Source organism: Quercus robur, chromosome 2 (genome assembly GCF_932294415.1).
Source record: "Quercus robur chromosome 2, dhQueRobu3.1, whole genome shotgun sequence".
In the NCBI taxonomy this organism is placed as follows: domain Eukaryota; kingdom Viridiplantae; phylum Streptophyta; class Magnoliopsida; order Fagales; family Fagaceae; genus Quercus; species Quercus robur.
In genome coordinates, this window is record NC_065535.1 from 97,576,634 (window position 1) to 97,720,812 (window position 144,179).

Genomic DNA, 144,179 nt, shown 5'->3' on the forward strand with positions numbered 1-144,179 from the left:
TTTAGAAGTTTTTTTTGGAGAATAGCATGCGCGTCAAACTAATTAGTTAGTTGGACTGTTTTTGGAGCTCGAGTTTGCCAAACTCGATTTTGGGCTAGAGAGCAAACCCTATAGTGGCGTTTTTTTAGTTCCTATAGCAGCGTTTGACAAACGCCACTATAGTTTGAATTTTGGGCTGGAACTCGAGTTTGCCAAACTCGAGTTCCAAAATCAGTCCAACTAACTAAATGGTTTGACGCGCATGCTGATCACAAATTTTTTTTTTTCTGAAGACCGTCTAAATACCAAATTTTGCCCAATTACTCAAATTAAAATGAAAAAAAGAAAAAGAAAAGAAAAAAAGAAAAGGAAATGACAATATATTATGATAAACAAAGGCATGAATCTTGAAACGGTCTAAGAGAGATATCTGATCAACTGGATATTGAAAGATTCACGCTTATCAACCATTTATTAGCTAGCAAGCTGCTCTGAGACTGAGAATGGCAAAGGAAGCAGTGTGCGTGACTGGAGCCAACGGGTTCATAGGCTCATGGCTGGTGCGGACCCTCTTGGAATATGGCTACACCTCCATCCACGCCTCCATTTTCCCTGGATCCGACCCCACCCATTTATTACAACTCGACAATTCCAACTCCAACTCCAACTCCATCCACATCCACGTCTTCGAGGCCGATGTCATGGATTTTGACGCCGTGTGCAAGGCCGTGGAGGGCTGCTCCGGTGTTTTCCACGTGGCATCCCCCTGCTCTCTTGAGGACCCCAAGGACCCTGAAAACGACTTGCTTCGACCCGCCGTGCAAGGCACGCTCAACGTTCTCCAAGCGGCCAAGAGGTTCAACGTCAGGCGCGTGGTCCTCACGTCTTCTATCTCCGCGCTGGTCCCCAATCCCACGTGGCCTCCCAACAAGGTATTGGACGAGTCCTCCTGGACCCACCTCGATTACTGCAAGGCTCGACACAAATGGTACCCTGTGTCCAAGACATTGGCTGAGAAAGCAGCGTGGGAGTTCGCCCAGAAACATGGGAATGGGAGTGGGATAGATGTCGTGGCTATACACCCTGCCACGTGTCTGGGCCCACTGCTGCAACCTGGGTTGAATGCGAGCTGTGCTGTGTTGTTGAACTTGCTTCAGGGGTCCAAGGACAGTCAGGAGTACCATTGGCTGGGTGCTGTGCATGTCAAAGACGTGGCCAAGGCACAGCTTTTGTTGTTCGAGACTCCTTCTGCTTCTGGTAGATATCTCTGCACCAATGGCATCTATCAGTTTTCTGATTTTGCTCACAAAGTCTCCAACCTCTTCCCTCACTATCCTGTTCATAGGTTGGTTTGTGTCTTTCTTTCTTTCTTTCTTTAACTTTAAACCCCGCCCACCTCAATTCCAGTTTAATTTTGATTCTCTAATCTCTCTTACACAAACAAACACACACAGGATAGGAAGCGCACCAAATTTATTAAACAAAAAGGATAGGAGCTTTAATGAATATGAGTATGCCTAATTTGGGAACCCCCCAATCCATGCCTTCTTCATATAAACTAAACTTAAATACTCAATTATTTGGTTTAAGAGGGAAACAAAACAATTTTTAATCTTAATTTGTTGTTGCAATGCTGGTTGGTTTATGTCATATACTGTTGTTAATCATTGATGTTGACATTCAATAAAATCTTGCGTCAAAAAAGACTTGCTCCATTCAGGTCTAGAATTAGCATTGGAATTCTATGTTTGTGGACTACATAACTAGGAAACTATTGTTTTGCACTTCTGAATCTGCTTATCTTAGAGATTGCCAAGAAGAACATCCCATCTGGCACTGGCAGCAAGGGGAATACAAGTGTATTAATCATATATCAATGTATTTCGATGGAATCAACGGGAGGAAAACAATGCACCTATTTATAGAAGCATTCCTTGGGAATTATATTGCAAGCACTAGGAATCCTCACCGTTATATGATTACCATACATCAGTCTATTAATCATACTCCATGTGGTATGCATGTTACACGAGGTGACTTTATCTTTTTAATGCTGGGAACCAACCTTTCTTTATTCTCTTGTCCTTTTGTCTCTATTACTTTATCTAGTTATGGTGGCTTCCCTGCTGAACAAAATGGGAGCTTTTCTTATAGTGGCCTGGATTTTTTTTGTTTGTTCTGGAATAATAATAGATATCTCTGTTGATTTTTTCTGGTTGGATGTATTTACTTTGTGCAAGAGAGTTCACTCTAGCATAGGAAGATACTCCTTTTATAGCTCAAAGCTCCATCTTCTATACTATCGCTACTTTATTTTTATGCCTGTATCTTCGGGTGCTGGCCTTACAAGGTCCACAAGATTAGTTCTCAATGGTTACTATCTCCATAAGGCATAAGTGTACCTTTCATGTTCTGACATCTGCAGTATGCCCTGTCGAAACTTTAAATCATATGCTTACTGTCATTCCACTAAAGCTTTTTCTCTATCATGGAGATATTTCGATATATACTAGAGATAAAAAGGCAACGCATGTTTTTAGTGATTTAGAAAGAAAAGAAAATGGGTTATGCTTCTATTAGTCAATGTGCTAAAGCTGTTATAGCAGAGAGATATATACAGCAAAGTAATGTCTTTCTTATGAAATGGTTGAGTTGGTGACCCAAAACCATGGAAAATGAGCATCTGTTCAAGCTGATGTTGTCTGTCTTCTCTTTTAACATAATTGAAAATGTGGATCTATAATCAGTCGTGCTAAATCTTGAGCAACCTGTGATTATGAATAGCTGTGTAGGTTTCTAGCGGTAGTAGATAGTCAAAATTTTATGATCTTTGAAGATGATATTTAAACCTACATTACGTGATTATTTTGATTGTCATTGTTTCTCCACATTTTCTCAATGAAAGACCTTGATTACTCTCAAAGAAAAAGGCTTTTATGACCAGCTTTGTTATAATTTGTTCTTGAGAACAACCAAGGTCCTTTCTATCGCTCAGTAAGTGGGAGCAGGGATAGTTGGCAATGTATGTCACAAGGAAACGGGACAATCTGGTGTTCTGGTTTTATGTACTTTGTGATCAAATAAAATAAAATGGAAGTTATCCTTGGTATTGCCAGCCTTTTGTACCTTTTGATCTTTCTCAGATCTATAAAAACATCATTTTTTTCTAATTAAAATTTTTTTTTATCTGATTCTAGAGGACGGAAGTTTATAGCTTGAATTTCATACAGGTTTAATGGGGAAACTCAGCCAGGATTGAAAGCATGCCAAGATGCAGCAAAGAGATTAATCGATCTGGGTCTGGTCTTCACTCCGGTTGAAGATGCTATCCGGGACACAGTGGAGAGCCTCAAAGCTAAAGGCTTCCTCAGCTAGAAAATGCCACAATCTTAGGTTGTTCTTTCTATTCTTCTTTTTTATTTTTTCTATTTTTGAATACTGTATTTAAATTTTTCATCGTTTCATTGCCTTATTAAGTTGGCAGTAATAATGAATGCAATTAAGTATCTGTTTGGCATGATTAATTTTGCCAACTTATTTTACTATTCAACTTATTTTTTCTACTATTCATGACCCCGCTGCATTTTTTGGTATTATTCATGGGTCTTACTGTACTATTTCAGGTAACTTTTACCTTTATTTATAGTACTTTCAGCAAAAAGTTTTATGTTTCACTAAAATAAGCGAATCTCAAACAAATTAAGTGTTGTTTATATTAGCGATCCCATCACATCCTTTCATCATCCTTTTTCTCATTCGTTTCTAAAAGTAACTATGATTGATCAAAAGATCATCTTCTTACAGTAATGCATTACTATTTAATCATTTAACTTTATAGCAACTTCAACATTCTAAATGTAAAATGAGAGTCAAAGGGGGCTCTATCTTGGAAGGTATACTCCACTAGAATCAAGGGTCCCACTACTTTTAGGATAGTGGGAACTCCCTTTACTTATCTCCTCATAACTTGCAGAAGTGGATGTGGAATTAGTATTGAGATTTAAACCAGCAAGCTCCATAATGTTTTCAATCTCTTTAACCACCTCAGCCATCATAGGCCTGTTGGATCCTGCTTCTTCCACACACCTCATTGCCAGATCCACAAACTTTTCAAAACCGTTTAGGGTTGTCCCCAAACCAATGGCTGGGTCAAGAAATTCATGAAGGTTGTATAAATCTTTTGTCTTATCCATTTTCTCCTGCACCTCTCTCACAATATATTTTCCATGCTCTATTGGCTTTCTTGCAGTTATCAGCTCCAACATTAGCACTCCAAAGCTATATACATCACTTTTCTCAGTCAATCGATGGGTCATGTAATATTCTGGATCCATGTAGCCCTGCAGTTGATAAAATCCATTCTTAGTGCTAGATTTTGATGTATTTTTGTGAAATTTAGATAATAATAAGACAAAAAGTTTGAAACATAAGCTTTTCTTCTTCAAGTAATTGGAAATCAAGAATGCCTAAACTACCACAAACTCATACTAGCACTCTTATGGTCCAACAGAAACCACCCCTACTCTGCAATGGGAGATTGTGGGATCATTAAATGAAAATCTCTTCCCCTCCAAATATATGGTGGTTCTGGCAGTAATAGTAGGCAGCGAAAAATGCTTGCCCAGCCTATAACATTTCCTTAAGTTTTTGTGTAGGATATAGTTGGTGTGGTGAACAGCTCCTATTGGTTGCTTTGTTTTCCTAATCATTTTTGAGGCCTCCTGGTACTCATAGAAGCATGTATGTGTGTGTTAGCTAGAAAAAAAAAAGCCCTTGCCTACAGCTGGGCCAAGAACTTCAGTAAAAGACGGGGAAAAATAGGCAGCAATCTTCACATTTATCTACTTTATCCCTCAGAACATTTCCAGAAGCTCCACCTGGAATTTCAAAAAACTGAATTTGATTATTCCTGAAAATTCTTAAAAAATGTTCCTTTAACCATGTTTATCTTGCTACTACCCGAAAATTCTACAAAATGTTCCATTAACCAATTTTATCTTGCTACTCCCTCCGTATTTGGCATGTTAAGAAAATCCAACTTTTTAAAGAACATTATTTAATTCATTTTCTTTTACATAAAATGTATAAGTTTCCAAAACTATCATCTTCAATTTAAATTTTAGTGAGAGAGGGATATTGGCTTTTCAAATAAAGTGGAGGTATGTTAGGAAATTTATTGATTGACTTTTCAAAGAAGACTTCATTTTGGGACATCCCAAAATGGAATATATGCCAAACAAATTGGGACAAAGAGAGTACTACTTTAGAGCAAATATCTGACTATAGTAGATTATCATTTACATTTTTGGGATCTCCTTTCTTTGTTATTGGGTTTGCAAAATTTAGAACTTTTAAGTCCAGCCCATGAAAGAATAAGTTTGGAGGTTTTTAAGTTGGTTTTGGAATTCTATATTAGCTAGAAGAATAATGAGGAGCATTAGGCCTTATAAATAGAGTTGTGGTGTAGCCTGTTGTTGTGTGCATAAGAGTTACTTAGAAGACAAAGTTTTGTCTAGCAAGAGAGTTCGAGAATAAGCTTTGTCTAGTATGTTAGTATGAAAGCACCTTTAGGTGTATTGGGGATTTGGGTTAGTTTATATTTGTGAGGTTTATGATTGGTTGTAATTTTCATTGATAGTGGATATTTTTGTTTGGTATTGCTGGATGTAGACATAGAGTTTGCCAAATCATGTCAGAATATATGTCTTGTTTTGCTTTCCTTTTATTATTTTACATGTTTTTCACAAGGAAAATCCATTGAAAGTGAGCTATTTTCTTTAGAGCAGATGCCTAGCTAAAGAATGAGTCATTTCTAAATTTGGTACAATCCAGTAATACTTTTATACAAGGACCAAAGAGCATTAGGATGATTCTGTCTAGATCCTGACCCAGTTATTTCATTATCAAATGCTTCTGGATTGACCAGATTCTGATGCTTATATTATCAATTAAATAATATAGAAATATGCAACATTTTTTCTGAAGTAAAGGTTAAAAGATTTTGAACTAACCATTGTCCCTTTAACTTGAGTGATTACATGACTGCTTTCACTGTTAGCCATTGGCTTGGAGATTCCAAAATCAGAAACTTTAGCATTTAATGACTCATCGAGTAGAATGTTGTTTGATTTTATGTCCCTATGTATAATGGGTGGATTGGCAAATTCATGAAGATAGGTCAGGCCTCTAGCTGCACCAAGGGCCACATTAAGTCTCCTCATCCAATCCAACCTGATTCCTGACTTCCCTGCATAGACAATATGGAAGTTGTAAATTAGGAAGAAAGAAGGATTAGGAATCTGTATCTTTTGACTTCAAAATCTTTGTTTGAGTTTCTAGGGCGGTTCATCATGTACTAATACAGGAACAAGAATCTGACAACTACTTCATTGGTGCATGTCAAGCTAGATGTATGCATCTCAATTTTGCAACTGGAAAATGAGTTACACTTAACAGTTAAACCGTAATATTGGATGGGAAGTACAATTCTGATGCCCAGATTGTTACAAAGTATGGGCTTGGGTCCCCTAGCATAAAGTTAGCAAATTCTTTGGCAGAATTCTAATTAGGGATTGTCTACCGGAACTCATTCTATTTTCTTGGGGAGGAGTGATCAGAGTTAGGCTAGACAAATCATAGTATTTGCCAAGTTATTTAATTCCTCTCATGTCATCTTTGGATGAGGACATACTGGAAAACAACAGAAGTCTTCTTATGGTTGTGCTACTATTTGATTTTTCTATTAATTTTTGTAGGTAGATGAAAGGTATATGGCCCAACAATTATTGGCTTAATGGTAAATACAAATGCCTGTGAATTGAAGAATTTATTATATATAGATTAAGTGTGCAATTGAAGTCTCAATAAATACTAGAATTCTTATTGAGTGGAGGAGTAAAATGGATGGAAAGTACCTGAGAGACTATCCTTTAGACTACCATTTAGAACATACTCATACACTAGAATTTGTTCACCTTTCTTGAAACAGAACCCCATAAGGCTGACAAGATTCTTATGATGGACCCTCGATAAAAGTTCAATCTCAGTTTTGAACTCAAGTTTTCCCTGTTTAGATTCTTTTTTTGCCTGTTTAATGGCAATCAATTGCCCAGTAGGAAGAGACCCTCGATAAACCTGTAAAAATGAAGACAAACAAGAGATTTAGTGACCACTCAATGACAGCAATAGTTTGCGTAATTAGGAGGAGGTTTAGAAGCTATCCTTAATTAGAAAACAAAGAAAAATAAAATGAAAGAAGAATTGAAGTGGCAAAAAGCAATGCAAATTGAAAGATAAGAACAATTTTCATTTTTTTACTAGACATACATTTATAAGATACACTACTGAGGGACAACCAAAACTGACCTTCCCGTAACCGCCAGATCCAATCTCATTTGCTACTAAAAAATGTTTGGTGTATTTCTCAAGCTCTTTAAGGGAAAACCATCTCACACCTTTTACCTCAAGAAAACTACCACCCCTCCTCCTACTTAGGTCCAATTGTTCTGCTTTATATGACATGAATTAGATAAATAACCCTACAAATCCCATATGATTAGCTAAAAAGTGCTAAATCTACTCAAAAACTCATCTTACCATATGGGTTGGTATGTTCAATTACTTTTTTTGCTCTTTTCTTTGTGTGGAGAGCATAAACCCCTGCAAGGAGTATTACCAGCAGCACGATGGAACCAACTACAGCTCCAATTATAATATAAATGCTTGATGACTTTGTTGATTCTGTTGGCATGAAGGTAGATGTGTCAAAATAGATATAGAAAACACAGCAATTTTTATTATGTAATCACAAAATTACCTGTGTATTTCTCGTACTTATCACCAATAAAATAGAAAGGTCCAAAAATTATTGGTGCCTTGAAAGTCTGGTTGCTAAGCATGAACCCAATACTTGAAATTCCTGTTCGATTGAAACTAACTAGACCATAAGGAAAGAGTTTTAGCTTCACTTCAAGGTACTCAAATGAAGCCTTAATGGGATTACTTAGAGTTAGAGAGACTGAATCCACAGGAAGTTGATGGGAGTGAAAAAAATGCATGAGTGATTCCTCAAGTATGATGTAGTAAGTATTGTTCCCCAAGTTTGAAAAGGACAGAGCTCCAAAGAAGAGGGTTCCCGTGTATGGATATGCACACCTACAGTTGGGGCTTAAAATCTGATCTGAAATGCAGGTAGCAGGCCCGCAATTTTGTTGTGTTGAATATGAGAAACTGGAGTGGGAAACTGTGCAGTAATTGTTTAGTGCTCCTGTCTCTTCACAGATTGGGTTGTCCTCCAGTCTATAGAAGATAATACAGTGTTAGCACAATAATGAGAATAAGTACATTTTCTTGGAAATTTATCTTCCAAAAAAAAATCTAGTCCTTTAACACTACAAATTAGAATAGGCCGAAGTTATTAGAAAATTCATCTTACATCAATATAGCATTGTATGCTTCCTTTTCTTCTAAGCGAGAAATCAAATTGGACTGCAAATCAATGAGTTTGAGCCGGTTGCTATGGGTGGTGCCAATATCCAGGGGGCCATTGAGCTGGTTTTTCTTTAGTACCCTGTTATTACATGTCAGAACAATTGCCTTATAATCATAATTTTCATGATATCAAGATATGTAACTACTCTCCTTAGTGTTCATTCAAAGGAATTACTAATTTATTCGATTTGGATTTCTCAACATCCATTGTAACGAGTGTAATGATACTTTAGACAAGTTGATACTCACACTGTCTGTAGATGGGGTAAGCTGAATAGGGCAACAGGAATTTGTCCTTGAAGTTGTGTGTTTTCCATTATTCTGCCATGCAAGGTGGACATGTATTAAATCAGTATTGAATACCTTAAACCTGAGGCCAAAAATGAAAAGTAAAAGAAAAGCACATTTCTCTTTCATATCCTGGAAAAATAATCACCTTTGTTTCACACACTTGCATGTTTGAGTAGACACACACACATTGAGAGAGAGAGAGAAAGAGAGAGAGAGAGAGAGAGAGAGAGAGAGAGTACAGTGTTGTCAAAGACTGTAGGGTTGGGAACCATGGAGGAGCATTTGATCTATAAAAGGTATTATTACTGATATCCCTGCAAAACTCATTTTAGTCAACAAATGAAATTCAAAAGCAAGAGAATATTGTTAGGCGAATGACCATCTTCTTTGGAGGAGTGTAAAGGCTTAAATGATCATTTTTGTGAAAGTCTTAATAAATGATTTACTTAAGCCCACACTAACATTGAAGATCAAGACTTTGATACAATACTTAGGTGTTGTTCCTTAGGTTCCCTTTTTAAGATTTTGCTACTTGAATTTTTTTTCATAAGATAAAAGTGTATTTTTTAGTTAAGTAACCACATAGTTGAATCTTAAGATGAGAATCTAAGGAATAGTATATAAGATATTGTACCTAAGTTTTGTCCAATATTGAAATTCATATGTTAGTAATGTCATTATTACTTACACGTAGCTGAGGAAGTTCATGCCAGTAAGGTTAGGCATAGGTCCAGTCAATTTATTGTTTGACAAGAACCTGAAAAAAAATATAATATATCATCAAAAGCATGCGTCATAAAGTTTCCACACTAGGTCATAATAACTCTTTTCAAGCAAATATAAAGCTTCATTTGCATGTCTCATATTAATTCTTACATCTGGCTAAGATTAGTAAGATTGTTGAAGTTTGAAGGCACAGGCCCACTTAATGCATTCCCATCAACGCGCCTATAGCCAAAACAAATATTCAAAAACAATAACTTATTAGAAATCCATAGCCAATATAAATCTCTAGTGAATTTTTTGGAGTGTGTGACGGATACTCACAACACCTCCAAGGCTTGCACAAGTCCAAGGGTGGAAGGAATGCTGCCGGTTAGTTGGTTGCCATCCAAAAGCCTACCATAAGAATCAATGCGTCAATAGAGAGTAATGTATAACTTAGAACTATTTCCTATTACAACCAGGATACCCACATGGAACAAATTCCAAGTTTGTTGGGGGAGATAGCACACCACTTAACCCAAAAGTTAAAGCTGATAAGTTTGGGCCTAACTATACTATATTAACTATTCTTGCTTTTTAGCAACCAAAAAAAAAAAAAAAAAAATTTGTCATTATTATTCAATGTGAGATTTCACACATGTATACCCAACAAAGTTAGTTTTTTTTTTTTTTTTTTAAATGCAAAAGATGTTGCAAAACATCTACTCTTCGAGAGTGTATGCATATCAGCGTATGCGTATTCTCGTCATTCAAGAGACACTACTGCAAATTAAAAAAATATTATGCTTAACATAACTACAATATATCAAGATGAAATTTTAAGAGTCAATACCTATTCCCTAAAATATAAAATATAAAAAATAAAATAAAAGGGTGTTACATGCAAAAGAACCTATTAATGATTGAACATGAAACAGAAAAAGAATTTAACTTAGGAGGGGCTATTAGATATATATTTCCTATATTCATATGCATTTTAACGTTGTTAACACTTTCTATGTATTTTTTGCACCAGTCTCATTATTGGGGTAACCAAATAATGCATAATCTTCTCATGTAACTCGAATTATACCTAGAGATTCAAGATATTAGAGGTATAACTAGTCTTACACATGTATTAGAACCATTTTTGAGCTGAAAATTTGAGGTGGGATCCTTCCTGAAAGTTTATTCTGTCCAAGATGACTGTAGATAAGAGACAGAATATAAAATGGTTGTTATAGTTGGAGAAAATAAATTCAAAGGATGAGAATAACAAATTTGTTTTGATAAAATTACTAATTGTCCCAAAAGTTTAATACATGCGGTATTTTAAACTTTTTAAATGGGAGGTAGAGCGAAGACAAGTTCAAACTCAAGACAACCTACTCTAATACCATGATATATTACCAATTCTTTCAAAAGTGAATTTAATAATTTAACCATTATTCTAACAAGATCAAATCACAAAGAGAGTTGACATACAAGTGTCTGGCATTAACTAGCATATCAAGACCAGGTGTGCTCCCATTAGAGACAGGGACGGGTCCATCAAGCCGGTTGTCAGTTAGATCGAGCCAAAGAAGATTGGATAGATTACCAATGGAAGGCGGAATCTGTCCACTGAATTGATTAGAATTCAGCGATCTGCAGTTGAAAGCAATGAAGTGTTTCAGAATTCACTGTATGTTAGCCATGTCATTTCACTGCACTAAAAATAGAATCTCATTGTGAATTATATGTGTAAACATATACAAACATAAATTAGAGACAGAGATTGTAGATTTTCAGGACTTACTAGTAGATCCTTCACCTAAAGTAGTGTCCTTTATAATATGGAAGATAGCATCTCTAAGGAATTTAATTCATATTGGCTTTTGCCGTAAAACATACCCTTTTTCTTATGGTTAGTCTACGGGATGGGGATCCTATTTTGAAAATATGCTACCAATTAATCCATTCAGTTACTGAAAAACTTATAAAATCAGGATCCTTACAGGTAAAGTAGCTGCTGTAGAGATCCTATTGTGTCAGGAATAGGACCTGAGAAGCTGCAACCAACTAGGATTCTGATATGCAAATAAGAAAGAAACATTGTAAATCAGGAAGATCTTTACCACCCAACTTGAGTTCCAGCACAGACTGTTAACAAAAATCAATATTTTCTTACAAGTTCAATAGTTTCTTCAAACTCCCAATTGATCGTGGGAGTGTTCCTGTCAGGCCCTTGTTGTAAGATAGATCCCTATAAGAAAGAAGCTAATCAGGAATGCATTACTAAACTTACTGATCAAGTTACTACCAAATAAGCATCATGAATGGAGATTTTCATTTGATTTAATTAGGAAATTTTAATTAGGAGATTTTCATTGTTTTGTGATATAGTCGCCTAAATTGGCTATTGTGAGGTCCACATCTCCATGACCATGAGCCAGAGAAATCATCCACAAACATTTAGCAGTGAATTTTTATAATTTTGAGCTCTTCAGTTTCTATTAGCGGAATGATGGTTCAGAGATATCTGTTGGAAATTGAATCTGAAGACTAAATAACAAAGGCAATGAGAACATAGAAAACGTACAGGGTCTTTAGTTCAGATAACAGTTCGAAATCTCCAGACAGGAAGCCTGTCAAACCAATGCTTGATAGCGTTCTGAAATGATGCAAAAGTCAGTTTTATACCAAAATTTGGAATTGTCATGAACAAGCAAACGTGCCAACAAAAACTAGAAAGTGAAAACCATGCAGAAAGCTTACATGGAGGTCACACGTGAATTTTTGCACCCAATTCCTTCCCATCCCTTGCCACAAGGATCCGAACCCACCCAATTGGGTGGAGTATTCTGCCATATATCCTTGAGAGAAAGTAGAGCAACATCTGCATATGGATTTTAAAAACTTCATAACTGAATCTCCAAAAATTATCAAACAGTACTATCTAATGGTAAAAAACCTCTTTATTGGTGATAGTCTTCTCGGTGTTCACTAAGTATTTCCTAGTGTCAAGTGCTGCCAAATAACCAACCATATGATTTGTAGTTTGTACTGTTCAGACTATCAGAACTGAGAAGAGTATTGAGCAAACCAAATAGTTGTGCAAACTACAAAAGCGTTGTCTCTCATATTGCACCAAAAAAAATAATGTAACAGTCGTTCATAGTCCAACCAAACTAATAATTTAATAGTTACACAAACTAACAGGAAGACACTGAAATGGACTGAACTTACAGTCCTGATTTTCTGTCTGAGCTGCTATAGCTGAAAGTATGATGAAAACGAGCAGCAGAAACAGCTGACTCCTTTGTACCATTACTAAACAAACAATAGGCATCAATATCTCTTAACTCTGAGGACCTTGTCTTGTTGGATAATAAATCTTTCAGAAACCAACTAATATATTGAGTAAAGCCATAATTCGACAAAACTCAATAGCTAGTGTGTGTTAGCGTAGCTGATTTTCTGCGCGCGTTTGTGTTTGTGTTTCACTTGGCTGGTCCCATGGCACTGTTCATAGACCAGCCAAGTGATGGAAAACGCGTGGCATTGTTCCGCAATAAACTAAAATGTTTTCAGTAATAAATTTTCATTTTCTAGCAAATAAGTGGTATCCAAACACACCTCTAGTAAACTTTGTTTAAATTTGTAACCAACTGTTTCTTACATTTTAACCAGTGTTACTATATGAGTATAAAAACTTGGAAGGAACTTCTCTGCTCACATAAATTGCAATGCAGGTACAATTCACCAGTCATGATCACATATTGCTTGATTTTAATTGGTTGGGATATATATATTATCAAAGTAATATCTGTCGCATAAATGATTAATGAGGTCAAAAAATTATCTTTAAACCCATGATACAGTGTCGTTGAAAGTTACTAAACTACTTTTTTCTCCAGAAATAATTGAAAAAGCTAAATTAATTGGTTGGGTTCTTGCAATTTTGTCGGAAGCCATCATTGTTACTTGAACAAAAGGACATTTACTGACAGATGACCCATGTCAAGACCTCTTGTGGAATTCTTAGCTTTTGAAAGCTCAACAGAGCTCGGCCTAACTGAACTTGAAAATGGTATCAATACATTTTGTTGAAGTTATTATGGCCCAAAGAACCCAAGGTCATTATAGACAGTGAACTTGTAATGCAAGCAAACTTATAGAGAGAAAAAATAATCTTATGCTGCAACTAGAAGTATAGACTAGAATTAGCTGAACACAATTCATATGAATAGCAAAAAAATAACTTCTGTTATTTTTTATTGTGGACATAGATTATTAGCTGAACCATGTTAATTCTCGTGTACTTTCTTTTCACTTGGTTCTGCTTTCATGTCTCTCTACACCCTCTATTTTATTCTTTTTATTTCAACACATGCTAAGCGAATAAAAATAAAATAAAAATCTAGTTCATGTGTGTTAATATAATTAGGTTAACCTACTAAAATTAGTCATTTTGCACAGAAACTTATTATAGACAGTAGGATAGAGACTTGTAATAGACTAGAGATGAAGAGAGTCATAGACTCATTCATGGTCCATATCTCATTTTACGAATTCTGAGTCTTTGAATGTTTCAGCGGTACGGTGCGTGGTTTGTTATTTTGTCTGTTTTATAGTATTAATATTCAGATGATGGTGTCAACTTTGTCATCTAATATAACTATAATCCAAGGTTTAATGAAACCTCATCTACATTTGTCAAGGAAAGTTTTGAATCAATCCAATATAACTATAATCCAAAATTGGATGAGATGAGGATCTGAAAATGATTCCAGCTGTTCATGAAGAGAGATTGAGTCCTACCCCTTACGGCAAGAGTCTTCTCTAACTCTAACTAAGGACTTGGAAAAGTATGCTTCAGAGTAGTGGGAAAATTCAAACATATAATTCCTTCTCTCTACCTTGGTGTTAGTCACTGCAAAAACACGAGGTACTGAAAATACTTCTGAGAGTGACACTGAAGTGAAGCTCATCACAAGAGACAAGCTCCCAGTAAAGAACAGCAGAATTCAACACGTCCTGACCACCCTTTCACAATATGAAAAATTCTTATCCTCTATTCGGAAAGGAATTTGCCCACCACAAGTGGCATGAATTCGTGAGGATATTAATTTGAGAATCAATTTAACTGGCTTCAATTTTTTTTTTTTTTTTAATGAGTTAAAACTTATATAGTATCCGGAGGTGTAGTACATTAGGTGTCCTAATTAAATTCAAAAACTTTGCTGGAATAACTAATAAGATATGAATATTTTTTCTTTTCCAAGAATAATTAAATTCAAAACTCCAATTAAAGAAAGAAAATAAAAGAAATTTAAATTCAAAACAACTTTTTTTGAATTTTCATGTTAGAACAATTGCCTTAGGTGATATGTAACTACTCTCCTTAGTCTTTTTATTTATTTATAGAGTTTTAAACTATGCCATTCGCTTCTAATGATTACGTTCTTTATTATCAAATCAAGACACCAATCAGTTTTTGATGTAAGCAAGAATTGAATTCCAAATCTCTTATTCAACTATAAAAAACTTTACCAATTGAGTTAATTGGAACCCACTACTCTCCTTAGTCTTTCATACAAAGAAATTACTAATTTATTCAATTTGTATTTGGTCAACTTTTAGTTCTCTCACTACAAAAACGTTTTTTTTTTTTTTTTTTTTTCCTTTGTAGTTCAAGTTGAATAATAATAATGGGTTGATAGCAAATTTGAACTGATTCGGCCCACACACATCCATGTGAAGCAGACTTTGTCAAAACTTAAAAGTAAAAAAAAATTTAAAACCTCCAACACGGGCTAAGAGACTTGCCATCAAGGTTATCAAAATCGGAATTCTAAGTAGGATCATGGGAGGTAGGTAGAATCGTGAATTATAAGATTTTATATTATTTGAAAAAAAAAAAAAAACAAAAAATACATATTGGTATGTTAAATAATCACATAAATTATACATTGGTATAGTTACCATACATCACTACATCCATTTGTAAGTATCATTTAAAGAGGCCAAAAATCTTAAAACATGACACTCTATTGGGATATTTTTTATTTGGGTCTAATTGACACACTCTCTACATTGGAGTGGAAAAACTTGGTCTATTGAGATTTTATTTTTCATTTGGGTTCAACTAAGCCTTCTGTCAAGTTAAAGAAGATTACAAGAAACCAAGGTCGTTTGGGAACATCAAAATCGTACGATCCTACCGATTCTGAATGATCGCAAAGATTCTTGAAAGATTCGGGTCGTTTTGGCAGATGGGATTGTAAAATTGTAGGATCGTAGGATCTAGATCTGGATTTTGACAACCATGCTTCCCATGGTTATAAAAATTAAATGGAAAACCAAAATATGATTGATGATTGAACCAAAACATCATAATTACTATAACGAAAATATTTAAAAATCACTATGCAACCTTGGTACAATGGTTACTCCACAAGCAAGGTTCTTAGACCCAAATCGGATCGGCCGGTCAGATCAGGTTAACTGTGAACGGTTCACAAATTGAGAGCTGTGGAGTGTAGAACCTGAGACCTATGCCTCATGTAAGAACCAAGTCCAACATCATAACCAATGCACCACTTAGGTTGCTTGTGAACAACTATGAAATGTGCGTTTGAGATTGTCTAAAAAGCCAGCTTTTTTTATTATTCAGTTGATTTTTGTTATTATTCATAAGTTCCATTATACTTTTTGGTATTATTCATGAGCCACACTATACTATTTTAGATACCTTTTAGCTTTATTTATAGTACTTTCAGCAAAAAAGTTTTCAATTTCATTTAAATAAGTTGTTCCCAAACAGACACGAAATATTCTTATTTATTATAGATTGATTTATAAATTTTCAACTTATTCTATCACATCTCTCTCAATTTATTAAACATTACTAAATTTATTTTCTTTGATGAATTTACTTTTGATTAAAGAATAATGGCTTTGCATGGGAATTTACTAAAATAATCAAAAGTAATTTTTTATTTAATTAAAATGATTTTGACTTGTAGGATTATTGTAAAATATTTTTTAATGCTTAATTATGTTGTACTATTTTATATTAACCTTATAATATCAAGAAATTTTATTATAAATTCTGTTTCAATTATTTTTAGATATTTTTAGTCAATTTTGCTACTATTTATGTATATATTTAAAATACCTTTATTTGTATTTTTAGTCAATTTTGAACCTCTCCCTTTTTCGATTCTTTGAACGGTCAAAGTCTGAAAACCCTGTCCACAAGTATAATTGTTTATAGGTGTGGGTGGTAAGGGTCAGGGTTTAAGTCTCGAGGAGGGAGTTTTACATACATATACACTTAAATTATACTAGAGTAGAATTTTTATCTTGTAAAGAATTTCTATCTTGTATAAAATAGTTTTTATGTGAATCTTAAAAAAATTTAAAATAATTACTATATTTAAAATAGTTAAGAATGAGAAAATAGAAATTTGGGTTGAGTGTACTATCAATTATTTGAGTAATATTAATTGTAATTATATGATAAGTTTTGTTATCATAATAATCTCATTAAGAGAATGAGAATTTGAATAATAACTTTGAAACTTAGAAATTTTAATTGTACCAAAAGAAACTAGGAAAATATAATGCATAATAACAATAGTTAGAAAAATATGGACCTTTTAAGAAAAGAATAATATCAATTAAAAATATAAAAAATGATAAAATTATATATTTGTAAAAATAGAGTAGTGATGAAAATTACTTTTTGAAATTGTTTAATTTTTAAGAAGAACAAATCAATATAAATTTGTTATGAGGTTTGATTATAATAATGTCTCTTTTAAAAGAATGAAGAATTTTGAATAATTTATTTAAATAAACATTATATATATATTTTGCTTGAATGTATAATCAATTTTATGTAATTCATTTAAAAATAATGACTTTAAAAAAAATAAGTAACTATCCTAAAGATTAGATTTGTACATTCATAGCTTTCATGTTTAGAGAGACTTTCACTTAAATTTAGTTGGACCGAAATAGTCTGAAATGCTACATTAATGTGGCTCAACAATAGTGTAACAACATTAAATACTATGCTTAAGAATTTAGATATTATGAGTTTGGGGGATATATATATATATATATGTGTGTGTGTGTGTGTGTGTGTGTGTATTGTGGGGTCAGAGAATTTATGACCCCAGCCCATTTCATGTTAAGGTCCAAGGCCTGTGCTTAGGAGAGACAAGGCCGAGGACGCACCATGGGAGTCAAGGACGGCCTAAGGAAATGGTCGAGGACGAACTTGTGTTCGACATTTCATAAATGCCCCTAAAAGGAAGAGTGAGCATAGTGCGGAAACAGCCCAAGTAAAAGGCTGCCAGTACTACAATAAAGCATTCTGCACTTGACAGGACCATACTCTTCAGCTTTTGCAACTACCCCCCAACCACTCTAGGTATGGGTTGATCATTTCTTGAGCATTTCTTCACACTCTCTCACACACTATCCTTACATGATTCCCATCTAAATACAGGGTTTTTAAGTGCTGAATTACAAGTAAATTGGCACGGAATAAAGCCAACAAAATGGTTGATTAAATTCAACCTTATAGACCAAATTTTGATGCTTATATTATCAATTAAATAACATAGAAAAATGCAACATTTTTTCTGAAGTAAAGGTTAAAAGATTCTGAACTAACCATTGTCCCCTTAACTTAAGTGATTACATGATTGCTTTCACTGTCAGCCATTGGCTTGGAGATTCCAAAATTAGAAACTTTAGCATTTAATGACTCATCCAGTAGGATCTTGTTTGATTTTATGTCCCTATGTATAATGGGTGGATTGGCAAATTCATGAAGATAGGCCAGGCCTCTGGCTGCACCAAGGGCCACATTAAGTCTCCTCATCCAATCCAACCTGATTCCTGACTTCCCTGCATAGACAATATGGAAGTTGTCAATTAGGAAGAAAGAAGGATTAGGAATCTGTATCTTTTGACTTCAAAATCTTTGTTTGAGTTTCTAGGGTGGTTCATCATGTACTAATACAGGAACAAGAATCTGACAACTACTTCATTGGTGCATGTCAAGCTAGATGTTTGCATCTCAATTTTGCAATTGGAAAATGAGTTACACTTGAATAGTTAAACCCTAATATTGGATGGGAAGTACAATTTTGATGCCCGAATTGTTACAAAGTATGGGTTTAGGCCCCCCAGCATAGTCGTCAAATTCTTTGGCAGAATTCTAATCAGGGATTGTCTATCGGAACTCATTCTATTTTCTTGGGAAGAAGTGATCAGAGTTAGACTAGACAAATCATAGTATTTGCCAAGTTATTTAATTCCTCTCATTCATCTTTGGATGAGGGCATACTGGAAAATAACGGAAGTCTTCTTATGGTCGTGCTACTATCTGATTTTTCTATTAATTTTTGTAGGTAGATGAAAGGTATATGGCCCAACAATTATTGGCTTAATGGTAAATACAAATGCTTGTGAATTGAAGAATTCATTATATATAGATTAAATGCGCAATTGAAGTCTCAATAAATACTAGAATTCTTATTGAATGGAGGAGTAAAATGGATGGAAAGTACTTGAGAGACTATCCTTTAGACTACCATTTAGAACATACTCATACACCAGAATTTGTTCACCTTTCTTGAAACAGAACCCCAGAAGGCTGACAAGATTCTTATGATGGACCCTCGATAAATGTTCAATCTCAGTTTTGAACACAAGCTTTCCCTGTTTAGATTCTTTTTTGCCTGTTTAATGGCAATCAATTGCCCAGTAGGAAGAGACCCTTGATAAACCTATAAAAATGAAGACAAACAAGAGATTTAGTGACCACTCAGTGACAACAATACAAATTGGAAAGATAAGAATAGTTTTCATTTTTTTACCAGACATACATTTATAAGATACACTATTGAGGGACAATCAAAACTGACCTTCCCGTAACCGCCAGATCCAATCTCATTTGCTACTGAAAAATGTTTGGTGTATTTCTCAAGCTCTTTAAGGGAAAACCATCTCACACCTTTTACCTCAAGAAAACTACCACCCCTCCTCCTACTCAGGTCCAATTGTTTTGCTTTATATGACACGAATTAGATAAATAACCCTACAAATCTCATATGATTAGCTAAAAAGTGCTAAATATAACACCCCATTATTTTGATACTAATTTAATTCTTATACGTAAATTAAAAAGGAGACCCACAATTAAATGGATTTAATTTATTTGGGCCTAAGATATTAAAAATAAGATAAATACTATGGAATATGAAGCCCAAGTGAGGTGGCATAAGTAAATATATGGGCCTTGATAAGCTTTAAAAAAAAAAACCCTAGTCTTTTACTTCTTCAGCTACATGTGTATTTGCTGATGGGATTCCTTTTGCTTCAGCCGACTATTGAACGTTGATTTTCTTCATTGTGGCTGTGAGTGGAGACTACAGGTACGGTTCTCTTCTACTCTAAACTTAGGAAGTTGAAATACTCAATGGCTAGCTTTTGTTCCCACTCTTATAGCATCTGTTATTGGCGTACCTGGTAGAAAAAAAAAACATAGGGGCCGCTGTTGTACTATTACCACTATTATAGCTCCTTTTATAGCTCAAAGCTCCATCTTCTATACTATCACTACTTTATTTTTTATGCCTCAATCTTCTGGTGCTGGCCTTACAAGGTCCACAATATTAGTTCTCAATGGTTACTATCTCCATAAGGCATAAGTGTACCTTTCATGTTCTGACATCTGCAGTATGCCTTGTTGAAACTTTGAATCATATGCATACTGTCATGCCACTAAAGATTTTTCTCTATCATGGATATATTTCGATATATACTAGAGATAAAAAGGTAACGCACGCTTTTAGTGATTTAGAAAGAAAAGAAAATGGGTTTTACATCTATTAGTCAATGTACTAAAGCTGTTATAGTAGAGAGATATATACAGCAAAGTAATGTCTTTCTTATGAAATGGTTGAGTTGGTGACCGAAAACCATGAAAAATGAGCATCTCTTCAAGCTGATGTTGTCTGTCTTCTCTTTTAACATAATTGAAAATTTGGATCTATAATCAGTTGTGCCAAATCTTGTGCAACCTGTGATTATGAATAGCTGTGTAGGTTTCTAGTGGTAGCAGATAATCAAAATTTTATGATTTTTGAAGATGATATTTACACCTACATTACATGATTATTTTGATTGTCATTGTATCTCCACATTTTCTCAATGAAAGACCTTGATTACTCTCAAAGAAAAAGGCTTTTATGACCAGCTTTGTTGTAATTTGTTCTTGAGAACAACCAAGGTCGTTTCTATCGCTTAGTAAGTGGGAGCAAGGATAGTTGGCAATGTATGTCACAAGGAAACGGGACAATAATCTGGTGTTCTGGTTTTATGTACTTTGTGATAAAATAAAAAGTACATAAAATAAAATAAAATGGAAGTTATCCTTGGTATTGCCAGCCTTTGGTACTTTTTTGATCTTTCTCAGATCTAGAAAAACATCATTTTTGTCTAATTATTATTATTTTTTATCTGATTCTAAAGGACGGAAGTTTATGACTTGAATTACATACAGGTTTAATGGGGAAACTCAGCCAGGATTGACAGCATGCCAAGATGCAGCAAAGAGATTAATCGATCTGGGCCTGGTCTTCACTCCGGTTGAAGATGCTGTCCGGGACACAGTGGAGAGCCTCAAAGCTAAAGGCTTCCTGAGCTAGAAAATGCCACAATCTTAGGTTGTTCTTTCTATTCTTCTTTTTTATTTTTTCTATTTTTGAATACTGTATTTAAATTTTTCATTGTTTCATTGCCTTATTAAGTTGGCAGTAATAATGAATGCAATTAAGTGTCCGTTTGACATGATTCATTTTGCCAACTTATTTTACTATTCAGTTTATTTTTGTTACTATTCATGGGTCACACTTTACTATTTCAGTTAACTTTTACCTTTATCTATAGTACTTTTAGCAAAAAGTTTTCAGTTTCAGTAAAATAAGCGAATCTCAAACAAACTAAGTGTTGTTTATATTAGCGATCCCATCACATCCTTTCATCATCCTTTTATTAGATGATCAAAAGATCATCTTCTTACAATAATGCATTACTATTTAATCATTTAACTTTATAACAACTTCAACATTCTAAATGTAAAATGAGAGTCAATGGGGGCTCTATCTTGGAAGGTATACTCCACTAGAATCAAGGGTCCCACTACTGTTAGGATAGTGGGAACTCCTGTTACTTATCTCCTCATAACTTGCAAAAGTGGATGTGGAATTAGTATTGAGATTTAAACCAGCAAGCTCCATAATGTTTTCAATCTCTTTAACCACCTCAGCCATCATAGGCCTGTCGGATCCTGCTTCTTCCACACACCTCATTGCCAGATCCACAAACTTTTCTAAACCTTTCAGGGTTGTTCCCAAACCAATGGCTGGGTCAAGAAATTCATGAAGGTTGTATAAATCTTTTATCTTATCCATTTTCTCCTGCACCTCTCTCACAATATATTTTCCATGCTCTATTGGCTTTCTTGCAGTTATCAGCTCCAACATTAGCATTCCAAAGCTATATACATCACTTTTCTCAGTCAACCGATGGGTCATGTAATATTCTGGATCCATGTAGCCCTGCAATTGATAAAATCCATTCTTAGTGCTAGATTTTGATGTATTTTTGTAAAATTTAGATAATAATAAGACAAAAAGTTTGAAACATAAGCTTTTCTTCTTCAAGTAATTGGAAATCAAGAATGCCTAAACTACCACAAACTCATACTAGTACTCTCGTGGTCCAATAGAAACCACCCCTATTCTGCAATGGGAGATTATGGGATCATTAAATGAAAATCTCTTCCCCTCCAAATATATGGTGGTTCTGGCAGTAATAGTAGGCAGCAAAAAATCCTTGCCCTGCCCGAAACATTTCCTTAAGTTTTTGTGTAGGATATAGTTGGTGTGGTGAACAGCTCCTACTGGCTGCTTTGTTTTCCTAATCAGTTTTAAGGCCTCCTGGTACTAGTAGAAGCATGTATGCGTGTGTTAGCTAGAAAAAAAAAGCCCTTGCCTATGGCTAGGTCAAGAACTTTAGTAAAAGAGGGGGAAAATAGGCAACAATCTTCACATTTATCTACTTTATCCCTCAAAACATTTCCAGAAGCTCCACTTGGAATTTGAAAAAACTGAACTTGATTATTCCTGAAAATTCTTAAAAAATGTTCCTTTAACCATGTTTATCTTGCTACTACCTGAAAATTCTACAGAATGTTCGATTAACCATATTTATCTTGCTACTCCCTCTGTATTTGGCATGTTAAGAAAATCCAACTTTTTAAAGAACATTCTTTAATGCATTTTCTTTTACATAAAATGTACAAGTTTCCAAAACTACCATCTTTAATTTAAATTTTAGTGAGAGATTGATATTTGCTTTTCAAATAAAGTGGAGGTATTTTAGGAAATTTATTGATTGACTTTTCAAAGAAGACTTCATTTTGGGACATCCCAAAATGGAATATACGCCAAACAAATTGGGACAAAGAGAGTATTACTTTAGAGCAAATATTTGAATATAGTCGATTATCATTTACATTTTTGGGATCTCCTTTCTTTGTTATTGGGTTTGCAAAATTTGGAACTTTTATGTCCAGCCCATGAAAGAATAAGTTTGGAGGTTTTTAAGTTGGTTTTGGAATTCTATATTAGCTAGAAGAATAATGAGGAGCATTAGGCCTCATAAGTTGTGGTTTAGCTTCTTGTTGTGCACGTAAGAGTTAATTAGAAGACAAAGTTTTGTCTAGCAAGAGAGTTAGAGAATAAGCTTTGTCTAGTATGTTAGTATGAAAGCACCTTTAGGTGTATTGGAGATTTGGGTTAGTTTATATTTGTGAGGTTTATGACTGGTTGTAATTTTCATTGATAGTGGATATTTTTGTTTGGTGTTGCTGGATGTAGACATAGAGTTTGCCAAATCATGTCAAAATTTATGTATTGTTTTGCTTTCCTTTTATTATTTTACACGTTTTTCACAAGGAAAATCCATTGAAAGTGAGCTATTTTCTTTTAGAGCAGATGCCTAGCTAAAGAATGAGTCATTTCTAAATTTGGTACAATCCAGTAATACTTTTATACAACGACCAGAGAGCATTAGGAGGATTTTCTGTCTAGATCCTAACCCAGTTATTTCATTATCAAATGCTTCTGGATTGACTAGATTCTGATGCTTATATTATCAATTAAATAACATAGAAAAATGCAACATTTTTTCTAAAGTAAAGGATAAAAGATTCTGAACTAACCATTGTCCCCTTAACTTGAGTGATTACATGACTGCTTTCATTGTCAGCCATTGGCTTGGAGATTCCAAAATCAGAAACTTTAGCATTTAATGACTCATCTAGTAGGATGTTGTTTGATTTTATGTCCCTATGTATAATGGGTGGATTGGCAAATTCATGAAGATAGGTCAGGCCTCTGGTTGCACCAAGGGCCACATTAAGTCTCCTCATCCAATCCAACCTGATTCCTGACTTCCCTGCATAGACAATATGGAAGTTGTCAATTAGGAAGAAAGAAGGATTAGGAATCTGTATCTTTTGACTTCAAAATCTTTGTTTGAGTTTCTAGGGTGGTTCATCATGTACTAATACAGGAACAAGAATCTGACAACTACTTCATTGGTGCATGTCAAGCTAGATGTCTGCATCTCAATTTTGCAACTGGAAAATGAGTTACACTTGAACAGTTAAACCCTAATATTGGATGGGAAGTACAATTCTGATGCTCGGATTGTTACAAAGTATGGGCTTGGGTCCCCCAACATAGAGTCATCAAATTCTTTGGCAGAATTCTAATCAGGGATTGTCTATCGGAACTCATTCTATTTTCTTGGGGAGAAGTGATCAGAGTTAGGCTAGACAAATCATAGTATTTGCCAAGTTATTTAATTCCTCTCATGTCATCTTTGGATGAGGGCATTCTGGAAAACAACAAAAGTCTTCTTATGGTCATGCTACTATTTGATTTTTCTATTAATTTTTGTAGGTAGATGAAAGGTAAATGGCCCAACAATTATTGGCTTAATGGTAAATACAAATGCCTGTGAATTGAAGAATTCATTATATATAGATTAAGTGTGCAATTGAAGTCTCAATAAATACTAGAATTCTTATTGAGTGGAGGAGTAAAATGGATGGAAAGTACCTGAGAGACTATCCTTTAGACTACCATTTAGAACATACTCATACACCAGAATTTGTTCACCTTTCTTGAAACAGAACCCCAGAAGGCTGACAAGATTCTTATGATGGACCCTCGATAAAAGTTCAATCTCAGTTTTGAACTCAAGTTTTCCCTATTTAGATTCTTTTTTTGCCTGTTTAATGGCAATCAATTGCCCAGTAGGAAGAGACCCTCGATAAACCTGTAAAAATGAAGACAAACAAGAGATTTAGTGACCATTCAATGACATCAATAGTTTGCGTAATTAGGAAGAAGGTTAAGAAGCTATCCTTAATTAGAAAACAAAGAAAAATAAAATAAAAGAAGAATTGAAGTGGCAAAAAGCAATACAAATTGGAAAGATAAGAACAGTTTTCAGTTTTTTACCAGACATACATTTATAAGATACACTACTGAGGTACAATCATAACTGACCTTCCCGTAACCGCTAGATCCAATCTCATTTGCTACTGAAAAATGTTTGGTGTATTTCTCAAGCTCTTTAAGGGAAAACCATCTTACACCTTTTACCTCAAGAAAACTACCACCCCTCCTCCTACTCAGGTCCAATTGTTCTGCTTTATATGACATGAATTAGATAAATAACCCTACAAATCCCATATGATTAGCTAAAAATTGCTAAATCTACTCAAAAACTCATCTTACGATATGGGTTGATATGTTCAATTACTTTTTCTGCTCTTTTCTTTGCGTGGAGAGCATAAACCCCTGCAAGGAGTATTACCAGCAGAATGATGGAACCAACTACAACTCCAATTATAATATAAATGCTTGATGACTTTGTTGATTCTGTTGGCATGAAGGTAGATGCGTCAAAATAGATACAGAAAACACAGCAATTTTTATTATGTAATCACAAAATTACCTGTATATTTCTCGTACTTATCACCAATAAAATAAAAAGGTCCAAAAATTATTGGTGCCTTGAAAGTCTGGTTGCTAAGCATGAACCCAATACTTGAAATTCCTGTTCGATTGAAACTAACTAGACCATAAGGAAAGACTTTTAGCTTCACGTCAAGGTACTCAGATGAAGCCTTAATGGGATTACTTAGAGTTAGAGAGGCTGAATCCACAGGAAGTTGATGGGAGTGAAAAAAATGCATGAGTGATTCCTCAAGTATGATGTAGTAAGTATAGTTCCCCAAGTCTGAAAAGGACAGAGCTCCGAAGAAGAGGGTTCCCGTGTATGGATATGCACACCTATAGTTGGGGCTTAAAATCTGATCTGAAATGCAAGTAGCAGGCCCGCAATTTTGTTGTGTTGAATATGAGAAATTGGAGTGGGAAACTGTGAAGTAACTGTTTAGTGCTCCTGTCTCTTCATAGATTGGGTTGTCCTCCAATCTGTAGAAGATAATACAGTGTTAACACAATAATGAGAATGAGTACATTTTCTTGGAAATTGATTTTTGATGTAAGCAAGAATTGAACTCTAAATCCCCTATTCAACTATAAAAAACTTTACCAATTGAGTTGATTGAAACCCACTACTCTCCTTAGTCTTTCATACAAAGAAATTACTAATTTATTCAATTTGTATTTGGTCAACTTTTAGTTCTCTCACTACAAAAACGTTTTTGTTTTGTTTTGTTTTTTTGTTTTTTTTGTTTTGTTTTGTTTTGTTTTGTTTTGTTTTTTTTTTTTTGTTTTTTTTTCCCTTTGTAGTTCAAGTTGAATAATAATGGGTTGATAGCAAATCTGAACCGATTCGGCCCACACACATCCATGTGAAGCATACTTTGTCAAAACTTAAAAGTAAAAAAAAAATTTAAAACCTCCGACACGGGCTAAGAGACTTCCCATCAAGGTTATCAAAATCAGAATTCTACGTAGGATCATAGGAGGTAGGTAGAATCGTGAATCATAAGATTTTATATTATTTGAAAAAAAAAACAAAAAATACACATTGGTATGTTAAATAATCACATAAATTATACATTGATATAGTTACCATACATCACTACATCCATTTGTAAGCATCATTTAAAGAGGCCAAAAATCTCAAAATATGACACTTTATTGGGATATTTTTTATTTGGGTCTAATTGACACACTCTCTACATTAGAGTGGAAAAATTTGGTCTATTGGGATTTTATTTTTCATTTGGGTTCAACTAAGCCTTTTGTCAAGTTAAAGAAGATTACAAGAAATCAAGACCGTTTGGGATCGTCAAAATCGTACGATCCTACCGATTTTGAACGATTGCAAAGATTCTTGTAAGATTCGAGTCATTTTGGCAGATGGGATCGTAAAATTGTAGGATCGTAGGATCCAGATCGGGATTTTGACAACCATGCTTCCCATGGTTATAAAAATTGAATGGAAAACCAAAATATGACTGATGATTGAATCAATAACATCATAATTACTATAATGAAAATATTTAAAAATCACTGTGCAACCTTGGTACAATGGTTACTCCACAAGCAAGGTTCTTAGACCCAAATCGGATCGGTTGGTCAGATCAGGTTAATTGTGAATGGGTCACAAATTGAGAGCTGTGGAGTGTAGAACCTGAGACCTATGCCTCATGTAAGAACCAAGTCCAGCATCATAACCAATGCCCCACTTAGGTTGCTTGTGAACAACTATGAAATGTGCGTTTAAGATTGTTTAAAAAGTCAGCTTTTTTTACTATTCAGTTTATTTTTGTTATTATTCATGAGTTCCATTACACTTTTTGGTACTATTCATAAGCCACACTATACTATTTTAGCTACCTTTTAGCTTTATTTACAGTACTTTCATCAAAAAAGTTTTCAGTTTTAGCTAAATAAGCTGTTCCCAAACAGACATGAAATATTTATATTTATTATAGATTTATATGATTTATAATTTTTCAACTTATTCTATCACATCTCTCTCAATTTATTAAATATTACTAAATTTATTTTCTTTGATGAATTTACTTTTGATTAAAGAATAATGCCTTTGCATGGGAATTTACTAAAATAATCAAAAGTAATTTTTATTTAATCAAAATGATTTAGACTTGTAGGATTATTGTAAAATATTTTTTAATGCTTATTTATGTTGTACTATTTTATATTAACCTTATAATATCAAGAAATTTTATTATAAATTCTATTTCAATTATTTTTAGATATTTTTAGTCAATTTTGCTACTATTTATATATTTAAAATACATTTATTTGTATTTTTAGTCAATTTTGAAACTCTTCCTTTTTCGGTTTTTTGAACGGTCCAGGTCTGAAAACCATGTCCACAAGTATAAGTGTTTATAGGGTGTGGGTGGCAAGGGTCAGGGTTTAAGTCTCCAAGAGGGAGTTTCACATACATATACACTTAGATTATATTAGAGTAGAATTTTTATCTGGTAAAGAATTTCTATCTTGTATAAAATAGTTTTTACGTGAATCTTAAAAAAATTTAAAATAATTACTATATTTAAAATAGTTAAGAATGAGAAAATAGAAATTTGGCTTGAGTGTACTATCACATATTTGAGTAATATTAATTGTAATTATGTGATAAGTTTTGTTATCATAATAATCTCATTAAGAGAATGAGAATTTGAATAATAACTTTGAAACTTAGAAATTTTAATTGTACCAAAAGAAACTAGGAAAATATAATGCATAATAACAATAGTTAGAAGAATATGGACCTTTTAAGAAAAGAATAATATCAATTAAAAATATCAAAAATGATAAAATTATATATTTGTAAAAATAGAGTAGTGATGAAAATTACTTTTTGAAATTGTTTAATTTTTAAGAAGAACAAATCAATATAAATTTGTTATGAGATTTGATTATCATAATAGTCTCTTTTAAAAGAATGAAGAATTTTGAATAATTTATTTAAATAAGCATTATATATATTTTGCTTGAATGTATAATCAATTTTATGTAATTCATTTAAAAGTAATGACTTTTAAAAAAATAAGTAACTATCCTAAAGATTAGATTTGTACATTCATAGCTTTCATGTTTAGAGAGACTTTTACTTAAATTTAGTTGGACTGAAATAGTCTGAAATGCTACATTAATGTGGCTCAACAAAAGTGTAGCAATATTAAATACTATGCTTAATAATTTAGATATTATGAGTTTGGGGGATATATATATTAATAAATTTAGATTTAGAATAGGTGCTCTCAACCCAAACATGTGTTTTCCCTTTATGTAAGTGCACAAAAATGGACCGAAGTGGATATAAATGGACTGAATTGGACCAAATGGACAGAATAGAACTGAATGGAACAAGGTAGACCAAATTGGACGGAATAGAACTGAGTGGACCAATATAGACCAAAGTGGACTGAATAAGAACGAGCAGACAAATTAGGAGCAAAGTGGACGTAATGGACCGAATAGGAACAAATAAGACCAATTGAGACTAAATAGGACCAATGTTGACCGAATAGAACAAAAGTTGACAGAATACCAAATAGGACCAAATGACCTGAATAGGACTAAAGTGGACAGAATGGAATTGACGACCAGTGTAGACCGAATAGGATTGAAGTGGATAGAATTGGACCAAGGTGGACCGAATAGAACAAAAGTGGATCAAATAGAACCAAAGTGGACTGAATAGGACATTTGAATATTTATCATTTTTATAGCATTTTTAGAGTCCATATTTCTAATTTCAAATGTCTATTTTTTTGTTATATTTTTTTAACTCAAAACTAAAGAGTTTATACCAAATATAGTAAATTTTCATATTTTTCAACCCAAAAATTAAGGGAAAAAAATAAATTTTGAGCTAAACTTGAAAAGACAACCTATAAAAAGAATCAATTTAAAACCTAATTAGTGTTTAATTTTTAGAAAGAACAAATTATCTTTAACAAATTTTTAAAAAATAAATTATATATTATATTACTGTTACAAAATAACTATTTATTCTCAGGCGTGGTTGGTGTGCGACAAATCTATATATTACTAAAAGCTGAAGCGTAGCATTTAATGTTGCTATGCTCACGTTGAGCCACATCAACAGCCATGTCATTTCCATCATTTTTTCTAAATTTTTCCTACAATTTTAAAATAGTTTTTATCAATTTTAAAATACTGATAAATATAAAATATTTTCCAGCCCTATCTCCACCATAAAGCCCACTTTTTATACATTTAATTCCACCATAAAGCCCAAACCCAAAGCCTTTTCAACTGAAACCTTTTAAAACCCTCTGTTTTCCCGGTTTCAACTTTTTGTTTTCCTACACGGTTTCAATTTCCTCTCCCCACGTTTTAGTTCTTTCCCCTTCCCCACTTTGTTCTACAGTTTCACATTTAATTCACGCTAGCCTCTCTCCCTTCTAACGGTGGCCTCTCTGTCTTCCTTCCTTCCTATCTTCCTCTCCTCACACTACTATATAAATACTAACAGAGGTTGGATGGTTCGGTTAACGTATCTCTAAATCCCAGTTTCTTTTGTGGTCCATTCTTTTGCTTGATGTTTTTTCCCCCCCTCTTTTTACTGCCTTTTTCATGTTGTGGTGTGGATGATTGTTTACTGCCTCTTTCATAGGATGTTGAATTTTTGATTTCTGGGTTTTTTTAATTGGAGTTTTATCTCTTTGGGTTTGTTCATTTTGAGTTTTTTATTGCTGGGTTTTTTTAATTCTATGTGATTCCAATGACTTAGTATGACTCTGATTTCTTAGCATAGTGCTGTGGTGTTTGCTTTCACTGTTTTCCAACAATTGGTATCATAGCCTACTTCAATATCATGATTGTATAATATGTTGATTGGGTTTTAGAATCAAAGCAAATTGTTTTCCTGGTGTTTCAATTTTTTGCAGTAATTTTTCTGCATAATTGTGTTTTCATGGTCTTTGGTTTAGACATGGTTTGATATTCATGGTTTTGAATTTAAGTCATTTTGCAAGCATTTTTATTTTGTGCTAAGATTGTTTTTTTTAATCGAGATTTATAAGGCTGCTATGGTGTGGTTGATTGTTTACCGCCTCTTTGTTAGGGTGTTGAATTTTTTATTGCTGGGTTTTTTAATTGGAGCTCTAACTCTTTTGGGTCTGTCCATTTTAAGTTTTATGAAAATTGCTGGGTTTTTAATTCTATGTGATTCCAACGACTTAGTGTGACTTTGATTTCTTAGTATAGTGTTGTGCTGTTTGCTTCCACTCTTTTCCAACAATTGGTATCATAACCTACTTCAATATCATGATTGTATAACGTGTTGATTGGGTTTTAGAATCAAAGCAAATTGTTTTCCTGGTGTTTCAATTTTTTGCAGTAATTTTTCTGCATAATTGTGTTTATCATGGTCTTTGGTTTAGATATGATTTGATATTCATGGTTTTGAATTTAAGTCATTTTGCAAGCGTTTTTATTTTGTGCTAAGATTGTTTTTTTTAATCGAGATTTATAAGGTTGCTATGGTGTGGCTGATTGTTTACCGCCTCTTTGTTAGGGTGTTGAATTTTTTATTGCTGGGTTTTTTAATTGGAGCTCTAACTCTTTTGGGTCTGTCCATTTTGACTTTTTTTGAAAATTGCTGGGTTTTTAATTCTATGTGATTCCAACGACTTAGTGTGACTTTGATTTCTTAGTATAGTGTTGTGGTGTTTGCTTTCACTCTTTTCCAACAATTGGTATCATAGTCTACTTCAATATCATGATTGTATAACGTGTTGATTGGGTTTTAGAATCAAAGCAAATTGTTTTCCTGGTGTTTCAATTTTCTGCAATAATTTTTCTGCATAATTGTGTTTATCATGGTCTTTGGTTTAAACATGGTTTGATATTCATGGTTTTGATTTTAAGTCATTGTGCAAGCGTTTTTATTTTGTGCTAAGATTAAGTTTTTTAATCGAGATTTATAAGGCTTAAATCTCTCTCCCCACCTAAGATGTATCAAGATGGGATTATAACGACATGCCATCTTTTATTCATCCTAGAAATATGGGTAGGTCTGATTTACTAACCGTTATTATAGTAAAAAATCTGGGTGGGTCTATAAAATATGTCGTTGCAAGTTTCAACTTCCCATTAAATATGTAATTAACTTAAAATATGTCTGGGAAGTTGATGCATTCTATTAAAATACGTCTTTCAAGAAGAGCAAAACATTATAGTAAACATTTTATGCATCCTATTAATCTAGGTGGTTCTTACTTGCAAGTTTCAACTTCCCATTAAATATTTAATTAACTTGAAAGATGTATTGTAAAATGTTTTACTCCTTTAGTTAATTAGTTAATTACATCCTTCAGAAAATTAGTTCTTTAGTTCAAATTAGTTATAAAAAAAAAAAGAAAAAAAAAGGAGCAAATTAGTTCTTTAGTTCAAAGATTTTATAAATTACGTCTTTAGTTCTTTTTTGAGCAATACATCTTTCACATATTTTCAATACGTCTTTCCCATTTAATATTTGAAGTTGAAAGTATGTAATTAACTAATGAAAAAATATTTTTAATTAATTTTATAGATCTTTTTCATGTGAGAATGATATATTTTTAATGGCAATTTTTTAATGAAATTGGAGGGAAGACCTAAATTGCAGGCAATTTTTTATTGGCAGTATCTCAATAGCGAATATGTAAATTTTGATTTTGACAGTTTTTAGAGTACTATTGCATGCTGTTCAATCAGAGGCATTTGTAAAAATGTACATGCCCAAGCCAGTGATAATTGAATGATTACACTTTATGTACTCATATCATAAAGGCATCTATGCAAAACTCTGATCAGATAAGCTGCATTTACTCAAGAACTTCTCCACTATTAGATTTGGTCACATGTATTTGGAAGTACACTAAAAATATGTTAAATGATTTAAATTCTTATATCATTTTTATTCATTCTTGCGTTACATTTTTTTTTCTTATTTATTTATTGGTGATTCACAAGTGTCATAGATAGATTCAAATATATTACCACTATGGAGGCAGAAGTAGCAGTATTTTTGGATAAAAAAACATATGTATGAGTGATCAGGGCTTGATACAATTGCACATACTCAAAACATATTACTTCTCCTTTTCTGCAGTGTATTGTTTAATGAGTTGCTTTGCTAGGAAATTCCATTGTCAACCAAACAGTTTATGTAACCAAAGGAATTATCCAAAAGAAATAGGACATTGTTGAATGAGTTGCTTTGCTGGGAAATTTCATTGTAAATAAAGTTGGAGTTGTTTCTTCAAGTATGTCCAACTCTCAATTATAAATAAAATGAAAAGGTTATGCTAACATATTTTTATATTATCTTTCGGTATGCTAAAATAATTTTTATGTTATCTTTGGGTTGTGTAGGATGTTCAGTTTTTCTACCAATTTATTACGGATTATCTATTAAATTGCAAGTTCAAAAGCTGGAATATTTCTTCAGGTATCACTAAATGTCGGTTGTAAATAAAATGAAATGTTTTACTAAAATAGTCCTCATATTATTTTTGGTGGTGTAAGCTGTTCATATTATCCACCACTTATTTGAAATGATTTTTAGGTGGGTGTAATCAAATGGCTTTCTATAATTAAGACAAAACATTTAATGAAGAGATACTGCTACTTCTAGAATTGTTTCAAAGACACAAATCAGAGCTTAAATCTCTATGAGATTGAATATATGTCATTGATCAGTGAAATGGGTAGCTTAGGAGAGTATAAAAGTTAAGGGGGGATAAAATAGTGCAAAAGATAGGGATCCTCAAGTTGTCTTTCTTGGGTTCATAAATTTTGAACTGTAGAGGGGAAAAAAAAAAAAAAAAAAAACAAAAGAAAAATAAAAAAAAGGATGGCATATAGAGCATGTAGGTGAGAATTCAGGGCTGTGCTAAAATAGGCAGTGGAAGCTTTTAACACAAAGTGAAAGAGTAAAAACAAAGGGAGATTAAAACCAAAAACAGAGAGAGATTAAAAAAAAAAAATGATGTTGGTCTAAAAAATGAGGTTGGTTTCAGTATTTGGGTTGGGTCTTATCTTGTGATGGTTTCATTTATAATGGAACTGCATATGGCAGGAATCTTCAAATAGTCTTGGAAAAATGCTCTTCATGTTTCTTGTATGAACTTACTTAACAACCAAGAAGACACTATATATAGATGACAGCAAAATCAATGCACCCCAAAACATAAAATATTAGATCTTTTTGATTGTGTGTATTTGCATGCGAGTGTTTGTGTTCATTCATTAAAAAAAAAAAAGAAAAGGTCTTGGTGTTCAATGATGTGGACACCTATCACTGTTTTAATTACTATTTTACCCACCCATTGCTTACAGGTTACTTGTTAATTTGCATGTTTTTAAGTTGGATTGCTTATTCAAGAATGTCTAACTCTCAATTATAAATAAAATGAAAAGGCTATGCTAAAATATATTTTATATTATCTTTTGGTTGTGTAGGTTGTTCATATTTTCTACCGGTTGATTATGAATTATCTATTAAATTGCAAGTTCAAAAGTTGGATTGTTTCTTCAAGTATGTCCAACAAATAAAATTTCCACATTCTATTCCAAATACTAATCTCTAATAATACACAATTAATTCCATCACCAAAACCTCCAATCACCATGAATCCTACAATATATTGATCATACATATATAATGTAGCTTGAGTAGTAATGCATAGAAAAATATTAATAATTAATAATATATAATAATAACACTATTATAAACAAATTTATTACACGCAACGCATGGGTCTGTGACTAGTACAGGTAACACCAAAAGCTTCACAATTTATTTTATTTTATACATAAATAATGGTTTAAACTACTTATAACTAATATTAGCATTGTCTGTCTCCTCAATTCTCATCTGTCATCACCATTTACCACTACCGCTTTTACTTTGTGTCACAAATATTGGTATTGCTAACTGCTAAGCCATGAGTGAGTTAGGAAGTGTTTGAGTAGGACTAGGAGTTGATAACCCACAGTGCCACTGCCAATTTCGTCTCCAAACTGAAACTCTTTAGTCTTTACTACTCTATTTCTACTTTTTATTGGTTTTCGAACTAGAGAGAGAAAGAGAGAGAGAGAGAGAGAGAGAGAGAGAGAGAGAGAGTACTGCCGTTTTCTTCTCTTTCAAACTAAAAAATAAATATGTGTTTGTTGTTTATTATTCAGGTAGTGGGGTGGGGGGCACAAACTCAAAGATCGTTTGCCATTGTTATTCATGCCTTTTGTGTCTTTAAGAAAGGTACTAGTGTTTGTTTATTTCCTATGGTTCCTTTTACGGAGGCTTTGTTAACGAGTTATTAATTATGTTCCAGTTGAATATGGAGGATGGTCTTCTAATCTTGACCCATCCATAATAATGCAAGGCTGCCCAAGATGAGGGAAAGCTAAACACGATCTTTCTTTGTATTGCAAACTAACATCAATGCCAATGCCAATGAGGTTGCTTCCTTTCTTTTGTTTATGGTTATGGCTCTTTTAATCTCTTATTTATAGCTTCACTATCTATCCTATTAATTCCTTATTATATCAACATGGGGGTGACAAGATGCGGTGTTTTGTTTACTTTATCCTTGAAGCATATATTTATAGCTTTATGGTTGAGAATCAATTTTACTTCTTTTGGTGTTTTGTTCTAAATACAAGTATTTTTTGTTTGTTCTCATTCCTCTGCCTTAATTTATTCTCTTTGTTTTATCAATTTTCTAAGCCCCCCTCCCCTTAAAAAAGAAAGCCCTTTTAACACATTTTCCTTATTGTTTCAGAAAATTACTTTGATAAAACTGTTATGTTGTTTCTTGGATTTGAGCAATAATGAAATTGAATCCTGTATTCTTTCCTTTAAATATTATTCACAAAGAATGCTTTTCTGCTTCTGTTGTTTTTGTTCATGTTTAGCTTGATAGTTGTTGTCTTTTGACTGTAATTTAGGTTTGATGTCAGGATAGCTGTGGCAGTAGCCGAGGAAACAAACTTAGCTTTTGTTACTGCAGAAAACAAGTTTGAAGCTTTGGTCAGCTTCTAATCCTTTAACTCTGCTTTTGCTTGTTCATTTCTCATTCTGTTTGTTTTGTAAGAATGGATGTTTCATTATACGAGCAATTGGTGCTTTTCATCTTGTCCTGCTTAAGACAGAATAGTGCTTTATGCTCATATATTTCATTTTTGGCAGGCTGCACATGATGCTATTGTTGAAACCAGTGGGGCCCTTAACACTATTTTGCTGCTTCTCTGAAGATCGGAAATGACATTCATTTATTAGGAAGGTTTGTATTCCTGGTATGATTTGCATTTTTCTTTTATATATAATATATATATATATATATATATATTTTTTTTTTTTCCTCTTTAAGGTTTTCACTGTGTTTCTCTTGTACAGTGGTCCACGTTGTGGCATTGGTGAACTCCGGAAAATGTGCCAGGCAGCAGTATTATGCCTGTAAAGCCCCCATCATTTTACACAATTTTTTTATTTTTTATTTTATACTAAAAACCTAAATCCTGATCACTTGACTGAGTCTATTGTGTTACAGGGAAAGTTCAATCCTACTCAGTGTGAAGCTCTCACTATGGTCTGTGCTCAGGTAAGTTTAGTATCTTCAAATTTGGTTAATTAAGATTAAATAACCAGCTGGGGACTTATTAGTAAGTAGTAAGATGCATAGAAATTAGTCTTTCTTAGTCCTCGTAGATAATTCAGTCTTGCAGTGCACTTCTTTGGTGATTGGTTTTGAATTGATTTTAAGTATCATAGTAGAACCTCTCTTGATATTTATTCATTTTTAAAGTCTTTCAGGTTATGGGAAACCATGTGGCCATTACAGTGGGTGGATCGAATGGTCACTTTGAACTTAATGCGTTCAAACCAATGATTGCTAATAATCTTCTACGTGTATGTTCTATTGTTGCATAATTGTAATTATACTTATTTGAGGTGAAAAGTGCATCCATTATTCAACATCAACTAGCCATGATTGGCTAGGAAATATCTTATTCTATCTGACAGTGATTTGGGCTAGAAGTTAGTAATCCTGGCTGTTATGCTTTTGGAGTTTTCAAAATATAGGTTCAAAAGAGCTATTTTTGAATTTGGTTAGTTCTATAATAATAAAGTATAATGTGATGGACCTGTCTAGAATAGTTTTATCAGGATGCCATTTGAAATTTCTTGATATCTTCATGGAAAATTTCGTGCCCTGTTATATTAGCAATAGATTCACACTTTAAGATCTTACTTCACTACTGTTTAAGTCTTCGTATTCAACTAGTGTTTTTGGTTCCTGACAGTCACTGAGATTGCTTGGATATGCATTTGCCTCCTTTAAAAAGAATTGCATGACAGGAATTCAAGCTAATAGGGAAAGAATTTCAAAATTGCTGCATGAGGTGAGTTGATACTGGGGACAGAATATAAATCTTTATATTATTCTATGTTTTAGATTTCAGTGCTAATCTATTGTTTGTTGCTATGTGGCATTTTGCATGGTGTTGCAGTCACTGATGCTTGTCACATCTTTGAAACCTGTAAGTTTCTACTGTGTTCCACCTGTTTTCATGTGTATGCTTTCCTTATAGTTTCCTGTGCTTTGTGTATAACTTTTGTTGCTGATTTTATTCCAGAAAATTGGTTATGACAATGCTTCAGCAGTGGCCAAAAAAGCTCGCAAGGAGGGAAGTGCTCTGAGTGTGACAATGGTCTATTGTGAGTTGTGACACTCAATTAAACTTTTGTAATGACTTATCATTAGTTCTTAAGTAGATGGCCAGGTATGCTAAAAGCAACTGCATATATATATATATATATTTTATAAGTAAGAAAAAATTCATTAAGGGAAAAAAAAAGACTACCTCATGCAAATAGACACAAGGTAGCCAGCAAAGTACAAAGAAGCTCAAAGACTATTTTTTGATAAACAAGAAGCTCAAAAACTATGTACAAAAAAAAAGTGAATCTATAAACATAGGGAGAGAATGACTAGAAGTGAGTCCCCAAACCCGAGACCAATCAAATAAAGTTCCTACAAACAATGCAAGGAGCTGATTACCCAAGCTCTCCACATCCTCGAATGTGTAATTGTTGCACTCTCTCCAAATGCACCGCGTTAGACACAATGGAATCAAGTTCCAAATGTCAAACGAATGTTTCCTCAATCAATTCCTCTACTAAATCAACAGATCTAGCAATCTCTTTGGTAAAATCCAGTTAACACCAAAAGATCTGAAAACAATGCTCCATAGTTGGTAAGCCCCATCACAAATCAATCAATAAATGATCCATTGTTTCCCCCTTACATTTTACAATATATTAATAACATCTCCTCCTCAAACTATCCCCAGTGAGTATCTTCCCCCACGCCGCTGTCCAAATAAAAAAGGAAACCCACTGAGGGGCCTTAACACCCCAAATAGCTTTCCAAGGGAAGATGCCAGAAGATGACCCCCTCAACATCTTATAAAAAGACTGAACATCAACTCTCCATTCTTCTTCAACTTCCACCACACACGGTCCCCACCCTCAACAATAGGAGTACGAGAGACCAGCAAATGTAGAAAACCCGCCACCAATTCCATCTCCCAATCATTAAAATCACAATGGAATCTTACATCCAAACTCCTCCTCTCCCCACCCTACTGCCTCACCAATAATGACTCCACTAAAGACTCCTGGTCAGTAGCATTCTCACACAAAGAAGGCAAAGCCTCCACTGCTGTAATAATATTCTCTTGTTAGATATATGCATCTTTCAGCCTGTGTTGTTTGGTTGGAATGTTGCAAGTAACATCATGTTTGGCTTTAGGAAGACAATAATGTTTACAGTGGAGTGTTTAATGCTCTTTTCAGTAATGGTGTTTGTTGCAACTTTGGATTGCTGAAATACCTAATGTAATCAATATTTAACTTTGCAGGAAGCTGCATTGAAACTGGGAATGCTAACCAGTGAAGAATTTGATACTGTTGTGGTGCCCAAGAAAATGATTGGTCCATCTGATTGATGAGATTATCAAGATATTGAAGCTCCTGAGAATTAATTTCAGCATTAATTGCGTGAGGTTTCATTTTTGCATTATTTCTGTCAATTGGTTGGATTAGGAAGTAGAAATATGATCTTCAGCCAACCCCCACGCGCCCCCCACCACCCCCCCCGCGGGCGGCAGTACCCACCCCCAAAAAAAAGAATTAAAAAGGTGACAGATATAATTTTCCATAGTTACAAAAACAATATTCTTAAGGTTTTCTCCCTGGGTCTTTGCCATGGTGACAACAGTTGATTGGGAAAATAAGTGGAGAGCCTCACCCATTTTCTAATGATTGTATCAAAGACATTTACTCACCATAAATAAAAGAGATGTCGATTGTGTAAGACATAAGTTGGGATTATTTTGTGTGCTCTGAATTATCTTAAAGTGCCGTTTTTTGTTTTGCTGAGTACCATCTTAAAGTGTTAGACAAACTCAATGGATAATTCAAGATGAAGTAAAGATAGCCTTCATCCATGTTGATGGTCCGTTGGCCAAGTGATAGTGGTCCTGTTAATGGAACAGGTCCGCTTTTATTTATACCATAATCTGTAAATCTGAGTCAATGCAATTCCAGGCAGTTAATTGGGTGGAGATGAGAAAAAAGAGTAATTTGGTGTAAGTTCTTTTGTTCAATGTTTAGTTTGTTATAGCTAACAAAAATGTACTGTAGCAATCAATTGTTCCCACACATGATGTGGCATTACTTTATTATTGTCTTCTTTGAAGTCATATTGCACTTAAAATTAATTTATAGGATAAATATTTAGACATGCACACATTGCCACAACTTGATATTGTTAACCCATCAGAAAACTGAAAAATAAAGTTAAATATCCACTTTTGTCTATCACGACCTGCTCTTAGCAATTCCTTCGAATGTAAAAATTAACTCATGCCCCCAATGGATGACCTTGCACTTTGAGCTTGTCAGCTCCCGTATCGCTGGAAGGAGGAATTTCCTTCCATTAGTGCCATAAGCATTATAACTTGCCTTGCTGATTTTATCCACCATCAAATTTCCAGGATACCCTGGATAAGCTCCCTCACCAAATATTCCCGGACAAGCCATGACAGCCTTTAGTGGAGCCAAGTGGTCACCTTGAAAATACCCATTCTTGAAAGGGTGAGTAGCAGCTCCTGCAAGAATTGTTGCAATGTTCATAATCATGCCATCAGCTCCAACACCATTAGGTGCAACAAGGGCTTAGCCTGGTGGACCAAAAGCTGGAAGTGAATAAGGCCAATGCACAAAATCCCGGGCACTGCACCAAAGGGTCTCATTTAGGAGAAGAGCCGCAGCTCCTCCATTAACAATATTAACAATCTCGATTCTTTGCCCGGTTTATGCATAGATGATGGCAGAGAAAGCACAAACTCAATGGAAATACGTATGGCATTTGGATAGCATGAATCAAACTCATGGTCATGAAATTGTGGATTGTATAAAAGTTTGAATTTTTTTTGCTGTTTAAATTCTAATCCTATCATGTTTATCAAAGAAATTCTAATCCCATCATATATTGTATTACATGATTTTGTAAATTGTTAAACATTGGAATTTTTTTTTAAGTATATGCAAAAATCTTGGTATTTAGTATCGGTGTCTTTGTTTGCAATACTTATATAGTACTAGTAGTTATTTTATCTGATCTGATCACTTTTAAAGAATGGCAGAGCAGCAGGCAAAGAAGAGGAAGACGAAGAAGAAGAAGAAGGAAGCAGTGTGCATGACTGACAGGAGCCCAACGACTTCAAATGAGCCGCTCATGCCTCATGTGAATTCCATCCATGTCTCCATCTTCCCAGTATCTGACTCACTTATTTGAACTGGGCTGATGTCTTGGATTTTGACGCCATGTGCAAGGTTCACTGTTGCAACCAGCTGGGTTGAATGCAAGCTGTGCTGTGTCGTTGAATTTGCTTGCTGAAGGGATCAAAGGACAGTCAGGAGTATCATTGGCTAGGTCCTGTCATTGTGCATGTCAAAGACGTTGCAAAAGCACAGGTTTTGTTGTTTGAGACTCCTGCTCTTGGTACGTATCTTTGCACCAATGGGATCTATCAGTTTGCTGATTTTGCTCATCAAGTCTCCCACCTCTTTCCTCAGTATCCAGTTCATAGGTTTTGTCTTGAAGACTTTAAGTTTAACCTTACACCCCAAACGCCATGCCACCCACCCACCCCCCCCCCCCCCCCAAAACGTGAATTCTAGTACTATATCTATTGATTCTTTTTTACACAAATACATAGGAAGAACAAAATCAATAATTAAACATACCGATAGGAGCTGAAATGGAATAGGACTCTGTCAATCTGAAGGCTCATTTGGGAACCCATGTGATGTCTCCATGTAAACTGAAAGTAAAACCCCTTAAAGTAAACTGAACACTCTTCTTAGTTTTAGGGGCATATGTTCCATAATATCATGCATGCATCAAGATTGGTACATGAGGAATAATTTTAAGGGCTAAACAAAACAATTTTTTAATTCTGATAATTCATGAACTGACAAAGAGCCCGCTAAGAATCCATAGCCGTCCCCAAAATTTTAGGACTTAGGCTTGCTTGTTGTTGTTGTTGTTCCTTTTGTTTCTCATTTTATCTATTTTATGTTATATCTGGTTAATTATTGTTGTTGGGGGTCCTGTTGGAAGAGTCTGTACACTTTGCTTGCTAGTCAATAAAATCTTTAGTCAATAAAATCTTGTGCTAAATTCTTAAAGGCTACTCCATTCAGGTCTACATTAAACATTTGGTTTGTTGACTACATAGTAGGAAACTAGTGTTTTGCACTTCTATCTGCTTGTCTATGCCCTTTCTTAGAGCCTGCCAAGAAGAAAATCCCATATGGGCCTATGGCAGTACGGGGAATAGAAGTTGTAGATGTTGTCACTTGTCCAATCTATTTATTTATTTGGGTTGGGAGGGTGTGGGGGCTTAAATTGAATGAAATGCAGAAGGATAACAATGCACTTATTGATAAAAGCATTCCATGGGAATTATATTGAAAGCACTGGATAACCCTCACTCTTATATGATTACCATACATCAGTGTACTAATCATGCTCCATGTAGTATATGCATGTTACATGAGGTAACTTTATCTTTTTAATGCTTGGAACCTATCTTTATTCTCTTGTCATGTTGCCCCAATTGCTTTCTCTACTTATGGTGGCTTTCCCCCATAAAAGTGGGAGGGTTTCTTATGGTGGCTTCTCTCTCTTCTTTTTTTTTTCTTCGATTAGTAATAAGAAGACTTAAATTTCAAAAGAAAAGTGCCTATCTATACACAAGCTGTGCACAGCAGGACACAATCAAACTACATCCAGAATAATAATAGAAATCTCTGGTGATTTTCTTTTGGGGGGATGTATTTATTTTCTTTTTGTCAGATAGTTTGTCTCTAGCATTGGAAGATACTCCTTTTCTTGCTCAAAGCTCCATCTTCTACACTTTTATATTTTATTTTTATACCTCAATTTTTCTAATGCTGGTCGTATGAGGTCCACTAACAATAGTTGTTAGTGGTCAGCATCTCAGTAAGGCATAAGTGTACCTTGTATAAGATGCTTCATATATTGCCTTGTTGAAACTTTGAATCATATGCTCACTGTCATCCCACTAAAGCTTTTTATCTTTCATAGAGAGATTTCATATATACTAGAGATAAAAAGGTAATGCACACTTTTTTAGTGACTTAGAAAGAAAAGAAAAATGGGTTATGCTTTTATTAGATGTGTTAGAGCTGTTATATTAGAGATATATACAACAAAGTAATTTTTATTTTGATGAAATGGTTGGGTTGGTGACCCAAAACCATGAAAAACAGCACCTCTTGAACTTGATGTTGACAGTCTTCTCTTTTAACATTATTGGAAAATATGGAATCTATATTCAGTAGTACTAAAGCTTGAGCAACTTGTGATTATGAATTTCTGTTTAGGTTTCTAGTGGTAGGAGATAATCATAATTTTATGAATTTGAAAGATGATATACATAAATGGCAATGATTATTAGTCCTTGCTTTCCGTGGGACTTTCCAAAAGGTCCAAAAAATGAAGTTATCTAATCATAACACATTATTAAACCTACATTACATGATAATTTTGATTATCATTGTATCTCCATATTTTCTCAATGAAGGAAGGCCTTGATTACTCTCAAAGAAAAACTCTTTTATGACCAGATTTGTTATTAAAATTTCATAAGAATAAGCAATGTTATTAAAATTTCATAGGTATAAGCAATGTTATTAAAATTTCATAAGAATAAGCAAGGTCTTTTCTTTCTCTTGGTGAGTGGGAGCAGGGTTAGTTGGCAATGTATGTCACAAGGAAACAGGACAACCTGGTGTTCTGGTTTTATGTGAACCAAGGTATAAAATATCTAATAAAACAAAATGGAAGTTATCCTTGGAATTGCCAGCCTTTTGTACTTTTCGATCCTTCTCAGACCTAGAAAAAATATTATTTTGTCCAGTTAATTTTTTTATCTGATTTCTTGAATTACATACAGGATTAATGGGGAAACTCAGCCAGGACTGACAACCTGCAGAGGTGCAGCAAAGAGATTAATCGATCTGGGTCTGGTCTTCATACCAGTTGAAGATGCTGTCCAGGACACAGTCGAGAGCATCAAAGCTAAAGGCTTCCTGAACCAGAAAATGCCACAATCTTAATTAGGCTGTTTCTTTCTATTCTTCTTTTTTATTTATTCTATTTTTAAGTACCATACAATGTAAATTTTTCATTGTTTCATTGCTTTATCTTTTTTTTTTTTTTTTTTTTTTTTGATAGGACATTGCTTTATCTAATAGTTGGTAGTAATAGTGAATGCAATAAAGTTTTGTTTATATTTAGTGATCCAGTCACATCTTTTCATCATCCTTTTTCTCTTTCGTATCTAAAAGTAACTTTGATTGATCAGAAAATCATCTCCTTACAGTAAGGCATTACTATTTAATCATTTAGCTTTATTACAGCTTTTGTAACGTTTAATAGGTCACAAGGGAGTCCCTAGCATATGAGGATGACAGAATTGGTCCAATACCAGTGATTCAGTTGCAGGCCCGAATATTAACTTATTATTTTTCATGATATTAAATTATAGCCTCAAAATAATACACATTTATATCTGAAACATGACATGGAAATGGGGTTAGTACTATACCCACCATTACAAAGGGACTGTGCCAAAGCAGTTGATTGGGACCAGCATTATCCATCTTGATGCTTGGTGTGGCAATTCTTACTTTTTCTGAGGCATGTGATTGTGGGCCTCAGAATAGTGTTTTAAGTTGGGTCCAGGGTCCACCCATAACCAAGCGCCTCTAAGTCAAGTTTGATAAATAAAGAGACTTTTTTTTTTGGCTCTGAATAAACATGAGTGAGTTATGTTTAACTTCTTTCTATTCTGGCTTTAGTTTTTAGTCTTTTCTTCGTCTCTCTCTGTTCTGTTTTTTAAAAGCCACCAACACTCCATGTGCGTCATCTTTCCTACCCTCGCTCTTGCTCCTTTTTGGCAAGGAAGAATCTATCTTTTATGTAGAGAGAGAGAGAGAGAGAGTTGCAGTTCTAATCATGGAAGTTGTTCTGGCATTGCATGTGCTTCAATCACCTTGGCCCACTTCACGTCATATTACACTTCTCAGCTTCCTCCTCAAACCAATCTTCAAATAATAGTCTCTCTCTTCTATATATCCTTCTCCATTTTTACTCATTTCCTTAATGTGATAAGAGGACTTAGAAGCAGCTAGCTGTTGCCACGAGACATGAGCAGTCCAGCTCCAGCACCTTGCAGCCGATCTTGGTAAACATAACTTTAATTTTGATTCATCCTTTTATTGTTCCACTCTTTAATGAACTAGATTTTCAATATTACTTTCTTTTGGGTTTCCAAAGGTCCATAAGCGAGGACTCCCTGAGAAGGTACGTGCATTTTGCGAGTGAGAGCTGCATACAAGAGTTGCTGTCAGCTTCGGACTCAAATAGGGCTGCAAATGACAATGATGGTTGGAAGGTTCTTACTCTAGAAAATGGAGTAGAGATATCAAAACGCAGGTCTGGATCACTTCACACTTTTCGTAGCCGCTGGCTACTCAGATCAGTCTCACCTCAACAATTCATCACTGTTGCTAATGCCATTGATGCTGCAAAGGTAAATCTTAACTTCTTCATAAATGATGACAGAAGTAAAAAACAAATACTTACTGATTTGTGGAACTGAAGCTTTTAGATACTCTTAACTTCTTGTATTGAGCTCTTACAATTACAAAGAGACTTCCCATGATGTTAATTCTTAATTCTTACAAACCTATGATCCCAACACATGGTAATAGGATGGTGGATTAGATACTTTAATTCCTTCCCAATGCTTCGAAAAGAAAAGTTTTGTCCCTAGCAGTGTCTGTATGACCCCTCTTTCTTAATTTGTTGTCTTCCTTGAAAATGACAAAAATATATGACTATTTTAATTTGGTTATTATATGCAAGGACAAATGAGACAACTAGCAAGTACATTGTTCTGGATGGTACTTAGATTTGAGTTAGGAATACATAGTTACATACACGAAATGCAAAATCAACAAGATTCTCTACGATTATTGTTAACATAATAACATGACAAATTTTCATATTATTGGACAGCAATGGGACCCTGATTTGGTGGAAGCGAAGTATATAAAAGATCTTGAGGATAATCTCAGCATCATACGTCTCAGGTTTGGAGATAGCTCTAAGCCTCTATTTAGGAACAGAGAATTCATAGTTTATGAGCGACGTGAAACCATGGAAGACGGCACTTTGGTAATTAGCAGAACATATTATATATTTTATTTTTTAGTGCAACGAATATAACTTTGATTGTAAGAAATCAAATTTTGTGTCTTTCAATCAGTGAGAAAACTTAATCTGGGTTTTGCAGGTAGTAGCGGTTGCTTCACTGCCAAAGGAGATAGCTGCTGGATTGCATCCAAAGCAAAATAATGCAATCAGAGGACTACTGCTTCAGTCAGGGTGGGTTGTGGAGAAGCTTGAAGATGACTCCTGCCTGGTAACTTATGTTGTCCAGGTAATTAACTTTGGCAGCATTGTTTTTTTCACTTCAATGTTATATGCTTTCTCAATTGCCATGTATAAAACTGAAGTCCAGTTGACTAAACCGTTGGTTTTTTGCTTCATTGTTATTCAGCTAGATCCTGCTGGGTGGCTGCCCAAGTGTTTTGTGAATCGGCTTAACACAAAGCTAGTTATGATCATTGAAAATCTTAGGAAACTAGCGCAGGCTTGTCCGATTGAAGGTGATACATAATTACATCAATGTGGAGTGGGAAAAGAAAAGAGACTAATGTATAATGGTGATACAATTATTCATCAATAGTCCTGGTGCCCTCTCTTTTTTCACTCTCTCCTAGACTTGGAATTTACTACTTTCAGCATGAATGAAAATGTGCATATTTGAACATTCATTTCCTGACGTTCAGCAGGTATGCAATGAGTCTTTGACATTTGTTTTGAACTACGAGCGTTATGATTAAAACAAGTTATGTGCGCATTAACAAGGGAAAAGGGGTGACCACTAACCAGTTTGTAAAAGGGAAAATGATCATCTCCGTTGAAATGGATCAATTTTACGGTTCAAATTCTATTTTACAAATCTAAACCTGTATCCATTACCATGTGATTTAAAATTCTAAATTATTAGATTTTAGAAAATAAAATTCTAATGGTGAAATGGACTCTATCTATTTTAAGTGAAACGGAAAGAATCCTATTCCCCGTAAAAGGTTAAAGATTGTATTTACCCAAAAAAAAAAAAAAAAAAAACAAAAAAAAAACAAAAATCCAAGAGTGACTCAAAAACAAAACCAAACCAAGCCTAATAGTACACAATGTCAAGCACAACGCTTAGCTCATCGGCTTCAATTGAATTTTGGGCAAATGACAGAATAACACCGCTGTGGTAAACCCTTGATGATGTGATAAGCGCCAAAAAATCTATAGAAAAAACATCCCTGGGAAACAATTAAAGAAAAAAGATTGTTCTACCTTAAAACTTATACTTTGTAAATATACAAAAACGCAAATGAGGATTAAATGAGAAAGGTTGAGAGAGAAATAAAAATGTGAGGGTAGAAATTTTTTTTTTCTTTTCAATTCCTTTTCTATATATAATGTTGGCACTTGTCACATCATCAAATTCTGTCAAAGTTAGAGAAAATGGCTTATAAAGCAATCATAGAGGACAGAGACAGAGTCAGGACTTGAAGTTAAGAGGGTAGCTTTGCTGTTGGACAAAATTATTTTGTTTAAAATTTTTTAAATGGTCAGGTTGTTTGTTTTGAGTAAAATTGGTTGATTGAGTTTAATTGTTTTTAGCTTTACTATTGGTAATTTTTGTTGTTGAATAATTTTTTTGGGCTTGTTTATTGTGCTCTAGATTTTAGATCTGGCTTTTAAAAGGAGGAAAATGCTAGAAATACAAATTTTTTTACAAATTATTAATGTGGTGAGTGATTATTAGTAAGTAAAAATGTGATGTAAATGATGGGTCCAGATGCAAACTAATAAAATTTTACTACCTCAACAGCTTGTAAAAATGTTATAGAAAAATTTGTGGCTAGAGTAGTACTCTTAAAAGAATCAATGATAATGTTAAGGAGGGCAAAGTGTTATTTTATAGAAAAAAAATTGTTAAAATTAATGCTTATGTATATATTAATTAAAAAAAAAAAAGGAGGTAATAGCATAGAGGAGGTAATTGCCTCATAAAACAAACAAGGGAGGTATTAAGTGTCACAAAATATTCCATGGGGTAGTTCCATGAATTATGAGTATACCAAATTAGCATTACACGACATATTTTCGAACTATTAGCAATGCCCATCTCATAAATAGCAATGAACACCTCCCAACAATAATTCACTTCCAGTGTCGGTTTGGTACGACTTAAATTTTTTGACTTATTTTAAACAACAAGACCTATTTTTATAAGTAATATTTGAATAAATTATACTTAAAAAAAGTGATATTGCATAAAATTATGCTTCTATCTAAACGAATAATCGTAAGCTTAAACAAATAGATTTTTTTTTTCTTGTAATTACTTGATTTGTGTGAGCCAATGGCAATGGGACTATATGCATATGAGGGAATAATTAAATGTTGAAAGAGCTCTGGACACCCATGTCAAAGAAGTAGTGAAGGAGGATAGTCATGAAATGACCAAAACTTCCAAAGCTATTTTAAACTCCAAAATTGAAAGCTTGTATTTACTAGAAGATTTGGTTTTTCTAGCTAGGATGGACATTCCAGCGCATGGAGGATGAGCCATTAAAGTTGTCCTTAATTTTTTTTTTTGCTGAATTAAAGTTGTCCTTAATTGCACTTGTTAATGTGTATGAAATAATTTATTGGCTGATTCTACGTAGATTGATGTGGTTTGTAATTGTATATTTGTATTGACTTCTTTGTGTGAAGTGTGAAAGTGCATTTCTAAATTCCAATAAAAGATGTGGGTTTCAGTTAACTGAATTGGTAAAGTTTTTGATGGTTGTATAAGAGATCTAGGGTTCAATCCCCGCCTACACCAAAAACTGATTGGTGTCTTGGTCTAATAATAAAGAGCTATCATTAGGAGCGGACGCCATAGATTGAAACTTTCTCAAAAAAATTCCAATAAAAGATTGCATCTTGTGATTGTGACCAGACCACATCCACATGGAGCTTTATTTTTACCAAACTGTCTGAGTCTGAGTCTGAATGTGAATGGTTTGCTTCAAACGTAATCCTCCTAACTAACTGGAGAATGTGCTTTTTTTTTGCTATCCACCATATATATTCCGTATGTTTTTTTTGTTTTTGTTTTTTTTGAGTAAAATATATTCCGTATGTTTAAAGATAGAAAGAGCCAGAGCCAAAAAGGTTTCTAAATATGAGGTCAAAACTTAGAGATGGAATTAGATGATATTTTATATTTAGGGATCATACTCATTTGAGAAAATAGGCAAATTTTGAAATAGACATCTATGCACTACACTAAATATTGTCTTAAAATATAACATATAAAACAACAAACACTACGCAGAATGAAGGGATAGAGATTAAAGTTACATCATAATTAGTTATAGACACACGGACCTTTTTACTCACACACTCACTGAATAGAACTCTTTATTTTAAATTACAGTTTTTAAGAATTTCCAAAAGAGGAATTTATATATGAATAATGCTAGAGATACAAACCATTTTACAAAACTTTTTACAGACTGCTAATGTGGTGAACGATTATTGATAAATAAAAAAAATGATATTAATGGTGGGCTTAGATGAAAACCAATAAAAAGTTGGCCATATTAGCAATCTGTAAAAATATCGTAATATAATTTGTGATTGTAGCATTTCTCTTTATATACACTTCAATTTTTTTTTTTTTTTCAAAAAAAAAAAAAAAAATTGAAGTGTCTTATTTGTTGTTGCTATTTCTGTTGAGCCACCTCATCGACCACATTATTATTTTTTCAATTTATTTTTTACCTTTAATTTTTTTGACAATATTAAATATATAAATTTATTTTTTACCTTTAATTTTTTTGAGAATATTAAATATATAAATATATTGACTTTACAAATTTATCTTAGGCGGTTTTAATTTTATATATTCATCTATTTTAATTTTGATGCTACAACTAAACAATAAATCAATGAAAAATTAAAACAAAAATATTGTCTATACATATTCATCTAGGGCAGTTTTAACTTTCCTTACAATTTTGCATTTACATATTCATTTGCTTTAATTTAGATGTGTATAACTGAAAAATGAAATAAATGATGAATACAAAATCTCAATTTTTTTAATAAAAATATTGTCTATAAAAAGGTATTCACAAATCTTGCTTAATTGTTGATGGCAGAAAAGATACAACCCGACAATTGACATGTAAGAGGACTCCAAATCAAGCATGTTATAGATCTCCTACTAGATGTTTGTATCTCCATTGTCATATTATTGACTAATTCATATGTGTTCCTTGATGCAAATATTTTTTTTAGTCATTTTATTTACAACACTAAAAGTTATTAATAAATGGTGTTTGTTGTTAACTTTTTTTTTTTGAGAATGGTGTTTGTTGTTAACTTGAGTTGGGGGAAAATCATATTATAATATATATGTTATATTTTGTGTTGTTGTTAGGTGTTAGTATATTTGGAAAATAATAGGATAATTTGGACAATATGATGAAGAACAATTTTGCAGTTGATGAAGATGGTTTTTGTGCAGTTTCTTTTCACTATTTGTAAATATTGTTTTTAAAAAACTAGCAGCAAATTGTTATGCCTTTGTTATGTGATGTTCCTAGATGCTTAAGTAATTGCTTTAAACATTTAGGGGTATTTTATATTACTCTTCATCTTTCTTATCTTATTAGTGTATTATTCGAGGTTTTTAAGAAAACAAATTCAATTTTTTGTTTAAAATTATTTATTTATCTATTCATTATTCACAAGTTAGATTAGATTATGACAATATTTACACAATACAAATTTCCTCTACTTTTTTCCTCTTTGGAATTGTACACTTGGATTAGATTATAATCATCATCATGTATAAAGTTGTAATCATCACTTTTGCTTTGAATTTGATTATGCATTGGATATTTGGCTTGATCACATCACATTTGATATGTTTTACATATTCGGGAGAATGGGTTTGACTTTGATATGAATTCTATTTTTTCCCTTTCTTTTTTATTTTGAATTGTAGTATTGTATAGTTTTATTAATTTTTGAGATATATGTTTTCTGATGTTTTGGATTGTAAGGTATAAAAAAATTAGGTTTGAGAAAGTTTGTTTAAAAATAAAAGAATAATTTTCAATTTTATATACTTTTTAATGATATAAAAAATGTTATAAATAAATTTTATTAAAAAATGAATATGTTTGCTAACTTACCTTTTGAATTCCTTAAGAAAAATTGTATTGTTTTCATTTGTGTACAACAAAAATTATATATACTACATTTGTGATTGTTCTTTTAATAAATAAAAATATGAAAATGAAATACATTACTCTTTATTAAATTAGTCCAAATTACAACAAAAATATATTATACATTTATTGAGACCACTCTAAAAAAATTATCACGCGTAATGCGTGGATATCCACATAATTGAAACCCATCAATTAGGGTTGTATACGGGTTGGGTTGAGTTAGGCTAGGATATTTTTCAACCCAACTCAACTTTCTCAAGTAGTTATAAAACCAAATCAATCCGATGGAAAAATTTTGTTACGCTTAATAAAAAATCTATTGGACTTTTATTTTAACTTATTATTCAACATATGATTACAATTTATGTAATTGCGTCTAATATCATAACTTATTAGAAGTATCAAAATTAATCAAAATAATTAATTAATTTAAACCAAGTTGAAAAATCCAAAATAAGTCAAATTAATAAATTTTAGATGCATATATTTTTTAAACTATTAATAATTAATGTGAGTTGAGTTGGGTTGTTCAAAATGAAAATCTTGCCAACCCAAACACAACCGAATCTGATCATTAGAAAGCAAAAAAAAAAAAAAAAAAAAAAAAAAAAATCAACCGAACTTGTCAATTCATAAAAATCAACTTGAGGTGTTGAGTTAGGTTGGATCGGATTCATCAAGTTGGTAGATTGATTTCACACCCATTAAGATAATCAACAGAATCAAAGGCCCTATCCAAAAAACAAAATCAAAGGCCCTTCTACTACCCTACAGCATGGAAACAAGAGGTCTGAATGTGAGAATCTTCTACTTGATTGATATAAGCCCTTTTGTTTTCAATCAATTTCTTTTAACAGAATAACAAAACCTTTGGAAATGAAGCAATCTGCTTGTAATTTATGAAAAAGACCAACAAAAAAAAAAAAAAAAAAAATTTATGAAAGAACCATATGATATGAGTCACATTATCAATGCTCATTCTTAATTAAAAATTTGACGTGGGGATGGCATGACAAAAAATATAATTAAGATCTAGGTGGTCAAGATCCAGAGAAAGTGCAAGTTGACATTGAAATTGTCAACTTTCCATGTTAATTAGATTACTTGTAAAATTTGTAGCATCCAAAACTGAATGAAGTTTCCATAGAGAGAACCTTATGTTCTAAGCAAGGCGACTTTCTTCATTGTCTCAAATTCCCTCACTGCTGTTCTTACTTCTTACTCACTCTCTCTCTCTCTCTCTATCACAAAGGTTTGTTTTTTACTCTCTGAACTGAACTCAAAGAGTTCAAAGAGAAAAGAAAATGGGAAGTGGATCTGATCAAGACTACCAAAGCCAAAGAGAGCAGGCACACCAACAACAACAGTCCCATGACAAAAAGTACAAGCTCAAGATGCTTTTGCTTGTTATAATCACCAATCTCCTTACCATATACATCTTCACTGCTCCTTTCTACTTCAACTTATCTGTCTACTCCTGCACCTCTCTCTTGCACGACCTTAACTCCACCAAATCCCAGCTTGCTGCCAGTCACTCTCTAATTGCTAAGCTGCACCAAAAACTCAGTTCCACTAACTTACTCAGCCAGGCCCTACTCATCGAGCTTACACGCCAACATGACGAGTTATCTAGTACTAATCTAGTACACGAGTCCATCAAACTTTGCTATGATATTGATTCAAGCATTCACATACCTGATGAGCTTATGCTTGCAATTGGCAATCACAAGCTTCCACTGGGGTTCTCAACACACATGGGGTCTGATGAGGTTTACCCGCCAGTTGGAGCAGGCTGCTTTAAGTTTCCAAAGGAGTTGGTGCAATATATGACATAAGACATTGGAGACCAGTGTCTAGTAGATGATGTTTTAGTCCAAAGGCTCATGCTTAAAGGGTGTGAACCATTTCCACGCTAGAGATGCCGTCCCAAGTCCCCTGCCAATTATGTAGAGCCAACACCATTTTTGGATAGCCTCTGGGCAACCCCACCAGACACCAGCATCATTTGGGATCCCTACACTTGTAAAAGTTACCGGTGCCTTATAGAGCGTAAGAATGCACCAGGATACTTTGACTGTAAAGATTGCTTCGACTTGAAGGGCAGAGAGACAAGTCAGTGGCTCTTTGACAATGGAGGGCTTGATTATGGTATTGATCATGTTCTCAACACAAAACCTCATAGGACAATCCATTTAGGACTTGATATAGGAGGTGGGACTGCCACATTTGCTGCCAGAATGAGAGAACGGAATGTCACCATCATCACTAGCACATTGAATTTGGATGGTCCATTCAACAGCTTCATTGCCTCAAGAGGATTGATCCTAGTCCAAGTTAGTGCCTCCCAAAGGCTTCCTTTCTTTGAGAACACACTTGATATTGTGCATTCCATGCATATTCTAAGCAACTGGATTCCAGAAACCATGCTTGAGTTCACATACTATGACATATACAGGGTGTTGAGGCCGGGGGGCTATTCTGGCTTGACCACTTCTTCTACATAGGGTCACAACTCAACACCACTTACATTCCAATGTTGGATCGTGTTTGTTTTTAGACCCCTTAAAACACAACCCGATTAACCTAGTTATTTAGCCAAGTGATTAACTTAGGTAAATAATGCAAATCTAGTTTAACACATACAAATCATATAATCATATCAATGTAAAGTGCGGAAAATAAAGAACACAAAGATATGATGACCCAAGAAACCAAATCGGTAAAAACCTGGGAAGGATTTAACCTAACTATCATCAAAATAAACTGAATCCACTATGAAAGAATTGAAGTTTACACAATAGCGACTTAGACCACTAACATCTTATTGCTACCTTGAGTAGGAAACTTACTACCACGACCACGTGACAGCTTTGAGTCCACAGACTACTTTTTTCTTGGATTCCCAGCAAGTACAAGCACTCCCGCTTGTGAATCTTTAAGCTCTTAAATAGGGGTGAGCAGAAAGTCACCGGCACCGATCCAATCGATCGGCATCGATCATCCCGCACCGCCACTGCAACCGACCGACGAAGCTGATGCTGGCGATCGAAGTGCAAAGGTAGTTCTGATGCCAGTGCGGTGCAGTTGTCGGAGCTGGAAATCCAAAATCGATATATGCCGAATTGAACCGATTAAGGGCAGCTTAGCTATACGTTCTTCAGTTCTTCGTTCTCCCTCTACCCTTTCAGTTAAAAAAAGTTCTTCGTTCTCTCCCCAAGTTTGGTAATTGGTACAGGTTCTGATTTTATTTTATTTTTTTTAATAAAACGTCGTCGTATAGGGGTGTTAATAAAATTAAAAAAAAAAAAAAAAAAAAAAAGCAAAATGGTGCGTTTTATGCTAGGTTTTTAGATTCTGCCCCTAGTATAAATTCATTCTTTTTGTCTCAGAATCCTTTAACTCTCTCTCTTTCTCTCTCGCCTCTCTTCTGCTGCAACACTGAAGCCACTGCTCAATGCTCACCCCCTGCCAGTCCACCGCAACACTATCGGTGAGTTTCATAGTCGCAAACAATTAATCTGTTTCTTCTCTCTCTCTCTCTATACTCTAAGTCCACGAGTACTGACATCTTTTTTTTTTCCAGTAATTTGATTTTGAGGGAGACTGAGAGAGCTATCACTCTTCAATTATTCACTGAGAAAGATTTTGAGCTATAATCACTAATGATTCAAAATATTGCTTAGTATTTTCAATATATATTTTTTTTTTCAGTATTTTTGTATTTTATTTGTATATTTTTTGACTTGGGGATTTTGAGCTACTTAGTGGAACTACTGTGGTACTGCCGCACTACCTATTAAGCATTGGCCTTTGTTTATTTGTTATAATATATGTTCATTGTAAAGCATTTCTTTGGTCAAAAAAATTACTGATTTATTTATTTTTACATGGAAGTCGATATTAATTTTATTTGCATTACATTCTAATTTTAGTTGTTTAGGTTCTGCCTCTCTATTGAGTTGATATATATTGAGATTGAGTAATGTATATTGTTAGTGTCTGATTGAGTAATGAGTAATTATGGTATAAGTATGAGTTGGAATATGCATTTGGGTGTTGGCTAGATGTAGAAAAATATTATTTGGCATTTTTACTTTTTTTTTTTTTTTTTTTTTTTTTTTTTTTTTTTAATTTGACTTTTCTTTTGCTTCTGGTTTATGTGAGACTAGATTTTTGATGGCTTGCTAAATAAAAAAAAAAAAAAGTTTGTATTTACTTGAAATCTTGAATAGGTTGATATATTGATATTGGGCTTGAAAGCCCAATTTTTTTATTATTAAAAAAAAACAGTTTTTTTTTTAATATTTCAAACTGACCAAACCGACTAAACCGACTGCAAAAAACCGCACCGTTATAGGTCGAAAAACCGACTTTAGGCGGTGTGCATCGGTTCCAACTATGAAAAAACCGATCTCTATCGGTTCGGTAATAAATTTAGAAAAAAACCGCACCGACCGAACCGTGCACACCCCTACTCTTAAAGCAGCAACTAAATTGATTACCAAGTTCTTGACATAATCTTGAAACTTGGAAACCCTAAGTATCTGTGAAGACAACCACCTCTTAATCTCACAAAAGAATCACACACAGCATCTGGAGCATCTCCAAAAACGTGGCTAGGGTTTTCTCTTTTATACTTAAGACAAAACATAAAACCTTATACGTCAAACGGGCTTGGGCTTTGTTGGAAAATTCTGCAAAATAACGTTCTGCCTGAGTTTCGATCGATCGAGTCTAATTCTCGATCAATCGAGCCAGATAGAATTGCACAATAAATTCTGCAGTAACCCAATTCCGACTTTACATAAAACGCATACACTTTGAGCAAGTCTAAACAAGACTAAAACCTGTTTTGATCATGGTTTGCCAACATTACAAATTAGAGTTCTAATACATTAGTTCCTAATCCTTAGAACCTAACAGATCGTATTGGATTCAAGAAACTAAGATGGAATGCTAGCAGGAAGCGTGATCGTGGAATTCATAAGAATGAGTGGTACATTTCAGCTCTGTTGGAGAAACCAATGAAGTGAGCCTGCACCTAAGGTACATGTGTAATCTATTTGCTCAGCCAACACATTTTGCATGATAATCATGTTTTTTTTTTTTTTTTTAAAATTTAATTATTTATAATCTTGACTAGTTTGGCAAGTGAAAATCTAAATAGATTTAAAGTCTTACTTTAAGAGGTGAGAAATATAAATAGATTAATTGAACAAAAGATTATAGAGAAGCACCATAGTACTTGACAATTGATATGACTGAGGTTGCAATTTGTGGCCTATTTTGTTTTTTCTTGTAAATTATGCAGAGTTGTGATGAAGCAAGGATACAGATTTAGAAGATTGATGAATAAGTTTCAGGGAAAGTCAACCACAACCATTACCAAAGGATTACAAGGTCCAATCAATTTAGCAACCATGCTAAAGAGCAAAAAACAAAGCAATAGTTTCAGTACATGACCTTCAAAGACTCCGTCCATGACACAACCAAAACAAAAAGGGCTAATTAAGACAGCCAAAAAAACTCTACAATTATCTCAATTGAAATAGGAAACTGTACATATTTTCTCTTTGCAAAAGTATTGTTGAATTGCATACATAGCATAGAAATCAAAAGTGTAGTATAAGATGACTAGCCTCACATGAAATTCTGCAAAATATTTTAAATTCTCGTCATTTTTGCTCCTCCCTTCGAATCTATGCAAGTTTGACGACCTAAGATTCTGTTTCAACCCCCCCACCCTCCATACACAAATAAAAAAGTACCATCATAAACACGGTTCTGGTAACTTACTATATGAACACAAGCATTAGGATGTGCAATACTAATTGGATATTCTACACAAAGTAGATCAGAATATTTTATTCGAATAAATGAAAAAAATAAATCTCACTTTTACGATGTTTGGAAAAACCCCATTTCATTTCTTTATATTGGCAGTTGTGGATCATTTGATTGGAATGAAATTTGGAATAGGGCTCTCTTGGAAGGTATAATCCACTATAAAACAAGTGCCTCAACGATAAGGATAGCCTGGATTGGGGGAATTCCCCTTACTTGTCTCCTCGTAACTTGCAGAAGTGGATGTGAAATTAGCATCGGGATTTACACCAGCGAGCTCCATAATGTTTTCAATCTCTTTAACCACCTCAACCATCATAGGCCTATCGGATCCAGGTTCTTTCACACACCTCATTGCCAGATCCACAAACTTTCCTAAACCTTTTAGGGTTGTTCCTAAACCAATGGCTGGGTCAAGAAATTCATGAAGATTGTATAAATCTTTTGTCTTATCCATTGTCTCCTGAACCTCTCTCACAATATATTTCCCATGCTCTATTGGCTTTCTTGCTGTTAACAACTCCAACATTAGCACTCCAAAGCTATATACATCACTTTTCTCGGTCAACTTATGGGTCATGTAATATTCTGGATCCATGTAGCCCTGCAGTTGATCAAGTCCATTCTTAGTGCTAGATTTTGATGTATTTTTGTGAAATTTAGATAATATTAAGACAAAAATTTTGAAACTTAAGCTTTTCTTCTTCAAGTAATTGGAAATTAGGAATGCCTAAACTACCATAAACTCATACTAGTCTCCTATGGTCCAACAGAAAACACCCCTACTCTGCAATGGCAGATTGTGGGATCATTAAATGAAAATCTCTTCCCCTTCAAATATATGGTGGTTCTGGCAGTAATAGTAGGCAGCAAGAAATGCTTGCCCTGCCTATAACACTTACATAAATTTTTGTGCAGTATATAATTGGTGTGGTGAACAACTCCTACCGGCTGCTTTGTTTTCCTAATTAGTTTAAGGCCTCTAGGTACTAGTAGAAGTCTGCGTGTGTGAGTTTGAAAAAATCCCTTGCCAATGGCTGGGCCTAAAACTTCAGTAATAGAGGGAAAAAATAGGTAGCTATCTTTACATTTATCTACTTCATTCCTTGAAACATTCCTAGAAGCTCCACCTAGAATTTCAGAAAACTCAACCTGATTATTCCTGAAAAATCTTCAAAAATGTTCCTTTTAACCATGTTTATCTTGCTATTACTTTTACTTTAGAAAAGATACTAAACTAAAGTTGATTTTCATTTTATATTTTTGGGATCTCTTTTTTTGTTGTTGTGTGTTTGCAAAATTTGGGACTTTTTAAGTCCAGCCGATGAAAGAAAAATTTTGGAGTTTTCCAAGCTGGTTTCGGAATCCTATATTAGCTAGAAGAATAATCAGGAGGTGCCATAGTCCTTATAAATAGAGCTGTGGCGTAGCCTTTTTTTTTTTTTTTTTTTTTGGGGTGTATGTAAGGGTTAATTAGAAGACAGTTTGCCTAGAGAGAGTTGGATACTAAGCTTTGTCTAGTACGTTAGTGTGAGAGCACCTTTAGGTGTATTGGGGATTTAGGTTAGTTTATATTTGTGAGGTTTATGAGAGTTTGGGCTGTGGTAATTATCATTGATAGTGGATATTTTTGGTTGGTGTTGGTTGTAGATGTAGACATGGAATTTGCCAAATCATGTCACATTTTATGTATTGCTTTGCTTACCTTTTATTATTTTATGTGTTTTTCACAAGGACAATCCATTGAAGGTGAGCCATATACTATTAGAGCAGATGCCTAGCTAAAAAATGAGAATCATTTCTAAATTTGGTACAATCCAGTAATACTTTTATACAAGACCAGAGAGAATTGGGTTGAGTTTTTGTCCAAATCCTGATCCAGTAATTTCATTATCAGATGCTTCTGGACTGACCAGATTTTGACGCTTATATTATCAATTAAAGAACATAACAAATGCATTATTTTTGTTGAAGTAGAGGTAAAAAGATTCTGAACTTACCATTGTCCCTTTAACTTGAGTGATAACATGACTTCCTTCACTGTCATCAATTGGCTTGGAGAGTCCAAAATCAGAAACTTTAGCATTTAATGACTCATCCAGGAGGATGTTGTTTGATTTTATATCCCTATGTATAATAGGAGGATTGGCAAATTCATGAAGATAGGCTAGACCTCTGGCTGCACCAAGGGCCACTCTAAGTCTCCTCATCCAATCCAACCTGATCCTTGACTTCCCTGCAGACTATATATGTTAGTTTTCAACTAAGAGAAAAAAAAATGAACTAGGATTCAGTATCTTTTGACTTCAAAAACATTGTTCAAGGTTTCAGGGTGGTTCATTATGTACTAACACAGGAATGAGAATCTGACAAATACTTCATTGGTGCATGTCAAGCTAGATGCCAGCATGTCAATTTTGCAATTGGACAATGAGGTACACTTAAAACATTTAAACCCTTATATTGACTGGCAAGTGGAATTCTGATGTATGGATATTGTTACAAAGGAAAAGGGTTTTGGGTGGCAGAATTCCCAGTATATAGTCATCAAATCCTTTGGCACAATTTTATCAGGATTGTCTACCAGAACTCATTTTATTCTCTACGGGAGAAGTGATCAGGGTCAGGCTAAAGACAAATTGCAGTATTTGCCAAGTTATTTAATTCCTCTCATGTCATCTTTGGATGAGAGCATTACTGGTAGACTACAGAATTCTTATGGTTGTGCTACTATCAGATTTTTCTATTGCTTTTGTAGGTAGATGCAAGGTGTATGGTCTAACGATTATTGACTTAATGGTAATTACTACAAATGCTAGTGAATTGAATAATTTCATGTGATTATCAATTACGTGAGAAATTGAAGTGTCAACAAATACTGTAATTCTTATTGAGTGGAGGAGGAAAGTGGATGGAAGTACCTGAAAGACTATCCTTTAGACTACCATTTGAAACATACTCATACACCAGAATTTGTTCACCTTTCTCAAAACAAAACCCCACAAGGCTGACAAGATTCTTATGATGCACTCTTGATAAAAGTTCAATCTCAGTTTTGAACTGAAGCCCTCCCTGCATAGATTCTTTTTTAGAACGTTTAATGGCAATCAGTTGCCCAGTAGGAAGAGAACCTTGATAAACCTGTATAAATGTTGACAAACAAGACATTTAGTGACAGCAATTGTTTGGAAAATTAGCAACAAGGTTCAAAAGCTGGTCTTAAATAAAATTAAAAAGTTAAAATTAAAATTTTAAAAATAAAGGAAGGATTACAAGTGGCAAAAAGCAATACAAATTTGAAATTTGAAAACAATTTATTATTTTTACCCTTGGAATATAAAAGATTGGTCATGCATATTGACATAGATTTATATGATATACTACTGAGGGACAATCAAAACTGACCTTCCCATAGCCGCCTGATCCAATCTCATTGGCTATTGAAAAATGATTGGTGTATTTCTCAAGTTCTTTAAGGGAAAACCATCCCACACCTTTTACCTTAATAACACTACCACCCATATTGCTTTGGTCCAATTGTGCTGCTTTATTTGACATGAATTAGAAAAACAACCCTACAAATCCCATATGATTAGCCAAAAAGTGCAAAATATAAACAAAAACCCATCTTACAAAAGTGACTGGTGTGTTCAATTGCTCTTTCTGCTCTTTTCTTTTTATGGAGAACATAAACCCCTGCAAGGAGTATTACCAGCAGCAGAATGGAACCGCCAACTACAACTTCAATCACAATACTACTTCTTGATGACTTTTTTGATTCTGTTGGCAGGAAGAGAGATGCATCAAGATAATTACTTAAAAACAGAGAAATTATTATCATTTAAACACAGAATTACCTGTAAATTTCTCATACTTATCACCGATAAAATAGAAAGGTCCAAAAGGTGGTGGAGGCTTGAAAGTCTGGTTGCTAAGCATGAACCCAATACTAGAAATTCCCGTTAGATTGAAACAAACTTGGCCATAAGGAAAGACTTTTAACTTCACTTCAAGGTACTCCGATGAAGCCGTAATGGGATTACTCAGAGTTAGAGAGACTGAATCCACAGGAAGTTGATGGGAGTGAAAAGAATACATGAGAGATTCCTCAAGTATGTTGTAGTAAGTATTGTTCCCCAAGTCTGAGAAGGATAGAGCTTCGAAGAAGAGGCTTCCTGTGTAAGGATAGGCACACCTACAGTAGGGGCTTGAAATCTGATCTGAATTGCAGGGAACAGGCTCGCAATCAACTTTTTGTGTCGAATATGAGGCATTGGAGAGGGAAACTGTGCAGTAACTATTTAGATTTCCTTTCACCCCACAGATTGGGTTGTCCTCCAGTCTGTAGAAGATAATACAGTGTTACCACAATAATGAGACATAACTATTATAGGCTATAAAACAATGAGTATATTATCTTGGAAATTTAACTTCCAAAAAAACTAGTTGGTCTTTTTAATACTCTAAAATTGAATGGGCCAAAGTTACTAGGAAATTCATCTTACTTCAATGTACCATTGTATGCTTCCTTTCCTTCTAAGTCAGAAATAGAATTGAGCTGCAAATCGATGAGTTTGAGTTGGTTGCTATGGGTGGTGCCAATAACCAAGGAGCCATTGAGTTGGTTTTTCTTTAATACCCTGTTACGACATGTCAGAATAATAGCAATGAGTGGAACTACCCTCCTTAGTCTTCATACAAAGGAATTACTAATTTATTCAATTTGGATTTGTCAACATCCATTCCAATGAGTGTAATGATACCCTAGACTAGCTGATACTCACACAGTCTGTAGATGGGGTAAGCTGAATAGGGCAACTGGAATTTGTCCTTGAAGTGTTGTGTTTTCCATTATTCTGTCATGCAAGGTAGACAGGTTTTACATCAGTACTGAATAATTTAAACCTGAGGCCAAAAAGAAAAGCACATTTATCCTTTTATCCTGGAAAAATAAACACCTTTGTTTCATACAAATGCATGTTTAAGCAGAGACACACACATTGAGAGAGAGAGAGAGAGAGAGAGAGAGAGAGGAGGGGTAGAATACAATGTTGTCAAAGATTGTAAGGTTGGGAACCATGGAGGAACATCTGATCCATCAAAGGTATTATTGCTGATATCCCTGCCAAAATCATCTCAGTCAACAAATGAAACTCAAAAGCAAGTGAACTAGATATTGTTAGGCGACTGAGCATCTTCTTTGGTGGGGTGTAAAGGCTTAAATGATCATTTTTGTGATAAGTCTAACAAACAATTTACTTAAGCCCACACTAACATTGATATTCATATGTTAGTAATGTCATTATTACTTACACGTAGCTGAGGAGGTTCATGCTAGTAAGGTTGGGCAAAGGACCAGTCAGTTCATTGTTGGACAAGAACCTGAAAAAAAACTATATATCATCAAAAAGCTAGCCTTATAAAGTTTCCACACCAGGTCATAATAATCTTTCTCAAGCAAATATATAGCTTAATTTGGCATGTCTCTTTTCCTTCTTACATCTGAATAAGATTTGTAAGATTGTTGAAGTTTGAAGGCACAGGTCCACTTAATGCATTCCCATCAATGCGCCTATAGCCAAAAACAAATATTAAACAACAATAACTTATCAGAAATCCATAGCCAATAGAAATTTCTGGTGAATTTTCTGGAGTGTGTGACAGATACTCACAGCACCTCCAAGGCTTGCACAAGTCCAAGGGTGGAAGGAATGCTGCCAGTCAGTTGGTTGCCATCCAAAAGCCTGCCAGAAGAATCAATGAGTTGATAGAATGTATTGTAGATATTCCAAGATATTTTTTGTTGAAAAGCAAAAGATGATGCAAAATATCTACTTTGCATGCATGCGTGTGTGTGTTCTCTCCATCTAAGGGAGACTACTACAAACAAAGAAAGTCATGGTTAACATTACCACAATATATCAAGATGCAATTTTAGGAGACAATACCTATTCACTAAAAAATTAAAAAAGAAAAAAAAAGGTGTAACATGTGAAAGAAGCTATTAATTAATAATGATTAAACATGAAACAGAAAAATAATGTAAGTTTAGTGGGGCAATTAGATATATATTATCTATATACATATGCATTTTAACAATATTGAAGTAATTGAATAATGCATAAATCTTCTCATGTAACTTGATTATACCAAGAGATTCCAGATATTAGAAGCATAACTAATCTTACACATGTATCAGGGTCATTTTTGAGCTGAAAAGCTGAGGTGGGATCGTTCCTGAAAGATGATTCTGTCCAAGATGACTGATGATAGGAGACATAATCTTAGATGGTTGTTATAGTTGGAGAAAATAAAGTCATAGGATGAAAAAAATTAAATCAAATTTAATAAATTATTGATCGTCCCCAAAGGTTAAAACTGTTATAAAATAGTGAATTCAATCATTTAACCATAATTCTAACACTCCCTACGCGTGTGAGCCCTAACTCCCCTTTTATGAGTGGAGCCCCACGTGGGGTTTTTAACTTTTTAAATGAGAGGTAGAGTAGAGATGGAGTTCAAATTGAATATCTTTTGCTTTGATACCATAATAAATTAATGATTCTTAAACTTAAGCCATTAGAAAATGGTGAATTTAATAACTTAATTGTTATTCTATCAAGCTCATTTCACAAAGAGAGTTGACATACAAGTGCCTGGCATTAAGTAGCATATCAAGACCAGGTGTGATCCCATCAGAGATTGGAATGGGTCCATTAAGCTGGTTGTCAGTTAGATCAAGCCAAAGAAGACTGGATAGATTACCAATGGAAGGCGGAATCTGTCCACTAAAGTGATTAGAATTCAGAGATCTGCAGATGAAAGCAACGAAGTGTTTCAAATTTCACAGTATGTTAGCCCTTTCAATTTACTGCACTAAAAATAGAAACTCAGAGTGAATTATGTGTATATATGTACACAAACATACGTTACAGACAGATGGTAAATTTTCAGGACTTACTAGTAGACCCTTCATCTAAAGTTGTGTCATTTATTACATGGAAGATAGCATCCATAAGGAATTTGATTCATATTGTCCTTTGCAGTAAAACATTTGAATTACTGAAGAAATTACAGAGTCAGAATCCTTACAGATAGAGTAGCTGCTGTAGAGATCCTATTGTGTCAGGAATAGGACCTGAGAAGCTGCAACCAACTAGGATTCTGATATGCAAATAAGAAAGAAACATAGTAAATTAGGAAGATCTTTACCATCCAACTTGAGTCCCAGCACAGACTGTTAATAACAATCAATATTTTCTTACAAGTTCAATAGTTTCTTCAAATTCCCAATTGATCGTGGGATTGGTCCTGTCAGGCCCTTGTTGTAAGATAGATCCCTATATGAAAGAAGCTAGTCAGGAAGTTGTAAGATAGATCCCTATATGAAAGAAGCTAGCTAGTCAGGAATGCATTACTAAACTTACTGATCAAGTTACTACCAAATAAGCATGAGGAATTGAGATTTTCATTTGATTTAGTTAGGACATTTTAAAAGAAAGTAAAATCTCCAATCATTGTTTTTGTGATATAATTGCCTAAATCGGCCACAGTGAGATCCACATCTCAATGACCATGAGGCTGGAGGCATGAGTAATACTCCCCATAACTTCCACAAACATTAAGCAGTGAATTTTTATATTTTTGAGCACTGCAGTTTCTTGTAGCAGAATGGTGGTTCAGGGATATCAGTTGGAAATTGAATCTGAAGACTTAAATAACAAAGGCAAAGTGAACATAGAAAACATACAGAGTCTTTAATTCAGATAACATTACGAAATCTCCAGACAGCGAGCCTGTCAAACCAATGCTTGATAACATTCTGAAATGATACAAAGTCAGCTTTATATCAAAATTTGGAATTGTCATGAACAAGCAAACGTGCCAACAAAAACTTGAAAGCGAAAACCAAGCAGAAAGCTTACATGGAGGTTACACGTGAATTTGTGCACCCAATTCCTTCCCATCCCTTGCCACAAGGATCCGGACCCACCCAATTGGGTGGTGTATTCTGCCACATACTCTTGAGAGAAAGCAAAGCAACATCTGCATACGTATATTAAAAACATCATAACTCAATCTCCAAATTATCAAACAAGACTATCTAATATATAGTTCAAAATAGATTGAAGATTCACGTAAATTGGTAGGACGTGTAACATTAGCTAAGGCCCTGTGATGGAATTATGGAAAAAAAATATACATAACGTGGCAAAAAAAAAAAAAAAAATTGATACCAAAATTTATGTTACTTCAGCAATCCAAATAGCCAAAATAAAGAACCTCTTTATTGGTGATGCATCTTAGTGTTGACTAAGTATTTCCTAGAGTCATGTGCTGCCGAATAACTAACCTTACGATTTGTACTGCTCAGATTCCAGAAACTGACATGAATCTTGAGTAAAACAAATCGTTGTTCAAAGTACAAAAGCTTTGTCTCTCATATTCCAACCAAACTAATACTATAACAGTAACACAAACTAACAAGATGATAGAAATGAACTGAACTTACAGTCTTGATTTTCTGTCTCGGCTGCTATAGCTGAAAATATGATGAAAACAAGCAGTAGGAACAGCTGACTTCTTTGAACCATTACTAAACAAACCATAGTTATCACTCTGAGGACTGTATCAAGTTGGATAACAAAATCTTTCAGAAACTGAGATCACCCATATATCTAATATATTAAGCAGAGTAAAGCTATCTTTGGACAAAACTCAATAGCTAGCAAGTTTGCTTAAATTTGTAACCAACTGTTTCTTATATACAGGGCAGGCACAAGGTGTTATGGGCCTAAGGCAACAAGGTCTATTTTTATACTTTGAATATTAATAAAATATTCATTTAACTGTTGATTTTTTTTTAATATAAAATCTTTTTTTAGAAAAAAATTACAAATTAAAATAAACCCATCGCATTATTCAATGACTATACAACTAAAATAAATACTATTTATTGAATGAAGTAATCAAATACTAAAAAATTATGAATGAAAATTTTAATAAAGTTATATATTTGATATTTCTAAATAGAATTTGAGTATAAGTTTATTTACTAGTGTAAGATTAATGAGTTCTTTTAACATTTATGTGTGAGAGATTAAATGATAATTGACCCATCCAATGAAAATATTTTTCTTTAACTGGTTTTTCTTTGATAAAATCAACAATTTTTTTTTTTATTGGTGAATATTTAGGGCTTAATTAATACTTTTATTAGTATAAGAATATCTCTATTGGTAAAAATTTAGGGGCTTTTTTTCATTGGGGGCCTTAGGTGGTTGCCTATTTGGCTCACCCATTGAGCCGACATTACTTATATATTAACTAGTATTACTACATGAGTATATAAGAACTTGCAAGGAACTTCTCTACTCACATTATCGCGTATATTGCAATGCAGAACAATTCACCAGTCATGATCACATATTGCTTGATTTTAATTGGTAGGGAAATATATATATATATATATATATATATGTATGTATGTATGTATGCATGCATGCATGCATGCATGTATATAAGGACCAAGAGTCTTATGTACTTAATACAAGTCAATGGACAGATTATCAAAATAATATCTGCCACATAAATGATTAATGAGGACATAAAATTATCTTTAAATCCATGATTCAGCATGGTTGAAAGTTATTACACTACTTATTTCACTAGAAATAATACACAAAGCTAAATTATAATTGGTTGGGTTCTTGCAATTGTGGAGGAAGCCATCATTGTTACTTGAAAAAAGACGTAGCAGTAAGTAGGCGCTAATGAGAGGTCCCTTGCATTTAGATACGCTAAGGCGTCTTTACTAATAGGAGGGCACATTTTGTTACAAGATAATGCTATTTGGTCTAAAGAATGCTCGGATGATGTACTAGGGAGCCATATTGTAAATACCACAATTACGAAGTTAGTCTGGAAGTAGCCCCTACTTTAGGTTCATTGTAAAACACAATTCATATGAATAGCAAAGATGTAGATGATGTGATATTACATTATTGGACGTTTGATTTGCTGTGATATTACATTACACTATAATATTACGTTATTGTAATTTTATATTAATATAATCTCAATATAAGAATACAACATTACATTGTTTAGGAATGTGATGAGATTAAGATGATATGATATATTTTTTAATTTTAAATTATTGTAATGTTAGAAAAAATAAAATAAATCAAAAACCTAAATTTCACGTTATCGTAATGTGTATCACATCAATGATACATCACAGCAAATCAAATGCTCCCGAGTTTTTGGTTGAGTACATGGGCTATATATTAAGCAAATCATGATAATTCTCAATGCATTCTTTCTTTCCTTCTTTTTTTTTTTTTTTTTTTTTTTTTTTTTTTTGCTTCCGTTTTTTGTATTTTTATTTTATTTTTATCTCTTTTTGCATTCTTTTTATTTTAACACATTTTAACCTAATACAATAAATATAAAATATAGTTCCTGTGCGTTAATATATATAATTGGGTTAACTAAAATGAGTATATACTATAGTGCAAATTTTTAACCTACAAATAATATTAGTCATTTTTGCATAGAAATTTTTATAGAGGGTAGAGACTTGTTATTGATTAGAGGTGAAGACAGTCATGGTCAATAGTCATAGGGTCATAGACTCATAGACTCATAGTCCATAAATATATATATATATATATATATACACACCTAATTTGATGAATTCTGTTTGAGTCTTTAAGGGTCCGTTTGGATTGAACTTATTGTTGCTGAAACTGAAAACTGAAAACTGAAAACAGAAAACACTGTAGCAAAATAATTTTTAAATGTGTGAATAGTATCGTGGGACCCATGAACAGTACGTGAACAGTGTGTGAACAGTGCTTGAATAGTGTTTTTTGTCCCCTGCACAGTGATTTTACTGTTCACGTGCAGAGAAAAAAAAAAAAAAGCATGAAAACGCAGGGCTGAAACGCAACTTTTAGCCCTGCCCAAACGCTCACTAAATGTTTCAGTTTCAGCACAAGCGTGACCTTTTGGCTTTTGCAGTTCCATCAGTTTCATGGAATGTGTCAACTTTATCATCTAATAATATTATAATACATAATATATATATATATATATATATATATATATATACAAAATCCAAATCAACAAGTCCAGGCCTGGCCCGCTGTAGTAATGTTACGACGTGTTCTTCTGGCCGGGATTACTCAGTCAAATCCAAATTATGGGATTCAGAATCCCAATAAATTGCAATACTTCTGTTATAAAAAGCCAACATTGATTTAATCCAAAAGCTCTCGTGAATTTACACGTCAATATGTATTAGAATTTAGAAGCTTTGATTTGGTCAAAGCAACTGTGTAGTCTTGAGTCTCTTGATTTGATTCTTGAGGGAGATATATTTATCATATTGAGAAATGGACCAGCTTACCATTTGAATTGGTCGATTCCATTCACTTCCTACTCATAAAATTAAGATAAGGAAGCTAAGGTCAAGAATTAAAAAAAAAAAAAAAAAAAAAAATGCAAGAGCTCTCCCCAGTCCCACTAGAGTTGGACACCTTGAAACATCAAGTTAGGGATTTTCTCGGATTTTGTGTTGATGAATACACGGTACTAGCTTCTTTGACATAAGTTGTTCTTAAATAGACACATAGGGTCCGTTTGGATTGAACTTATTTTTGTTGAAACTGAAAACTGAAAATACTGTAACAAAATAATTTTTAAATGTGTGAATAGTACCGTGAGACCTATTTTTAATATATTTTTTTAATAAAGTGGCTGTGGGTCTCATGAACAATGCATGAATAGTGTTGCTACAGTGCTGCTACAGTTGTGAACATTAATTTTTGTCTCCTTGAAACGCGTGAATGAAAAAAAAAAAAAAGAAGAGGAAAACGCTGAAATGAAAACGCAGATGCCGAATCCAAACCGACACATAATGTATATAATTTTGTTTTGCAAATAGCATATTGTAAAGAAGTTCTATTATTAGCTGGGTCTTAATGTATTTCCCATTTTTATCTAGTTTAAATGGGGTTGTTCTTTTGAGCAAAAAGGAAGAAGAAAAGAAAGGGGTTGTTCTTTGTATATGCTAGGGGGCAGGCCCAAGGCCTAAGGCCCCCAATACAAAATCTTTCTTTCTTTTAATAAAAAAAAGGCTTCGTCCCTATTATAAAAGAAATCCATAATTTCATAATAATAATTTTTTGATCAATTATAAATTGCATCATCTAATTTAGTCATATTACTCTTATTAAGAATTACAGTATGTATATGGTAGAAATGATGTAAGTGGTGGACACTCGGTAATTTTCTTGTTTTGAGGGGTAAGTTGGTGGATAAGAATAGATATTGATGCGAACAAATTTCATGTCATATACACACTAAGACTAAGGTCGTCTATACCGCGTAGACCATGAATTTATTTATTTATTTTATTAAAAAGTTTCAAGTACAAACAGACCAAGAGTGACTTTTACTATTTTCTTCTATAAAAGTTAATTTCTTAAAAAAAAAAGTTTCAAGCACTAAGATTAAGGTCGTCTATACTGCATAGACCATGAATTTATTTTTATAAAAAAGTTTCAAGTTCCAAAAAAAGGAGTGACTTTTACCATTTTCTTTTATAAAAGTTGAATTTTCTTTTAAAAAAGCTTCAAGCACTAAGGGTGACTTTTATTAAAGTTAGTCACATGTCTTGCCTTTCCTAATCGCCAAATAAACAGTCCCCAACACCAACTAATAGTCAATAAGTCAAAAATCCAAGCCTCACGGTGTTTTTATTGCACAAATTTAAATGGGCGGTGTTTGCTTTTGTAATTTGAAAAATATGACTTTAAATTACATTTTGAGTTATAAATTAAAGTGTAAATTGGGTAAAACAAGTTATTGCCTTATAATCATTAATGTTTATTTAGATGATTGTTTGCACTTGTCACATATTTGCCGCATGTGTAAATGCGGCTATAGTAAACACAGCTATAGGCTATAGCTGCATTTTTAGAGTCTATAACTACGTTTTTTTAAACACGGTTAAAGCCCTCATTTTTTGTAGTGTCTGCTAACATGTAGCTTCTCATATAATGCAATATACGCAACGTTTCCTAAATTTAACACATGGCATTCAATGGATCGGGTTTTAACTTTGTTAATGCCTAAACCAAGGGTTATATTATGAACAACGTCCATTACGGAATGCTAGAGACAATATTTTTCATAACTATTAACTTGATTGGTTTTGATTGGAACAAGTCTTCACCGGAAGTGGAATTCTTATACCTATCACATCTATATATATAATAATGGGTAAAGTAGAGAGAAAATCCAATTAAATTTCAAATTGAAATTCAATTAGATTTTAATTTTGCACCACGTGTCTCATCTAATCTAAATTTTTAAAATTTTGTGCCAAATTAGTTAATTTAGTGTAGAAAATAAGGAGTCCAATATAATAAACTATAAAAAACATAATCATATAACTAAAAAAAATTCAAATTTATAAGTCATCTATATATATATATATACACATAATCATATAACTAAAAAAAATTCAAATTTTTAAGTCATCTATATATATATATATATATAGATTAATAGGTAAAACTTAGAGAAAGTTGAATTAGAATTTGAAATTATAATCCAATTTTGCACATGTCTAAATTTATATGGGGACTACACCATAATTATTAACTTAAGCATGTGCATTGTGTCTACTTAAGTTTTTTAATCTTTGTGTCAAGTGAGTTAATGAGTGCAAAATACTAAGGATCTAATATTAACGAACTATAAAATTTAAAAAAAAAATTACATATACTCTATAAAAATCACCACATGTTTCTCAAAAAATAAATAAAATAAAAATCACCACACGTTCTATCTTATTAAAAATTAGAAAAAAAATTATCATAAGTTGTACTAAATCTAAGTAAGAATTTTAATATGTGACTAATTATTTATATTTTATGATAAAAATTTTGTTTAATTTTAAATGCATTCATGCATTTGTATGGAGTTACATGCTAGTTTTTTATTATGCAAAGATTATATATAAAAATGAAGTTTCATTAAAATAGACGTTGTCTACAGTTCACACAATAATGTCATCATTTTTTAGTATGGTAAATATAATTGTATTTAAAATTTTCTTGTAAATTGAAAATTATGTTACGCTGTGAAAGTTAGGAAATTAAACTCATTTAACATGTATGTAGGAATGGAGTCTAAATCTTTTATCCTACTTTTCCTGCTCCACTTTATACTCTAATTAATTAAATACTATCATTATTAACTTGTTAATACTACCGTTATTAATTAATAGTAGTATTTAATTAATTAGGTGTACGTGTGACAAGTTTTTATTGGTGGAGTATAGAGTGGAGCAGGGAAAGTGGAACAGAAGATTTGGACTCGTATGAATGTACATGCAAAACATTTTATTTATGGCGCAAGAGAGAGAGACAAAGAGAGGTCCCATGACCATCACGTCGATGGCGGCAACATGAATAATATAAACAGAAAGCAGAGAGAGAGCCACGTGAGAGAGGGCTAGACCTGGAATCAAATGGAAATATCATATTATTAATTATTAGAGATAAAGATATTAATTAAACAATAATCAAATGGATCCCATATCTCACTCTCAGAAAGAAAGCTTCATTTTGGTATCACTCATGGCAGAAACTTCGGAAAAAATGGGCCTTTGCCTTTTAAAAAAAAAAAATCCAGTATTTTGCCCCCATTTCCTAAACTAATTAGGGAAATGCCCATTTTTTGAAACTCAATTTTCTCAAAATCGAGTTAAGCCCTATAGTGTTGTTTTTAAGGAGCCTATAGTAACGTTTTAAGGACCTATAGTGGCGTTTTGTAACTCGAGCTCCTTGAACTCGAGTTATAGGAAAAAAAAAAGAAAAAAAATTGCATGTAACTCGACTTCATGGAGTTCAAGTTATAAAACATCACTATAGGCTCCTTTTTTTTTTTTTTTTTTTTTTTTTTTTTGGACTGGAATGGTAGAACTATAGGCTCCTTAAAACGCCACTATAGGGGTCCAGAATTTTTTTTTTCAATTTTATTTTATAACTCGATTTTGAGAAAATAGAGTTTCAAAAGAGGGGTATTTCCCTAATTAGTTTGGGAAAGGGGGCAAAATGCTCGATTTTTTTTTTTGAAAGGGGCATTTGACCATTTTCTCCCAAAAACTTCACTAGCTCTGCTAATCAATCAATTAATTATTATTATTATTATTATTATGGCCCTACGTTACGTACCTTCATCATCTTCATTAATTAATTAATTAATTAATAATTTAGGCCTATGTATATATTATATATCGCTGCAAAAAAGATCTCTCTATCTCTGTCTCTATCTCTACTGGACTATTGGATTAGGCTATGTAATGTAATACAATATAATTATTTATGCATTGTGTTGTGTTGTGTGGACTAGTAACAAACAAGTAGACTAGTTTGAGGCTTTGCATATATTGTTTGGGATACAACAAGTTGTCTTTGTCTTTGAAAACTAATTCCAAATTAATTAATTCGTCACAGCTAGATAAACCCTTTAAATTTAATAACTAGATAAAAGTGCATATATAATATTAAGTTGACGATCTACTAATTATTCCACACGCCAATTACACATTCCCATAAAAACTCTAACTAAATTCATATTTTGAAACATGATTGAAGTTATAATTAATAACTTATAATCAGTGCCGGCTAAATAGTGGAGCAAGAGAGGCGGTCGCCTAAGGCCCCAAGTAAAAAAAAAGGCCCCCAAATTTTAACCAATAGGGTTATTTATAATCAATAAATAAAATAATATTTTTTTACCAGATGAAAAACAAATAAGAAATATAGAAAAATGCAATTTCCACAATATTTTTTACAATACTTTTACAATTATGCTAAGTAGTAGGTTGTTACAACCTGTTATTGATTGTAAAAAAATAATTATAGTGATATTGTCAAAGAAAAAAAAAAGTAACTTAAAACCTATGATTTCTTGTAAAAAAATATTGTGAATGTTGTACTTCTAAAAAAAATAAGAATAATAATAAGAGTTTAGTTAGCAAACTTTTACTAGTTCTCGTCTAAGTCCACCACTAACACCACTCTTTTACTTACTATTATTAATCTACCACATCAATAAGTATGAAAAATTTTGTCAAATTTTTTCTATTTATAAAATTTCTATAAAAAGAAAAAAGAAAAAAATCTACATAGTTTATGTTAATTAGTAGTAATTTTGCATCTAAAACAAGATAATCAATTTTCACCTTAAGCCCCCAAATACATCAAGCCGCCCCTGCTTATAATTGTGAAATGATAAAATTGTGTTTTAATTTTAAAATGGGGGTAATTACACTCATCTCCCTTAAGATTTTGGAAAATGACATTGCACTCCAAACTCGAAGAGAAAAAATGCTCTCCTCTCTTAGAGTTTGAAGAAACTAACACTCTCCCCTTTTTATTATATTAGTAACAAAATATTATAAATTTCTATAAGACTTTATTTACAAAAGTTTATGCATGGTTATTAAAAAAATAACAAATAAATTTAAAATAAAAAACGCAAAATTTATCAAGCACCAAAACACTTGCAACAACAAATCTTTCCATAAATCTGTTGGAAAAAAAGGAAAAAATAATATGCAAAATTCATACTTAATATTTTAAAATACAATTAAATTAAAAATTTAAAACAATGAATTTTAATTCTAAAATATAAGATAAGTTTTGAAACATGCCTTCAAGCAAAAGGCATGTTAATACCCAATATTTTTAATATTAATTAAACAAAGTTTAGCCAATCAAATGTTAAAGAGGAAAGTGTTTTTTCCCTTAAAATTTAGGATGAAGTGTCATTTTTTCAAATTTAAAGAGAGGAGAGTATAGTTACTCATTTTAAAATTATAACTAAAATTGTATTTTAAAACACGATTTCAGCTTTGTGTCTTGTAAACAGTATGTAACTATCACAACTCAACTCATAAGTTAATTAATGAAAGAAGTAGCTAGCTCCCAACACTCAACTCCCAACACTCAGCTTATTAATGCGGTTGTGGTGTGGACTTGCATATATGGTTGATTCCCATTTCCCAACAATCAATAACACAGAACTATAATTTTATGTGGTATACCACTTCCCAACAATCAATAACATAGAACCATAATTTTATGTGGTATAAAAATTATAGGGAAATGCTAATGAATGCCCTTAGGGCATAAGTTAATAATCCATTTAAAAAAAGTTTTTATAAGAAAAGAAATAAAAAAAGCCAATTAATGTTTTGATAGTTTTTTTCATTTTTCCCATAAAAGTAGTGTCAAAACTTTCCTAAAATGGATTGTTAACCAATGCCCTAAGGGCACTCATTAGCATGACCCAAAATTATAAAGTGAAATATTAAGAGCATTGGTTTAGAAACTATTTTTTGAAGCATTTTATGAATAAAAAAAATGAGAAAGTAATTAATTTTGTTATTAGTTTTTTATATTTTTCATAAGAGTCATGTTAGCAGATGCCTTTAGGGCAATTGTTAATAAAAAATAATAGGAAAGTTTTGACACTATTTTTATGGGAAATATAAAAAGCTATTAACAACATTTATTGTTTTATCATTTTTCCAATAAAATGATGAATGCATATATTAAAAATGTATGATTGTGTTTGGCGGTTGAACATGGACTATATAATAAGGTTAGTGTCTTTTGCGTTGTTCCAATGAGATTTTTTTTTTTTTTTTTCTTTGAGAATCTAGGTCCAAAGGTCAAGTTTATTTCACAAAAGATCAAAGATTACAAAGCATCATGAGTCACTAGAGGAGCTATATCATCAGGACAAGATTCAATCCAGACTTGTAGCTCACTGCCATACAGAGCATTCCTAGCAAGAAAATGAAATAATCTTCGAATATTACAAAACTAATACAAAACAAACCTAAGGGGTTCTCACCACTCTTATATTGTCTGGAAAACAACCCTTTGTGATATTAGGAAGTGAGACAACCAAAATGAAAAATAAACAAGTGAAAGTGAAAAGGTATCATACAGAAGACAAGGGAACTTTGCATATATATGACAATGTGGCTAGAAAATTTAATTTTTTACTAATACAATTAAAATTATGCCGGTATAACATGCATTGTCATTCTTTGGAGTGCAAGTTCCTTTTAGCCTCAAATGAATAATCTGTTCGTATTGGCTTTGGCAACTCAGTAATTGGGTGCACGGATTGTACCAAGTACACATTCAAAAGTACAGGTAGTGGATATGATAGTTTTAGAAAGTTGTAGGTTTTTCTAATTTAAAATAAGTGCCCCATAATTATCAATTTGTCAGTCCTTATCACATAAGTATCATCCTTCAAGTAAGGAATATTCACCTTCTTCAACCTTTTCACAAAATTATCTCTATAATCTAACAAGTTGAAAACTTGATCATTCATCAGATATTTGTTCCACAGTAAATAATGTAAAGTAAATACGATAATGATGCATGTATTTCAATTACAATTCTGCTTCTTTGTCATGTGAAGCAAGCAAGCATGGCCCTTTTCTTGAGTGTTGACATGGCCCTTTTCTCCTTCACCCATAGGCTTAGACAATCCAAAATCAGAAACTTTTGCATTTAAGTGTTCATCGAGGAGAATGTTGGTTGACTTAATGTCCCTGTGTATAATAGGAGGGTTAGGGATTTTTTAAAAAACTAACTATAAAACCCAAACAATATCATTAGTTAGCAAACTTTTCAAACTAATTTCGTTTATAACAATTCGAGTTCAGCGGACTTGATTTAGGAAAAACTATGTGGAGAAAACATGGAAATCGAGTTCAACAAACTCGGTTTCCATGTACAGAAATCGAGTTCATTGAACTCGGTTTCCATGTACAGAAACCGAGTTCAATGAACTCGATTTCCATGTATGGAAAACGAGTTCATTGAACTCGTTTTCCATACATGGAAATCGAGTTCATTGAACTCGGTTTCATTGGACTCGGGAGATCGGAAGATGAGTCTGCCAGAGATGGTTTCCATGGTTTGGCTGTGTCTGCAGAAGATGGACCTCGTGCTCAGAGAGCTTGTTGTTGGGTTTGCTTGATCAGATAACGAAGTCTAGTGCCATCTAATGTTTGGCTGCGTCTGCAGAAGATGGATCGTCTTCTTATCAGAGATCGTCTTCTTGGCAAATCAATTTCTTGTGGGTCGTTTTTCATGGAAATCGAGTTCGTTGAACTCGGTTTTTGTACATGGAAACCGAGTTCATTGAACTCGATTTCTGTACATGGAAACCGAGTTCGTTGAACTCGATTTCCATGTTTTCTCCACCTCTCACAAATCGAGTCCACTGAGCTCGAATTGTTATAAACGAAATTAGTTTGAAACGTTTGCTAACTAATGATATTGTTTGGGTTTTGTAGTTAGTTTTTTAAAAAATCCGGAATTTAGGGAGCGTGAGTTTCCATTTCTATCTTTCGAATCGAAGGACCCAACTAACACGGGATTTTTCAGAAAATAACTACAAAACCCAAACTATTTCATTAGTTAGGAAACGTTTGAAACTAATTTGGAATATAACAACTCGAGTTCAGCTGGGACGATTTCCTGGGTTTTTTATGCGAGAAATCGAGTTGAAAGAACTCGACTTCTAAGCCTGGAAAACGAGTCCAAAGGACTCGGTTTTAAAGCATGGAAACCGAGTCCCTTGCACTCGGTTTCAAAGCCTGGAAACCGAGTCCAATGGACTCGTTTTCTACTCTTTGAAACCGAGTTTAACGTACTCGTTTTTCAGGCCTAGAAACCGAGTCCTTTGGACTCGATTTCCTTTTAGAAAAAGACAATTCATCATATTTCCCAACCAACAAACAGACAACGTTCTCACCGCGATCCGAACACACCAAGACCACAAGCCTTCCTTCTTACACAACACAACCCAACAGAAAAACCATAAACCACCACCACCAAATTCACAGACAGAGCTGAAATGGCGTCGTTTGATTCGTTCAGCAACGAGGTTGACGAGCAGAACAACCACGAGTCCTTTTGACGACCACCACCACGACGCGTCCTTTTGACGACCCTCGCCTCGCTTCTCAGCGCTACGAGTCCAAAGGACTCGGTTTTAAAGCATGGAAACCGAGTCCCTTGCACTTGGTTTCAAAGCCTGGAAACCGAGTCTAATGGACTCGTTTTCTACTCTTTGAAACCGAGTTTAACGTACTCGTTTTTCAGGCCTAGAAACCGAGTCCTTTGGACTCGATTTCCTTTTATAAATTTGCCAGCATCAGTTCCATCAAACAGCAGCACTCCCATCCAACAGCATCCCACAGCAGCAACATCACGTGGGCTGATACAGCAGCTTCAGTCCCCACAGCAGCTTCAGTCCCCAGCCCTCCACGTGTCTGTGGGTCCCAGCTGGACCTGTCTCTCTTGCCGTGGGAATAAGTTCTCTGTCTCTATATTCAACTCTCTCTTGAACACTCAGTCTACATGCTCTCTCTTGAACACTCTCTATATTCAGCTCTTCAACTCAGTCTCTATATTCAACTCACTCACAGAACACTCATCACACAACATTCTCAGGTTAATTTTTACAATATTGTGATTATTTTGCTAGATTTTTTTTAAAGAAAAATTTTAGAACATATTAGGAAAAGTTTTGTTTTTCTTATTTGTTAGTGTAAATATTGTGATCAATTTATTTGTTGGTACATTGTGATTATTTGCTAGGTTTTTTTTAAAGAAAAATTTAGAACATATTAGGAAATGTTTTGTTTTTCTTATTTGTTAGTGTAAATAGTGTGATTAATTTATTTGTTAGTATATTGTGATTATTAGCTTTTTTTTTTTTTTTTTTTAAATTAATGTTATGACACATTTATATAAGATCATAAATCTACTTAAGAAAAAATATCTATAATGAGTAGTAATTTAATGATTAATTGTTGGGAATATTTAGTAAATAATTGTGATTAAATTACAACATATTGGGGAATTTTTTTTTGTTAGTGTAAATATTTTGATTAAATTACAACATATTGGGGAATTTTTTTTTTTTTTTTTTTGTTAGTGTGAATATTGTGATTAAATTATTTGCTAAGTTTTTTTTTAAGAAAGTTGATATTGTGATTATTGGGAATATTTAGTACCAAATATTGTGATTATTATGTGAAAATTTGAGTACTCTAGATATGCAATTTTTTCCTTTTTATTTTTATTTTTTCATTTAAGAGAATATATAAAACTTTTTTGGCTAAAGGTTCGAAGCTCAAAATCTTATAAATCCAATTATTTTTTATTTTTTTTAAGGAAGTTGCAACAGTAAAATTGTAACATGAAATGGTCATGACCATGACCATGAATGAATGTGTAAGGATGGTGCAGCACGAGCACGTATATTTTGTGAAAAATTTACAAATATTTGGTGTTGTTACCATTTGTAACATTCCAAGTTAGGAAAAAAGGAGCAGACTTTAAAAATAGAAAGAGAGCAAACGCTGTCCATTTCCATAGCCCTTTAGGATTTTAGGGGATTAGATATTGGCAAAAAGAATGGAGTCATTAGGGATTTTTTAAGAAAATAACTACAAATATTGTGATTATTGGGAATATTTAGTACCAAATATTGTGATTATTATGTTATTACAACATATGGGAATATTTGTTTTGTTTGTTAGTGTAAATATTGTGATAATATGCTAAGTTAAAAAAAAAATTAATATTGTGATTAATTATTGGGAATATTTAGTACTAAATATTGTGATCAATTGTTAGGAATATTTAGTACTTTTAGGTCTTTCTCATGGATATATCATAACATTATGAGTTTGATACCTAAGATAGTAGTCTTTTTACCATAAATTATTTCAAGATATATTTGTTTAAGATTTGTAACAGAGATTTCAATGGATAACTGGTTGGTATATAATATTTTTGTTCATCATAACTTATTTGAATGGGTTTTGAAAGTCATGCCCCTAGAATGATTTAGAATTTTTAAAGAATATGAAATTGGTAATGACTATTTTAGTAAGATTACTAAAGGTGAGTATATGCAAATTTGGTTGAGGTTAGTATTGTTGGCATTTCATACGCAAAGTTTTGTGATTGATGTTGATTGAGCGTTATAAATTTGTCACTAACACAATTGCACTTGATGATCTATAGGTTGACAATGATCTATATAAATATATACTACGGTGGACCCCTTAGCAATGCCAACCCTTATGATGGAGCCTCATTTCAAGGTCCGGGTATCCAGTGCTACTATATGATGATACGCCGTAAGCTAAAGACCCTGAATGAGCTGAAAGTAAAAATTATGGAAGAGTTGCAAGTGAACCCTGCTTTGCATGACATACATATTACTTTCCGTTCTCCATATGAAGTCCTCAATCAATGCATTAATTACAGATATATGGCGATAACAGAGGACAAACATGTGAAATTCATGTTTAGTAAGATGGACAAATGGAAACAAGCAGCAGATTTTGAGTTATATGTCACTTTGGAGCCTCGTGCAGAAGTCGGCGTAGAAGACGAAATTGTACAAACAACTACATCTCTACAGTTTGCAGTCCTAGATGATCAATGCACCACATTGGGAGGCTATACACCCCCTTTTCAAGAGACACCAGTAACAATTGAGAGTGAACCTGGAAATAGATATGAAGATCAATTTTGTACACATCGAGGTGAATCCTCTACAGTTCCAGTAGTTGAAGATGAAGATGAAGACGAAGACTGTTCTAGGGAAGATTGTGAGGATAGAGATGAGTATGAAGAGAGGATTGACGATGGTGACTTTGACAGGGGTCTTGATGACCATGAAATTACTCACATTCCTCATGTTGATGATATGGCTGAATGTGATGAAGATGATGAGGACGCTAATGCTAGAGTTCAGCATGTTACAAATACGGCCCTCGTTTATGAACCTCCTGCCTCATCATTTTATGAAAATACTTGGGAAAATATGGTTGATCCTGAAGTTGTTCAGCAATCATTTGGTTCTTGGAATGCAGACATGAATTTTGCGAAAGGGTTGATTTTTGCTAATAAAGATGCGGTGAGACGTGCATTAACAATTTACGCCGCAAAGCATAACAGAAACTTTGTGACTAGTAGGTCGACCACAAGTAGACTGTCTGTGAAATGCAGCGATGAATCATGCATGTGGTACGTTGGGGCAGTTGTGAAGCCTGAACTCGGACTATGGATGGTCACATCTTATAGGGGTCCTCATAGTTGTATGCCCCTTGCCACGGCCCTTGATGGTAGAATGATGGATTGTAATTTTCTAGCAGAAGAATTTGTTCCATTGTTGAAAGAGAAACACACGGCAACAATTTATCACCTCAGACATTTCATTAAAGGGAAGTATTATGGGCATATTCTTTCTTACTATAAGATATGGGATGCGAAACAACGAGGTATTGCAAAGATATTTGGGGATTGGGAAGAGTCTTACCAAAGGTTGAAAAAGTTATTGTTTGCATACTGGGATCAAGAACCTGGCACCCGTTTCTGGTTTCACACCATACCCAGGGACGAGTTCGGTGATACAATATTGCGCTATATATTTTGGGCTTTCGCTCCATGCATTGCAGGATTCAGACATTGTAAGCCAGTGATCAGTATTGATGGGACCCATTTGTATGGTAAATATCGAGGGGTGTTGTTGATTGCAATGGCCACCGATGCCAACAACAAGGTTTTGCCTCTTGCCTTTGCCGTTGTGGACAAAGAGTCAGGGTCTAGTTGGGGGTGGTTTTTAGAACGCCTCAGGAATGCACTGGGGGATGTGATAGCAGATAAGGACATCTGTATAATTTCTGACCGACATAAGGGTATTCAAAGTGCAATTGCAAACTGGCCTAGACATGATGATGGACGACAACGAGTAGTTCACAGATATTGCCTTCGACATGTTGCTAGCAACTTCAACACGCATTTTCAGGACGCCACTTTAAAGTCATTAGCCTTGAAAGCGGGGTATGCTACTCGGGAATCTAAATTTGAGTTGTACATGCAACCTATCAAGGAAGCTGAGATCGAGGCCCTTAGGAAGAAACGGAGAACCGAGCGGCAGGAAAGTGAACCCGACTCATCCATCATGCCATACACATATCTAATGAACGAGGATCTAGACAAGTGGACCCAACTACATGATGGTGGATACCGTTATGGGGCTATGACAACCAATGTCTCGGAGTGCTTCAATGGAGTACTCAAAGGTGCCCGTGGCCTACCCATTGCTGCAATGGTTGAATTCACTCATTGCAAACTTGTTGCGTATTTCCATGATCGACACAAAGAAATTACTCATGATCTCTCAAAGGACAAGGTATGGACTACATATGCCTTAAAAATCTATGGACACAACCTACAAAAATCAATTTCACACCATATAAATCCGTTTAATAATCTGAATGGTATATATCAAGTAATTACTTCATACAACATCTATAGCTCTGGAGGGGGACACCATAGTTATGAAGTAAATGTAAAGGCCAGAACATGTGGTTGTGGAAAGTGGCAAATGAGAAAGATCCCTTGTTCACATGCAATTAAAGCTCTTCAGTACTTGGGGCAAGATGCGACTGCATATATTGACCCATGTTATAGTTTGGTGAACGCCATTCACACCTACTCACATGCATTTGTGGTGCCAAAGTCAGATTCATTGTGGAAGGATGTGGATGGTCCAAAGTGGGTGCCTGACCCAAAACTGTTGCGGGGCAAAGGTCGACCTGTGGCGTCTAGGATACGAAATGAGATGGATGGGGTCCGGCGAGAACCGGGAAGCCGGAGGCCAGATTCTGACTTGAGGGAGATTCAGCAACAGCAGAGCTGTGGACTGTGTCATCAACATGGGCATAACCGTAGAAGATGTCCGCTTTCCCGTGGGGCTTCGACAAGCAGTAATAATCCAAACTAGGTAAGTGATGCTTTTATATAAAATGCCATGATTGTATCAATTAGCCAAGTTGCATAGATTAGTACGTATGTTTTGGGTTTTGGTATCTAACAACAATATTTGAATTTTTGCTAGGCATGCAAATACTCGAGTTTGGAATGGCATTGTAGATGTCAATTGGGGTTCTCTTTATTATGTATTTGAACTTACTACTGGGTTGTATCCACACAATTATTATTTTGTTTGTCACTGAATGAACTTGTACTCGAAGTATTTTATATCCAATGTACCTGTTTCTAGATTGTGATATTATGACTGTTTAATTTTGTCTTTCAATTTTAAATCCCCACAATTTTGTAGTTTATATTGCTTACTACTCACTAGTTTAATTGTGATGATTGAATTAACTTACTGAAATGAACTTTAAACAGTACATATATATCCAGGCAAGGAACAAATTTTGTCAGAGTGATGTGTGACTTGGACGGTTAATTTTCAATGAATTAAAGGTAGCACTGTACCAAACTTCAACTTCAAACCTTACAGTTACAGACTACAGGACAAGCTAAATGGAGAATTGGGTTTTGGGAATCTCCATCCCCTTTTTCATATATGAACTAGTCTTGGCCTTGTTAATAGAATCTTTCACAATGTGATAAAGTGAAAGAACACCTATTGGCTATTGCTTAATATTGTCTTTTTTCAGCTGGACGGTACCACTGCCACATGGAGAAGAAGGGACAGCCATCGAGGTCAAGTAGAAAGCAATAAAAAAAAATTCAAGTTATCTCAGTAGAACTACTACCTTACTAAAGCCGCTGCCATAGACAAATAAAGTACGTAAAAACAAGATGAAAGAAATGATCCATATGCTAGCAGGACAGGTTGTGGTACTAGACCAAATTAGATGTGTTCAACAAGTGGGTGGTCCTTTTCTTTCCCAATATCCCTGGAAAATATTTTGTTTCTTCCCCTAATGTTTCATTGTAAATTTTAAGGTTGTTTTTTTCCTCCTATTATAGTTAATTATAGAAGACCAAAAAGAGAAATGGCAAGAGAGCTCCACGTAAATGCAATAGCCTCATTATTTAGGTAAAAAAATAAAAATAAATATTTATTTTATTTTTTAGGGGAGAATATTACTTGTAAGGGTTCTTTTGCTCCCAAAAAAAAAACATAAAAAGCCTTTATTGAACCCAATGTTCACAATTCTTAACTATGATTTTTCCTGAATGCTATAGACACACACACATCCTTCCCTTCCCCTTCAAGCAGTAATATATATTGTCAATGAATTATCATCCCTTTGATTATTCGTGCTTTGAGCATTGATGCTACAACTTCCAATTGAAGCTTGGTCAGTACCATCAGTGCAATCATGCTCATTCATCAAAAAACAACCAAAAACAGAGAAACAATAAACAACCCAAGGAAACACTTATTTCTAAAGACACTCGTAGGAAATTTCCCACCTCAACATCCATGCAAACCCGACTATGCATTTATCTAGTGAACAGATTATTGTCTATCAAATATATCAATTACAACCTCCCATTTGTCTGATTTTTTTCCCCATTTTAAACATTGGTTATTTTATAAGGAAAAAATAAATTCTAACAATTTGTGATTGATAGAAGCATCAATGGAACATAAAAGGTGAAATAGATGACTTTTATTTATCAAATTAGTATCATTTCGGTAAATCTCAACATAATTTAAAAGCTGTACATAGAAAAATCCTTGTACAAGCTATGCAATTCACATACAAAGCATTACGCAAACCAACATACTGATTATGAAGAGGCTATACGATCATACATAAGATCTAGCTAAATCCAATCCATTTATCCAAGGATGGAACAAAGTGACAAATTACATATAAAAAACAATCAAATTATATAGCCAAAATGGATAGATGCTACACAGCTACACTATTGTTGCTTATAGTAGCCACTTTGCTTATATACCTTACTTTCTCACTATGGTACCGCTCCATCAACTCTCCCCTTCCACCACCTGTGTCATGGACTCGTGTTGAAGCGGATTCATTGATTCAAGATGGGTAAGAAGCTGATTTTGAAGAGGCAACACTGTCTACTCAAGCACATCCACGTTTAAAGTTGTTACGCTACCTTTTAGCAAAGCAGGAGGACTCTTGGGGATTGACAATTCACTTGAAGACTGAGCGTCACGACAAGATATTTGTGATGACGTCTCATCAAATTCAACAATTGAAGGGCTATGATGCAGGTCAGCAGAGCCTTCACAATTAGACACATCTTTATCTCGAGGAACAAATATGGAATCAAAATTAGGGAAAACACCTGCCAAAAATATGAATCAGAGTCACAACCAAAGATGAAAGAGGGAAAAAAAACCAAACAAATGGAACGTAATCTGTATTTACCACAAGAGAGAGGCCGAGGTGGAAGAACTAATAAACATCGAGGAGGAGGGAAAGCAAGCCGGCCCAACCAACCCAGAATATGAAGTCCTAAAACTTGACTTATACAATCTGTCACTGGAAGGAAAAAAAAATATATTAACAGATAACTGATAAGGGCAAGCAGCAAGTTAGCAAGAACAAAGCAAGAGAAACATAAACTATAAAGATACGGTGGGTGAGAGGTGGGGGGTTGGGCTGGGCAGGGCAGTAACTGTAGGATACATAGCAAATGTGTACATGCGCAAGAAAATACCTTCAGTACAAGTGTCTCCAGCAGCAGTAATCTGCCTCCAGATCTCAGCCTGTCCGCAATGAATCTCAGCCTGGACCATAAAATGGTTTTTCTGCTTCTGGGTCACCTTCAACTACTTCCACTCCAATATAATATCCTTCCTTATAATCTCCTGATTTTACAATACAAACAAAAATTATAGATAAACCCAGTTGGAGAACAAAATTAAATACTGAAACTTGGCAAAGATAAGAGGATCTCTGGGATATGGAGAACATCATTTTGGCATCTAAAATTTGATATGGTGTAGAACTCTAATATGTGGACACAATTATTAGGCCGCTTGTCTTGTGCCACATCAGCTAGTTTTCTCATTTTGGAAAATTATACTGACCTCTCCCAAGATTTTCCGTTGTTATACACCTTTTTTTTTTTTTTTTTTTTTATTAAATATAAGCTATTTACATTGATCTCCAACTAAATGGTTGCAAAAATAATTATATTTTGTGATGGCCAGAGGGAGGATAGGCATATTTGTGAATTTTTATTTATTTATTTATTTTATTTGCAGAGGGTATGTAAATTAGTTACTAATCACAGAAACATGGTTGCTTGGTCTGCTGTGCAAGAATCGTCTACTTCTACAGGTAAGTAGTTGCATTCTCATCTAATATTATATAATTTGTAACAGTTAAATTGTACAAGTTAAATCAATTCAAGAAAACTACAAATGTCTTGAAATTACCAGTGGCTGCCGAAACAAAGGAGGTGAAGACAGCTCAAGAAGAAGCTCCAGCAAAGGCCAAACCTCCAGCAAAAGCTGCGGCCAAGCCACTGCCTCAGTTAATGGAGGAGGATATCATCCCTTCATTGAAAGCAATACTTGAAGCTCAACCTGATCTTTCTGAAATTGAACTATCTTTCCAAGACAACAGGGTGAGTGTTTTTTTTTTTTACTATTTAAATCCTACAAACTGATATGTAGCAATCGCAAAAAAAAAAAAAATTCGGACACTTATTTATTATGTTGTTAAAGTGAGGTCAATCACATTTAGCTTTAGTATTTTCCTTTCTATTTTTTCAAAAATTCTCTTGGATTTATTCCTGTGTTTATCATGAAATCCCTCTTAAAATCTCTCCTTTTTTTTAGGCTGAGAAGATATTAGAGACTAACAATTATATGAATAAAGATGTCAAATTTGGTTCATAACATATTCTCCAGTCAAAACCAATTCTATTTGGTAAAACATCACATTCAGTAAAAGAAAAAAGAAAGCTGATATCTTTTAATTTTTGCTAACTAACACCTTATATCTTTTTTGCTAACTAACACCTATAATTTTTGCTAACACCTTATATCTTTTACTAGGGGGGAAAATGATTCACAATTACTTTTGTAAGGTCATATGTTCTGGAGTCTTACAACTATAGGTTTATAAAAAAGAAAAAAAAAAAACTCCTTACCTCCTTTAACTTTTCAGGACCCACTTCCACCAACTCTGCAACTGTGCTGTAATAATCAAGATGAATTACAGTGTGCTGAGCAGGAACACTTATTTAAGCTAGGGGGTGGATAAATCAAGGCACAAAAGTAAAAGAAATGTAACCTTCGCAAGTCCTTCCCCTTCATTTTCTGCTAGGGCCTTTGTGTTAGCCACCAAATTTTGGGTCTTGGGATTGCTTACTTCAAATCCCTCTTTTTCAGCTTTCTCCCTTGCTTGAGCCTGCAAATTTTAGATATTTAGTCAAAATTGCTGCCTATTAACCAGGACTGCTGATAGGAGCTCTTGTTTTCATATACATGGGAAAGGAATATTTTATACGTATAATGGAAATATGATTAGCAAAGTGAACAAAAAACAGGTATTACATTAGTGCCACTCTAGTACACCGGAGGTATTCATGATAAAAAAAAAAAAATATTATCACAACTGAAAAAACCTACAGAGTTGTCTTCTATATTGGATGTTGGGGTTTCCCCTGAGTCATGTCTTGCAGCCATTAAGGAACTTGTACCAGGAGATTCTGGCGGAAAAACAGTATATTTTTCAGCATATATCCGAGGAGGGATAGTGGGCGCTGGTGGTGAAATAGTAGACAGATAATGCAAGAGCATCTGTATAATTTGCTTGAAGTTTGGTCGAGTGTTTGGGTCCTCTCTCCAACAATAAGTCACAATCAAACCCAAATCCTCAGGGAGGTTTTCAGCATTGGGCCTCACATTCTGAAACAATAAATATTTGGATGATGTTAAAAGCTCCAACAAATAAATGAGATTTAATCTACCAATGGGACAATGTGAATCCTTGTGGCACACATTGCAAAATAAATTACCTGATGGCCTAATCATTGAGATTCATACAAAAACAAATAAGGATGTTAGACCCCTTTCTAGAATAAATTGTGCTTATTGTACATTCCATTCCATTCAATGTCAAAGTTTGAAACTAATGGATAGATATAAATTAGGACTACAAGAGCAATTTTAGAACAATTAGACTTTCAAGACGTTCTTAGGTAAGGCAAAAGCATAATGAGCAAATACAACCCATGCTGTCAGCTTTCAAAGATATTCAAAGATATAGACAAGAAATTGCATCATTCTAACTAAAAGTGGAATAGTTTGTATGGATTACAATTAAAAGAAACATATTGGTTCACTTCTAGCAGCAATAATTTCCTGAAATTTTCAATAAAGGATCCAATTGTATAAATTATGTAGCCCGTCCTTGCATAAAAATGTCTCCACCCCAACCAAAATTATAAATAAATAAATAAAAGTAAAAACATGTGATACCTCCTGGTCTGAATTGTATGAACCCAAAATTTTCTAGTCTTTTAGCTGTATCCTCAGAGAATGCCTTCACCCAAAAAGATAAAGTCTCCCTAGCCAGCTGCAAAAAAGGAGTATTTCCAGAAAACATAATCAATTGACATAGACATCAACAGTAAGATGCACCATTACAACTAAATTGAACTCTACACTGTTACAATTGACAAGAAACAACAGATACACTTTATAGGTCACAACAAAACGGAAACATATCCGTAAAACTTGTACACTCCGGGAATTGGATGTTACAATAAGACATGGCAATTCAACAATCTTGTTTCCCTGTTCTCACGTACTGAAGAGAATTTGAGTCCTCCTGGATATGTGGTTCTCAGTGCAGTCATTTCTCAAATGCAAAGTCAATGTAATTGAAATTAACAATTTACATGCCTCTCAGTCCTTCCCCAGAAGTTACCATCTGCCAGCACTATCGCATTAGTGTTGGTCATCAAGATCCCCAAAGCAAAAAATATAGTAGATACTCCAATAGATTCTCCATGTATTCCTTGTATTGCCTGTAGAAAATCAAAATTGCAACACATTTTCAAAGCGCACATAAACAGATATGAACCATCATTTTTTATAGTTATTTATGTACTTGCACATATACACATACATACATGTGTGTGTGTAGGGATTTACTATCATTCCCACTTTCATGTTAAGGATAGCAGCCTTCCCGTTTTTGTTTAGCCAAATATTCCCCACTTCCTCCATATAAGGTGTGGGCATTTTTTTCCACAACTATCAAAACCACCCTCACAACTCACACTACCCCACCCAAGTCACACCATGTCTAATCAGGTCATACCATGTCACAAGTGTTAACTAGTTAAATATCAGACAATTAATGATGATAGACAGGAGCATTTCACACTGAACACAGATGGAGTGCATACACGAGGAGTTTATGATTGACACAAAAACTGTACCAATCACCATTGGCAAAAGGCCAACAAGAATGCAAAGATACAGTAAGAGCAGAAGGTTCACTTACAGTCAACTCAACCTCCAGCACAGCTAGGTCTTGGAGATTTGAAGAGTCCTCAACTCGTGATGGATCAATATACTTTGTAGATGTTAAATTCCCTGAAGTCTCATCATGTTCACTCCTCTCTATGACAGGCTCTTGATCTTTCTGAAAATGTTCATGTACAGCCACAGAAGTTGGGAGATGTTGAGGATTTTCCATCTCTAGTGAATCAAACTTCCTCTTTCAATTATTAGTACTCAAATCACCCATTTTAGTGACTAACTCATGGCTTGTTGAAGTAGAATCTACAGATATGCCATGTTTGCTTTCATCTACAAGATCATTAATTGTGGTAATTTCTTGAGTATCCTCCCATTGAAGGAAATGACAAGCTCCTTGTCCCTGTTTCAAAGCCAGAATCCATTAATCAGATATCAACTAGTATGTCAAAGCCAGAATCCATTAATCCATTAATCCTTGTCCCTGTTTCTTGAATGAATGCCCCTATGCTCTTGTAAATTGTTGTTTTTGTCTATATGATTCTTTCCTACCCATCATCAAAAATAAGTTTCAGTAAATTCTTACATGAATATAAATATTTTACAATTTTTTAAAGACCTGATCCATATCTGCTTTGGGCACTATTTTTTTCAAGAACATAAATAATAGTTTCCCTATATGCAAAATACCATACAACTCAAATTGATATCGATCACTGTTTGTATTAAAAATTAAATGGTGACTTCCATTCAAGGAATTAGTTAGTTTGATTTAAACCCACCAAATGCATAAGATGCGGGATAAAAGCACAGCCTATGAGTCAATATCCAGAATTAGACAGTAGTATACAGTATCCCACACCCCCAATTAGGGTCAGGAAAAAGATGGACAAAGACTCTTTAAAGACAATGAGAAGTGTTAATTATGTGTCAACATAATCAGCCTTTGATCTAATATAGCTCAACACAATCAAGTGTTGCAAATTGTGACAAATGAGTTGTCGAAACAAGAATAAACGTTATGGCCAAAAGAAAGTAGAATACCAGTTGTTGTTTACATCTGACAGGAATGCATTACATTATCCTGAAAGATTTTAAATTTAAAACATAGAAAAATAAAAAGATTATCTTAAACATATGATAATTACTTGATAAAAGGAAATCTTTATAGGCTCAATCCTTAAAATTTTATTTAGAAGATCGTTCTATATAGAAAGACCATCATTTATTAATTTTATAATTTTGTAGTTTAATAGATTTATTTAGTTCTTCAAGTTTTGTAATTTAATGGAGTTTAAATCTGTCAAAGATTTTCATCAATCACATGATGACTTTGTAATACTGTTCAAGATAAAATTGTAAATTATGTTGGAATTATCATATAATTGTTCATAATTTCATATATACATACATACATACATACACACACACAAACACACACACACACACATATATATATATATGGACAGAGAGAGAGTTATAGACAAACACAGATAAGCACATTAACCCTTGATTGTAGAGTACACAGTGCAGTTGAGTAATTGTGTGCAATGAACAAATTCAAGACTTGTTAAATCATATAATGCTGACACTAACAGCTTGTTTGGGAGAGGGGAATAGGGGAAAATGGAATGGGGGAAAAATGAAAGATTATTTTTTTTATTCCCTCGTTTAGGACTTTAATAGCCCTCTTGAACCCATTTTTTAATCCCTCCCAAATTGGGAAGAATCAGAGAATGGAATGTGCTTTTATGAAGTTTTAATGAAGTCCTCATAATACCCCCCCCCCCCTCTTTTTTTTTAATGATTGTCTATAACCCTTTTTTTAATAAAATAAAGGGCATAATGGCAATGTTTTTATAACACAAGTCATTTACATTCAATTCCCAATCAAGGTTACTTTCCATTCCATTCAAATGCAGTCTCTTATAAAAAATAATACGCATGTAGTCTACATTTAATTCGGAATTGATGAACTTTTTGTAATATTTTAGGGAAACCAGAAAAACAACAGGCACAGATTATATTTGAACAAACCAGTAAGAATGCAAGGAAAAAAGCATGGCATACGGAATTGCACAATTTCATACAGAGATCACTTGCACTGCTATGACAGAAAGTCATTTTAATTTTCTGTACCTCAGATGTCATCCATAAATGTTACAGAATCCATTTTGCAAGCAATGTGTCCAGAAATGGATCTCCCTAGATTTTAAAACATACATGGAAATGGATTATGTCTATTTAAAATTTTGAAGCCTACATGGTGAAACTTGTTCCAAATTTTTAATGGCAACAAATGAATCATCTGAAAATCACAGGTACAGTTTTAGAGAAAGAAACCACATGAAAATTTCTTTCTTCTTCAAGTGTACAGAAAAAAAAAAAATGCACTTAGCAAACTTGCCTTCATTTTGTCCTGTTTTTCTTGCGGCCCTCAAATTATTAACCAAAGAAACAAGTTTGGGAACTTCCGAGTCATCAAGTAACGATTCAAAATGTTTCAATCCCTCGACCACATTAACCTGACATGAAGATAAGCACATCTCAAAAATAGAAAACAATTATAAATGAAAATTCAGTATCAAGATTCAACATATTAAGCAATAAAACTAAGTCATAGATATCCACAAAAGTATTTAGTAGAATACTACCTCCTTATGGTCAAGCATCTCAAAGACAGAAAAAGTTTTTGGAACCGGAGCAAGATTCTGCTTCTCATTTTGATTTTGTTCTGCAGAATGATTCTCTGTAAGAAAATTATAGGAGTCCAACTCAAAATACAATAGCAAAAATATTTAGAACTAGCCTCATCACACACGCTTCACGCGTGCGATGAGGCTCTTTTTCAATATTAATTTTGGTTTAGTGTCATAATGTTTAAAAGTGGGATAGAGATAGTGTCCTAATTCTTTGGATCTTTCTCTATGTGAGTTTTTTTTACATGGAATAATGTTTAAAAGTGAGATAGATAGTGTCCTAATTTCTAAGATATTTCTCTACATGAGAGTTGATAAAAGTTTGAAGTTTTGAATGTAAAATTTATAAAAATAAATATAAAAGAAAGGTAATTCAGATTGGAGAAGAGAAAGGGAAAAAGCCTAAAACTTAGGAACTTTTTTAAAAATAGTAAATTACTCTTTTAAACAGTTTTTGTTTTTAAATTTAAAATTATTTAACTAAAAGATAGGGGTATTTTAGAGAGTTTAAGAATTTTTGTGAGGATATTTAAGTACACAAAATGATGAAATCTAGACAGAGAATCCTATTATTAGTAGCATAAATAAATTAAAGAAAAAATTTCTAGATAAGAAGCATCTGTATTCTGTCCTAAATTCAGGCAAGAGAAAGGGAGAGTTTCTCCCCTTTCAGCCAAAAAATGGAACCTAGATGTTCCAACCACCAAACCGTTGATACCTAAAGAGCTACCAGAATTAGCCTTCAAATTATATCCTGCTCAGTACAGCCACCACTTCCTTTTTCTCTTTGGCCAATCAAGAGCTGATGGATACAACCCCAATGGCTCACCTACTCCCAAGGGGTTTTTAATCCCCCCACCCCCCCTCTCCCCAAAACCCAAACCTGGCACATTCCATAAAGAAATCCAATTACCTTTGCAATTTGAGGTGCATCCATCATCTACCACCTTGGCTTCAGTTGGAGAATTGCCACACGTTGTCCCTTCTGAACTTCCCAAACTCTTCAAGCTACCAGCATCTGCTTTGGTAACCAGAAACAATAAACATCAAAGTTGCCACATAGAACTTCTCAAATATAAGGCATATTTCATATTTCATAATTCTGTAACTTTAAGCTTGATTATATTTGGAGTTGTCGAACCTTCATTAGGAGAGCAACGAAATTTGTTAGTTAATTAACTTTAAGAACTCCACTCTTAGCTTCTTTTACTCCACACAATGATAGCATCATAGTTCATACCTAAATAGAAAGTGGAGTGTGTTAAGCAAACAGCCATCAGAGCATAGCCAGCTTTATAAATGTTTAAATAATAACATCATGGCCAAAAGTTACATGTTCAAGTAGCCAATATACAACAATTAGGGATATGAAGTAATAACATACTTATCAAAAAAAGAAGAAGTAATAACATACAAAAAGCACAATTTTGTTGAAGAGCTGTGACCCCTTTGTCTGTGCGCCCAGCAACAACAACACAGCCTTCCAGTGGTAAACCTTTGTCTTTCAGCAGTTTAACTTTATTCTCATCAACAAATTTCCCAAGAGATATTTCAATTAGGCTGTCCAAAGTAAAGTGTAGTCAAGACTCAAGAGTATTAATAAAAATGAAAGAGGACTATCAAAGTATTTAGCAAATTCCAATCAATTCACTCATTTTGTACACATAGGAATCTTGATAGTTTTAAATCAGCAGAAGGCATATTGAAGCACCCAAAAACACAGAATTAGGTAGCATTTGTCATTGTGTATTAACCAATAATGATGACAATTTTGTTAGCACATTTAGAGGCAGAAAGACCAGACTTCAAAGTTGAGTTCCTAATTCAAAAGGAATGGTATAAGTTGTGATTCCGTTATTCCTATAACTAAAAAATCTATGGAAAATATGAATTCCTTTATCTAAAGCCAATATAAAGGAAAATATATTCAATCACAAGACCAAGGGCTTCATTTAAGTTTTCCTTACCTCATCAAAAGTTAATCCACCAATTTTTGACACACTTCCACTATATGAAAGATCAACAATCTCTATGGGATGCTAATCCTAATGCATTTTACGCTTATGCTGTCTCGTATAGTGTCTGGTATGTGGGGGAGGGGGTACTGCATCTCCTTCGTGAGGCTCCTCACGATGCTGCAAAGATGAAGTTACAACCAAACAATGGATTACATGAATTCCAATACCAACCATAACAGTAGTTACTCGATATTCATTACATTAAATGATTTGTTATACCGTGGGGCCAACGTTGTGTCCTGCTTTGTGACCACCTGTCCCACAAGGAGGTGCTTTTATTGTACGTTTAGGTCGACCTTGTGGGGGTGACTATAACCCAACAACCTGCTCATTCTCAACATGCACAGCTTGCTGTTTTGCTTGACTCCCAACAACTGCGGGGGAGGATGGTGTAGCAAATGAAATGTGAGTGCCCGTAGTCATGGGATCTATATGCAGTCTAGGAGTGGGCATGAATGACATGGAGTGACTATGGGGTGGTACATGGTCTGTATGACCAATGCTGTACGAGGGGGATTGCGTGTGCATGACAGGAGGGGTTTGACTGAAATCAGGGCCGAGATCAAAGGATGGTGGAGTAAATGAAAGATGAGCAGGATCAAAAAATGTATGTGAGGTGTGTGAAGGGATCTCGGGGTGAAAAGATGCATGAGCAGTGGGTAGAGAGATCTCTAGGTCAGAAACTGCATGAGCAGTACGTGGAGGGATCTCTGGGGAAGGAGATGCATGTGGAGGTGGAGGGAACTCTGGGGCAGGAGATGCACGTGGGGGTGGAGGGAGATCTGCCCTACTAACGACCTGATGGGATGCAGCACGCTGACCATGGCTATGGCTGGCATGAGTTGAGCTTGTGCTTGGTCGTCCAGTATCTTCTGGCGCTTCTGGATTTGCCCCATCGATATCTTCCAACGGAAGTCGAGCAGTTATACGGTGAAGGCGTTCCACTGTCTTAAGTACAGCTGAAATATGCTTGTACTCATGACTGCCTACTGTATAAAGTTTCAACAACTTCTTGTGACTGGCAACCTGAAAGTAAATAAATACCATTAGTACATCATACTGAAGTTCTTGATACGCAACAAAAATTGAAAAGAAAGGTCGAAGCAATTACCATAATAATAAGTGAAGCCGAAGTGTGGTCGACGAACCTCTAAGTCACCCTATCGTACCAATCGAAGTATGGATGAGTAGGCGACATATCACCCTCTAGTTGTGCTCCAGGACATAGAGATCGTGCTCGACTATCCCATACTCGGATATGGCCATAATGTCTGTCCCTCCAATTCACCTCCATCTTCCCCCTCAGGTTTATGGCATGAAGGGCTTCGTCAGTATCAACATATAGGGGGGGTTCTTGTACCATCCCGAACTGACGAACAACACGGTCCGGTGTATGTTTCTCTACTAGCCAGAAACATACAAGCGGTACCCTCGCTGTCCATACATCCCTTCCGGCGACACAAAACGCAGGCAGGTGGGCTAATTCAGCTTCATATGGTTGCCACACCACCTGAAATAATCAAATCAAAGGGCAGCACATTATGCAATGTTCCATATCTATGAGCTTTTTTACATTTATAAATACAATAGTCATAAACAATAGAATAAACACAATTTTGGTACCTGCTTTGGATGCATACAATCTAAAAGCTGACGGTACCGGACCAAACAGATTTCGGCGGGGCTATTCAAGGTGTTCACAACCCACACAGTCCTACAATTGCGAAAGAGGGAGTCAATACTTGGAATTGAGAATATGAAATAATCAACAACAATAAATGATGGGCAATCGTAAATTTAACAGTACATACCACTAAGTTTATACTAATAAATGGTTATCTAAACATATGATTTGTGGAGCTATTACTCAGCTATTAATCAGTCAAAATTTGAAGAATATCAAGGTTAAAATTTAATTTTCTATGTCTAACAATGTGTTTAAAATTATGGATCTATTTCCAATAGAGAGAATCAGTCAAGGAAGAGACTTACTTAATAGACAATGGAGAAGGTGCAAATGGTGGGCCATATGCACCATCTGGTGGGAGGTCCATCCTTGGGCACAAAAAAGGGAATCTGACCCATGCCCAATACTGAACTAGCAACAAGGCCCCACCAATCTGACTAGCACCTCTGTCGGTTGCCCTGCATAACTGTCTGTACATCCATGCAAGGCAAGCGCTCCCCCAACTGTACTGAGGTGGATTTCGAAGGTTCCTCAGCATCTGCAACCACATCGTATGCACCCTATCACCAGACTTGTCGGCGAAAATTGTGTCTCCCAGGAGTGCTAGGATATAACACCGTGCATATTGATGCACAACCACCTCTGTTGCATCATCGGGCAACCCTTCGTCAATTTTTTCTAGTAGCTTCTTAATTTGGATCCTTTGTCCTTGAAGCGTGGTGCTATTAGTAGCAATTCCAAGCAGACTCCGACATTCATCCTTCCATTTCAAGTCAGTTGTTCCAACAATTGCCTCACCATCGATTGGAATCCCGAAAAGAACCTCCACATCTTGTAATGTGATCGTTGTCTCACCATGGGGCAGGTGGAAGGTGTGGGTTTCAGGCCGCCATCGCTCAACGAAGGCCGTGATCAGGTTATGATCAATCTCTCTACCTGGGGTCCTATACAGCCCCTCTAATCCAACTCTCTTCACAATGTCGACGATACGATCATCCACCACTATCCGGCGTCGTTTTCGGAACTCGTCATTACGACCGCGGCATGTCAGTGGCCCTGGATCCTGCACATGATAGAACTATGGTGATGAGATGCAATATGTCATAACCTTTGTATATATGATTGTAGTTATTGATCCCAAAAAACAAAAATAAAGCAGTTATGAAGGGACCTTAAAATATCAACCCCAAAAAGAAAAAAAAAAAACCAAAAAAAAAAGCAACAACGGGAGAAAAATAAAAGGATGCAATGCACTTTCTACATTTGTCTAGTAATGAAAGGCTTCCCATGCGACTAGCCTATTGCTGTCTCTAAACCAGGAAAAGTTAGATGGAAAATAAACAACCTAAATAGAGGAAAGTAAAAGAAACTAGAGGCAAAGGCTAGCATTCTCAATAATAACAAGAAAAATTACTGCAACAACCACAACCTGAACAACTTCTTGCCAAGCAACAATAAAATTATCACAGGTCACATTGCTTCAAACAAAAATAACTCTTATGAACCTAGGATTGCTTTGTTCATGTATGCACAGACATCGAGTTCACGTATACAACACATTCATGTACGCAACACATTTAAACGTACTCTTACTGACATCTTCATTTCTACACAATTTTCAGAGTTTGTAAATCATGGCATTTTTTGCTGGTCCTGACATTTGTTTTTCTTTCCTGTAACTAAGCACAAATTGTTCAATTGTTTCATCTAGGTAATTAGAGGCCTTGTCATAGACAAAGAGAGTGGTAACTTGGTTAAGGCTAATTGATTTGGTTATGTAAAGAGGGGTATGCATGGCACCAAAATGCTATCCACTCGGGTTGTAAGGTATGTATTTAAAACTTGTTAGCTTGATTATGGAAATTGTTATAAGGAAAGTTGCTAACCTAGTTTCTGAACTGTGGAGCACTGGCGATTACGAATATGCACACACACAAAGTATACACCAAGATTATTAATTGGCTAGAATATGCTTATACAAAATGTTGATCATGACCATTCTTTTGGGGAGACAAAATAAAGAAATAAGGCCAAGTTATTATAAGCACATGGACACAGTATTGTCAGTGTTTAGCATGAGACTTAATATACTTGTAAGTCTCAATTGAGTTCAGTTTATTTATTTATTTATTTTTGATGTGATTAGTTTAATTCATTGCATTCTACATAGCAATTTTAGCATCACAAGATTGTAATGTAACAATGAATCATTACTGCTGTTGTGGTAAGTAATAAGTAATAACATTCTTTTAATAATGCCGGTTCATCATTCTTCTATTGAGGGTTGCCTGGCTGCATTTAATTTTTTACATATTGGAATATTTGGAACATAACTATGATCCTTTTAGCCTAAATTTCATACTTTTAGCATTAGTTTCATCTCAAAGTGTTTTTCTTGGTTTTCTAGATGAAAGAGTGAATGGTAGTAAAGTGTACACCCACACTAACAGTCAACCAATCTAACTTAACCCAACTAATGCGCATGACCATGCATTGAAAGCTAGTAATACCATTGACACTTAGAATTTCAGAAATGGGAAGAAAAAAAAAAATCAACATAATGTAAAAGGATAAGAAGAGAATATTCAGCAGGTGGTCGGTTTTAATTTTTACCTTGCCTTCCCAAATAGCGCACGCTCGATGTGTTTTTATAAACCTTAACACCGAATCGTCAATGGGCCCAGGACCAAACTCATCAGGGAGCTGAGCAGGAATAGCAGCCATACTGCACGAAGTTTAGGGAGTCAAGAGTACTATAGTCTATTACATTAAAAAAAATAATCATGGTTTATAATATATATAGTAATATTCAGAAGGGCATTATTTGCCTCACAGCAGAGATATGGCAGCAAACTCTGCACCCCCAAATATCAAGTACAATGCATGCGGAGAGAGAGAGTAAGAACCTCCCTTATGATGACTTCTCTTATCTTTCAAACAATATCAGTAACGTTTCAATTAAAAATAAATGAATCCTAAATTCTTATCCGTATCGATCAAACAATGTACATCCTCCCACAGCAAACACAACTCATCCTCGTCAATAACTCTAACATTATAACCATATATGTAACCAATTCAATCCTTTAAGAAAAACCTCTATACTTGGCTTTGTTGTTGTTGTTGTAGTATTATAAATAGAACCAATATAAACATAAAAGCAATACATGTTAATCTGCATCAATCAAACAATGTACATCATCTCGCGCCAAATACAACTCATCCTCGTAAATAACTCGTATAACATTAACCATATATGTAATCAATTCAATCATTTAAGCAATTCCACCAATAGTAACACTAGCACTGGCACTAGTAGCAAACAAGACAGTCACAAAACCTAATCAATTGAATGAAATTCACAGTGAGAAAAGAAGCAAAACCTCGTTGATTTCCTCGGGAGGCGGAGGCGGAGTCTGGCGAGGCTGATAGAACTGCTTGAGCTTGGACAAATCGACAGCGAGGTCAACGTTGCACTGAGGGCAAGTGAACCTGGCCAAGCCATGAGGGACATTGAGAATGGCCTTGCAGTGAGCGCACGGCACCAAATAAACCCAGAAAAAAAGAGAGAGTCCTTACTTTTTTGTGAGGTACTTCGCCAACCACTGAGGGAGAAAGATGCGAGGCGGAGACAGACCGACGGAAGCGAAAGGCAGCGACGGCGATGGAAGCGAAAGGCAGCGACGGCGACGGAAGCGAGAGAGCCAGCGACGGCGACGGTGCCGGCGAAGGAGCGACAGGCTCGGAGAGAGTGTGAGAGTGAGAGAGAGACGTCTCGTGAGAGAGAGAGAGAGACTGAGAGTGAGAGTGAGAGGGTCTAGACTGAGAGTGAGACGGCGACGGTGCCGGCGACGGTGCCGGCGAAGGAGCGACAGGCTCGGAGAGAGTGTGAGAGTGAGAGAGAGACGTCTCGTGAGAGAGAGAGAGAGACTGAGAGTGAGAGGGCAGAGACGAGTGCAGTCAGGAGTGAGAGAGGGAAATGTTTGAACTTAGTTTTTTTTTTTGTGTTTTGGTCTGCGATGGTTGACACGTGGGTTCTTTTTTTGAAAACAAACCGAGTTCAATGAACTCGGTTTACAAGAATGGAAACCGAGTTCATTGAACTCGTTTTCCAGTCATACAAAACGAGTTAATTAAACTCGATTTGTACCTATAAAAATCAACTTTATTAAACTCGGTTTACAAGAATATAAACCGAGTTTATTAATCTCGTTTTCTACTCTTACAAAACGACTCCTACGAACTCGATTTCTGGCATATCAGACCCACCTGGGGACAGTGCAAAATAGGGAAATCGAGTACACTATACTCGATTTTATAGCACACAAATCGTGGATACTGAACTCGAGTTGTTATATTCCAAATTAGTTTCAAACGTTTCCTAACTAATGATATTGTTTGAATTTTATTGTTATTTTCTAAAAAAATCCGAGGGTTAGCAAGTTCATGAAGATAGGCCAGGCCTCTAATTGCACCAAGTGCGATTTTTAGTCTCCTCATCCAATCCAACCTGAATCCTGACTTCCCTGCACAAAGAACAGCTATCTCATTAAATGTTAATGAGAAATTATATCAGCATTATCTACATGATAATTTACATTGCCTGGAAAGAGGCTATCAAAGTTATGGCATATTATGTTTTCCTCTAATATTGTCTCTGGAGGAAGGCACACTGTTGAAGTATAAAGAAAACTTACTGAAATCCATTTTAATAGTGGTTGAAGTACCTGAAAGGTTATCCTTCAGGGATCAATTTGGAACATATTCATATACAAGCATTTGTTCACCTTGATCCAAACAAAAACCAACAAGGCTGACAAGATTCTTATGATGAACCCTTGACAGAAGTTCAATCTCAGTTTTGAACTCAAGGCCACCCTGCATTGATGCTTTTTGAGCTTGTTTGATGGAAATCAATTGACTAGTGGGAAGAGTCCCCAGATAAACCTGTAGTAATGTTGACAAATTAGACATTTGGTAACAAAATTTATCGATAGGAACAGTTCAGAACTACATTGAGAAACTTAAGGAGTTGTCATTAACCAAAAAAAATTATGGGGAGAAAAGGGAAAAGATTTTGTAAAGAAAATTAAACATTTGAATTGGCAGAAGAACAGAACAAATTGCATTAAGTGAAAAATATTTCTTGTTATAAAATTTAAAAAATCTTCTTATATATTCTTGGAACTTTCGTGAACAACCAATATTCTAGAGAGAGTATTCATATTTAAACCTTTCCATAATCCCCAGATCCAATAGAAGTTTCTTCAGAAAACTTGTTGGCGTACTTCTTAAGCTCTTCAAAAGAGAAACATCTTGCTCCTTTCAACTGAGGAACGCCACCACTGCCATTATTTGGATCCTAGCGTGCTGCATTTGTATGGTGTGAAAGTGATTATATCCCTTACAAAAGGGTGTAATTGATCAGAAACTCTTTCTACCCTTCTTTTTTGGTGGAAAGCATAAAACCCTGCTAAGAGTAATAGAAGCAACAGGACAGTACCACCAATTGTTGCTCCAATAATAATGCCTATGCTTGACTGCTTATTTGACTTTGTGTATTCCTTTAAATGATGAACATGAGAGAGAGAGAGAGAGAGAGAGAGAGAGAGAGAGAGAGAGAGAGGTAATATTAAGATGAAGCTAGCATTGTATCAATTTCTTTTTTAAGAGATGCATCACAATAAGAAAAGGCAAATATTGCAACCATTACTTTTTAATATAGAATGCAAATTGGAAGTTACTTGAAAAGGGTCCATATGGCATAACCTTAAAATAGAAGAGTCCAAATTTATTTGGAGGCTTAGATGTAGCACAAACCCAATGTTAGAAATTCCTGTTCGATTGAAACGATTTTGACAAGATGGGAAGACTTGTATGCTCATTTCAAGGTTCTTAGATGAGTCTTTGAAGAGGTTACTTATGGAAATTGAATCCACAGGCAGTTTGTGGGACTGCGCAAAATTTCATTAGAGACCCTTTAATAGCTATGTAGTAACTTGGGTTTCCTAAATCTAAAAAGGAAGGTGCTTAAAAAAATAGAGTTCCCTTGTATGAATATTCACATTTACAATTAGGGCTGGAATCCTGACCCAAATTGCAGTTTATAGGTGGAGTTGAGAATATACTAGTGTTTTTTGATTGGGGAACCATGCAGTAACTCTCATTATTATTCTTACAAAATGCGTTATCCACAAGTCCACAGAAAAATTATGGATAATTAGTCCAATTGATAGGCCAAAAACGAATTGACCCCTTGTAATGAATTAATTGATTAATTAGTCAAGATTATTAATTAATCAAATTAACATGCAAACGCGTGGTAGCACAAATAAATCACTAATTAAACTAAGTGCAGCGGAAAATAAATTGACACGGTGATTTGTTTACGAATGGGGAAAACCAACATGGCAAAAACCCCACCGGGTGATTTTAAGGTCATCACTCCCGAGAATTCACTATTATCATAACAAGCGGTTACAAGGAAATGAATCCCAGTACCTTATACCAACCTATAATTGAACCCTTACCCCAATACCTAATTAGACTTCTTCTGTAGTGACAATCTCTCCTTTTCAATGCACGGCTCCCAGTATGTGACTAACTAATTGCGCGGATCCCAGTACGCGACTTCAATCACCAACTATAGAAAATTATTGGCTACAAAGTTCTTCAGTTCATCCAGATGATAAGGATCAAGAAGATGCTTGGTCACAAAACCCTACAGTGCACAAACACAGCAACTTCTTCACAAGAACGATGAACTAAGGCAAAACTCTGTCTCCAGTCACAATTTGCTTGAACAAACTTTGCTCAACACTTGTGCAACTTGTGTCCACTTTGACGGCCCTTAAAATAATCCTTTTATATATCTAAGGTTGTGAGAAAAGAAAGCCCAAACACATAATCATGGATTAGAGTCAAAACAGATTTGAAATTCTGTTTTTCATAAACCTCGACAGATACCCTATCTGTCGAGCCACGGGGCTGAACAGCTCTTTAAGTTCGATGGATGGCTAGCTGTTGAGCTTTAATGATAGGCACTTTTCAGACTTGAATCTTGGACAGACTTGCATGGTTTTAACACTTGATCTTGAAACAAAGTTTCTTGAAGTATTAAACACATCCTAGTTCTACCCAAATACAAGTAAAGTGCATTTTGTCAAAAGATTAGCCAATTACATAAAATAGTAACATATGTTCCTAACAAGTGAATCACATATGTCCTAACAATCTCCCCCTTTGGCAATTCGTGACAAAACCACAACAAACAAATGAACATATGAGAGAAGTCATAAATCACTCAACTCATACTCACTTGTTGAATACAATAAAATCTATCCTAACACAAACTCTTGAAAAACTTTGCAAGAAGAGAGTTTATGGCAAGTAGACTTTAACAACCTGCATTTCTGAAACACTTTAAACAAAACTCATTAAGGCATCTTAGTGCGAAACAGAAATAATAAATTGCATACAAGTAATAAGAAGCATGTGCATAAAGAGAGAAAAGAAACAACACATGTAAGGGTAGGTGAAAGAAACATACAATTAAAATATAAAGAAGATAAGTACAATATATGTCAATAATGGTCACAAGACCCATGTACAAGATGAATGTATCTCAAATAGAAAGAAAAGAAAAAGATACATGTAATCCTCACGACATCCCTCAACGTGCACTCTCCCCCTAGCAAAAATCTCCTATGCTAACCCTCCCCCTAAGTGTGACTACTCTCGTAACCAAAACTACTTCCCCTTTTTGTCACGAGTGATAAAGGGTAAGAGTGTCAAGTAGACATCTCGTCATCGCTAGGTGAGCTAGCATCGCCATCATCCTAATCATCAGAAGCAGTAGCATCATCATCATCAGAATCACTCTCATCCGCAGGGGCCACAGGAGTGGAAGGCATGGTATAACCACCCATCTCAGCCTAGCGTCGAGCAATGTGGTCAACACGAGTGTTCACCTGACATAACTCATCAATAAGAGTGTTGAGGCGAGCATCCATGCGCTGAAGCTGTGCCATGATGTCCTCGAGTGTCACTCCGCTTGTAGAAGAGGGAGGAGCAGATGTGATGGAGCTGAAGGAGTGGAAGGAGCTGCCGTACCGGACCGTCTCGATCAAAACTATGCCTTGCTCCGTTTAACGGTAGCGTAGTCAATGGCACACATAACAGGGAAGTGGTCGGAAGAGGGAAAAGGAACAGAAAAATGGCATAAAATCTGCGTGATAGCCGAAGGGAAAATGAGCTTATCACGTGTAGCAGTATCCCTATACACATCTATAATAGAAAGAATAAAATGTGAAGGAAAATCTATAGTGAGATGCTCTAAAAAAGAAAGCAAAAATCGAGTACGAGGCTTTGTGATAGAGTTATAGTGAGATAGGGGGTGCAAAACAAAAGTCATCACCATGTTCATGAATCTAGGACCTTTAGCAAAGGCCTTACATGGTGTAAACTGATGATCGCCCTAATCCGCGGGACGCTTGCAGAAAGCGGAAATCATCTCGTCTTTGGATACAGTCCTCAGACGCTCACAATCGGAGTAGTTAGGATGCTCTACCCTTGGGACACGGAGCACATTGGAAACCAACTCCGGTGTGACAACTATGTGCGTACCTCGAATGCGAGTATGAAAGAGAGGTACTGAAGAATCAATTCCATGCATGTTGGAGTAAAACTCCTGGATCAGCATGGAAGGACATGTGACTGGGACGTCACATAGTGACTTCCAACCCTGACTGTGAATGACATTAGGTAGGTAAGTGTCGGCAAAGTCCGCCAAAATGACTCGACGTTCCGAATGAACACCTCGTCGAGAAAAGTTCTTCGAGAAGTCCTTTCAGGCATCCTCATCACGAAACCAAATAGAAGAGGGGTAGGATCAGAAGAAGACGATGCCCCAGAACGAAGAGGGTTTCGGGACGGAGCATATTTATGTTTCGGTGCCATTGACGCACTAACGTAAACGAGACAGAGAGAGGGAAGGGGAAGAAAGAGACAATTAGAAAAGCTCCAAACAGTTCAAATATACAAAAATATATTGAATGTAAGGTATGTATGCATGAAAATGCATAAGCATGTGACGTGCAAAGTAAAAAGCATCATAGGCTCAACCCAATCCAAACCTACCAGCACACAAACAGTTCAACATGTATAACACAACTAAATGCATGAAAATACAGTTATAATGCACATGGAATGCAATGCATGAAGTTTTTAAGATCAAATCCTCAAAACCCATCCCAAAAATTTTACAAAAACCTCTTTGATTTTGAAAAACCCCAAATTTTGCAAAAATCCCAAAAACTTAGGTTTCAAAGAATGAAATGCATGAAAATGAGGGATTAGAGACTTACCAAGTGAGGAAAAGCTTGATTAGTCTCGAAAAATGCTTGAGGAAGAGGTTTAAGGGAGAGAGGAAAGTGTTTGGGAGATGAACAGCCATGGATAGATTGAGAGAGATCGAGGAAATGAAGTTCGAATCACACAAGAACCTATATATAGAACCTCAGTAAATCTCGACAGATAGAGGTGTCGAGAGGTATTGAGACAAGTGTCAAGATTTAAAAGCTTCGAGAGATGCAGCTATTGAGAGGTGTCCATAGCAAAGCAGGCTTGATGGATCGAGGTGGTATCGAGGAGCTATCGAAGAGACAGGAGATTTCTCGATCGATCCACCTAGCTATCAAGAGGTGTCGAGATTGCGATAAGAAAACAACTGAAAATCTCGACAGACAGGCTAGGTATCGAGAGGTGTCGAGGAGGTGTTGAGATTGCTTAAAAACTGTTTTTCAAGAAGGGAAAACACAGATATGAATGCAATTAAGCATGCAACACAACCAAAGATCCAAACATCATTTTGAACTCTTCAAAAACATCTCTCAACTATAAAAATGTTAATCACAAAGATCCTAAAAATACACACACACACACACACACACACACACACACACACAAAACAAGTCTAACCAATTTTATATTTAAAAAACAAGTCAAGACAGTTTAGTGAGCATACATTAACACATGTAAACCTTGTGATGGACAAATCACATTGTACCTGCACATTTATCAATAGTAGCAAATAATATTACGTGTTGTGTGTGAAAAACATCGCAAGATTGCATAAGTGTATACATGTTATGATGATTTGAGATATGAGAAAATCACTTTAACTCACACAAAATCATAACTGTTTGATGGGGACTATCACCTTCGAGGTACATCTTATAACTCCCACTTCTCCTAAAATACACGCTTGCAATCATATATAAAGTATTTTGATCTTTTTGCTTTTTATTTTTCTTTGCATGTTTTTCATATTAAGCAAATCATGCAAGGGCATATAAGAGAGAGAAAAGAAATACCCAATGATGTTAAGCATTTGACATTCCAATTTTGTTATACCGAAGCACACAAATTTCATTGACATTGCACTTTTGCTATGTCGAAGCATACAAATGTTATTTCATGATTGGCAGGCAAAAGACAGACAGAGGTTGAGTACCAAGCCCTTGCCAGTATAATTTAGAACAATTTTGTTCTTTCTCCATCTGCTTACTACAACAAGAACAAATGAAAATTCCTCCCAGGTGGGTCAAATTATTGTCCGAAGGTCACCAAACTGAATGTATTTTTCAAGAATCAAAAATCCAATTTATAGTCTTTGCCATGTTTCAGTCTCAGCAATTCATTCACATATGATAACAACGAAAAATTGATTAACAAAGAAATAAAAAGGAGAAAGCTATTGAAGTGAACTTACAGTCTTCGTTTGAGGCATCGTTGGCTATCAATGCTGTAACCAAATATTGCATGAAAAGCAGCAGCAGCAGCAGCAGAAATAGCTGAGTTCCTGTTCTTCCACCCATTTCGCTTCAAAGTCACTGAATTGAATAAGGAATGATAATAAATTATGTAAATTCATCTGAGGTAAGATTGATACTAAAACAAGTCAAAGTTGCAGAACTAGTGATTACAACACATTAATTACGACACAACCACCAGTGTCCACTGACTGACTAAAGTGCTAATTTTTTTTTTTAAAGAAAAAAGACACAAGTGTATATATATCATAAATGATAACTCCATGACCACAGGTTGCTTGCAACTTATTAAATGGAGATATAGACGTATATAATATAATATAGGGGACCTTCTTCTTAGAAATATCTGATATAATTACATGAATAGGAGGGAAAGACAACTCAATGACTGGAACAGATAATGTATGCGCATGCCCTATTGGCTCCAAAAGAAAAGAAATAACCAGTATTTTTTGATAAATAGTGAATGTTCAAGTAGTGTGTAAAACACTTATGAACGTTTAGACCTTCAATTTACAAATTACCAACATAAGTTTATAATCAAACAATGTATGTGCGGAATATGATAATAAGCTAAAACAGAATTGGTAAAACAATCTAAACCGAAATTAATCACAACCATAGCAGTAATTAAAAGATAAAGATTAAGGGAAGAGAGATACAAATACAAAGACAACACATCGATGTGTTATCGAAGAGGAAATCGAAGTTCTCGGCATAAAACCTCTCCGCTGCCCTCTAAGCAGTCAATAATCCACTAGAGAATAAAGTTGGGATACATGAATAGTAGAAGACCCTCCAAGCCTAATCTACCCAATGCACCTAAGTACTCCAAGCTTCTTGCTCCAACAGGGTTGCGCCAAATCTTGTCTTCTCTTGCTTATCGGATCCCGCAGTAGCCCATTGCATCAACCAAAACGAATTGGTCCTTTCTGAACTGCTTCCCAAGTACCAAATAACCTCCTCATAGATATGGGTATGGTGAGATAATGATTTGGCTAATGTACCTCTGAAGGATGTATTAATGGAAAGGATGAGAGTAGAGGAATTTTGGAGAATCAAATGATGAAGATTGTGGATGAGTCAATCTTTTTTTTCTCTAGGGTTTCTCTCTTAAATTTCTCTCTAGAAGCTCTCTACATTTCGTGGGTGTAAGGGTATTTATAGTAGGGTGTGTATGGAATGCGAAGAGTTAGTTACAACCAAATAGGGTGTTCTAGCGACTCAAGCTTGCAACTGGAACGATCTAGTCGCGAGGCTCTTCTTGATTGCACACTCTTGAGCTTTTCTTCACACTCTCTCACACACTACCCCTACATGATTCCTACCTAAATACAGGGTTTCTAAATGCTAAATTACAAGCAAATTTGGCACGGAATAAAGCCAACAAAATGATTGAATAAATTCAACCTTTCAATCTCCCCCTTTGGCTATTCTATGATAAAACCCTAAAATAAACTCTAGACTTAACATGTGAGTTGGGTACAATTGAAAAAAACTCACTCACACCTAACTCTAGAATCTGTGAAGCTCTTGAACCATACGAACAAGTATTTCCTGAAAACAACAACACAATATGACCATTGTAAGTAGAAACCTTGAAATGCATATGGAGCAAGCATAATGCGATCAAGCAATATAGATTAAAGTAATAAAGTATGGCTTGACCAAAAACAAACAATCACTATAAATAATGACCACAATGATCATTCACACAAGGAATGAACATCTGGACATTTAAGCTAATAAGCTCAATGCAAAGTATCATTTGCATGTCCAACACTCAACCGATACAACAACACAAGGTAATTGCATCAAGGATACAAAATCCAACAAGGGCATAAGAGTGATGTACTTGAAGAAATGCATAGCATTAACAACAAGTACTAAGCTACAAAGCATGAGTACAAAGCACAATATACTGGATATAAACTTAGATATATAAACCAAAGTACCAAAACTTTAAACAACAGCACTGTAAATACCAAGAGTTATAAAAGCTATAAACACAAAAGCTTATAAACACATAAACTAAAAAATAAGACAAGCCAAAAGTATGTGTATATGTATATTAGTGTTCTCCTTTTGAGCTCACACAACTCCCCCTTTCAGTATGCACACTTCCCATTCTCGTGTTGCTCTCCCCCTTACTGTATTATCTCTCCCCCTTTTTGACACGAATAGCTAAAGGCTGCCCTCCAGCTTTTGTTGAGTAACATCTAACTATGTCTCAATGGTTGTGAGACGCATTTGAACTTGGTTGTTGGTGGAGTAGAGAATCCTTTCAAATCTGGAAATACGCTGATACAGACCCTCAATCAAAGTGCTTAACCTGTCAACTTGAGAGCTAGGTTGTATAGACTGAGTGCTAGTCGTCTGCAACTCAGGAGTAATGGGAGAAGCAGTCTCAGTATGTACAGGTGTAGCTGAGCTATGACCGGATGAAGTGGCATGAGGGGAAGATTCACTCTTAGATTCTGAAAGTTCAAATATGTGTATAAACATCCTTGAACGTTTAGACCCCCATTTTACAAATTAACCAATTCAAGCTTTATGTCAAACAACTAGTGTGCGGAAAATGAACATAAGCTATAATATAGAATTGGAAAAACTATATAAGCCAAATTAAAATCACAACCCACAGCAGATAATAAAAGGCAAAGATAAAAGGGAAGGAAGATGCAAACACAAAGACAACACGCGATGTGTTATCGAAGAGGAAACCGAAGCCCTCGGTGTAAAACCTCTCTGCCGCCCTCCAAGCGGTAAACAATCCACTAAAAAATGTAGTTGGGATACATAGACAGCAATAGACCCTTTAAGCCTAATCTACCCAGTGCACCTAAGCCCTCCAAACTTCTTACTCCAACGAGGTTGCGTCGAAACTTTTTCTTTTCTAGCTTCCCGGATTCCGCTACTAGACCGTAGCATCAACCAATGTAGATTGGTTCCTTCCTAATTGCTTCCCAGAACACCAAACAGCCCTCTCACAGTGATGAATATGGTGAGAACAAGGTTTTGGTAAAATGCCTCTCAAGAGTTTGACAATGGAGAGGAAGAGAGTTGAGGAATTTGAAGAGACTCTAATATATAGATTGTAGGTGAATCAATCTTGTTTTACTCTAGGGTTTCTCTCTCAAATTTCTCTCTGGAAGCTCTCTTTCATTTGTGGGTATAAGGGGTATTTATACTAGGGTGAGAGGAGAATGTGAAACGTCAGGTTTTTCAAAACAGGGGTGGCTCGCGGCTTGGCCTCGCAACTTGACTGAGTCGTAAGACCCAGTCGCGAGATAACCGTATGGCCAGTTGTCTTGTAGTGCTCTAGCTAGCATGACTGTTCACCTTCTGGCATGCTTGGCACGTGTGCTGCATCTGGCAGCTTGCAGCTGCGAGTTACCCGCGAGATCAAGCCGCGAGTCTCTATTTTCTTGCACACTCTTGAGCAATCAACACTCTATCTCACTCACTACCTTTACAACAAACCCACCTAAATACAGGGTTACTAAATGCTGAAATACAAGCAAATTTGACACGGAATAAAGCCAATAAGATGGTTGATTAAATTCAACCTTACAGGTTCTTTAGAAGAGTGACTCTTACTTGCTTGAAGAGATATCATGGATAATGGGCGAAGACGTGCCAGTATTTTTCCATCTGTTGGAAGACGAACACCTTCAAGAACCATGATCTTCATGAGAAGACTACAAAAAGGAAGACATGTTCGTGCTACCATTCGAGCTGCTATTTTCCCAATGGTTTGAAAATGTGGGCACAAATGTCAATCGGAACTTCGGTGATGAGATCACATAGGAATTGTGCTGGTCCAAGGTTGATGAAGCCAGTGTTAGATAGTGGGTAGAGGTTGAAGAACATGATCAAAGTGAGAGTCTTCAGTTCAGGTGCAAACTTTGCAGTGCCTATGGATGTGCCTTTGCTTGAAATGTCATGATTAGGCCCAAGAATTTGAAGAATTTCTTGTATCTGAGGAAGTCTATCATCATATGGAGTGAGATCTACATTGGCCAGCCTATTGATTCGAAGAACCTTTGCCATGTAGTCTGGATTGATGCTGAACTCCTTTCCTCATACCCAACACTTCAACTCAACCTCGGTGTATCTAGCATTTGAATAGAACTCCTTAACCAATTCATCAATTGGGTCCTCGAAGTTCCCGAACAGATCAGCCCAATATTTTGCTTCAAAGATCCTAGGAATAAATGTTGTTCTCAAGGTATCAAATTTTATAACCCTTTCCACCACAGTAGGAGCCTCTACAAAAATGCTTGAGAAAGTCTGTGAATTGAGGGGAGTCCTGAATCTCTCACTGTTTGAATCTGGAGACGAACTTCGAGTCCGTTTTGAAACAGGGGATGATGGAACATCAATCATAGTATCTTCTCCTTGAGAGGAATGGCGAGACATCTACAAAAGAACATACACATAGCAGAGAACCAAGTGCAAAACCACAAGACACAAATATAAACTTGATTAGATCCCAGTTAGTCCATGAAATAAGCACACATTGTTATTTAGAAAGACATATCACTCAATCATGGTAAATGAACCATGTATGTAGTATTGAAGCATGTATTTAAGCATGAGCAACATTGGTGCATATGGTGTGCAAATGTGATGAATGTGCAAGCACATCTAAGCACAATGTAAACTATGAAATCCACAAAATCACAAGTAACAGTCTTTGAGATATTTTACTATGAGCATGATATGCACAACACAGTACAATCATGATATTCTACTAAAAAATGAGAAGCAAACATGAAAACATGTAAAACAAGCATCATATTATCAATATCAGTAGATCCTATAAAATAAACTCAACGGTGAGTTTGTGAGAGAGATGAATAGACAAGACAATGGACAGTAAAAGTGAACGAGGGAAAAACTGTCCTTAAAGCTCAAAACACGTGATTTTCATGATTGAAATAAGTTGCGAACAAGTCGCCAAAAACCCTTGTGACAAAATTTGAAAAATTTGTCTAAGTGTTTTTCGCGACTGGAAGTTCCACTCGCGAGTCAGTCGCGTGGGGAGCCACGAAACCTTCTAAGTAACCCTCACGACTGGAGCTTCCACTCACGAATAAGTCACCAACATAAGTCGCAAGAATTCCAAAAACCCAAATTTTTTTTTTGAAATTTTTCTAAGTCTTTTTGGAGACTGGGACTTTGACTTGCTAGAGAGTCACGAAAACCTTCTAAGTAAGCTCACGATTGGGGGCTCACGACTGGCTTGACCCACGAGGCAAGTCACCAAAATAGGGTTGCACAGTTTTTAAAATTTTTCAAAACAAAAATACTTTTCAAAAACAATTAAAACACTCAAAAATCTTTTTGTGTTTGATCAACATATAATTGAGCATCTGCAACATATTTAATCAAGTGCAATCACACAAATGAATAAGGCATTCATTGAACATAGACATGTGTGATATGTGTGGGTACCAAAAATGAGATAGTCCTTAGTCTAATGTGAAGCTTCAATGATCAATTCAACCAAGACATACACAATTAGCACGAGGAAAAGTGATCAATCTCAATTATAGAAATATGCATATATGACCTCCCACATAAACTTGATAATATAATTTTAAAGCTTTTCATTTGGCTTCATACACATTATATCATTTGATCTTTTTGAATCAATACATCTCTTTTTGAGATCGATGCTTGAAATTTTTGATATTTCAATTTAATGAGCAAGCCTTTGGCTTTTTGGGCACCATACATTTTCATAAAGGTCGCTTTCCCTTTTTTTTAGTCAAATACTAGTATGTGCGACTGCTTTTACAGCTCATTATCTCTTTTCATTTTGAGATTTACATTTGCTGAGCTCTTTAACCAAAAAAAAAAAAAAAACAAGTGGAAAGATATATAGACACAAGTCTATGCAAGTTCCAAGATCAACAAAACCATTGACTAATCATTCATGACAAATTTGAAGATTTATTTACAACAGTCACATAGATGTCAAGAGTTTTCCCACGATGATATGAGTGCATAAAAAACACGTTATGCTCTTAAATGCACAAAGCCATTAGTACAAAGGTACAAGGCAAAATATGCTTGTGACAATACACAATAATGTTGATCAAACTTTTTGTATTTGCTACTTTTTATGTGTTTTTGGATTTTTGATACAAAAACAAGTAAATATTGATAAAAAACAAATGTAAAAACATTCAAAGTAAAAAGCAAACAAACACAATTTTCAACACATGCTGGAATGATAGCAAAAGGCACATAACCAATCAAAGTCACAAAACATAGGAAGTATTAATGCATGGACATGTTGTAATGCTTATGCATGTGTACCATTCTTCACCTACACGACACTTGCGTTTGGGGTGATATCCCTAGAGGATTGGGTATAATCGTTGTGACTTTCAAACCTTCTGGTGAAGCTTGCCAAACATGTGGTGAATGCATCAATCATCTTCATCACATCCCTCACTCCGGGATCACCTTCTTGACCTTTTGATTGCTCAGCAGTCCAATTCCCCTTGCCATGTCTTGGTCCTCTTGACCTTTGAGCACTTGAATTCTTTAATGCTCTAAGCTTATGCCAATTTGGAATGGTGTGTCCTTGAAGTCCATAATGATGGAAGAAATGTTTTGTTCTCGAACCTCTCTGTGATTTTGGAAGTAATTTCCCTTTAGCTTTGGGTTTGACCACTGATTGGTTACGAGGCTTTATCAACACCCGTTGGTCAGTCACATTCCTCTTCTTTTCCACCTTCATTTTCTCATCAGTTGTGGTAGCTACCATCAGTTCCTCAGCTTTCACAAACTTCATTTCCTTGGATATATTGGCAACCAAACTGCTTTCTCCGGTGTATGCCAATCCGCTTTTGTCGGAGAAAGGTTTTTTGAATGTTCAAATAGTGTGTAAAACACCTTGAACGTTTAGACCCCCAAAATTACAAATTATCAATTTAAGCTTATTATCAAACAATGTATGTGTAAAATATGAAAATAAGCTAAACCAGAATTGATAAAACAATCTAAACCAAATAAAATCACATCCACAGCAGAAATTAAATGGCGAAGATAGGAAGAGAGATGCAAACACAAAGACAACATAGCGATGTGTTATCGAAGAGGAAACCAAAGTCTTCAGCATAAAACCTCTCTGCCGCCCTCCAAGTGGTCAATAATCCACTAGAGAATGAAGTTGGGATACATGAACAGCAGAAGACCCAGTGTACCTAAGTCCTCCAAGCTTTTTGCTCCAACGAGGTTATGTTGAACCTTTGTCTTTTCTAGCTTACTGGATCCCGCTATAACCTATAGCATCAAGCAATATCAATTGGTCCCTTCCTAATTGCTTCCCAAGCACCAAATAGCCTTCTCACAAATATGGGTATGCTGAGAAAATGTTTTGGCTAATGTACCTCTCAAGGATGTAACAATGGAGAGGGTGAGAGTAGAGGAATTTGGAGAATAAAAGGATGAAGATTGTGAATGAGTCAATCTTTTTTTCCTCTAGGGTTTCTCTCTCAAAATTCTCCCTTGAAGCTCTCTACAATACGTGGGTATAAGGGGTATTTATACTAGTGTGTGTTTGGAATGTGAAAGGTCAGTTTTTTCCAAATAGAGTGGTCTAGCGACTTAACCTCTCGACTTGACTGAGTCACGAGTTTGAGTTGCGAGCTAACTACCTGGCTAGACTGGAAGTTTTGTCCTGTAGTGCTCCAGCTGGCATGACTCTTCAGCTCCTCTTCATGCTTCACACATGTGCCAGCTTTGGCGACTTGCAATCCGCGAGCCAGTCGCGAGGCCTTGCTGAGTGCACACTCTTGAGCTTTTTCTTCACACTCTTTCACACACTACCCTTACATGATTCCCACCTAAATACAGAATTTCTAAATGCTGAATTACAAGCAAATTTGGCACGGAATAAAGCCAATAAGATGGTTGATTAACATGTGAGTTGAGAACAGTTGAACAAAACTCACTCACACCTAACTCTAGAATCTGTGAAGCTCTTGAACCATAAGAACAAGTATCTCCTGAAAAATAACAACACAATATGATCATTGTATGTAGAAAACTTGTAATGCATATAAAGCAAGCACATTGCGATCAAGCAATATAGATTAAAGCAATAAAGCATGGCTTGACCAAAAAAGAACAATCGCTATAAATAGTAACCACAATGCTTATTCACACAAGGAATGACCATCCGGATATGTTAGCTCAATGCAAAGTATCATTTGCATGTCCAATGCTCAACCGATACAACAACTCAAAGTAATTGCATCAAAGATATAAAATCCAACTAGGGCATAAGAGTGATGTACCACCCATAAAGAAAAACAGACAAAACAAAGTTTTCTTATTAACTCAATGTCTTCTTCCCCTTGGTATATGCATCTCCCCTATGGAATATTTCCCACTTATAAATATGCATGAGAAATAGAATTTCTCTCCCTAAGAATGTGCACAATAGTCATATAGAAATGACAAAACTCTCCGATACACTCTCTAGAATATACTCTCCCCCTTTTTGTCACGAATAGACAAAGGGTCAAGGAGAAATGAGGGCAAGAGATGAAGGTACGACCAATGATAATAATGCATGAGGGATGCAAGATAAATGAGAAAATGAAACTCAAACCTAAGACAAAACAAAAAAACTACAAAGCATAAGGTAAACATGACATGTTAGGATGAAGAAACAAGGTATAGACCAATGCATGACAAGGGTAGCAAAGGTGTGTGCAAAAGGTGGCTATGTGCAATGCATGACCAAAGTATGGAAAATTCACATGTGAGGCAAGGTATGTTAAATACACAACCAATGAACCAAACATGTTCCTAACGAGGAAACATGAGAAACCCCAAAGTTTGGTACTCATCAAAGTCCAAACAAGTGAGAAAATGCCTAAGAGGCATTTTATCAAACATCTAGTGTGCACACTATGAACAACAATGTAAAACAATGCATGAACATCATGAAATCCACCCTTAATACATGTTCTTTTTGCCACAAGGGGCCAACATCCAATGCAAATCATCAAAAGAAACCAATCTCATACAAAAATTTGGCAAAAATTTAAGTTTTCCCAACCCTTATGATGAAAATCCTAGCCAAGAGCACAAAATACTCCAAAACATAATCTAAGGATCCAAATCAGTGAAAAGAGTTTAAAATTACCTTAGAGATGTAAAGGAATGAAAAACCATTCAAATTGATTGGGTTTTGATGTAAAAATATTGAAAAAGGGGTTTTAGAGAGGATGAGAGAGGTTTAAAACAAGTTTCCCATGAAAAGCCCTTTAAAAAGCTGTTTTTGTGCGTTTTGCGTCTAGCGAGTCGCGAGTGAGTCGCGAAACCATTCTGTGTAAACTTGCTACTAGAGCTCGCTATTGGGCGAGTCGACAAAACGAGTAGCCAAAACTCGCTACTCACGAGAGTAGCCAGAATAAGTAGCCAAAAATTTTGACACCTGTTTTTCAACACAAAACATGCTTAAACAATGAAAAATAAAGTAAGCACTAAACATGAACACAAAGAGGGATAAAAATTACTTCCAAAAACAAATAAAATGATCAAAAATCTTTTTGGTTTGATCCATATAGAGTTGAGCACACACACATCACATTTAAACAAGTACAATTCAACAAATGAATAAAATATTCACTGAACATTAGGCATGTGTGTTGTGTGTGTGTGTATCAAATGTAAAATAGTCCTTAGTCTAGAGTGAAGTTTCAATGATCAATTCAATCAAGTCATACACAACTAGTACTAAGTCAAATGGTCTATCTTAATTATAGAAATGAACATATATGATCTCCCACAAGAAAATGATTACATATCTTCGAAGCTTTTCATTTGGCTTCTTTACAATTCATAACAATTGATCATTTTTTATCTTTACATCTCTTTTTGAGATCGATGCTTGAAATTTTTACACATTATTTCAATGTTCAAATAGTGTGTAAAACACTTTGAACGTTTAGACTCTCAAATTACAAATTACCAATTCAAGCTTATTATTATACAATGTATGGGCAGAATATGAAAATAAGCTAAACCAGAATTGATAAAACAATCTAAACCAAATAAAATCACAACCATAGTAGAAATTAAATGGCAAAGATTAAGGGAAGAGAGATGCAAATACAAAGACAGCACAGCGATGTGTTATCGAAGAGGAAACCGAAGTCCTCGACGTAAAATCTCTTTGCCGCTCTCCAAGTGGTCAATAATCCACTAGAGAATGAAGTTGGGATACATGAACAATAGAAGACCCTCCAAGCCTAATCTACCCAGTGTACCTAAGCCCTTCAAACTTCTTGCTCCAACGAGGTTACGCCGAGCCTTTTCCTTCTCTAGCTTATCGGATCCCGTTATAGAGTATAGCATCAACCAATATCAATTAGTCCCTTCCTAACTGCTTCCCAAGCACCAAGTAGCCTCCTCACAGATATGGGTATAGTGAGAAAAGGTTTTGATTAAATGTACCTCTCAAGGATGTATCAATGGAGAGGGTGAGAGTAGAGAAATTTGGAGAATCAAAGGATGAGAATTGTGGATGAGTCAATCTTGTTTTTCTTTAGGGTTTCTCTCTCAAAATTCTCTCTCGAATCTCTCTACAATATGTGGGTATAAGGGATATTTATACTGGTGTGTGTTTGGAATGCGAAAGGTCAGTTTTTCCCAAACAGAGTGGTCTAGCGACTTGACCTCCCGACTTGAGTGAGTCGCGAGCTAACTGCCTCGTTAGACTAGAAGTTTTATCCAGTAATGCTCTAGCTGGTGTGAATCTTCAGCTCATCTGCATGCTTCAAACATGTGCTAGCTTTGACGACTTGCCAGCCGCGAGCCAATCGCGAGATCCAGTCACGAGGCCTTGCTAAGTGCACATTCTTGAGCATTTCTTCACACTCTTTCACACACTACCCTTACATGAATCCCACCTAAATACAGGGTTTCTAAATGTTGAATTATAAGCAAATTTGGCACGGAATAAAGCCAACAAGATGGTTGATTAAATTCAACCTTACAGATTTGACTGAGGTTGCAATTTGTGGCCTATTTTGTTGCTCTTGTAAATTATGCAGAGTTGTGATGAAGCAAGGATACAGATTTAGAAGATTGATGAATAAGTTTCAGGGAAAGTCAACCACAACCATGACCACAAGATTACAAGGTTCAATCAATTTAGCAACCATGCTAAAGAGCAAAAAACAAAGAAATAGTTTCAGTACATAACCTTCAAAGACTCCGTCCACTACACAACCAAAACAAAAAGGGCAAATTAAGATAGCCAAAAAAAACTCTACAATTATCTCAACTGAAATAGGAAATTGTAGATATTTTCTCTTTGCAAAAGTATTGTAGAATTGCATACGTAGCATAGAAATCAAAAGTGCAGTATAAGATGACTAGCCTTACATGGAATTCTACAAAATAATTTAAATTCTCGTCTTTTTTGCTCTTCCCTTCAAATCTGTGCAAGGTTGACGACCTAAGATTTTGTTTCAACCCCCCCCCCCCCACCCTCCACACACAAATTGAAAGTTCAAATATGTGTATAAACACCCTTGAACGTTTAGACCCCCAAATTACAACTTAACCAATTCAAGTATTATGTCAAACAACTAGTGTGCGGAAACTTAACATAAGCTATAATATGAAATTGGAAAAACTATCTAAGCCAAATTAAAATCACAACCCACAGCAGATAATTAAAAAGGCAAAGATAGAAGGGAAGGAAGATGCAAACACAAAGACAACACGCGATGTGTTATCGAAGAGGAAACCGAAGCCCTCGGCGTAAAACCTCTCCGTCGCCCTCCAAGCGGTAAACAATCCACTAGAAAATATAGTTGGGATACATGGACAGCAATAGACCCTCCAAGCCTAATCTACCCAGTGCACCTAAGCCCTCCAAGCTTCTTGCTCCAACGAGGTTGCGCCGAACCTTTTTCTTTTCTAGCTTCCCAGATTCCGCTACTAGACCGTAGCATCAACCAATGAAGATTGGTTCCTTCCTAACTGCTTCCCAGAAATCTAAACAGCTCTCTCACAGTAATGAAAATGGTGAGAACAAGGTTTGGTAAGATGCCTCTCAAGGATTTGACAATGGAGAGGAAGAGAGTTGAGGAATTTGAAGAGACTCTAATGTATAGATTGTGGGTGAATCAATCTTATTTTTCTTTAGGGTTTCTCTCTCAAAATTCTCTCTGGAAGCTCTTTTACATTTGTGAGTAAAAGGGGTATTTATACTAGAGTGGGAGAGGAATGTGAAACGTCAGGTTTTACAAAACAGGGGTGGCTCGCGGCTTGACCTCGTGGCTTGACTAAGTCGCGAGATAACCGTATAGCCAGTTGTCCTGTTTTGTCCTGTAGTGCTCCAACTAGTATGACTGTTCACCTTCCGGCATGCTTGGCACGTGTGCTGCGTTTGGCGGCTTGCAGCCGCGAGTCACCCGCGAGACCAAGCCGCGAGTCTCTGTTTTCTTGCGCACTCTTGAGCAAACTTCACTCTATCTCACTCACTACCCTTACAACAAACCCACCTAAATACAGGGTTACTAAATGCTGAAATACAAGCAAATTTGGCACGGAATAAAGCCAATTAGATGGTTGAATAAATTCAACCTTACAATCTCCCCCTTTGGCTATTCCGTGACAAAACCCTAAAACAGATTCTAGACTTAACATGTGAGTTGGGAACAATTGAACAAAACTCACTCACACCTAACTCTAGAAGCTGTGAAGCACTTGAATCATAAGAACATGAAACTCCTGAAACACAACAATACACCATGATCATTGTATGCAGAAAAACATGAAATGCATATGAAACAAGCTTAAGGTGATCAAGCAAAGATGGAGTGAAGAAACAAACCATAGCTTGATCAACCAAGTAATCACTACAAGGCAGTGACCACAATGCTCATTCACACTTGGAATGAACACAAAGACATACAAGCTAACAAGCATAAGGCAAGATACTTGTATGCTCAACACTCAACCAATGCATAATACACAAGGTATATGCATCTAGGAACAATCCTACAAGGGCACAAGAGTGACAGTACATAAATCAAAATGCAAGACATTTAGATATAAGTACTGATTTCAACATAGCATAAAAGGCTGCATTAAGCAAGGTACAAACCATAAAGCCTACATAATATGCATAAAAACATTAACCCTAAAAGCTTACAAAAGCACATGGGTACAAACACAAAATATCCTGAATAACATCAACAAAATATATAAAAGATTAAACCAAGAGTATAAGTTATGAGTTAGAAATAAGAATACACCAAAACCACAGTGTATTAAACCCATATAAACATTAAATACCCAAAACATAAGCATATATAAACAAAGTCTCTGATTTTGACAACTCCCCCTCAACACATTACTCCCCCTTAAGAGCTGCTTTTCTGCTTCTCATCAACAATGTCATTAACAACAGAAAGAAACATCTCCCCCCTTTTTTACCAGAATGGCCAAAGGGTCACTGTCCATGCTGGGTGGTGAAGCTGTCAAGTTTTGTAGACAAAATATCAATCTGGTCCTGCATGGCTCTCATCCTTTTAGAGTGCTCAGTCTGGACTCCTCTGATCCCATCAAGTCGTTCCAGAATGATTTGGAAAGCATCTGGAGGTGTATCTGAAAAGGTTGATGCTCTAGTCCTTTTTCCACTCCTCTTGGGTGTTGAGGTTGATGCATGCCCTGCTGCCTCTGCCTCAGTCTCCATTGGGACACCCTCTCCTTCATCACCTTCATCTTCTTCTCCTGGAAGCCTAACACTTATCCTTTTGCAGGTAAGCTTGTTAATTGCAGAGGGTGTGGACATGGGACTGATGTCTTGAGGGATTGGAACACCCTTCTTTCTAAAGATCCTCATTAGCAAACTAGGAAAGATCAATTTTGGCCTAGAGGTTGTTCTTGTCTCATCCACAATGGTGTCATATATGTGGGAACTTATGTCAATGAAATTCTTTTCTTTGAGATCCATCAGAAAAATTGCTCTTGCACAATTGATTGTAGTCAACTTCTTTATGGGATAGAGGTTAAACATCATGATTATTGTTAGACACCTCATGTCCACTGGAAAAGCTGTGGTATTCAGACATTTCCCTTCTCTCTGTCCACCTATCCTTTGTTGAACAGTTTCAATAGATACAATCCTATCTTTGTAATTGACAAACTCCTGATCTTCTAATCCTTCAAGTCCTAGCACATCATCAATGACATGTGCATCCAACATAAATTCTTTACCTCTAACCCAGCAGCTTAAATCATTCTCCCTTATCACAGCATTTGAATAAAACTCCCTAATCAGGGGTTCACACACTACAGGGAGATCACCCAGAAGCTTTTCCCATCCTCTCCCTTCAAAACAGCTGGGGATAAAGGAGTTTCTTAAATCCTCCAAATCTACAAATCTTTCTTGAATAATTCCTGCTTTCAAGAAGAAATCCTTGTATCTCTCAAAGTGTTGAACTGACCTAAACAGATTAGAATCCATTTTCAGTCGTTTGTCAGCCTTCTTTGCTGGAGTTTTCTTCTTCAGAGGTGAGGGAGCCATATGTGAACAATCAGAAGAGGCCACAATAGCACAGAACAATACATGTGTAGAACTAGTCAGTACCATGTAATTAACAAAGAAATGTCAGCCACACAGATGAACTTGAACACTTAAACATTATGCTGCTTAGATCAACCACATGGATAAACAAGCCTAAAAGAGGAAACACAAGAATCAACAGGGAGAATGCAGGGGAGAATTAAATCAGCAGAGATAGAAAACATCCTAAGGATAGATATATGTCAATGAGACATACAATGGAATGAAAATGACAAGACTCATAATCAGCATTGTAAAACTAACAGATGCTCCCAAAGTATTCACACAATAGAACATGCACATTCAGCACAGTAAGCAACACATCCACAATAGGAACATTTTGAAACAACTCATCAGCACTAGTTTAGACAAAATGAGTAACCAAAAAAAATTTAGCTAAGCACATGATGAAGACCAAATACAATAACTAAAATAATTTCAAACTCAAGCAGCAGCAACCACAAGCTAAGCATGAACAAAGAGCATTAGCCGAAACATAAACCCATCTCAAAAACATAAATTAAAGCGAAAAATCAAGGGGGAAAAACAAAAAATCAAGTAGAAAGGAGTTCAAGAATGAAAACCCATACCTGTTACTTGAAGATTTTGAGCTGAAAAGAAGCAACAATGGGGTTTGGAAATGGGAGCACGGAGTGTTTGGGAAGGAGACAGTTGAGAGAGAAGATGAACAGTCACAAAAGTTCGAGGGAAAAACTGAAAAAGATTTAAAAACTGCCCCTATTTTTGCCAAACACGCGTTTTTCGCGACTTAAGAGAGTCGCCAACAAGTTGCCAGTTCAAGCTGCCAAAACACTCAAAGACAAAAGTTTGAAAAAATTTTCTAAGTGTTTTTCGCGACTGGAAGGTCTACCCGCGAGTGAGTCGCGAGCTGAGCCGCGAAAATCTCTGAGTAACCCTCGCGACTGGACCTTCCACTCGCGAACAAGTCGCCAAAAATGACCCGCGAAGACGCGACTGAGGCTCGCGACTTGACTTACCCGCGACTGAGCCGCCAAAACAGGGCAAAACTAGATTTTTGAAAATTTTCAGATTTTTAAACAAAATACTTTCCAAAAACACCTAAAACACTCAAAAATCTTTTTATGTTTGAATTAACAAAGATTGAGCATGTGAAAACACATTTCAACAAGTACAATCACACAAATGAATATGACATTTATTGAACATAAACTTGTGTGTTGTGTGTGGATATCAACAATGAGATAGTCCTTAGTCTAATGTGAAGTTTCAATGATCAATTCAACCAAGGCATACACAATTAGCACTAGATCATGTGACCCATCTCAATTATAGAAATATGTATATATGACCTCCCACAAAACTTGATAACATAACACGGAGCTTTACATTTGACTCCACTTTCAATCATAACATTTGATCATTTTGATATTTTGAGGCAATCACCTCTCATTGTGAGAGTGATATTTGATATTTCACTTTAATGAACAAGCCTTTGGCTTTTTGAATAAACATTCTCTTTAATATAAGGTCGCTTACCCTTTTACCTAGTCGAATACTAGAATGTGCGACAGGCTTTTGCAGCTCAAAATCTCTTTTCATTTGGAGATTTACATTTGGTGAGCTCTTCTTAGCAAAAAAATAAATAAATAAAGAGTGGGAAGATATATAGACACAAGTCTATGCAAGTCTCAAGATCATCATAACCATTCACTAATCATTCATGACAAGATTGAAGATCTATTTACAACAATCACATAGATTTCAAGATTTCTCCCACAGTGATATGAGTGCGAAGAAACAAGCAATGCTCGAAAATGCACAAAGCCATATGCACAAAGCCATTAGCACAAAGGTACAAGACAAAACAGGTTTTGAGACAAAAGCTCAACAATGTCAATCAAACTTTTTGATTTTCTAATTTTTATGTGATTTTTGGATTTTTGACACTAGAAGAAAAAGATTGATCAAAAACAAAAAATTAAAAGTATGCACAAGTAGACAAGCAAACAACCAACAGCAAAAACAACAAGCACACAAACAAACATCGTCGCAAAGCATAGGAAGTATTAATGCATGGACATGTTGTAATGCTTATGCATGAGTACCTTTTTTCACCCACACGTCACTTGCGTTTGGGGTGATTTCCTTATAGGATTGGGTACGGGAGTTAGGGCTTTCAAACTTTCGTGAGAAGCTTTCCAAGCAGTTGGTGAATGCACCAATCATCTTCATCACTTTCATCATTCTGGGATCACCATTTTGATCTCTAGATTGTTCACCTGCCTAATTTCTTCTATCATTTCTAGGTCCTCCTGACCTTTGAGGAGTTGCACTATTCTTTGCTCTCAGCTTTTGGCAATTTGGTCGAGTATGCCCTTGAAGTCCGCAATAATGACACACATAAGTTGCTCTAGGACCTCTTTGTGGTCGTGGGCGTGACTTGGCACGAGATTCAGACCTGCCCACATACTGATTGCGGGGATTCAACAATCGTTGGTTCTCCACATTCTTCTTCTCCTCCATCTTGAGCTTCTCAGTAGTAAGGTCAACTACAACTGGATCTTTAGCCTTTACAAACTTCACTTCTTTAGTGACATTTCCAAATAAGCTATTTCCTCCGATATATCCCAACCCGGATTTGTCTGAAAAGCTCTTTTGAGATGAAATAACATCATCTAGCTTCTTGGTGGTGACCCTCTCTATTTTAGCATTTGCTTGCACAACCTCTTGCTCAAGAAATCTCACTTTTGTGTAAGCTTCGGACAGCTCACCATTCAGTGTTTCTATCTCGCATTTGGCCTCCCTATATCGGATTAGGAGACTTTTGTAATCCTCCTCTGCTTTCTTCATTTTTCTCATAGCAGCCTTGGCCACCCTTGTGTACTCACCCGACTTCTCCAGGAGTGAGTTATAATTCTCTTAAAGATTGGCTGTGCTTTCATCTTCTTCAGTATCTGATTCTTCAACAATTCCCAGTGATTCTTCATCACTATGTTCTCCAAGGTCTCGTACAAGCAGATTCAACTCGTCTGAAGACTCAACATGAGCAACAGTCATAGAAGCTAAGTAGTTCCCCTCTCCATCACAGCTTTCTTCAGATTCTGAGTCAGAGGAATCCGAGTCACTCAATGTCGTGGCATACACTTTGCCTTTCGATTTCAAATAATTCGGACATTCCTTCTTAAAGTGTCCATGCCCGTTACATTCGAAACAAGTGACATCTTGTGTAGGTTGGGATTCTTTTCCATCTTTCCTTTTGAATTCCTTTTTCTCCCTTCCTGAACTTTGGAATTTTCCTTTATTACCAAATTTGCCATTATTTTTGAATTTCAAGAATTTTCTAAAATTTTTAACAAGGTATGCAACATCTTTGTCAACCACATCTTCTCCCGATGAGTCTTGATCTTCCACCTTCTCATTAATGGTCTTAAGAGCAAGAGATTTACTCTTCCGTTGATTGGGTAGCGACATCTCATAAGTCTGAAGAGAACCAACCAACTCCTGGACTTTGATGTCATCAAGGTCCTTGCTCTCTTCAATCGCTGTCACTTTAGCACGAAAACTTTCCGGCAAAGATCGAAGGATCTTCCTTACAATTTTAGAATCCTCCGTTTTCTCCCCCAAATTGAACTTGCTGACAACCACCTCATTTAGCTTCCCATAGAAAGAGTCAAAGGACTCATCCTCACTCATTTTGAGCTCCTCAAACCGAGTGGTCAGCATTTGCAACTTGGTGTCTTTCACTTTCTTCGTGCCTTCATAGGTGGTTTCCAATATCTCCCATGCTTCTTTGGCAACGGTAATGTGAGAAATCCTGTGAAATTCATCTGGAGACACACCACAGAAAATAGCATTGAGTGCTTTACTGTTAGCATTAGATGCAGCAAGTGCTGCCTTATCCCATGTGGATTTGGCTGCCTCAGGTCTGGTCCAACCAATCTCAACAGCATCCCAAACAGATTCATCAATAGAACACAGAAAAGCTCTCATGCGAACCTTCCAAAAAGCATAATTACTACCATCAAAATATGGAGGTGCATTTAGGGATTGAGACCGATCCATTTCAAAAGGGAGTCAAGGATCACACAATGGTATTGAAACCAATAAAAGTGTACCCGCTCTGATACCAATTGAAAGTTCAAATATGTGTATAAACACCCCTGAACGTTTAGACCCCCAAATTACAATTTAACCAATTCAAGCATTATGTCAAACAACTAGTGTGCGGAAACTTAACATAAGCTATAATATGGAATTGGAAAAACTATCTAAGCCAAATTAAAATCACAACCCACAGCAGATAATAAAAAAGGCAAAGATAAAAGGGAAGGAAGATGCAAACACAGAGACAACACGCGATGTGTTATCGAAGAGGAAACCGAAGCCCTCGGCGTAAAACCTCTCCGCCCCCCTCCAAGCGGTAAACAATCCACTAGAAAATATAGTTGGGATACATGGACAGCAATAGACCCTCCAAGCCTAATCTACCCAGTGCACCTAAGCCCTCCAAGCTTCTTGCTCCAACGAGGTTGCACCGAACCTTTTTTTTTTCTAGCTTCCCGGATTCCGCTACTAAACCGTAGCATCAACCAATGAAGATTGGTTTCTTCCTAACTGCTTCCCAGAAATCCAAACAGCTCTCTCACAGTAATGAAAATGGTGAGAACAAGGTTTGGTAAGATGCCTCTCAAGAATTTGACAATGGAGAGGAAGAGAGTTGAGGAATTTGAAGAGACTCTAATGTATAGATTGTGGGTGAATTAATCTTGTTTTTCTTTAGGGTTTCTCTCTCAAAATTCTCTCTAGAAGCTCTCTTACATTTGTGGGTAAAAGGGGTATTTATACTGGAGTGGGAGAGGAATGTGAAACGTCAGGTTTTACAAAACAGGGGTGGCTCGCGGCTTGACCTCGCGGCTTGACTAAGTCGCGAGATAACCGTATAGCCAGTTGTCCTGTTTTGTCCTGTAGTGCTCCAGCTAGCATGACTGTTCACCTTCCGGCATGCTTGGCACGTGTGCTGCGTTTGGCGGCTCGCAGCCGCGAGTTACCCGAGAGGCCAAGCCGCGAGTCTCTGTTTTCTTGCACACTCTTGAGCAAACTTCACTCTATCTCACTCACTACCCTTACAACAAACCCACCTAAATACAGGGTTACTAAATGCTGAAATACAAGCAAATTTGGCACGGAATAAAGCCAATTAGATGGTTGAATAAATTCAACCTTACACAAATAAAAAAAGTACCATCATTAACACGGTTTTGGTAACTTACTATATGAACACAAGCATTAGGATGTGCAATAATAACTGGATATTCTACATAAAGTAGATTAGAATATTTTATTCGAATAAATGAAAAAAAAAAATCTCACTTTTACGATGTTTGGAAAAACCCCATTTCATATCTTTATATTGCCAGTTGTGGATCATTTAATTGGAATGAAATTTGGAGAAAGGCTCTATCTTGGAAGGTAGAATCCACTATAACACAAGTGCCTCAACTATAAGGATACCCTGGATAGGGGGAACTCCCTTTACTGGTCTCCTCGTAACTTGCAGAAGTGGATGTGGAATTAGCATCGGGATTTACACGAGCGAGCTCCAAAATGTTTTCAATCTCTTTAACCACCTCAACCATCATAGGCCTGTCAGATCCAGGATCTTTCACACACCTCATTGCCAGATCCACAAACTTTTTTAAACCTTTCATGGTTGTTCCCAAACCAATGGCTGGGTCAAGAAATTCATGAAGGTTGTATAAATCTTTTGTCTTATCCATTGTCTCCTGAACCTCTCTCACAATATATTTCCCATGCTCTATTGGCTTTCTTGCTGTTAACAGCTCCAACATTAGCACTCCAAAGCTATATACGTCACTTTTCTCAGTCAACTTATGGGTCATGTAATATTCTGGATCCATGTAGCCCTGCAGTTGATCAAATACATTCTTAGTGCTAGATTTTGATGTATTTTTGTGAAATTTAGATAATATTAAGACAAAAATTTTGAAACTTAAGCTTTTCCTCTTCAAGTAATTGGAAATCAAGAATGCCTAAACTACCATAAACTCATACTAGTACTTTTATGGTCCAACAGAAACCATCCCTACTCTGCAATGGCAGATTGTGGGATCATTAAATGAAAATCTCTTCCCCTCCAGATATTTGGTGGTTTTGGCAGTAATAGTAGGCAGAAAGAAATGCTTGCCCTGCCTATAACACTTACATAAATTTTTGTGCAGTATATAGTTGGTGTGGTGAATAGCTCCTACTGGTTACTTCGTTTTCCTAATTAGTTTAAGGCCTCCAGGTACTAGTAGAAGTATGTGTGCGTGAGTTTGAAAAAATCCCTTGCCAATGGCTGGCCCTAAAACTTTAGTGAAAGAGGGAAAAAAATTGGTAGCTATCTTTACATTTATCTACTTCATTCCTTGAAACATTCCTAGAAGCTCCACCTGGAATTTCAAAAAACTAAACTTGATCATTCCTAAAAAATGGTTATCTACTTCATTCCTTTACATTTATCTACTTAACCAAGTTTATCTTGCTATTACTTTTACTTTAGAAAAGATGCCTGACTAAAGTCGATTTTCATTATATATTTTTGGGATCTCTTTTTTGTTGTTGTTGGGTTTGCAAAATTTGGGACTTCTTAGGTCCAGCCGATGAAACAAAAATTTTGGAGGTTTCCTAGTTAGTTTCAGAATCCTATATTAGCTAGAAGAATAATAAGGAGGTGCAATGGTCCTTATAAATAGAGCTGTGGCGTAGCCCTTTTTTTTTTTTTTTTTTTTTTTTGTGCATAAGAATTAATTAGAAGACAGTTTTCCTAGAGAGAGTTGGAGACTAAGCTTTGTTTAGTACGTTAGTGTGAGAGAACCTTTAGGTGTATTGGGGATTTTGGTTAGTTTATATTTGTGAGGTTCATGAGAGTTTGGACTGTGGTTGTAATTATCATTGATAGTGGATATTTTTGGTCGGTGTTGCCTGTGGATGTAGACATGGAGTTTGCCAAATCATGTCACATTTTATGTATTGCTTTGCTTACCTTTTATTATTTTATGTGTTTTTCACAAGGACAATCCATTGAAGGTGAGCAATATATAGAGCAGATGCCTAGCTAAATAATGAGAATCATTTCTAAATTTGGTAAAATCCAGTAATACTTTTATACAAGACTAGAGAGCATTGGGTTGAGTTTCTGTCCAAATCCAGATCTAGTAATTTCATTGTTAGATGCTCCTAGACTGACCAGATTCTGATGTTTATATTATCAATTAAGGAACATAACAAATGCATTATTTTTGTTGAAGTAGAGGTAAAAGGATCCTGAACTAACCATTGTCCCTTTAACTTGAGTGACAACATGACTTCCTTCACTGTCATCAATTGGCTTGGAGATTCCAAAATCAGAAACTTTAGCATTTAATGACTCATCCAGGAGGATGTTGTTTGATTTTATGTCCCTATGTATAATAGGTGGATTGGCAAATTCATGAAGATAGGCTAGACCTCTGGCTGCACCAAGGGCCACTCTAAGTCTCCTCATCCAATCTAACCTGATCCCTGACTTCCCTGTAGACAATATGTTAGTTTTCAACTAAGAGAAAAAAATGAATTAGGATTCAGTATCTTTTGACTTCAAAAACTTTGTTTGAGGTTTCAGGGTGGTTCATTATGTACTGACACAGGAATGAGAATCTGACAAATACTTTCATTGGTGCATGTCAAGCTAGATGTCAGCATGTCAATTTTGCAATTGGACAATGAGGTACACTCAAAATATTTAAACCCTTATATTAACTGGCAAGTGGAATTCTGATGCACGGATATTGTTACAAAGGAAAAGGGTTTGGGTGGTAGAATTCCTAGCATATAGTCATCAAATCCTTTGGCACAATTTTATCAAAATTGTCAACCTAGAACTCATTTTATTCTCTACAAGAGAAGTGATCAGGGTCAGGCTAAAGACAAATTGCAGTATTTGCCAAGTTATTTAATTCCTCTCATGTCATCTTTGGATGAGAGCATTATTGGTAGACTACAAAATTTTATAGTTATGCTACTATCAGATTTTTCTATTGCTTTTGTAGGTAGATGCAAGGTGTATGGCCTAACAATTATTGACTTAATGTTAATTACTTCAAATGCCAGTGAATTGAATAATTCAATGTGATTATCAATTACGTGAGAAATTGAAGTGTCAAAAATACTATAATTCTTATTGAGTGGAGGAGGAAAATGGATGAAAGTACCTGAAAGACTATCCTTTAGACTACCATTTGAAACATACTCATACACCAGAATTTGTTCACCTTTCTCAAAACAAAACCCCAGAAGGATGACAAGATTCTTATGATGGACCCTTGATAAAAGTTCAATCTCAGTTTTGAACTCAAGCCCTCCCTGCATAGATTCTTTTTTAGCCCGTTTAATGGCAATCAGTTGCCCAGTAGGAAGAGAACCTTGATAAACCTGTATAAATGTTGACAAACAAGACATTTAGTGACAGCAATTGTTTGGAAAATTAGCAACAAGGTTCAAAAGCTGGTCTTAAATAAAATTAAATAGTTAAAATTAAAAACTTAAAAATAAAGGAAGGATTACAAGTGGCAAAACGCAAAACAAATTTGAAATTTGAAAACAATTTTCATATTTTTACCCCTGGAATATAAAAGATTGGTCATGCATATTGACATACATTTATATGATATACTACTGAGGGACAATCAAAACTGACCTTCCCATAGCCGCCTGATCCAATCTCATTGGCTACTCAAAAATGTTTGGTGTATTTCTCAAGCTCTTTAAGGGAAAACCACCCCACACCTTTTACCTTAATAACACTACCACCCCTACTGCTCTGGTCCAATTGTGCTGCTTTATTTGACATGAATTAGAAAAATAACCCTACGAATCCCATATGATTAGCCAAAAAGTGCAAAATAAAAACAAAAACCCATCTTACAAAAGTGACTGGTGTGTTCAATTGCTCTTTTTGCTCTTTTCTTTGTGTGGAGAACATAAACCCCTGCAAGGAGTATTACCAGCAGCAGAATGGAACCGCCAACTACAACTTCAATCACAATACTACTTCTTGATGACTTTTTTGATTCTGTTGGCATGAAGAGAGATGCATTAAGATAATTACTAAAAAACGCAGAAATTTTATCATTTAAACACAAAATTACCTGTATATTTCTCATACTTATCACCGATAAAATAGAAAGGTCCAAAAAGTTGGGGTGGAGGCTTGAAAGTCTGGTTGCTAAGCATGAACCCAATACTAGAAATTCCCGTTAGATTGAAACTGACTTGGCCATAAGGAAAGACTTTTAGCTTCACTTCAAGGTACTTAGATGAAGCCGTAATGGGATTACTCAGAGTTAGAGAGACTGAATCCACAGGAAGTTGATGGGAGTGAAAAGAATCCATGAGAGATTTCTCAAGTATGTTGTAGTAAGTATTGTTCCCCAAGTCCGAGAAGGACAAAGTTTGGAAGAAGAGGGTTCCTGTGTATGGATATGCACACCTACAGTAAGGGCTTGAAATCTGATCTGAACTGCAGGGAACAGGCTCACAATCAATTTTTTGTGTCAAATATGAGGCATTGGAGAGGGAAACTGTGCAGTAACTACTTAGATTTCCTGTCACCTCACAGATTGGGTTATCCTCCAGTCTGTAGAAGATAATACAGTGTTACCACAATAATGAGACATAACTATTATAGGCTATAAAACAATGAGTACATTTTCTTGGAAATTTAACTTCCAAAAAAACTAGCTGGTCCTTTCAATACTATAAAATAGAATGGGCCAAAGTTACTAGGAAATTCATCTTACTTCAATGTACCATTGTATGCTTCCTTTCCATCTAAGTGATGAATAAAATTGAACTGCAAATCGATGAGTTTGAGTTGGTTGCTATGGGTGGTGCCAATAACCAAGGACCCATTGAGCTTGTTTTTCTTTATTACCCTGTTACGACATGTCAGAATAATTTCCTTATAATCATCATCCATTGCAATGAGTGTAACTACCCTCCTTAGGCTTCATACAAAAGAATTACTAATTTATTCAATTTGGATTTCTCAACATCCATTGCAATGAGTGTAATGCTACTTTAGACAAGTTGATAGCCTGATACTCACACAGTCTGTAGAAGGGGTAAGTTGAATAGGGCAACTGGAAATTGTCCTTGAAGTTGTGTGTTTTCCATTATTCTGCCATGCAAGGTAGACAGGTTTTACATTAGTATTGAATAATTTAAACTTGAGGCCAAAAAGAAAAGCACATTTCTCCTCATATCCTGGAAAATAAACATCTTTGTTTCACACAAATGCATGTTTGAGTAGAGACACACACATTGAGAGAGAGAGAGAGAGAGAGAAAATACAATGTTGTCAAAGACTGTAAGGTTGGGAACCATGGAGGAGCGTCTGATCCATCAAAGGTATTATTACTGATATCCCTGCCAAAATCATCTCAGTCAACAAATGAAACTCAAAACCAAGAGAACTAGATATTGTTAGGCGACTGAGCATCTTCTTTGGTGGGCTGTAAAGGCTTAAATGATTATTTTTGTGATAAGTCTAACAAACAATTTACTTAAGCCCACACTAACATTGATATTCATATGTTAGTATGTCATTATTACTTACACGTAGTTGAGGAAGATCATGCCAGTAAGGTTGGGCAGAGGACCAGTCAGTTTATTGTTGGACAAGAACCTGAAAAAAACTATATATCATCAAAAAGCAAGCCTTATAAAGTTTCCATACCAGGTCATAATAACCTTTCTCAAGCAAATATATAGCTTAATTTGGCATGTCTCTTTTTCCTTCTTACATCTGACTAAGGTTTGTAAGATTGTTGAAGTTTGAAGGCACGGGTCCACTTAATGCATTCCCATCAATGCGCCTATAGCCAAAAACAAATATTAAACAACAATAACTTATCAGAAATCCATAGCCAATAGAAATCTCTAGTAAATTTTCTGGAGTGTGTGACAGATACTCACAACACCTCCAAGGCTTGCACAAGTCCAAGGGTGGAAGGAATGCTGCCAGTCAGTAGGTTGCCATCCAAGAGCCTGCCAGAAGAATCAATGAGTTGATAGAAAGTTATGTAGAAATTCCAAAATATATTTTGTTAAAAAGCAAAAGATGATGCAAAATATCTACTCTGCATGCATGCGTGTGTGTGTTCTGTCCATCTAAGGGAGACTACTACAAATAAAGAAAGTCATGGTTAACATTACCACAATATATCAAGATGCAATTCTAGGAGACAATACCTCTTCACTAAAAAATTAAAAAAGAAAAAAAATGGGCGTAACATGTGAAAGAAGCTATTAATGAATAATGATTAAACACGAAACAGAAAAATAATGTAAGTTTAGTAGGGCTATTAGATATATATTATCTATATACATATGCATTTTAACAATATTGAAGTAACCAAATAATGCATATATCTTCTCATGTAACTTGATTATACCAAGAGATTCCAGATATTAGAAGTATAACTAATCTTACACATGTATCAGGGGCATTTCTGAGTTGAAAAGCTGAGGTGGGATCGTTCCTGAAAGATTATTCTGTCCAAGATGACTGATGATAAGAGACAGAATCTTAGATGGTTGTTATAGTTGGGGAAAATAAAGTCATAGGATGAAAAAAATTAAATCAAATCTGATAAATTATTGATTGTTCCCAAAGCTTAAAACTGTTATAAAATAGTGAATTCAATCATTTAATCATTATTTTAACACTACCTATGCGTGTGGGCCCTAACTCCCCTTTTATGAGTGGAGCCCCACGTGAGGTTTGGAACTTTTTAAATGAGAGCTAGAGTAGAGATGAAGTTCAAATTAAATATCTTTTGCTCTGATACTATAATAAATTAATGATTCTCCCAAAAACTTAACCTGTTAGGAAATGGTGAATTTAATAACTTAATTGTTATTCTAACAAGCTCATTTCACAAAGAGAGTTGACATACAAGTGTCTGGCATTAAGTAGCATATCAAGACCACATGTGATCCCATCAGAGATTGGAATGGGTCCATTAAGCTGGTTGTCAGTTAGATCAAGCCAAAGAAGACTGGATAGATTACCAATTGAAGGCGGAATTTGTCCACTAAATTGATTAGAATTCAGAGATCTGCAGATGAAAGCAACAAAGTGTTTCAAATTTCACAGTATGTTAGCCCTTTCATTTTACTGCACTAAAAATAGAAGAAACTCGGAGTGAATTATGTTTATATATGTACACAAACATACATTACAGACAGAGATGGTAAATTTTCAGGACTTACTAGTAGACCCTTCATCTAAAGTTGTGTCATTTATTACATGGAAGATAGCATTCATAAGGAATTTGATTCATATTGTCCTTTGCAGTAAAACATTTGAATTCTTGAAGAAATTACAGAGTCAGAATCCTTACAGATAGAGTAGCTGCCGTAGAGATCCTATTGTGTCAGGAATAGGACCTGAGAAGCTGCACCCAACTAGGATTCTGATATGCAAATAAGAAAGAAACATAGTAAATTAGGAAGATCTTTACCATCCAACTTGAGTTCCAGCACAGACTGTTAATAACAATCAATATTTTCTTACAAGTTCAATAGTTTCTTCAAATTCCCAATTGATCGTGGGATTGGTCCTGTCAGGCCCTTGTTGTAAGATAGATCCCTATATGAAAGAAGCTAGTCAGGAATGCATTACTAAACTTACTGATCAAGTTACTACCAAATAAGCATGTGGAATTGAGATTTTCATTTGATTTAGTTAGGACATTTTAAAAGAAAGTAAAATCTCCAATCATTGTTTTTGTGATATAATTGCCTAAATCGGCCACAGTGAGATCCACATCTCAATGACCATGAGGCTGGAGGCATGAGTAATACTCCCCATAACTTCCACAAACATTAAGCAGTGAATTTTTATATTTTTGAGCACTGCAGTTTCTTGTAGCAGAATGGTGGTTCAGGGATATCAGTTGGAAATTGAATCTGAAGACTTAAATAACAAAGGCAAAGTGAACATAGAAAACATACAGAGTCTTTAATTCAGATAACATTACGAAATCTCCAGACAGCGAGCCTGTCAAACCAATGCTTGATAACATTCTGAAATGATACAAAGTCAGCTTTATATCAAAATTTGGAATTGTCATGAACAAGCAAACGTGCCAACAAAAACTTGAAAGCGAAAACCAAGCAGAAAGCTTACATGGAGGTGACACGTGAATTTGTGCACCCAATTCCTTCCCATCCCTTGCCACAAGGATCCGGACCCACCCAATTGGGTGGTGTATTCTGCCACATACTCTTGAGAGAAAGCAAAGCAACATCTGCATACGGATATTAAAAACATCATAACTCAATCTCCAAATTATCAAACAAGACTATCTAATATATAGTTCAAAATAGATTGAAGATTCACGTAAATTGGAAGGACGTGTAACATTAGCTAAGGCCCTGTGATGGAATTATGGAAAAAAAAAAAAAAAAAAAAAAAAAAAAAAAAAAAAAAAAACATAACGTGGCAAAAAAAAAAAACAAATTGATACCAAAATTTATGTTACTTCAGCAATCCAAATAGCCAAAATAAAGAACCTCTTTATTGGTGATGCATCTTAGTGTTGACTAAGTATTTCCTAGAGTCATGTGCTGCCGAATAACTAACCATACGATTTGTACTGCTCAGATTCCAGAAACTGACATGAATCTTGAGTAAAACAAATCGTTGTTCAAAGTACAAAAGCTTTGTCTCTCATATTCCAACCAAACTAATACTATAACAGTAACACAAACTAACAAGATGATAGAAATGAACTGAACTTACAGTCTTGATTTTCTGTCTCGGCTGCTATAGCTGAAAATATGATGAAAACAAGCAGTAGGAACAGCTGACTTCTTTGAACCATTACTAAACAAACCGTAGTTATCACTCTGAGGACTGTATCAAGTTGGATAACAAAATCTTTCGGAAACTGAGATCACCCATATATCTAATATATTAAGCAGAGTAAAGCTATCTTTGGACAAAACTCAATAGCTAGCAAAGTTTGTTTAAATTTGTAACCAACTGTTTCTTATATATTAACTAGTATTACTACATGAGTATATAAGAACTTGCAAGGAACTTCTCTGCTCGCATTATCGCGTATATTGCAATGCGGAACAATTCACCAGTCATGATCACATATTGCTTGACTTTAATTGGTAGGGAAATATATATATATATATATATATATATTTATATATATATATATATATGTATGTATGTATGTATGTAAGTCAATGGACAGATTATCAAAATAATATCTGCCACATAAATGATTAATGAGGACATAAAATTATCTTTAAATCCATGATTCAGCATGGTTGAAAGTTATTACACTACTTATTCCACCAGAAATAATACACAAAGCTAAATTATAATTGGTTGGGTTCTTGCAATTGTGGAGGAAGCCATCATTGTTACTTGAAAAAAGACGTAGTAGTAAGTAGGCGCTAATGAGAGGCCCCTTACATTTAGATACGCTAACGCGTCTTTACTAATAGGAGTGCACATTTTGTTACAAGATAATGCCATTTAGCCTAAAGAATGCCCGGATGATGTACCAGTTACCCATATTATTAATACTGCAATCACAGAGTTAGTGTGGAAGTAGCCCCTACTTTAGGTTCATTGTAAAACACAATTCATATGAATAACAAAGATGTAGATGATGTGATATTACATTATTGGGCGTTTGGTTCGCCGTGATGTTACATTACGCCATAATATTACTTTATTGTAATCTTATATTATTTTAATCTTAATACAAGAATACAACATTACATTGTTTAGAAAGGTGATGAGATTAAGATGATGTGATATATTTTTTAATTTTAAATTATGGTAATGTTAAAAAATATAAAATAAATCAAAACCTAAGTGTTACACCATCGTAATATGCATCACATCAATGATACATCACAATGAACCAAACATCCTAAATTTTTGGTTGAGGACATAGGCTATTAAGCAAATCATGATAATTCTCAATGCATTTTTTCTCTCTTTTCTTTTTTGCTTCCCTTTTTTGTATTTTTATTTATTTTTGTCTCTTTCTGCATTATTTTTATTTTAACACATTTTAACCTAATACAATAAATATAAAATATAGTTCCTGTGCGTTAATATATATAATTAGGTTAACTAAAATGAGTATATAATATATATAAATATAGTGCAATTTTTTAACCTACTAATAATATTATTCATTTTTGCATAGAAATTTTTATAGAGAGTAGAGACTTGTTATTGATTAGAGGTGAAGACTGTCATAGTCAATAGTCATAGAATCATAGAGTCAGTCCATAAACGTTTCGGTTCCAGCGCCGGCGACGTGACCTTTTGGCTTTTGCAGTTCCATCAATTTCATGGATGTATCAACTTTGTCATCTAATAATATTATATTATAATGAAAAAAAAATATTAAAACATTATGAGAGATAAAAAAAAAATTATCAAAACATTAAATATTTTTTTAAATAAATTTTTTTTAAAATATATTATTAATTAATACCCTAAAAACATTGATTAGCATTTTTCTGTATAATATATATACAAAATCCAAATCAACAAGTCCAGGCCTGGCCAACCATAATAATGTTAAGATAAGATGTGATCTTCTGGTTGAGATTACTCAGTCAAATACAAATTATGGGATTCAGAATCTCAATAAATTGCAATACTTCCGTTATAAAAAGTCAACGTCGATTTAATCTAAAAGCTCTCGTGAATTTACATGTCAATATGTATTACTCTCTCCGTCCCACTTTGTTTGTCCTCTATTCCATTTTAGCAGAAGCTTTGATTTGGTCAAAGCAACTATGTAATCCTGAGTCTCTTGAGAGAAATCTATCATATTGAGAAATGGACCAGATTACCATTTGAGTTTTTTTTTTTTTTTTTGCTGAATAGATTACCATTTGAATTGGTCGATTCCATTCACTTCCTACTCATAAAATTAAGCTAAGGTAAGGAATTTATAATAATAATAATATGCAAGAGCTCTCTCCGGTCCACTAGTGTTTGGACACCCTTGAAACAAGAAGTTAGGAATCTTCTCCGATTTTGTGTTGATGAATACACAGTATTAGCATCTTTGGCATAAATTATTCTCAAATAGACACATAATATATATATATATATATAATTTTGTTTTGCAAATAGCATATTATAAAGAAGTTCTATTATTAGCTTATAGGTCTTAATGCATTTCCCATTTTTATCTAGTTTAAATGGGGTTGTTCTTTTGACCCAAAAAAAAAAAAAAAAACACGAAAGTGGTTGTTCCTTTGTATATGCTAGGGGGCAAGCCCAAGGCCTAAGCCCCCAAATACAAAATGTTTCTTTCTTTTTTTTTAAAAAAAAGGCTTCGTCCCTATTATAAAAGAAATCCATAATTTCATAATAATAATTTTTTGATAAATTATAAATTGCATCATCTAATTTAATTATATTATTTTTATTAAGAATTACAGTATGTATATAGTAGAAATGATGTAAGTGGTGGATACTTAATAATTTTCTTATTTTAGTGGATAAGAATAGATGTAAATGTGAACAGATTTTATGTCATATATGCACTAAGACTAAGGTAGTCTATACCGCGTAGACCATGAATTTTTTCTTATTATTATTAAAAAGTTTCAAGTACAAACAGACCAAGAGCAACTTTTACGATTTTATTTTATAAAAGCTAATTTTATCTTTAAAAAAAGTTTCAAGTACTAAGACTAAAGTCGTCTATACCGCGTAGACAAAGGTATTTTTTATTTTTTATTTTTTTATAAAAAAGTTTCTAGTACCAAAAAAAATAAAAAGAGTGACTTTTACCATCTTCTTTTATAAAAGTTCATTTAAAAAAAAAAAAGTTTCAAGCACTAAGAGTGGCTTTTATTAAAGTTAGTCACATGTCTTGCCTTTCCTAATCGCCAAATAAACAGTCCCCAACACCAACTAATAGTCAATAAGTCAAAAATCCAAGCCGCACGGTCTTTTTATTGAACAATTTAACAGGGTGGTGTTTGCTTTACATTATGCTTTTATAATTTGAAAATATAACTTTAAATTACATTATGAGTTATAAATTAAAGTGTAAATTGGGTAAAACAAGTTATTGCTGCCTTATATATAATCATTGATGTTTATTTAGATGATTGTTTGCACTTGTCACATATTTGCCCATGCATCTGCTAATATGTAGCTTCTCATATACGCAGAACGTTTTCTAAATTTAACACATGGCATTCAATAATGGATCGGGTTTTACTTTTATTAATGCCTAAACCAAGGGTTATATTATGAACAGCGTCCATTACGGAATGCTATATATGCTAGAGACAATATTTTTCATAAATATTAACTTGATAGCAAAAAGGTTTTGATTAATTGGAACAAGTCTTCACCGGAAGTGGAATACTTAATTGGAACAAGGCTTATACCTACCACGTTTTTTATAACGCATAGATTATATATAAAAATGAAGTTTCACTAAAATAGACGTTAGTCTTCAGTTCACACAATAATATTAATGTTCTTTCCAAAAAAAAAAAAAAAAAAAAAATTAATGTCATCATTTTCGAGTATTGGTAAATAATTGTATTTAAAATTTTCTTGTAAACTGAAAATTATCTTACGCTCACTGTGAAAGGAAGACTCATTTAACATTTATGTATGTACATGCAAAACTGTTCATTTATGGAGAGAGAGAGAGAGAGAGAGAGAGAGGTCCTAGGGCCGGCCCTTTCACTAGGCCAATTAGGCAATTGCCTAAGGCCCCCAAGTGGAAGGGGCCCCAAAATTTTAGAAAAAAAGGGACAATAGGGAGAAAAAATTTAGTTTCAAATGAATTAAAAATATCCGGCACATCATTTTAACCAAAAAACAAAAATTTTGGTAGATCCGGTTACACGTTGGTTCTAAAAAAAATCATTGCCCAAAAATAATATAATTTTCCTCTACACAAACCAAAAATCAACAAGATAAACTACAAATCCGATCTAAGAGACTGATGGAGATCAAGGCACCGCTTCGAAGGATCTCGTTCAAGTACCAATTGGGCCGGTTACAAGAGCACGAGCAAAGAAGTTCAAGGATGTACTCAACGGACTCATCCAAGAGTTATGGGCTCAAGCAAACTCGTGGAGGCCCATTGAGCATGATTCACGTGGGCAACAAAAAATCGTCACCTTGATTCAAGTTCTAGAAGGATCCGGTCAAGGCTAAGAATTGGCATGAAATATTTTGGGTCTATGTAAAAAACGTTATTCTAGGTTTAGGTGATTTATTTCCTTGTTTTTAGATGCATTTAATGCTTTTTAAGTCAAACTTTATTCCTAATATAATTATGTATCAATTAGGAGTTATTTTAGAATATATTTTTTTGTCCGTCAAGTTTTAAGGAGCCCTTAAATAGTCATCTAAGTCTGTAAACGTTTTTCAGACATTATTGATAAAACTTGTGAGGTTTATTCTCTTTGGTTCTTTGAAGAACTACTCGAACTTATCGGGAATTCCCGTGGCGTTCATCTCGAACTATCAAACGGAGTTTCCACCACTGTTTGTGGCGTCTTCCTTATACCGAGGTTCTTGTTTGTCATAAACAACGGATCGAGGTCTCCTATTTGAATCTGTCCATAGAACGATCTTAGGTTCCCTTTTTGTTGTTGGGTCTCGTTATTCTTGACAGGTTCACATCATTTGGTATCAGAGCAAGGTTTCTAGTTCAGGTTTGCCTATCTTTTAACATATTTATCTCTTCTTAGCCGAATTTCCTTTACCCTATCTGTTCAATCTTTGTTTGTCTTGTTGATGTCTAAACTATTGGTCTGGTCTCACATCTCTTAATTATTTCGAAATCTTATTTCATTATTCTTAAAAGCTAGTTGCTGATCATAAAAAAAAAAAAAAAAAAAAAAGAGAGAGACACTCGAAGAAGAAGACAGAAAGGAGTCCGAACAAAAAAAAAAAAGTTTCACTATTCTGTGTTTCCAAAATTCCAAACTGCCATATTCCTTCTAATTCTAATCCTAATATGAAAATTCCCATATTCCTTACGTTCAAATTTGAGATTCCTTAATTAGTTCTTGGTGAATTGTTGCTGGAAATTTTGAGTTGTTTGTTTAGTTTCAAAAGAATTGAAAGAGAATTATCAAGTAGAAAAAGGCAAGAGTGGTGAGAACATCAGAGGGTAAAAGCCATATTATTTTGAGAGAAACACGAGTGGAGAGTGATCCACATTCTTGAGTGTAAACACGTAAGAGAGTGATTTGTGAGGTTCCTTTTTTTTTTTTTTTTTTTTTTTTTTTTTTTTTTTTTTTTTTTTTTTTTTTTTTTTTTCTAACCTTTGTTTTGCAGCAATCATGTCTCACGATAGTGGTAAGAGCATTGCCGAAGATGATACAAAATTGGCTGATCCGAAAGCGTTTTTGGAGGCCATGATGAGTGAGATGATGCGTGTGATGAAGATGGAGATGACGCAGGTTCACGAACGGATAGATCAAATGGAGAATAGACGTGAGGAGCAACCACAAAACGGTCGTAATTTGCGTAGAAGGGAAAGAGTTCCACCAAGGGAGGAGGATGAAGAGCGTTATGGGTCTGGTTTTGATGAAGAAGAAGATTGGGATTCCATTGTTAGCAATAAGAGACCTGGAGGAAGATTTAGAGAAGCTAGGAATCGCGAAGATAACAACTTGGGTGGTATTAAGATGAAGATTCCATCCTTTCAAGGTAGGTCTGATACTGAGGCATATCTTGAGTGGGAGAAGAAGATGGAGTTCGTGTTTGATTGCCACAATTACTCCGAGACAAAGAAGGTAAAATTAGCCGTGATTGAATTTTCTGAATATTCTATTACTTGGTGGGATCAGCTTGTGATAAACAGGAGGCGGAATAGAGAACACCTAATAGACACATGGGATGAGATGAAAGTAGTGATGAGAAAGCGATTCGTTCCAAGTTACTAATACCGAGAGTTGTACAAAAAGTTACAAGGTCTTAGACAAGGGAGTCGAAGCGTAGAAGACTACTACAAGGAGATGGAGATTGCTATGATCCGCACAAATGTAGAGGAGGATCGGGAGGCTACAATGGCTAGATTTTTGCTTGGCTTAAACCGGGAAATCCATGATAAGGTAGAGATGCAGCATTATGTGGAATTGGAAGATATGGTGCATATGGCTATCAAAGTAGAACAAAAACTCAAGAGAGGGAATGGGACACGTGCAGGCCATAACTCTAGTTCTACCTCTTGGAAATCGAGTCATGCTAAGCCGTTGGACAAGTCATAAACACCCAAACCCGAGACCACCAGCCACGTTCCTCAAGGTAAAACCGAAGCCTCTACCTCTAGGAATTGTGATATTAAATGTTTTAGATGTCAAGGCAGGGGTCACATAGCAAGTCAATGTCCAAACAAGCAAGTCATGGTGTTACAAGCCAATGGTGAAATTGTGACCGATGATGAAGATTCCGACACCGACGACATGCCGCCATTAGAGGATGTTTCCGAGGAGGAGTATTTAACCCCTAACGCATTGACATTGGTGGCGAGGAGAGCATTGAGCTTGCAAGCAAAAGGAGTTGATGAAATACAGTGGAAGAACATCTTTCACACTAGGTGCTACGTTAAAGACAAGGTATGTAGTGTGATTATTGATGGTGGTAGTTGTACTAATGTTGCAAGCACAGTTATGGTGGAGAAATTGGGATTGCCCATGGTAAAGCACCCTAGACCGTACAAGTTGCAATGGCTAAATGATAGTGGTGAGATCAGGGTGAACAAGCAAGTGTTAGTTGCATTTTGAATCGGTAAATACAAAGATGAAGTGTTGTGTGATGTAGTACCGATGCAAGCGGGACACTTATTGCTAGGGCGTCCATGGCAGTTTGATAGGTAAGTGAAGCATGATGGCTTTACGAACAAGTACTCTTTTGTACTTAATCAACGATCAATCACTCTTGTACCATTGACACCGCAGCAAGTATACGAGTGATCAAAAGGAGAGTGATCAAAAGAAAGAGAGTGAGCAAAAGAAAAAGAGTGAAAATCAGAGAGAGACCGAGAAAAATGAGGGAGAAAAAGAAAATCAAAGTTCGGCCCTTGAGAGAAAATCAGAGAGAAAACAAAAGAATTTCTATGCAAAAGTGAGTGAAATCAAGCGAGCAATGTTTTCAAATAAGCCGATGATTGTACTTTTGTACAAAGAGGCACTTTTAAACACTAACGAACTTGACCTTGCTTTGCCTAGTTCTATTGTTTCTCTTTTGCAGGAGTACGAGGATGTCTTCCCCAAGGAAACACCACATGGGTTACCTCCAAGCCAAGGGATTGAACATCAAATTGATTTGTTTCCGGTGCAACCATTCCAAACTGACTAGCCTATAGGAGCAATCCCGAGGAGACAAATGAGCTTCAATGGCAGGTAATTGAATTGTTGGAGAAAGGGCACGTGAGGGAGAGCATGAGCCTATATGCAGTTCTGGTCTTACTTGTACCTAAGAAGGATGGGACGTGGAGAATGTGCGTTGATTGCCGAGCCATCAACAACATAACGGTAAAGTATCGTCATCCTATCCCACGCTTAGATGATATGTTAGATGAGCTGCATGGTTCTTGCATATTTTCTAAGATTGATTTAAAAAGTGGTTATCATCAAATTAGGATAAAAGAAGGAGATGAATGGAAAACCGCCTTTAAAGCAAAATATGGTTTGTATGAATGGTTAGTTATGCCTTTTGGTTTGACTAATGCTCCGAGCACCTTTATGAGACTTATGAACCATGTTTTGCGTGCATTTATAGGCAGATTTGTTGTTGTCTATTTTGATGATATACTCATTTATAGCAAAAACATAGACGATCATGTAGTACATTTGAAATCCGTTTTAGATGTGCTAAGGAAAGAAAGGTTGTTTGCTAATTTAAAGAAGTGCACTTTTTTCACCGATAAACTTGTATTTTTGGGATTTGTTGTTAGTGAACAAGGTATATAGGTTGATGAAGAGAAGGTACGTGCAATCCAAGATTGGCCAAGTCCCACAAGTGTAGGTAATGTTCGTAGTTTTCATGGACTTGCTAGTTTCTACCGGCGGTTCGTGAAGGACTTCAGTAGCTTAGCCGCACCGCTTACCGAAGTGATCAAGAAGAACGTTGGATTTCGGTGGGGAGAAGAACAAGAGAAGGCATTTCAATTAATCAAAGAGAAGTTGACTAACGCACCTTTGTTGTCTTTGCCTAACTTTTCTAAAACATTTGAAATTGAATGTGATGTTTCAGGTATTGGTATAGGAGCCGTTCTTATGCAAGAAGGACGACCAATTGCTTACTTCAGCGAGAAACTCAGCGGGGCAGCCTTAAACTGCCCAACTTATGACAAGGAGTTGTATGCATTGGTTCGAGCTTTAGAGACGTGGCAGCACTACCTATGGCCTAAGGAGTTTGTGATTCACACTGATCATGAGTCCTGAAACACTTGAAGGGCCAACACAAGCTAAACAAAAGGCATGCGTGATGGGTGGAGTTCATAGAGACGTTTCCATACGTCATTCGGTACAAGCAAGGTAAAGAGAATGTAGTCGACAATGCACTTTCTCGCAGGTATGCCTTACTCTCCACACTTGATGCAAAATTGCTTGGTTTTAAACACATTAAAGAATTATATGCTGAAGACCACAAATTTTGTGAGGAATATCGAGCTTGTGAGAAAATCGTCTCTGGTAAGTTCTTTAAGCTTGATGGATTCCTATTTCGAGAAAATAAACTATGCGTGCCTAATTGTTCTATGAGGGAGTTATTAGTGCAGGAATCACATGGTGGAGGATTAATGGGACATTTTGGATTTGTAAAGACTTTAGCTATTTTGCAAGAACACTTTTATTGGCCTCACATGAAACGAGATGTCGAACGGATTTGTGGTAGATGTGTCATATGTAGGCAAGCTAAATCCAAAGTACAGTCCAACGGTTTGTATACTCCTTTACCAATTCCTAGTGAGCCTTAGATTGATATTTCAATGGATTTTGTGTTAGGATTGCTTAGGACTAAACGTGGAAGAGATTCAATTTTTGTGGTCGTGGATAGATTTTCTAAAATGACACATTTTATTCCATGTTACAAAACGGATGACGCTTCACATGTTGCTGATTTGTTCTTTAGAGAGATTGTGAGATTACATGGCATGCCTAGGACAATTGTTTTGGATAGAGCTGCTAAGTTCTTGAGCTATTTTTGGAAGACTATGGTGTAAGCTTGGTACTAAGCTATTGTTTTCCACTACTTGTCATCCACAAACTGATGGTCAAATTGAAATAGTAAATAGGACTTTGTCTACTCTATTGAGGGCAATCATTAGAAAGAACATCAAAACATGGGAAGAATGTTTACCACATGTTGAGTTTGCATATAATAAAATTGTTCATTCTGCTACCAAATTTTCGCTATTTGAAATTGTGTATGGGTTTAATCCTTTTACTCCATTGGATTTATCTCCTTTACCTTTGACGGAGCACATTAATTTAGATGGCAAAAAGAAATCTGATTTTGTGAAGCAGATTCATGAGAAAGTAAGACTCAACATTGAGCGAAGAACAGAGCAATATGCCACACAAGCCAACAAGGGACGTCGTAAACTGGTTTTTGAACCCAGAGATTGGGTTTGGCTGCATATGAGAAAAGAAAGATTCCTGGCGAAAAGATGTTCCAAATTGCTCCCAAGAGGAGATGGTCCCTTCCAAGTCCTCGAGCATATCAATGACAATGCTTACAAGCTAGATTTACCTGGTAAGTACGATGTAAGTGCCACTTTTAATGTTACTGATTTGAGTTCTTTTGATGTAGGTGATGATTTGAGGGCAAATCCTTTTCAAGAGGAGGGGAATGATGGAGATCAAGGCACCGCTTCGAAGGATCTCATTCAAGTACCAATTGGGCTAGTTACAAGAGCACGAGCAAAGAAGTTCAAGGATGTACTCAACGGACTCATCCAAGAGTTATGGGCTCAAGCAAACTCGTGGAGGCCCATTGAGCATGATCCACGTGGGCAACAAAAAATCGTCACCTTTATTCAAGTATTAGAAGGATCCGGTCAAGGCTAAGAATTGGCATGAAATATTTTGGGTCTATATAAAAAACGTTATTCTAGGTTTAGGTGATTTATTTCCTTGTTTTTAGGTGCATTTAATGCTTTTTAGGTCAAACTTTAATCCTAATATGGTTGGGTATCAATTAGGAGTTATTTTAGAATATATTTTTTTGTCTGTCAAGTTTTAAGGAGCCCTTAAATAGTCATCTAAGTCTGTAAACGTTTTTCAGACATTATTGATAAAACCTGTGAGGATTATTCTCTTTGGTTCTTTGAAGAACTACTCTAACTTATCGGGAATTCCTGTGGCATTCATCTTGACTTATTAAACGGAGTTTCCACCACCGTTTGTGGC

At 35.2% G+C, this 144,179-nt stretch overlaps 6 protein-coding genes, 1 long non-coding RNA gene and 5 pseudogenes across 12 annotated transcripts; 6 read left to right on the top strand and 6 right to left on the bottom strand.

The window, feature by feature from the left end:
- Positions 1 to 341: 341 nt before the first annotated feature.
- Positions 342 to 21,253, top strand: LOC126716126 (phenylacetaldehyde reductase). Of its 3 annotated transcripts, XR_007652012.1 has the most exons (4): positions 342 to 1,324; positions 3,210 to 3,372; positions 19,853 to 19,904; positions 21,035 to 21,099. XR_007652012.1 is itself a non-coding variant. In XM_050417144.1 (3 exons), exons 1-2 carry the CDS (start codon positions 483 to 485, stop codon positions 3,352 to 3,354), a joined length of 987 nt encoding a protein of 328 aa, XP_050273101.1. In that variant the 5' UTR covers positions 342 to 482; the 3' UTR covers positions 3,355 to 3,372; positions 21,035 to 21,253. The 3 variants fall into 3 exon arrangements, 2 of the variants coding, with proteins under 2 accessions (XP_050273101.1, XP_050273102.1); XM_050417144.1 differs by lacking the exon at positions 19,853 to 19,904 and having other exon boundaries at positions 21,035 to 21,253; XM_050417145.1 differs by lacking the exons at positions 19,853 to 19,904; positions 21,035 to 21,099 and adding an exon at positions 4,229 to 4,453.
- LOC126706223 (leucine-rich repeat receptor protein kinase HPCA1-like) lies at positions 3,861 to 12,775 on the bottom strand. Its single transcript, XM_050405563.1, has 19 exons — positions 12,694 to 12,775; positions 12,223 to 12,343; positions 12,047 to 12,118; positions 11,636 to 11,710; positions 11,463 to 11,534; positions 10,951 to 11,112; positions 10,597 to 10,671; positions 9,808 to 9,879; positions 9,637 to 9,708; positions 9,449 to 9,517; positions 9,000 to 9,074; positions 8,719 to 8,790; positions 8,414 to 8,548; positions 7,796 to 8,277; positions 7,576 to 7,719; positions 7,345 to 7,484; positions 6,894 to 7,113; positions 5,991 to 6,226; positions 3,861 to 4,319 (listed from the first exon to the last, which is right to left on the bottom strand). The coding sequence occupies exons 1-19, from the start codon at positions 12,773 to 12,775 to the stop codon at positions 3,861 to 3,863; spliced, it is 2,835 nt and encodes a 944-aa protein (XP_050261520.1).
- Positions 21,254 to 21,415: 162 nt separating the features above from the next.
- On the bottom strand, positions 21,416 to 26,674 carry LOC126706231 (leucine-rich repeat receptor protein kinase HPCA1-like; annotated as a pseudogene).
- Positions 26,675 to 34,461: 7,787 nt separating this feature from the next.
- LOC126716133 (fumarate hydratase 1, mitochondrial-like) lies at positions 34,462 to 43,375 on the top strand (annotated as a pseudogene).
- On the top strand, positions 40,286 to 43,296 carry LOC126706240 (uncharacterized). The gene is made up of 4 exons (XM_050405586.1): positions 40,286 to 40,423; positions 40,549 to 40,651; positions 42,927 to 42,993; positions 43,134 to 43,296. Exons 1-4 carry the CDS (start codon positions 40,286 to 40,288, stop codon positions 43,294 to 43,296), a joined length of 471 nt encoding a protein of 156 aa, XP_050261543.1.
- A 706-nt stretch (positions 43,376 to 44,081) lies between the features above and the next one.
- Positions 44,082 to 46,083, top strand: LOC126716128 (uncharacterized). The gene is made up of 5 exons (XM_050417149.1): positions 44,082 to 44,426; positions 44,519 to 44,774; positions 45,263 to 45,421; positions 45,540 to 45,686; positions 45,807 to 46,083. Exons 1-5 carry the CDS (start codon positions 44,389 to 44,391, stop codon positions 45,924 to 45,926), a joined length of 720 nt encoding a protein of 239 aa, XP_050273106.1. The 5' UTR covers positions 44,082 to 44,388; the 3' UTR covers positions 45,927 to 46,083.
- A 5,831-nt stretch (positions 46,084 to 51,914) lies between these two features.
- On the top strand, positions 51,915 to 55,643 carry LOC126706250 (probable methyltransferase At1g29790; annotated as a pseudogene).
- Positions 55,644 to 56,115: 472 nt separating this feature from the next.
- LOC126716122 (leucine-rich repeat receptor protein kinase HPCA1-like) lies at positions 56,116 to 65,193 on the bottom strand. Of its 2 annotated transcripts, none has more exons than XM_050417135.1 (19): positions 64,967 to 65,193; positions 64,380 to 64,500; positions 64,205 to 64,276; positions 63,720 to 63,794; positions 63,547 to 63,618; positions 63,105 to 63,266; positions 62,643 to 62,717; positions 62,127 to 62,198; positions 61,955 to 62,026; positions 61,768 to 61,836; positions 61,502 to 61,576; positions 61,239 to 61,310; positions 60,960 to 61,094; positions 60,312 to 60,796; positions 60,088 to 60,234; positions 59,860 to 59,996; positions 59,376 to 59,595; positions 58,455 to 58,690; positions 56,116 to 57,058 (listed from the first exon to the last, which is right to left on the bottom strand). In XM_050417135.1, the coding sequence occupies exons 1-19, from the start codon at positions 65,061 to 65,063 to the stop codon at positions 56,630 to 56,632; spliced, it is 2,823 nt and encodes a 940-aa protein (XP_050273092.1). In that variant the 5' UTR covers positions 65,064 to 65,193; the 3' UTR covers positions 56,116 to 56,629. The 2 variants fall into 2 exon arrangements, with proteins under 2 accessions (XP_050273092.1, XP_050273091.1); XM_050417134.1 differs by having other exon boundaries at positions 59,860 to 59,999.
- A 17,837-nt stretch (positions 65,194 to 83,030) lies between these two features.
- Positions 83,031 to 98,099, bottom strand: LOC126716124 (serine/threonine-protein phosphatase 7 long form homolog). 3 transcript variants are annotated; one of them, XM_050417137.1, is made up of 15 exons: positions 97,631 to 98,099; positions 96,861 to 96,972; positions 94,553 to 95,310; positions 94,184 to 94,274; positions 93,672 to 94,070; positions 92,780 to 93,586; positions 92,510 to 92,677; positions 86,836 to 86,932; positions 85,984 to 86,262; positions 85,646 to 85,762; positions 85,503 to 85,548; positions 84,784 to 84,957; positions 84,060 to 84,210; positions 83,768 to 83,881; positions 83,031 to 83,684 (listed from the first exon to the last, which is right to left on the bottom strand). In XM_050417137.1, the coding sequence occupies exons 1-5, from the start codon at positions 97,759 to 97,761 to the stop codon at positions 93,711 to 93,713; spliced, it is 1,452 nt and encodes a 483-aa protein (XP_050273094.1). In that variant the 5' UTR covers positions 97,762 to 98,099; the 3' UTR covers positions 83,031 to 83,684; positions 83,768 to 83,881; positions 84,060 to 84,210; positions 84,784 to 84,957; positions 85,503 to 85,548; positions 85,646 to 85,762; positions 85,984 to 86,262; positions 86,836 to 86,932; positions 92,510 to 92,677; positions 92,780 to 93,586; positions 93,672 to 93,710. The 3 variants fall into 3 exon arrangements, with proteins under 3 accessions (XP_050273094.1, XP_050273095.1, XP_050273093.1); XM_050417138.1 differs by lacking the exons at positions 83,031 to 83,684; positions 83,768 to 83,881; positions 84,060 to 84,210; ... (3 more) ...; positions 85,984 to 86,262; positions 86,836 to 86,932 and adding exons at positions 91,456 to 91,782; positions 91,957 to 92,102 and having other exon boundaries at positions 97,631 to 97,739; positions 97,827 to 98,099; XM_050417136.1 differs by lacking the exons at positions 83,031 to 83,684; positions 83,768 to 83,881; positions 84,060 to 84,210; ... (3 more) ...; positions 85,984 to 86,262; positions 86,836 to 86,932 and adding exons at positions 91,456 to 91,782; positions 91,957 to 92,102.
- Positions 98,100 to 98,678: 579 nt separating this feature from the next.
- On the bottom strand, positions 98,679 to 100,449 carry LOC126716135 (uncharacterized). Its single transcript, XR_007652013.1, has 3 exons — positions 99,481 to 100,449; positions 98,975 to 99,194; positions 98,679 to 98,773 (listed from the first exon to the last, which is right to left on the bottom strand). It is a non-coding gene; the product is annotated as an uncharacterized LOC126716135 (long non-coding RNA).
- Positions 100,450 to 124,968: 24,519 nt separating this feature from the next.
- Positions 124,969 to 133,885, bottom strand: LOC126716123 (leucine-rich repeat receptor protein kinase HPCA1-like; annotated as a pseudogene).
- Positions 133,886 to 139,442: 5,557 nt separating this feature from the next.
- LOC126706258 (uncharacterized) overlaps positions 139,443 to 144,179 on the top strand; it is a 13,573-nt pseudogene continuing 8,836 nt past the window's right edge.

What these genes read in the sequence shown, in the direction of transcription:
- LOC126716126 (XM_050417144.1), top strand. Translation starts at nt 483, where the DNA reads ATGGCAAAGGAAGCAGTGTGCGTGACTGGAGCCAACGGGTTCATAGGC. An exon ending in CCTCACTATCCTGTTCATAG is followed by an intron (nt 1,325 to 3,209) that starts GTTGGTTTGTGT and finishes AATTTCATACAG; the next exon opens with GTTTAATGGGGAAACTCAGC.
- LOC126706223 (XM_050405563.1), bottom strand. Translation starts at nt 12,775, where the DNA reads ATGGTACAAAGGAGTCAGCTGTTTCTGCTGCTCGTTTTCATCATACTT. An exon ending in CTACAGCAGCTACTTTACCT is followed by an intron (nt 11,113 to 11,462) that starts GTAAGGATCCTG and finishes TTTCAACTGCAG; the next exon opens with ATCGCTGAATTCTAATCAAT. An exon ending in TGAACATACCAACCCATATG is followed by an intron (nt 7,485 to 7,575) that starts GTAAGATGAGTT and finishes CATATAAAGCAG; the next exon opens with AACAATTGGACCTAAGTAGG.
- LOC126706240 (XM_050405586.1), top strand. Translation starts at nt 40,286, where the DNA reads ATGGCAGAGCAGCAGGCAAAGAAGAGGAAGACGAAGAAGAAGAAGAAG. An exon ending in TCCATGTCTCCATCTTCCCA is followed by an intron (nt 40,424 to 40,548) that starts GTATCTGACTCA and finishes TGCTTGCTGAAG; the next exon opens with GGATCAAAGGACAGTCAGGA. An exon ending in CTGGTTTTATGTGAACCAAG is followed by an intron (nt 42,994 to 43,133) that starts GTATAAAATATC and finishes AATTACATACAG; the next exon opens with GATTAATGGGGAAACTCAGC.
- LOC126716128 (XM_050417149.1), top strand. Translation starts at nt 44,389, where the DNA reads ATGAGCAGTCCAGCTCCAGCACCTTGCAGCCGATCTTG. An exon ending in ATGCCATTGATGCTGCAAAG is followed by an intron (nt 44,775 to 45,262) that starts GTAAATCTTAAC and finishes ATTATTGGACAG; the next exon opens with CAATGGGACCCTGATTTGGT. An exon ending in CCATGGAAGACGGCACTTTG is followed by an intron (nt 45,422 to 45,539) that starts GTAATTAGCAGA and finishes TGGGTTTTGCAG; the next exon opens with GTAGTAGCGGTTGCTTCACT.
- LOC126716122 (XM_050417134.1), bottom strand. Translation starts at nt 65,063, where the DNA reads ATGGTTTGTTTAGTAATGGTTCAAAGAAGTCAGCTGTTCCTACTGCTT. An exon ending in TTACAATCTTTGACAACATT is followed by an intron (nt 61,311 to 61,501) that starts GTATTCTACCCC and finishes CTTGCATGACAG; the next exon opens with AATAATGGAAAACACAACAC. An exon ending in TTACCCCATCTACAGACTGT is followed by an intron (nt 61,095 to 61,238) that starts GTGAGTATCAGC and finishes ATGTCGTAACAG; the next exon opens with GGTATTAAAGAAAAACCAAC.
- LOC126716124 (XM_050417137.1), bottom strand. Translation starts at nt 97,761, where the DNA reads ATGTCCCTCATGGCTTGGCCAGGTTCACTTGCCCTCAGTGCAACGTTG. An exon ending in GCGCTATTTGGGAAGGCAAG is followed by an intron (nt 95,311 to 96,860) that starts GTAAAAATTAAA and finishes TATCATGTGCAG; the next exon opens with GATCCAGGGCCACTGACATG. An exon ending in ATTGTATGCATCCAAAGCAG is followed by an intron (nt 94,071 to 94,183) that starts GTACCAAAATTG and finishes TGATTATTTCAG; the next exon opens with GTGGTGTGGCAACCATATGA.